Genomic DNA, 143,732 nt, shown 5'->3' with positions numbered 1-143,732 from the left:
CTGCCTTTGGGGTTGCAGATCTGTTCTCCATCCTCAGTGTGGGTCCAGCCCAGAGCCTCTCATTTTCCCACCTGGGGCCCTGTACTCTCATCTTCTTGGTGCAGGGAGTTGATTGCCCCCTAGAGGTGATTCTTTGTTATTACAGAGACATCAATCCTAGAGGTATGAATGCTTGCCAGCCTTGCTCTCCAAAGGTTCTTACATTCTCTACTTCCCAGCCCTCCCCACAGGCACACTTTGTGCTCAGGATTGAATTTCCCTCCAAAGTTTGGAGGATTACACACTGCAGATTTTTCCCCTCCCAACAGCAGCCATCAGTTCTAGCACAGGGGTGTCAGATCATCAAAACAGGAAACGTGTCATTTGCATTTTTCAATTTCCACATAGCTGCCAGTCTGACCTCTCTACCCCGCCCCATATTTTTTGCCTTTTCATGCATTTAATATTTGGCCCTGTTTTTTCCCTTTTCCAATAAGTGAAAAGAATGTAAATGTAGAAAGACATGGGCAGACGTATGCTTTTTTTCTTGCTAAGTTTTCACTCTATAATGGTGTGACAAGTGAAGAGAAACAGAGACATACACTCTGTCGGCTCTCTCCTCTCCTGCCGGTTATTTGTGATGGCTTGGCAGCCAATGGAAGTCAGTTCTTCCCCACCTTGCATCTCCTGCCTCCTGCAGAGCATAGCTTATCGGGTTCCTGGGTGTTAATAAAAATAATTATTATTACAATATATTGAGCATTTCCTCTGAGCCAGAACTTTGCTAAGTGCTTTACAGGTAGAGGGGTGAAAAGAAGGATAGCTAGGGGCTCTCTGCCCTGCCCTGCCTTCCCTACCCTGACTGGAATAAGAGGTTGGTCAGCCTAGATTCTGAAATCAGATGGAAACAAATGAGGAGGAGAAATGGGTGCCTCCAGGCCACTGATGCCAGGAGGGCATATCAGAGGGGAGAGCGCAGGGGCCTTGAGGTGACTGAGTGTGAGAAAACCTGACCTTGACTGTTTGCCTCTATTAGCGAGATTAAATTTCCACTCCTGGGGGCAATAGGTTGAGAGTTCAGTTTCTTGGAGAGAAATCGATGGCATCTAAAATGGATGCTTGCTGAACAAGAGAAAACACATCATTCTCTTTGTAAAATATTTGAATAACACAGAACGTTAATTTACGTATGATGAGCATTTGCTATGTGCCAGGCACCAATCTAACATTCTGTGTGTAGTTTAGGCCAAGGTCCTTAGTTACAGAGAACAGAATCCACACTAGCAAGTTCACACCCAAAGACATCTATTAAAGTTATTTGGCACCTTAGAGACTCTCTAACAGAACTGAAGAATCAACCTTGAATATTACTTAGACTCAGAACAGTGCTGGGCAACCCTGGGATCAACAGACCCTAAAAATGCCTCGACTCACTGTAAGCCTCTTCTAACAGGAAGCTCTTGCTGACACTTGCCAACGGCCACCAACGGTGTTTGGGACTGAATGTGCAAAGTTCCTTCCCGATTCCCCAGAGGAGCCAACACCTCTGCCTCTGTGCTTTCCAGTCTCCCAGCCAGGGGCCACCCCTTGCACTGCTCACTTCCACATCTGAGTCCCAAGTGAGGGCAATGGATTGGTGGAAACCAGGCCACATGCCTGCAACCTAGCTGCAAAGGAGTCTGAGGCGTTGGTTTTCCACCTTCAAAAGCACAGGAAGGCAGCCTGGAAGGGAACTGGTATAGGTGCCGAGTCAGCCACATGTGCAACTAAAATTTCCAGTTTTCAGATGAAGAAACGGAGGGGCTGAGGAATTGCATGTATTGATTCTCTTTGAATCTGGATGGTCAGGAACAAGCCCCACTCCTCCTGTTTGAAGGAATTTCGATTTGTTTCACTGTTTTCCCTTAGATATAAAAGCATGTTCAAAAAGGATCCTGCATCAGGTAACCCATCCCAAATCAGGTTCCAGGACATTCCTCCATCTCAGGAGCACTGTAGCCTGTCATTTCTTTTCTGCGTTTTCTCTCTAAGTCACCATCTGCTTGCTGGATCGAAGATGTATATTAGGACTTTGCTCTTCTCTTGAGACCTCTGGCCCATTTATTACTTGATGTGTGAGTTCTTTTGGCTTCCCTTCCATTTTTATGATGTTTTTCTTTGTGTCTGTCACTGCAACTCCCTATCTTTTTAACAAGGAGGCTATAACTTCAGATTGAAATCCTTATGAAATTGCTTCTTGATTCACTTACAAAATTGTTCCCATTTGATACTTGAAGTTATGCTTCCTCTTCTAACACTAGGGAGCGGTGGCTGTATTGCAGGATGTGTTTCCAGGAGAACAATTCAAGAGGTTGCCCCTTCTCTCAGAGGCCAAGCAGAGCTTCAGTCTAACCATCCTGGTGAATTCTTAACCTGTCTCGATTCAGACATGACCAGGTTTGGCTGTGTCAGCCCTGGGGAATTCTCCTGTCACCAGCCCACTCCTCATCCATCTTACACCTGGAGGCAGAGGCGGGGCCCAAAGTCAGGACTGACACTGAGACACATCACTAACAGCAATGCCTCAAATCAAGCAAAACTCAAAGAAGGGAAGATTAAAAAAAATCCTCAATGAAGGAAATCACTCACAATTACAACCTGAGTTCCAGGGAGTAGATTCAAGTCAACAAAGAACATTTCAATTTCAGTTCTAAAATGGACCAAGCAACTGGGAACTAGAGATGCAAGTTGTGTAAGGGGTCTCAGTGATCTGGGTGCACACCATACCTGTGCCTCCTTTCCCGTGCTAACAGAGCACTGGTTTCGTTTGTGTAAATGCTCCAGCTCCCTTCATCTCAGGAAAGATGGGTCCTCTAGCACCAGCCCCACTGGGGGGTTGATCCTATCGCAGTGATTGGTCCCGGGTTTGCCATGTGACCTAGCTCTGGCCAATGCCTAGGGCAGCGGTTCTCAACCTGTGGGCCGCAACCCCTTTGGCAGTCGAACGACCCTTTCACAGGGGTCGCCTAAGACCATCCTGCATATCAGATATTTACATCACGATTCATAACAGTAGCAACATTACAGTTATGAAGTAGCAATGAAAATAATTTTATGGTTGGGTCACAACATGAGGAACTGTATTTAAAGGGCCAGAAGGTTGAGAACCACTGGCCTAGGGCAGTGGTCGGCAAACTCATTAGTCAACAGAGCCAAATATCAACAGTACAACGATTCAAATTTCTGTTGAGAGCCAAATTTTTTAAACTTAAACTATATAGGTAGGTACATTCAACTTTAAATTCAACTTTAAATTCACAGTTTTCATCTTCCATTTTTCTTTGCTGCTTCTTTGTAGCCATCTCAAAGAGGGCACCTAAAAAAATGTTTCATTTTATAATAATAAAGCCACCAACACAAAAGAATTACAATTCTTAAATCGATGACAAAAATATCTGTAGGATTTGCAGCTGGTTGGAAAAATACAGGTAACTTTATGCTTCGAGTAGGTACTTTTGTCACCCGCACGCGATTTGAGGGCAGGACTAGCACTAACCACTGCACATGAGACTGCTGACTGACTGGCTCACTCAACTCGTGCGTGAATCGCGCGCCTCCCCCCGCACTGCATATCCCGTGGCCCGCCTGCACCGCGTCTCCCATCGCCCGACCGACCGACACCCCCACTTTTTCTAAGGCCACTTCTTCAAAATAGACTCGCCCAGGCCAAAAACCGACTTCTGCACATGGGCCACGAAGTTTCAATAGCACTGTACGTGTGCGCCCTCACGTGGTATTTTGTGGAAGAGCCACACTCAAGGGGCCAAAGAGCCGCATGTGGCTCGCAAGCCGCAGTTTTTGGACCACTGGCCTAGGGGAAGCCTCCTGTAGGGCCTCTGGGAAATATTTTCTACCTGGATAAAAGCACCAGGGCAGGAGAACGTCTTTGCTCCCTGCTCCTTACTTCCTGTCCTGAATGTAGGTTGTGACTCATGGAACTGTGGCTGTGCCACCTTGTGATCAGGAAGAAAGGCTAAAAAAATGGCCGGGACATAGAGCCAGAGCCTAGCAGGTGAAATAATTAAAGATCTTTATTGGGTAAGTCAGGGACCAGCCAACTTTGCCTGTAAAAGGCTAGATAGCTAATATTTTCATCTTTCCAAGCCCAACCACTGATCTCTGCCGATTGTGGCATGACAGCAGTCACGGACAGCACATGAGTGAACGATGAGAGCAGTCACGGACAGCACATGAGTGAACGATGACAGCAGTCACGGACAGCACATGAGTGAACGATGACAGCAGTCACGGACAGCACATGAGTGAACGACGAGAGCAGTCACGGACAGCACATGAGTGAACGATGAAAGCAGTCACGGACAGCACATGAGTGAACGATGAAAGCAGTCACGGACAGCACATGAGTGAACGATGAAAGCAGTCACGGACAGCACATGAGTGAACGATGAAAGCAGTCACGGACAGCACATGAGTGAACGATGAAAGCAGAAACGGACAGCACATGAGTGAACGATGACAGCAGTCATAGCACATGAGTGAACGATGAAAGCAGTCATGGACAGCACATGAGTGAACGACGAGAGCAGTCACGGACAGCACATGAGTGAACGATGAAAGCAGTCACGGACAGCACATGAGTGAACGATGACAGCAGTCACGGACAGCACATGAGTGAACGACGACAGCAGTCACGGACAGCACATGAGTGAACGACGAGAGCAGTCACGGACAGCACATGAGTGAACGATGAAAGCAGTCACGGACAGCACATGAGTGAACGACGAGAGCAGTCACGGACAGCACATGAGTGAACGATGACAGCAGTCACGGACAGCACATGAGTGAACGATGAGAGCAGTCACGGACAGCACATGAGTGAACGATGAAAGCAGTCATAGCACATGAATGAACAAGCGAGGCTGGGTTCCAGTAGAACTTTTGATGGACACTGAAATTTGAAGTTCATATAATGTCCTCATTTCAGGAAATATAAGAAAAATCTTTCCATTTTTTTTCCAGCTATTTAGTCTATATACACTATTCTTAGCCTGTGGGCAGCACAAAAATGGCTGGCAAGCCGGATTTGGTCCCTGGGTTGTCACTGCCCTTGGGTTTTCACTTACGGAAGCCGAGTGCCTTCTAGATAATTTGTTACCCAACCTTTCATTCCTCAGATGACAGAGCTGACGTCCAGAGAGGCGACACACAGCGAATGTGTGTCGGGGCTAATCAATCTAGATCCCAAAGCTCCTGACTCCAAGGCCAGGATTTTCTCCAGGATACAACGCTGCTTCCTGCTCATTCGCACACCAGGCGTGATTCTTCTAGGCTGTGGACACGTTCCTTCCTGGATGTGATTGCATTTCATTCACACAAAATATATCTGGAGCCAAGAGGGCACTAACCTTTATTGAGGGCCTGCCACATGCCAGGTACTTTACATTATTTAACCCTACAAGTGAGAGGTAGATATTAGTATGTCCATTTCACAGATGGGGAAGTGGGGGCTCTGAGAAGGCTGCACTGTGCCCGAGTTCTCTCTGGGAGTAGACGGCACCAGTCCCACCCAGCCCTTTCTGCTGCATTTCACCTCCTCCCAAGCTCCAGGACCCAGCCCTTGGTGTACCTAACGAAGGAGACATGGCCCCTTTCCTTTGGCCACTGGATACATGCAAGGAAGCCCACATGCATGGGAAGAGCCCACAAAGACATTTCTTTTTCTTTCTGAAGTTTTATTCTGCTAAAGTGAGCTGCTTTTTACCAGTTCTGGGAGGAGCTAGAAACAGACTAAGGGAAACGAGGAAGTGCCATTCACCATCTTGGCCTCTAGAGGGCAGCAAAAGGCCGTGTTTATGAAGCTGCTCATTGCCTTTTCTCCATCTTTCCATTCAATTCATTCAGGAAACTTGGGGAAGAATATGTTTCAGCCTTCAGAATCACACAAGGTTCAGGTTGCTTCCCTAGGGTCAGACATCAGGAATCAGCAAGTCAACAAATACTACCTGAACACTCATTAGGTCTCAATATTACACACTCAGTGCGTCGGTGGTGGAGGTACAGCAGTGGGCAGGGAAGGTTGTGGTCCCTGCTGGCTTGGAGCCTGCAGCCTAGTGAAGCACACAGACAACGAGAAGTAATGGAAACAACTAAATTATCAGAGATTGTGGGGAGGGAGGAGGGGGAGGAACAAGAGCTGTGCAGATGGGGCACTTACTCTTATCTAAAGGTGAAAAGCAGTCAGGCTTTCAAGGTGCTGAGGAGTGAGGATTCCAGGAATAAGGAACAGAAAGAGGAAGAGGACTTGCCTTGTGCTGGAACCTGGTAGGCCAGGAGTGAGGCTGCATTGAGCCCAGGAAGGAGAGGTGACCACTCAGTAATACGATAATGACCGTGTGCTGGACATTCACTACGTACCGAGCATGGTGTTGGGAGTGTTATCTCACTGCACGACCACAGATCTATGCCCTGCATACTATCATTATCCCCATTTTACAGCCCCAGAGGGGTTAAGCCACTTGGCCAAGGCCACGAAGGGGCCTAGCTGGGATTTGAACCAGGGTCTGTCTGACTGTAGCACCCCCACTGATCCCACTATGCCAAACAGAGGCAGAACAAAGACTAGAATTCTGAGATCCGGTCTCCTGGCCAGGATTCTCCCCACTGTCTCCTCGTCCCCTTGTCCTACAGGAAAACATTCGTCACTGTCAACCCCTGGACAGAGGGGGAGGCTGAAGGCAGAAGTTAAACAATAGGAAGGAAAAGATTTCTAGAGATTATCAAAGGCCAGGAAGCCGATTCCCCAAACTCACAGCAACAGTTGTCCCCGTTCAAAAGCAGCACTTGTGAGAATAGAGCTCTCTGACCACAGAAGCACACTCCTGAGAACCAGACGAAGAGCGCCTCCTGCTCCTGAAGGCTGCCTGGGAGCCTGCAGCAGTCAGTGGCTGGCTCTGGAAGCTGAGCTGACATTCCCGGGCCCAGGGAAATGCATGCACTTGTGGGCACTGGCATAACCCGCCCCAATAACCGATCTACCTTGTGGAGTTACCTTCTGACTTTTGATGAATGAAGAAGGCCCTGGAACTGCAGGCTCAAGCTTGTGGTGTTGTCAATTGCAGGGTGGGCTTAAGAGGAGGGAGGCTGCAGAGCAGACCTGGGTCTCCTTCCCCAGCTCAGCTCCCAGCCTCCTTCCTGCCTCCCCCCAGCCCTACTCTCCACCCCCCGGAACTCAGGAACAGCACACGGGTGCCAGCCAATTCATCTCTTCTGCCTCCTCTCCACCTGCCTACACTCTTCCAACCCTCAAGGCACAGCCCCCTCATCTCAAAGCTGCCATCAACATCTCGAGAGCTCACCGTGCCTCCCTGCCCCACACCCCACTCATTCTCTCTTATAATCTGCACAAACAGAGCTTAGCATTTGTTCAGTAAGATGGAAACAGCATTTGGAGTTAGAGAACCTAGGCCTGAGTCCCTGGTCCCTCAGTGGCAGGCTGTGTGACCTTGGGCATGCTGCCATACCTCTCTGAACTGCTCTCAGTCAGGCCCAGGCTCGGGGTAGCAGTGGTGTACAGGCCTCAGCCTCCAAGAGCCACCATTTCAATGTTTGCATCCGGAGCATGGGCATCCTAACAGCCACCTCTCCAGTGGCTGCGAGCTGTGAGCATGATGCAGAATAACACACACAGGAGATGTTTGTACATTAGAATGGGCCATACAAGGTCCCTCCCCACCCCATTCCTCTACAGTTGCCTCATTCTCCCCACCTGCAAAATGGGGATAGGAATGCCGATTTATGTCAGGGGTCCAGCAGTCTAGCAGAGCAGAGGCAGTGCAGGCTGTGGCTCGGAGCTAGGTTTCTGAGGCCATCCTGTCTAGCTTTTCATCTTGGCACTGCCTTTTCCTGCCTTGGGGATCTGGGACCAGTTATCTGAGCTCTGTGCCTCAGTTTCCTCTACCTAATGGAAGATGACAACAGTGTCCATTTCCCAGGGTTGTTGAAGGACCCATTCGTTTCTTAGGGCTGCTGTAACAGATTGCCATAAATTGGTGGCTTACAACAGAAGTTTATTCTCTCCGAGTTCTGGTGGCCAGAAGTCCAGAATGAAGGTCTCAGCAAGGCTGAGGTCCTTCCGAAAACTCTAGAAGAGAATCCTTCCTTGTTTTTCGAGCCCCTGGTGATTCCAGGTGTTCTTTGGCTTGTGGCCATATGACTCCATTCTCCTCTGTGTGCACTTTATAAGGAATCTTGGCAGTGAATGTAAGGCCCACCTGGATAATCCAGGATGCTCTTGAGATCCTTCACTTAATTACTCCCCCCCCCCCCATCCCCTTGCCAAATAGATCAGATTTGCAGTTCATCTCCAGGGATTAGGACTTGGGCTTATCTTTTGGGGCCACCATTAACCCCACTACAACCAAATAATGAATGCAGGTGACACGCTCAGGACAGAGCCGGGAACGTTGCAAGCGCCCAGTTGCTAGGAGCTGTTCCTGCTGCACATCAAGAGGCTGTGTCTGAGGTTAAATGTGGAGACTTGTTCGGCACAAGAACAGAAACCCAAGTGCAGAAAGATGGGTCACCCTCTCCCTCAGGCCTCTGGCTCGCGGCCCAACTCGACATGCAGCATTTCCCAACGTGACTGAGCTTGTTTCAGCTTCGAGATTCCCCCAGTTCTCTGTTCCAAACAGGCTTTGTGCAGAAATCACCAGTTATGGCAAGGTCTGCATTCCGCTGCACTGAAATAATGCTCAAGGTGACCACTGGCCGGAGGCTGAGCAGAGTGAGGAACAAAACAGCCCATGTGGCGCCAGGGGCAGAAACAGCGGCAAGGGCAGTCTTGATGGGTCATTATCTTGTCTGGTCTCAGGCTGAAGCCAGTTTGGCCTTCTCAGGTAATGCAAGGGCATCTGGCTTAAAGGTCAAGGTCATTTCTCACTGCAAAGAAAGGGGTCTCGTTTCACTGTGAGAGTCAGTTCTGTGGATGAACCAACCAGGTGGGGTGTGCACAGGTGCCAGGGGTGTATCTAGCTGAAGGAAGAATAGAAGAAAACAGAATGCCCTGGGCCTGAGGAGGTTGAAGAGGCCTGGAGAGGTGAGTCTGGGATCCTGACTCTACCACGGTGTGGTGGAAAGAGAAAGGACAGCCACTGGTCCCAACCTCGACAGGCATGTGACCACTCAGAGCCTCGATGTTCTCAGCTGTCAAATGGGGATCGTTGCAGAAGGTACTCCTAGGGACTTGGTGCGGTGTGGATATGCAGGTGGTGCTAAGTGGTGCCTACTGTCATCCCCACAACTACCAGAACGAAGAATAATGGGTGGTGGAAGCAATTTTGGGTGATTGGCTCCAGGACAGTAGAAGCACCTGAGCTCTGAGTCGGACCTGCCTGTGTCTGGGATGGAAACGAAGCAGAGGCAGCGCCCTCACAGGATGCAGGAAGCACAGGGGAGTCTGTGCCGGCTGAGAGCTCTCTTGTCCAAGAACCAGTTTGAGGACTGGAGGTAACATCAGAAGAGTACTATTTCATGATTGTTGTGAAACCCTATATATCCCCCCAGGACCTCCCCAAAATAACTAGTGTTTGAGGTCCTTCCTGGAAGTGACATTTGAGTACTGACATCACTACTTGATGGCTTTGACCCTGGGCTGATGGAGCTGGGTGGTCACCCTGTGATGAAGAACATTCACCCAGTATCCCCCAGGTCTGCACAAAACTGCACAACAGAGAGGAAAGCCCACACCCCGCTCCTTACTATGCCAGCTTCCAGGACCCTTAACCCCCCGAGGCCAACCTCAACAGATCTGGGCTTTAGTTTAGAGGAAGCTGTTTGCTCATCTGGCTGAAGAGAGAATCTTGAGTTAAGAAGCAAGTATTATTTTAACAACTCTCTTTTGTTCCATGGGTTCAGAGTGGCTGTGGTAGTTCACTTTCTAAGAAAACTGCGCACTTGTCCTAGTGTGATTATTTTCTTTTAAAGTTGAGAAGCACAGATCACCCTCACAGCCACCCCTTAGATCTATGGCAGTGAACCTGCAGAACACAAAACACAAATTGAACATCTAAAAGCAACCGGGAGAAAAAATCATTACACAGGAAAGGCCATTACACTGACACTTAACCTCTCTACAACCCCAATGATAGTAGAAGACAGTAGAATAGTGTATTAAAAGTGCTGAGAGAGAATAACTGTCAACCCAGAGTTCTACAACCAAAGAAATGATCATTCAAGCACAAAAGAGAAAAACAAAAGAGAACACTTGCTACGATCAGACTCCCTTCACAACCAAAAGAATAGAGATAGTCTTACTTCTTTTTTTCTCATTTGGATGCATCTTATTTCTTTTTCTTGCTCAATTGTTCTGGCTAGAATTTCCAGTACAATATTGAATAGCAGTGATAAAAGTGGGCATCCTTGTCTTGTGCCTCATCTTAAGAGCAAAGCTTTCAGTTTTTCACCATTGAGTATGATGTTAGCTTTGTGTTTCATATTATTTCATAATGTGGTATGTTACATTAATTGTCATATGTTAAACCATCCTTGAACTGCTGGAGTAAATCTCCTTTAGTTATGGTGTATAGTCCTTTTAATATACTCTTGGATTCAGTTTGCTACTATTTTGTTGAGAATTTTTTCATATATATTCATAGGGGACAATGACCTGCACTTTCTTTTCTTGCAATGTCTTTGGCTTGAAATCATAATAATGTTGGCCTCATGTAATTAAAATTAAAAAGCTTCCCTCCTCTTTTTTTAAAGATTTGTACACAGAAAATGAAAACAAATTGCTAAAAGATATTACAGAAAGAAATTTAAATAAATGGAAAGACATTAGTGTTGGGATTGGAAGACTTAATATTGTTAATATGACAGCAATCCCAAGTGACCTATAGATTCAGTGCAGTCAATCCCTAGCAAAATCCTAGGTGCTCTTTTGTTCAGAAATGGAAAAACCTACCTTAAATTTCACATGGACGTTCCAAGGCCCCAAAATAGTCAAACAATTTTGACAAGAACAAAGTTGGAGGGTTCAGACTTTCTGGTTTCAAAACTTACTACAAAGCTACAATAAAATCAGTGTGGTATTAACACAAGAACAGACATATGGATTAATGGAATTGCATTGAGTCCAAAAGTAAAGTAAAACATGTATAGTAAAGTGATTTTGCACAAGGCAGCCAAGATTATTCAATGGGAAAGTGGGGGTGGGGGGGGGTGGGGGTGGAAATAGTCTCTTCAAAAAATGGTGTTGTCACAACTGGATATCCCTATGCCAAAAAGTAAAGTCGGACTCTTTACACCATATACAAGAATGAACTCAAAATGGATCAAACCTAACTATAAGACCTAAAATTATAAAACTCTTGGAAGAAAACATAGAAGTACCTCTTCATAGCATTTGACTTTGCAATGGTTCCATAGATGTGACATCAAAAGAACAAGTAACAAAAGAAAAAAAATAGATAAATTAGACTAGAAAAATTACAAACTTTTGTGCATCAAAGGACATTATCAAGAGAGTGAAAAAGACAACCTGCAGAATTGGAAAAATATTTACAAATCATATATCTGAAAGCCTAGCATTCAAAACCTCTTAAGAACTCTTACAACTCAACAACAACAACAAAAGACAACCCAATTAAGAATTGGGCAAAGGACTTGAACAGACTTTTCTTCAAAGAAGATAAATGACAGACCAATAAGCACATGAAAAGAGGCACAATGTCATTAGTTACTCAAGAAATAAAAATTAAAAGCACAATGAGTCACCACTTCACACCTACTAGGATAGTTAAAATCAATAAAACAGAAAATAAAAAATACTGGAATGGATATGGAGAACTGGAACACGTATGCACTGCAGTTGGATTACAAAATGGTACAGCCACTGTGGAAAACAGTTTAGCAGTTTCTCAATGAGTTAAACATAGAATTACCTCATGACTCAGCAATCCCACTCCTAAGTCTATGCCCCAAAGAGCTGGTAACAGATGCTCAAACAAAATCCACACAAATTTCATAGCAGCGCTATTCACATTAAGTGGACACAACCCAAATATCCATCAATTGATGAATGGATACAATAAATGTAGGGTATCCTTGCAATGGGCCATTACTCAGCCATAAAAAGGAATGAAATACTGCCCTGTCTGTGGCTTGTTGGTTGGAGTGTCATCCCATATATGGAAAGGTTGCAGATCTGATTCCCAGTCAGGGCACATACCTAGGTTGCAGGTTTGATCCCTGGCAGTTGGGGCGGTACCGGAGGCAACCGATTGATGTTTCTCTCTCCTCTATCTTTCTCTCTATCTCTTTCTCAAATCAATAAAACCTCTGGTGAGGATTTTAAAAAAGAAAAGGAATGAAGTACTGATACATACTACAACATGGATAAACCTTAAAAGTATTACCCCAAGTGAACACATTCTGGATCTTTTATATAAATAACCAAAATAGGAAAATCCATAGAGACAGAAGGCAAATTAATGGGTCTCAGGGGCTGGGCAGAGAGGGATGGGAGGAAATGGGAGTGATTATTAATGGGTGCTTTTAGGGAAAAGATAAAGTTCTGGAATTAGGTAGTTGTGATGGCGACACAACATTGTGAATGTACTTAACGCCATTAAACTGTGCACTTTAAAATGGTTAACATGTGAATTTCATTATATTTATTTTACCATCAAAAAATGTTTCCAATAACTGAATCAAGCACTTAAAAAATACTTTCCTTTAATATATGCATTCACATTGACAAGTGGTTCATGACTTTTAGAGGAATGATTTGACTTTGAAACAAAAAGCATATTGGTTTCAAAACTATGTCCAAGTTAAATAAATTCACTAACTCTTGTGTCAACTCTGTATTATCAACATTGAATTCCAAGAAGTATTGCATACTCTAAAATTACCATTATCAACCAAGCGTTCTTCATATTTTTCTTGTGCAACCTTCCCCACCCCTACAACTGTACAAAGTTTCAGAGAGGACAGACTGGCTGAGCCAGTCTGGGGGTTGAGTCTACTCGATTTTCTCATTTTGATAAGCCCATGTGTGTTTTTATATTCATTCTTTCCTTTTGTCTGTTTTTCAATGACTGTATTATGAAAAAATAAAGAATTTTAAAAATAGGACATATGATCAGGTGCAAATGAAGGAACTCGGACAAGCTCCCTCCATGACCTCGGCCATTTTTAGAAGCTAAAGCAGGCACTCATAAGAGCTGAAGCTAGGTCCTGAATGTCTCTAAACCCAAGCTTCTGGGTGCTATAGCCTATATCCCAAATGGCAGAGGTAGAAGACCCCATTCTCCTAATGACTGTATGCAAGAATATAGATCCCTCATTCTGAGAAATAGAGACCACCCTCCTCAGAGCATGTTCTTAGCGTGACACTAATAGGTTTTCTCTAAGTGAACTGACACTCAGAAGCTTTTCCCCTGGGTGGGGGTATGAAGGAGGACAATCTGGATGAGTAGGAGAAACACCCTTTCAAAGGCAGAGGCCAGGCTGCACTGAGGAAGGTTGGAAGGTGGAGAGCTACGGGTTTGCTGAGCTCTGGTGACCACAGAGGGTGAATTCCAGGAACTATTCAGCTCCTTCCCCAGCCAGTGTCATTGCAGGTGCTGAATTTCAGTCAAGGCGAGAGACTGTCCTTTGTCCTGGGCTCTCAAGGAAGACTACCCTACTGCCCTTGATCTGGGGTGAGGGAGAGGGTCTTGGAGTTAGAGTGACAATTGAAGGTGGCCGCCACTACAGATTTTATAGCCCTTAAAAATCTAGGAAAAAGACATTATAAACAATTTCATTTGTATCTATTTAAAAATTTGGTGAAATGGACAAGTTTCTTTAAAAAAATAATAAAGTTGCCAAATGATCAAAGGAACAAATCGAAATTTTGAATTGCTCTATATCTGTTAAATGAACTGACTCTGTTAATAAAAATCTTCCTGGAAAGAAAACTGTGGACTCAAATGGCTTCATGGGATCATTCTTTCATATGCTCAAGGGAAAAATAGTAGCAATCTTACACAGATTCTTCTAGAGAACAGAAACAGAGGGACACTTCTCAGCTTCCTTATTGCACTAGCAACGTGATACAAAACCTAGAAATGATGTTACAGAAAATAAATCAAGTATAGATAATTCTCTGTAATAAACACAGACACAAAAATCTTAAAATAGCAGAAAACTATATACAGCAAACTATAAAAGGGACAACACATTATAGGCAAGAGAGGTTGATTCCAGGAATGCAAGGTTTCTCTAACATCTAAAAATTGGTCAGTATAGTTCACCACATTGATAGATGAAAGGAGAAAAAGTCATATGACCACCTTGATAGATGCATTAAAATCACTGGATTCAAAGCCAACATAAAAATTCGATTATATTCCTATGTGCCAGAAACAACACACAGAAAACAACAATTTTAAAGTGAAACCTACAGTAGCAGCATAGAACATAAAATATTTAGGAATAAATTTAATACAAGATGTGTAAGAACTAAAACCATGAAACATTATTGAAGTAAATTAAAGAGTGTGTAAATATTGCAAAGATGTTAGTTTTTCCCAACTAGAGAAGGTGTTAAACTCTATTAGGTATTAGGAAATGCAAAATAAAAGCTCAATAACTCACTTACCGGAATGACCAAGTAAAAAGACAGTATGCACTGGAGTGACCCGAACATTTATACATTGCTAGTGGGAGAGTAAATTCACTCACTGTGGAATATTACAAGGATGTAAGAATAAATGAACACTCTTGCTACATGCCCCAGCATGGATGAAGGTCACAACATGATGTTCATGGGGGGAAAAAAATCAAGAAATGAGGAAGATAGAGAAATCTGTTCTAGAGGGGAGGGGCATGGGGTAAGGGGAGGGTGACTAAGACATAATGGCCAGATGCAGTGAGTGAATTCGATTGTATTTCAGATTTTATAAAAGCTATATAGTATGTTTTGAGGATAATTGGAGAAGTTTGAGAATGGACTGTGTGTTGGATGAAGTTCTTGGATTATTATCGATGTTGTTAAGTGTGGTAAAAGTGATGAGATTTGAATAGAAAAACATCCTATTCTTGGGAGATGTGTACTGACGTGTTTAGGGGTGGATACCACGATGTTTGCAGCTTACTTTTGAACAGTTTGGTAAAGGGAAGTGAGTGAATATATGTATATGCAGAGAGGTGGAACCAGTGAGAAATGTTAACAGTGGTGAATCTAGGTAAGAAGCTACGTGGGTACTCAATGAATTATTTTTACCTTTTCTAGGAGCATATATTTTTTTTCTAAAGAAAATAAAAGAAAAAATAAATGCAATGCCTACCAATTATAGGAAGTGTGTAAAATAAAACATCAAGAAAGAAAAAAAAAAAAACACGGGGAATCCAAATAGACTTTTTTACAGTTATAACTTAAAAGTAAATTCCATCAGTAAAGCAGAGTATTTATCATTCTGTCTTTATTCAGCACTGCACTGGAGATTCTAGCCACACAGTGATAGAAGAAAAAATAAGAAAATAAAGATTTTACAGGAAGAAACAAAATTACCTACATAGAATCCCCAAGAGAATCTATGGACAAATTATTAGACCTAAGAGAGTTTGGCTGTGATTGCTACATATAAGTTCAATAAGCAAAATAAAATGCATTTCTATATCCTACCACCATAGAGCTAGAAAAGTAATTTTAAGAAGATTCATTTATAATAGCAACAAAAATAAGTGAGCAAAAAATAAATTCAGTAAAAGATTTACAAGTTGCTTTATGTAGCAGCCAGTAAGACTTTATTCAAAACCATTCAAGAAGGACCCAACAATGGAGCGATAAGCTATGTTTATTGCTGGTAAGATTTGACATCATAAATATGTCAATTTTCTCCAAATTGACTTCTAAATTCAATTCAATTTTGATCATAATCTCCAAAAGGGTTTTCATTGTATTTGAAAAATAGATACTAATAATATACATGGAAGAGCAAGAAAAAACAAGACAATTTTGAGGCAGGTGGAGTTTGTCCTGGTGGATATGAAGCCTTGATATAAAGCCAGTGTGGTTAAGATAGTGCGTGGGTGCCAGGACAGAGACATGGATCCATGGGACCTAGAAACATATATGGAGGGGTTATAGTCCCACATTCACATGGAAACTTGCCAGAAGAGGCACTGCAAGTCAATATGAAAAGGATGGGCTAGTCAATTAATTATCTTACTGGGGAAAAAGTAGATCCCCACCTCCAACCAAACACACACATTACTCCCAGGTGGATTAAGGACTTATCTGTGAAAAAAAATGTTTAGAGCTTCTAGAATAAAACATGAGAGAATATCTTTATTATCCAGAGTAGGAAATGTTTTCTTAAAACACAAAAAGTGCAAACCATGAAAGAAAAATGATGCATTTGACTATCTTAACATTTAAAATGTTTATGGAACCCTAACTGGTTTGGCTCAGTGGATAGAGTGTTGGCCTGTGGACTGAAAGGTCCCAGGTTCGATTCCGGTCAAGGGCATGTACCTTGGTTGCGGGCACATCCCCAGTGGGAGATGTGCAGGAGGCAGCTGATCGATGTTTCTCTCCCATTGATCTTTCTAACTCTCTGTCCCTCTCCCTTCCTCTCTGTAAAAAAATCCATAAAATATATTTAAAAAAATAATAAAAAATAAAATGTTTATGGAGCAAAAGCGCCATAAATAAACTTCAAAACGTGAGCAAATAAAGATAGCCTCACTGGCCACCTTTTATCCATTTTCAGAATGTTAGACAAAGACGACTCCAGAGAGAAACTCACCAACGTCCTCCTGGGTGGGCACTAGACTGAGGCCCTAAAGAAAGAGTGGCTCGACTGAGGTCACTGAAGACTCCAACTGCCCGTCCAGGGTGCCCTCCCCTGCACACCAAGCTTCCTCCTTCTTGTAGCTTCAGAGACTATATTCCAGGGAGTAAACATTAGTCAAGACATCTGTCTGTCTGAGAAACCCAGGGGGTTCTAGCTGGCTCAGGCTCTTCCTTGCTTCAATTCTTCCTTTATCTTTTTTCGGTCTGTCCATCTTTCTTCCTCAAAAGGCACCAAGCACCTGGCCCAGGTCTGGCCCTGTGGTGCCCGGAGGTGCAGGGATGAACAAGACACGCTGGATTCCCTGAAGACACACTCACCTAAGCCAGTCCTCTTGCTGGCGGTGGATGGCTAGCAGCCCACTTGGTGGGAAAGCACACAATTGGATTAAGTTCACCGGAGGCCATGGAAGCTGCAGGGTAGAGGGAAATATGTGCAGGCGGGCCTACCCTCTGAGCAAGGTCGCCACTCTGACCCCTGCTCAGTGGAAAAGCCAGGCCTGTCAAGGCCACACTGGGAAGAGTCATCGGAACCAGGCTGGGGGGGGGGGGGGGGCAGGTGGCCTTTGCTTTATGCTCATTAACCAGCCTCACAGGCACCAGGAGGGAGTGGGCCAGTGACCAAGAGGTGTGTACAGGCTGTTAGAAGGGCATTAATCTCTCCTGCTTCAAATTAAAACGTGCCGTTTAAAAACCCAAATGACTAATTTTTCCACTCTCATTTTCATCTTAAAAATTCTTTTAAATTAATCTCTTATAGCAAGAGCATTTACCTGAAGGTCAGAAATTCATTGAGCATAGCCTCAATTTCATTTTTTTCCTATTAAATCGAAGTGAAATTTAACGCTTTAACCATGATTCAAATGCATGCATATCTTGATCTCAAAGCTAACTTTTCACTTTGCAAAGCCTGGAGGTACCAGCTCGGACTTCATCCTGGAAAAACTCAAATGATGCTCTGGGCCCCACTTGGAGGTCCCTCCCCGCCCCCCCCCCCCAGCCACTGTGATGTGGGCTTGTGTGGAGGCTGATGAGAACGTGGTTTCCTAGACAGCACCCCGAGTCTCTGCCTTGCACCCACACAGTGTACTGGGTCTCACTGCTCTGCGGGAGGAGCAGGGAATTAGAAAGAGGAGATATTGGGGCTGGGAGGACCCAGGCCCTCTGCCTGCTTGGTTCCACGAAGGGGATGCTGGGCCAGGGTTAGGGGGTTGCTGGAATTCGCTGATGTGGATTCTCTTCTCAACGTTGCAGAAATGCTGGGAGGTACACTTTCTAGGGCAGAAAGTAATCACATTTTTAAAGAACCAAAGTAATTGCTGGACTCAGCAGACTCCAGAGGATTTGCCCTAAGTGCTTTGCAAAGCAACCCTAGCATCACCTCCAGCCCCTAGCAGGATGGCTCAGAATTGCTGATGACAAAACAACTGGCTGAAGTCTCCCGGGTGCCTGAGGTTAAGAGGGCTCCCGTGGACCCTGCCTCCAGGAGAGACTGAGGGGATTCTCCACCCTGGGTGGCTGCTATGAGTTTTCTGAAGGCTTCGCTGGAATGCTAAGCCTGTCGCAGATCGCATGAACCTCGATTCACGACGCCACCCACAGAGGGACCATGCCTCCGTAGCTCACCCTATCCAAGCCCTCCTACCCCACCCAGGCTGGGGAGCCTCTCTCTGGGGTTTGATGACTCCTCAGGCAGGGGAGCAGGTCTGCAGCCAAATCAAGTGTTCACCCAGCTCCACAGACATCTCTGCCCGCTGAGAACACTGCCATTCATTCATGTCAGTCATTCATTATTTATTGTGGACCAAGAACTTTGCTGTGGTCTGGGATACAGCAGTGACCAGAAGAAGCATCCCCGCCCCTATGCAGCTTATATTCTATCCAGGACAGCGGCACTATGACATCGGGGGCTGGATGATGTTTTGTTGGAGAGTGGAGGCTGTCCTGTGCGTGGAAGGATGGTTAGCAGCGTTTCCATCCTTTTCCAGTTGGATGCTAGTAGCAACTTTCCTTCTCCCAATTGTGATCCCCAAAAATGTCTACAGACATTGCCGAATCCAAATGTGCCCCGAGGACACACACACACACACACACACACACACACACACGTAAACCCCTCCCCCACCCCCACCCCCAATACATTTAACATAAGGTTCACTATAGGAAGGGTTATAGACAAGTCCTGGGTTCCAGTGTCTGCCATCTGGATCCAGCTAACCAGAGCTAACATTATTCTGTTGCCATTAACATTATTTTTTCCTTACATGACAACCTCTATATTAACCATCCTTGCCCCATATTACAGATGAAGAAACTGAGGCTTAAGAGAAGTTAAGCAACTAGCCACAGCTATTAAGCGAGTTGCTGAGATCTGAACCAGTGACCCCAGAATCAGCTTCTCTAGAGATGGGCGCAGAAATGGGCATTTTGTCATTTTTATTCATGGTGTTTTATTCATAGAATTAATTCTCCTAATCAGAATCACTTTCCAAGCCTGTTGATTACTATAATGTGTGACGATAATATCGATGACAACAAACACCTTGTCGTTTATGTAGCACCTAGAAACCTTCAAAATACTTCTGACAGATTCTTCGATTCCACTTTCTCAGTTATTCCCCACACCCCCTTCGGTGCTGCTCTGTGATTGGCCCTGGCGCTGCCTAATGAGCTCCTCAAATTCACCAGCTGATTTTGCCACTGAGACTTCTCCAATGTGCTACTGTCTCCTACAAATAATCTCCCCGTCCCCTCTGCTCCACCTGGAAGTGTACCATGATCTGAGTGAGGGGAAGGATGATCACCCCTTATGAGGACCCCAGGGCCTGCACTGACAGCCAAGAGTAACCTGCGAGAGGTCTGGGCAGTGGCAGAGAGAGGGTCTGGGAGCTTGGCCGCAGCATCGGTGGGACCTGGGCAAGGCCCTTCTCTTCTCTGGACTTGGTGTCCCCGACTATAAAATGAGGGTGTCAACCACCATCAGTGGCTTCAGAGGTGCTCGGGAGTGGCTTCGGAGCTCCTCAGAGGTGTGTGGTGTGTGCGAGGTGGGGAGAGAGGGCTTGGTGATGAGGGGACCCCAGATGATTCTTCCTCCCACGGACCCTCACACCAGAGCAGCTTGTCTTTTGTTTACAAGTCAAATTTCCACATAAGACCAGAAGGGGGAGATTTTTTAAAAAATAACAACCTCGAAAAAGGCTTCCCCTGGACCCTATGGCCTCTAGTTTTCCTTTCAGCCCTAACATTTCAAAATCATGGTCGAAATTTGCAACAATCCAGCACTTACCACCTGCCAGACATTGAACTGAGCACTTCACACTATTATATTACTTAATTCTGTCCACTGTCAAATGGCCAAACTGAGATTCTCCCAGATTAAACTCCTTTGCCACAAGCCACCTAAACAGTTCCCTGGGGAGACCCGGATACGAGCTTGGCCTGACAGCTGCACGGAGTGCTTTCTAGCTGCCTGACCACTGGCCAGGCTACGACACAAACCACGGCACAGGACTCCAGTCAGAGCTTCTCCCGCTCTCCCCACCCTGGAGCAGTTTAAACTCTGCCAGGGGTTTCATGCATCTCCCTCAGGTTGCACGAGGTACAACAGAGCCTTAGGGCTCGGGGTAAGGTCCACGAGGTAGGGTTGTGGGACAGAGTCAGGGCTCTTGTCTGTGCACTGGCCATGCTTACGGAGGTACTATTATGTGCTAGGCACTGCTCTAGGGCTGGAAACATCAGTGGATGACACAGACCCTTATTCCTGCCTCCCTAGGCCCTGTATTCTAAAAGGGAGACTCAGGCCACCAACAAGACAGACAAGATAAGGGAAATGATATGGACCATTAAGTAATGTTAAAAGTAAGGCAAGAAAGGGAGCCAGGGAGCGATGAGGTGAAGGACAGAGGGCAGAGAAGGCCTCATAAAGAAGGTGATGCCGGAATAGAGACCAGGAGGGGAGGGCCCATTTCCCCCTATATCCTCTAGGTGGCAGCATTCTCCCATTCCCATTCTCCTGGGGAGCTTGCTTAAGTCTGACGCTATGGGCACCAGGGCTACTCAGCTCATATAAAAATTCTGGTTACAATGGGGACTCTAGAAAACAATGCATGGAGAATTTCTGGGGTGTGAGTATTGTTTTGTTTCTTTATCCGGGTGCCAGCCAGACAGGTACAGTCACTATGTGAAAATCCATTAGCTCTAGTTATGATCTGTGTACTTTCAATAACAGTTTTAAGGGACACACACACCTGAAGAACGTTCCCTTAATCTCAATCAGAGTTGTCATTGTTTTCCCACCTCTTACTGATTAGAGCTCTGCTCCATCTTTCTTAAAGTCTGTTAAACACATTGGCACAGACAGAACGTCAGAGCCCTGCCTGCCACGAAGGAAGCACTTCTAAGCGCTTTTCCTCTGTGCACACCACAGTGCGTCGTTTGACATCAGTCTCGCTTTCTTTACAGCGGAGGAGACCTAGAGACACCCGCCTAGCAATCTGATGGCCGGATCCTAGAACTTCATGATTCTTCCCAACCTTTCACAGATCACTTGCTCAGGCCTATTTTAACAGAAGTTCTAACAGCAACATACATTTCGGGTCTTTCCAAAGTGCTCCCCTTAGTTTTTACAGAACTCACTCTCCTTTGTTCTTCTAGTTCATTAGTTGACATGTTAGTTAATTAAAATATATAATCAAATCATGAGATTTCCTGTATAAAAAGCCTTGGAGACCAACACAACGAGCCTCAAGTGAGCACACAACTTAACTGGAAGGGGAGAAAGGCTGAAGGCCACTCGAGAGGGGCCTGCGGGCCATGAGGCCTCATCGGCTGTGGGCACCAGGAATGGAGAGCACGGGCCAGTCTGGAAAGTTGGTTCAGAGGAGGTTGGGTCAGAGAGCTGCTACTCTATTCTTTGGTGTCGGGGTCCCCAATATTGATCTGTACACAACTATGGACGGGCTCGTGTACCCACTAGGCATTACTAGGAAATGCTTGGTGAGGCTGCCTTTGGGAACTCAGGACAATAACCAAAGCCATTCATTGTGCAACTTCTGGGTACCAGGCCCAGTGCGAGGTGCCTTACATACACTCACAGTAATCCTATGACAGCCGGACTATCACTTACTACTTAAGTCCATCTAATTCTGTGGTTGGCTCTTTGGGGGCTCGGCCGGGTGGTTCCGCTTGCAGTAGGCTCAATCATGTGTCTGTGATGCGCTGCCCGTCAGTGCAGCTCTGCTTCTGGGATGGGCAGCTGTGGGTTAGGGTTACAATGGCCTCACTCCAGAGCCTCATCTGAGCACCTTCCCTCCTGGCCCTATGGCCAGTGTCTCAGCATTCCTGGGTCTGTGTCACTCTGTGGGGACCCAGGATACCCACCCCTTTATCCGGGGCAGCTTCCTCCTTCACACCCTGCCTTTGGGAGGGCCCAGGAGTTGGGGAACCTCCAGTTAGCAGTGGTCCAGGTTGGAGAACCACAGAGTCATCAAATGAGAGAGTGACAGGACAGAGCTGAAAAGTGGAGGTCAGCAGAGAAAGACAGTGACTTGCCCACCACACCTGCCCTGTCCTCATGCCATCAACAATTTCAGCTCGTCATCTAGCTAGCTATACATGTCTTTAGGGAAGCGTGGGGTCCCTCTCCTGGATGCCTGCTCTGACCTCCTCTCTAGTCCACCAGTGTCCACTTTGTCCCTCTCCAATATGTTCTCAATATTGAAGCCAGGGGGCGTCTTTTCAAGACACAAATCTGATCATATGCAACCCGTCTAAAGACACCCAATGGTCTTCCATTATGGCCTACAGGCCTGTGGGCTGGCTCCTGTCTCTCCTTCAGGCTCATCTCACACAGAGATTCTCCCATCTGGGTGCTGGGGCTGGCTCCTACCAGCTCAGAGAGCCAATTGGTAAATATTCAGGAATTTGTTGGTAGCTGGAAATTGACGGTGCTGTTGATTTATTTACACCAGAGAAATCAACGAATGCTAAACATCAGTCCCCCATGCCTTCCCCCTGAGAGCTGGTTGACAGCACACTGCTGCCTGCGCCCACTGTGTGGTTCCACCACAGGGTCCTTGCACATACTGCATCTTGGCCTGGGATACTCTTTTTTCTTCTTTGCGGAGTTAATGTTATTTTCTTAGACCTCAGTCCAATTGCTGCCTCCTCTGGGAAGCCTTCCTTGGTATCAGAAGAAGTTAAAGCCCAGCCCTGAACCTGTCCTTCTTGGCTCGTATCACAGTTGTAGTTTCACATGTATTAATGTGATGAATGATTACTGTCCATCTTCTCCACCGGAATGTAAACTGCATGACGAGAGAGATCATGCCTGGTTTCGCTCACTACCTTTGCTTCACTCAGCACAGTGCTTCGTTCATGGGAGAAACTCAGACACCTTGCTGACTTCATGAATGAGTCAGAAACACGCACAAGGCAAGAAGTCCTGAGCGCTGGCTTCTGAGGCAGAGGCTGCTTTTGTTCATGTTTCTTTATATTGTCCAGTTTCTTTTGTTAGATTTGTTTTGTTACCAAATTCTGACCAATGCGATGGAGCGGAAACGATGAACTCTGTTTGCAGCCATGGCACAAGTGGTCCTCAATGTGCTCTCTCTTCAATTTGCATGGCAGGACGGAGATGGGACACAAGACAGCAAAAGTCCAGATTCCTGAGATGAGATGCGATGCCCACGGGAGTCACCAGACCCTCCTTAAACTGTGATAGGAATGAAATATGCTTTTTACCGAGTTAATCCCTGAGAGTTTGAGGTTGTTACTGCAGCAGAACACAACCTACCCTGACCTATAAGACATTCCCAGCTCTACCATTCACTCCTGTCCTTTGGCAAGCCACAATCTCTCTGGGCCTGTTTCCCTATTGGGAAAATGAAAGTGATCTCTGAAATCCTCCCCATGTTAAAATTCAGTTCTGCTTGTGTATTTTTTTTCCTTCCTGACTAGCATGATATGCAGGCAAATATAAATGTTTGCTGATAAGAGAACCTTGTATATTTGAAACGCTTTCCTCAGATAAAAGTATTTTAATATCTTGGAAATTCAGAGTGACTACTCAGTTTATGTAATGACCCAATGAGTAAATTATTGATCTAAATAGCAATGGTGACATTTTATCGAGAGACTGGGGAACCTTCCAGAAGGTCCCCCAATGTTTCTACTCTGTCTGCCCTTGTAGTCTGGTGGCCCCAGCATTTCCAATGATTTTCAGGCCTCCTCCTTAGACTGTCTCAACTGTTCCACTCGGCTGATTCTGTCAACCGCCTTTCTCAATAAAGATAACCTAGTTTTTCAAAGGGACCCCCTGATGCCTTTCCTTAGAGAGCTGCCATTAAAAGCTACTGCCTGAATATCAATAAACAAGAAGCAAAAAATTGCATCTTTGATGTAGCCAAGGTGACCTAGAGTCCTGATGACTTGACTGGGTTCAAATGTCCGGAGGTCTGCCCTAGCCCTGCCAGGGGTTCACTGTGTGTGAAAGAGGCAAAAGGCAAGCTGTTCTTCTTGGGCTGGGGTCCCTCTTCCTGTTAAAGATGAAGGGCACTGATAGTCACTGTCATCCTAGTAACCATAGTAACAACGGACCACATGACAGCTGTCTGATCCCTATCAGACAGTGTCTGATATTAAGTGCTCTTCATCCTTCCCCTCACCCCCACCCTGGATCCTGCTACATGGCACTGAGGTCTCCCAGAGGATCAGCTCAGAATGGGAGATCTGGACTGACAGCATTAATTAAACCTCTTATTCCCCCAGAACACTTTGCATTGCCAGGCTCAGGAGCCAAGAAGACCTCCCAGGGAAGCTCTTATGAGAGAGAATGCTAAGTCTACCACCAGGGACTGGGGTGCTTTGGCTTCACAGTTGGCAGCAAATGCAGCTCAGTAGGCAAATGTGCCTGGCATACAGCAGGCACAAAATAAATACTTGGAAGAATCAATTTAATCAAATGGAGCTATTTAGCAAATGGGACTCCTTCCAACTCACTGGGAGTCTTGCATGAGATGATCATGTGAGTCATTCATCCTTTCAGCAGTTACTGAGTGCCTGCTGTATGCACCCAGGGGTGGCTCTAAAGACACTAACTCACTGAATGAAACCCCACTCCCTGGGAGCGGCTAGGGCTCAAGGGCATGCTGGGAAATGTGCAGAGGGAAGTCAGAAGGGATTGGCAGGGACCACGCCACAAAGGGCTTTGGATCTAACTGGAGGCTCTTGAGTTTATCTCTGGAGGATCTCTGATGGCTTATATGCATGTGAGTGACAGTGTCAGCTTTGCATTTCAGAAACATCCTTTTTAGATGTTCAGTACGGAAAGGATTAGAGGGAGACTATTGCTTTGACCAAAGAAACCATGCTCTAGAACTTCTGAACACAAGCCTCGAGAGAACTGGCAGCTCCCGCTTCCACTTGGAACCTGGCTGACGCACTGTTAGAAGCTCTAGCCACGTGGGGGAGAATCAAAGTGCAACGAAGGACGGCCCACTTGTGCTCCACGGCAGTCAGCACCACTGCTCCCCATGTGGTCTGCCACATTCCAGCCCAGCGGACTGCAGTCCAAGAAGACACCATGTGCAGCAGGAAAACCGCCCAGCTGAGCCCAGTCAACCCACAAAATCATGAGAAGAAACAAAATACAGTGGCCCCTTGAACACCATGAGTTTGAACTGCTGAACTGTGTGGGTCCACAGACATGTGTATGTTTTTCAATAAATGTATTTTCTCTTCCTTATGATTTTCTTAATAACATTTTATTTTTTTCTAGCTTACTTTATTGTAAGAATGTAGTACGTAGTACATGTAACATAAAAAATACGTGTTGATTGTTTATGTGAATGGTAAGGCTTCCAGTCAATAGTAAGCTATTAGGGAGTCAAGTTTTGGGGGAGTCAAATGTTACATGAGGATTTTCAACTGTGTGTGTTGGGGGGGTCTGCACCCCTAACCCTGGCAGTGGTAGGTCCCTGGTACACAAAGAGGCACCAGGTGGTGGTCACTGCTGCCACTCAGCCGGACAGGTCTGGCTGGAGCTATCAGTTTGGGGCATCATCAACTTCGTGGGAAACTGAAAGCCCTATTTGTGGGTGGCGTTGCCCACTCACACGTGCCCAGCACCCCTACAGCACAGGTGCCCAGCACGCCCAGAGCACAGCCACTCGCTGCAAAGACTTGCAGAATCAGCCACCCCGCACAATGAAGAACACCGCCCATCACTGTCCTGGGATCTAAGACAACCCTCCTCATGCCTGGAGCTCTCCTCTCCCCGGGGAGCAGCCCTCTCTTCTCTCCCCCTCCGCTCAAGTGTGGACTCCTGGCTGCTGCACCTGATACGCCTTGTCCTTCTGAGACAAGTCCTTCCTCTAAGTGTACGGGGTGGACTTGAACCCGCAAACCCGAGTGTAGTTCGGGAGGGCAGGGTTTTTCTAGCTGCCCCACATCCCTCTGGGCCTCGGCCTCAGCCTCCTCATCAGCAAGTGGACCTGAGAAGACCTGCTGCTCACATAACAAAGGTGAATTACGGTTCGGTGCTAAAGGAGATGCAGGTGTTTATAGAATCAGCCCAACCATCTTCCCCAGCACCGATGCCCTCCACCCGGAGCTTGCCGCTCTCCCAGGTAGCAAACACCTGGCAAATTCAAGTTCCTGAGACGGGACCCTCCAGCTCGGTGTGCAGGTGCCCGAAAGGCTCCTGGAGGAACCAGGGTTCTAGCCTCCTCACCAGAGGGGTGACCAGGGGGTCAGCGGTACCTACCCAGGAGGAGCCAGGGGCACGGTTCTCCCCCGCAGCAGTGTGACTGCGCCTTCTCGGCACAATGTCTTCGCACACAAAGCGCCAGGGAAGGCCTGAGGCCATCTAGGGTTCCTGCCACTGAAGGCTCTGGCTGTGGGGGTCGGGGTCCAGTCACGTGTTGGCGGGAAGGGTGCTCGCGTCAGCGCGGTACCGAGTGCGGGCGCCGCGGCGGGCTCGGCTGGCCCCTCCTCTGACGTCCTCGCAGCCGCCCGCCCTCCCCGCCCCCCCGCCCCTCCGCCCCTCCGCCCCTCCGGTGGCGGGAGAGCTGCCGGCGCCCGAGCCCGAGCTGCCTGGCGGCGGGAGGCGGCGGGAGGCGGCGGGGCGGGCCGGCCCGGAGAGGCGCGCGGCGGCGGACTGAGCCCGCGCCCGGAGCGGGCACCATGGTGCTGTCGGTGCCCGTGATCGCGCTGGGCGCCACGCTGGGCACGGCCACCAGCATCCTCGCTCTGTGCGGGGTCACCTGCCTGTGCCGGCACATGCACCCCAAGAAGGGGCTGCTGCAGCGGGACCGCGACCCCGACCCGGAGAAGGCGAGAGCCGGCGTGCTCCAGCCCGCCCAACAGGTGAGCGGCGGCGCCTCGGCCTCCCGGGGAGAGGCGGGGTGTCCCGGTGCAGCGGTGGGACCGGGGGTGCGGGAGCCGCCGCAGAGCTGGGCAGGGAGGGGGCGGCGGACCTGGCTGAGGGACCCAAGCCGGGCGGGGGTCGGCAGGGGTGGTCATTAGGCGATGAGAGTTGGACTGGGGGACGGGAGAGGAATGGGGACAGCAAGGGCTAAGCGGGAGGGGATGGGAAGGAAAGGGGACTTGGACAGGAATTGGGGCTGGGCGTGGAATGTGGGGGACTTGGAGGGGAGCGTGGGGGCGGGAGGAGCGGGGAGAGGGAGTCTGGGGTGGGGAGTGTGTGGAGGGGGCTACGGGAGGGGCCGTGGGGAAGGTGGAGAATGAGAAGCTTGCAGAGCTGGGGAGAGGAGGAAGGGGACAGTGAGAGGGAGGGGAAGGTGGGGGAAGGAGGCATCCTGGGCTGGTGTAGGGAGAGCACTCACATAGCTGAGAAGGAAAATCACCCCAAACCAGAGGGGAGGGGCTGCCGCACAGGTGGGGGCGGGGGTAGCTGCAGAGGGGTCAGCTGGGCCAGGAGTGCCTGGGGTCTGGAAGGGCAGGGAACGTGGGGAGGACTGAGAAGTCTGGCCTCACCCAGCAGCCCTCAGCTCCAGCCCAGCCAGAGGGGCTTGCTCTGGCTCCCCCGCCCCCCTCCCCCTCCCCCAGCCCCCCTCCCCCTCCCCGCCCAGATGCATCTGAAGATGTTCCTGGAGACAGGAGGGCTTTTATCCTCTGCACTGGCTTGTCTCCAGAGGCCCTTTGGGCAGGACATAAGGGGTGTCCCTAGTGAACAGTGCAGCACAGGGGCCCTGGGAAGCGGTCTGGAAGGAGCTCCCCGCATAGGCTGTGAACCCCGGAGGCATCCCAAGGTGGGAGAGCAAAATGTCCTCTGGGGATCGGAGGAGAGGGTCTGGCTGGAGCGTTTGAGGAGCTGGCCTGGGCAGGGGCATGACTTAAGGACTCCCAAAGCCCTTGGGTTCCTTCTGGAGCTTAGAGTCCAGGAGTGGCACCACCGTGCTACAATTCCACGTTCCTCTCCATCAATTATTCAAACGCTCTGAGTCGCCGTTGCGCGGGGCCTGCGTCAGTCACTGCATAGTGGGAGTAGGAGGAAATGGCTGCTGTCCTTGAGGCGCTGACATTCCAACAAAAGTGACACTGACACTGGCAGGAACAGCAGCCAGCTGGGCAGCGGGGTGTGCGCCTGGAAATGGCAGGAGCAGGCTCCCTGCTGGGGAAGCAGGGCGGTGGTGGCTGTGCCCTTCTCCAGAAGTGGTGGACTGCTGTACCCCTCAACCTTCTCTGCAACCCAGTGCCCTAAAGGGACCACCATTCGTCGGCCTTTCCCAGGGGTGGCTCCTCAGGCACAACCCCTCCCCTTCCCAGAGAGGACCATTGGGAAGGGGTTCTAGTGAATGAGCCCTGGGCTCCCTTCCAACTCTTCCATCTTATTGATGACCCCCACAAGGGCCCATAATCTGTTAAAGACAGACAGAGCGTTCCTCTCCCAGCTGTCAATCCCCCACCACTGCTCACGGAGTGTGGAACACGTCAGAGCAGACCCTTGCAGGGCACTCCCTGTGCACTAGGCACTGTTCTGTGCGCTCTACACTTAAGGCATTTAGCAACTCCATGAAGGACATATATGTTGATCCCGGTTTAAAGATGAGGACGCTAAGGCTCAGCAAGGGTAAGTGACTTCCCCAAGGGCACTCAGCTAGAGAAGTTTTAGAGCCGGATTCTGGAGTCAACGCTGTTAGCATTCCACGCCACTCCCTGAGCTTGATCTGGCAGCTACCTCACCAGCCAAACTCATGCCAGCTCCTCCTTTCATGGGCAGTCTGGAATTGTGATCCCTCTTAAAGACACCAACCCCTCCTGTTTCCCTCTGGCTTTCCGCACCAATGGCTCCTTGTTACCCTTCAGTCTCTTTCTGTTTAAATTTTACGTTCTCAGGGAGGACTTTATCTCCTGCCCCATGTAATAAAGCACCCCTCCCCCGTTACCCTATTGCATATGTCCCGTCCACATTCTTTTATAGCACTTGTGACAATTGGATGCCATCTTTCAGATCTGCTGACTTGCATGTTTCTTTAATTGTTGACAAATAAATGCATCGCGGTGTCCAGCCCTGTGGGATAGTGTCGGAGTGGTTTCTCCACACGTGCATGCAGGCAGCAGGCCTTTGCTGCCCGGTGCTAGCTCAGCAGGGGCACATGAATCGGTGGTGGGTACGTGAGACCCGTCCATCCACATCCCCCTCACCTGGTTCCCTCCCACGTGACGAGGATCGGGGCAAGCTGGGGCTGCATCTTCGGGTGTGAATGTGGTGACGCTGAGAGTTCAGTGTTCGTTGGCCTGCCATTGTGCTCAGGCTGATGCAGCCATGACCCAGATAGCGTAAACAGACAAAGACAGCGCAGTTGACATTTCAAAGAAAATGACGGAGGTGGTGTTGGGGTGGCAGGTGACAGCAGGGAGGTGGACATGGCACATGTTGACAAGGGGGGAGGGGTGGGGAAGGCTCTCTGAAGATGTTCTTTGAAGAGAGGGCATGGGGCTGGGAAGAAGGTTCTAGATTCCCATAGTCACTGAGGACTGGGATGTGTGCAGGATACGGCGTGACTGCCATGTCTGCGTAGTCACTGGCTGTGCTGGCTGGATTTGCAGGCCATGCCTGGGAATCTGATTTCTGGCCCCGAGTGGTTGGATGACGCTGAGGTTTGTAGTGATGGTGAACAGAAATTTGAGGTTTTCCAGGAGTTCTTAACCTCAGGTCCATACACCTTCCTTCCCGCCCCCCTCCCCAGGGGTCTGCGATAGAATTTAAAGGGCTCAGGGTCTCAGAGGGGAAAACCTTACATCGTTATTTTCACTAACCTCTGACTGAAAGCTAGCATTTCCTGGAAGTGGGAATATAAACAGCATAGCACAGGAGTATTAACAGCATCAGTGACCTCGTCCCCGAGGAGACCGCAGACAGCTTCAGAGCACACTGTGGCTGTTGCCGACTTCACAATGTCGTTATGCGCATGTCTCATTCTAAATCATGGCACTTATTAAATCTCCTGCCCGCTCCTATTACTTACTGAATGTATAAGGAGGCGCACACTGAACTGTTTCACAAATGGATGTTATTAGATGTCCCTCTGTAGCCTCATGTCTCTTATATTCAGCTTTTTCAAACATTTGGAAGACGTGTTCCTAGGCTCCTCCGGACAGCTGAAGGAACCCACGGACGAAAAACGGCCCAGAATCCTGCTGAGGAGGTGGGAGACGATGGAAGCCCTCAGTCTGCATCGCCTTTCACGCCTCCAGCCAGCGTCAGTGGTTCTTTGCTTTTCTGAAATACACGTACTGGACCCTTTATTCTGCCTCCTCAGACAATTCCTCAGCCTCACCATGGCAGTCTGTTGGGAGACACAGGGATTCAGTGTCACTACGACACCCACTCAGGGTCTGGCAGGATCACCTGGGAACTCCCCCACTGTTGTCAGCCCAGCTTCCAAAGCTTGGTTATTGTGCAGTGATGTGATGGAAGCTGGGTTATTGCGCAGGGATGTGATGGAAGCTGGGTTATTGCGCAGGGATGTGATGGAAGCTGGGTTATTGTGCAGTGATGTGATGGAAGCTGGGTTATTGCGCAGGGATGTGATGGAAGCTGGGTTATTGTGCAGTGAAGTGATGGAGGCTGGGTTACTGCGCAGTGATGTGATGGAAGCTTGGTTATTGTGCAGTGAAGTGATGGAAGCTGGGTTATTGCGCAGGGATGTGATGGAAGCTGGGTTATTGCGCAGGGATGTGATGGAAGCTGGGTTATTGCACAGGGATGTGATGGAAGCTGGGTTATTGTGCAGTGAAGTGATGGAGGCTGGGTTACTGTGCAGTGATGTGATGGAAGCTTGGTTATTGTGCAGTGATGTGATGGAGGCTGGGTTACTGTGCAGTGATGTGATAGAAGCTTGGTTATTGTGCAGTGATGTGATGGAGGCTGGGTTATTGTGCAGTGATGTGATGGAGGCTGGGTTATTGTGCAGTGATGTGATGGAGGCTGGGTTATTGTGCAGTGATGTGATGGAAGCTGGGTTACTGTGCAGTGATGTGATGGAAGCTGGGTTATTGTGCAGTGATGTGATGGAGGCTGGGTTACTGTGCAGTGATGTGATAGAAGCTTGGTTATTGTGCAGTGATGTGATGGAAGCTGGGTTATTGTGCAGTGATGTGATGGGTCAGCTTGAGCAAGGAGACAGAGCAGAGAGGCAGAAAAGGGTGTGTGTGTGTGTGTGTGTGTGTGTGTGTGTGTGTGTGTGTGATCATCTTCCCTTTGCTGCTGCTTCTGAAGCTGGCAGTGAGAGGCAGCCAGACGCATTGGTTCCTTCTCCCTGAATTTCCTTTGCACCCTGTCTGGACTCACCGCATTTCTGGGTCCTTTCAGAGGAAGCCCTCTTTTTGGCTAACCTCAATCACTAAAGAGCGCGGGGAGAGCTGCCCCTTTCCCGCTGCTCACCAGCCTGGACACCCAGCGCTTAGCAGGAGTTGGGGTCCTGTTTTCAGAAAGCTTCCGTTTCCGCACCTGATGTTTCTCCCGACACAGTGCTAACCTTGTACCCTTAGTGAACCTTCTGAAATGTGTGGCAGAGGTCCCCAGGCTGACCCTGGTGCCGTCACATGGAAGCTAACATGTGGTCAGAGGTTGTATTCAGGCTGCTTGGCCCCTTAGCAGGCTCCCTGGGCCTCTTCTATCAACCTCCACCATCCCCCACTGCCACTTACTACCAACCGAAATCCTCCTCCCCTTCCTGCAGAGTATGGAAGACCGAGTGGCTTTGGATGGAATACTGTGTGAGTCCGTTTGGGCCGCTAAAACAAGACCACAGACTGGGTGGCTTATAAACAACATCAATTGATGTCTCATGGTTCTGGAGGCTGGGAGGTCCAAGAGCAAAGTTCTTGCAGATTTAGTGTTGGGTGACAGCCTGCTTCCTGGACTTCTCACTATAATCTCCTATGGCAGAAGCAGCAAGGGAGCTCTCTTGAGCTTCTTTCATGAGGGCACTAATCCCATTTCTGAGGGCTCCACCCTCATGACCTAGTTACCTCCTAAAGGCCCCACCTCTTCAGCATATGAATTTTAGGGGGACACAAGCATTCATATTATAGCAAACACTAATAGATTGCTTCCGGGTTTTTGTGAAATAATATAAATAAGTGCTGAATTTGTATTAAACAATATACTATGCATAGTGGAGTCTTTTTCTCCAAAATTGGGGAGCATATCTTTCATTTTTCTTGTATCCCTGACACTGTCTAGTGAGCTAGGCACATGATAACTCTTCAGTGTATTTGACTTAAGTCATCATCATATTGTGACACCCACCAAACAAGAGAGGGAAGACACAAGGAGTGCATATTTTTAAGTTCCCATTTCCACAAGACTTGAAATCAAGCCAATTTCTTTACGGTGCTGTTTTGGGGGCTGGTAATAGCTGGGGATGGGAGAGTGCTTCTGGGCTTTTGTTTATAAGTTCAGCCTCTTGACCTGGGAACTGGTTACGCAGGAGTGTATTCACGTCATGAAAGAACAGCTCTACGTTTATGATTGTACTTCTCTCTAGGGAATTACGCTTCAGTATAGCATTTGTTAAATTTTGTCATATTGTGACCTAATGTTTGTGAACATTAATTTAGTATCAACCAATATTTTTATTACCAGGAGGACTTTGGGGCCATAATCAGGAGACATGGCCCTCCTTTTTGTGGTTAGTTGCACACTACATCCCTGGCCCGGGCTGCTTTCTGCTGCTCCTCCTGGGGCTGGGGCCTCACGGCCATGAGTGTGGCCCTATCAACCCTCCCGCCCATTATCTGCTTCCTTAGACCATTGGAGCAACATTCGGACCACTTGTCTGAACTCCTACTCATCAGTGTGAGGATGGACCAGAGCCCAGATGCTGCATTTCATTAGCTAATAATAAGTTCATTCATTAAAAGTTGATGAGCATTAAAGGTTAATGCTAAGCACTGTGATACAGCAATGAAAAGACAGGCATATGTTCTTTCTGATAAGTGGGGAGACAGACAATGAAGCCAGCAACTGCCAGGAAGCGTGTTCCTGGGAGGTACGGGGACCATGGAAATGGGCATCCCACCTTCAGCCCAAAGCAGAACTTTCTCCGGTTCTGGTTGGCTGCCCTGCTGAGGCCTCCCCTGCCCCTCAGGTATCACAGGAGGCTCCATGAATTGCAAACCCCACTCCTGGAACTGATTTGACTCTGGGCTGCTGTGAGGTGTCACCTCCATGGAATCTTACCCTTTGAAAGGATTCATTCCTCAGCTGGTCTTCTGGCCAGTAGTCTTCTGTTCATGTAAACAAACAAACAAGAAATAGATCCCATTTCCATAGAGAAATACAAAGTAGTGATAGTATAGCTAACATTTATTGAGTTCGTTTTACGTGCCCGGCACTGTACTAAGCCCTTTGCCATATTACTTGTATCCCCATGAACTTCAGAAACCTTTCCCAGAAGCTTTGGATTGCTTTGCTGCCTCTTACGCCCACCAGGCTTCAGGCACTGGGTGCAACCCAGGGCCTTCCAGAGACATTTATATAGTAGACATGTTTGGGCTGGTTGCTTAGCAACATGGAAGACAGTATGAATTTTTCATCAAGAAATTAGCATAGATTATTTCAAGGAAATGAGCACATACCCTCTGGAAACACAAGGCTCTTGGAAACACAATAAAGCCCCTACGTCTGTGTCCATTAATCCCTTTCCAGGGGCAGGTCTCAGACCTATCACATCTTCCCTTCCGAGTTTCTCCTCTGGCACAGTGTACAGATAACTCAGGTGTGTGGCCCTCTCTTCATGGGACTGATGCTTCACTAGCACCCTTTGTTAACACCAGCAGAAAACATTGCTGCACCCTCAGAAACATTCAGATGTTCAGATACTGGTCCAGGTTACCATCAAGCACCTGTGGTGCAGGAAGGCATAGAGAGGCCATTGGACCACAATGGAAAAAACACCTGAAGAAGAAATCAGAGGGGGCTTAAGGCAACGTCAGAAGGAAAGGGAGAGGCCAGAGGGGTGAGGAAGCAGCAGACCCAGAAGGAAATAAATAAAGAGCAACTGACCATCCAGAGTCTGGGACCAGCAGGAAAAATCACAGTGAGCAGAGTTGATCCCTGTACTGTCCACGCTATTTGACTGACAGTCTCCCACTTCTACCTTACTGGTAGTGCAGCTGTGTTCACTGCCTCTGGAGCTTATTTCTTGCTAACAAACTTTGGGAAACCCTGCTTGGAGGATGGAGAAGAATAGCTTCACAGAGACAGGCTTTAAGAACTAAGGGATTCTGTATGTGTATGTCACAGTCAACATTCATATTCAGACAAAGGGCTCCCATAACCCATCCATAAGAAATAATGTTTACAGATTTCTAAAGGAAAACAGATGAAAAGGGTAGCTATATTCCTTCCTCTCCCCTCAGTTATGTTTATTGAGCATATATTATGTGTTGGAACTGTGCTTGGGGGTGTGGAACTGCCCTCTCCTCAATGACGCAGTGACCCTTTCTTAGTCCTCATAAAACTTATGGTGTAGTGGGGAAGGGGGAGGGGGCAACCAGAGTTAATAGAAGAGCAGAAAAATGGAAATGTGTGATGCTATGAGAGTGTGAGATGGAATTCCCAGTCAAGCTCAGGGAAAGGCTTCCTGGAGAGAGTGATGGCCAAGCTGAGAGCTGGAGCTGGAGGAGTTTACCAGGTCAATGGGGTGGAGTGTGAGGGACTCCAGAGAGAGGAATGAGCCTGTGCAAAGGCCCTATGGTAGGATAAAGCCTAGCACTTAAGAGGGTCTAGGGAAAGGCTAGTGCACCTTAAGAGCAGAGAGCAAGGGGGAGCTGGTGTATGATGATGCTAAATAGGTGGGCATTGTATGTAGACCATGGACAAGTTCACTCATTCATGCATCAAACATTTATTAATGCCTATGTGAGGGGTATTAATACTTCGGGCATATCATGAGAAGGCAGAATCTTAGGAAAAGACAATAATGTTGGAAAAATAGAAGGCAACAGGAAAGGAGGAAGTCCAAATAGGAGATAGATTGACTCCATAAAAGAAGCCATAGACACCAGCTGAGCAGCGCTGTGAGAACAGGACAGTCTGGCCATTTCTCATTCTTAGAGTTGCCAGGAGTCAGAACCACTCAACAGCACATAATATGCGCACCTATGAGGGCCACTGACCTAAGTTCTGATGATTAAAGTTACTGTTATTTTCAAAGCTTTTTAAAAAATTGAGCTAAATGGCGCATAAAATTAACTATTTTAAAGTATACAAATCAGTGGCATTTAGCACGTCACACTGTGTGCAGCCACCACCTCCATCTAGATCTAAGACATTGTCATCACCCTGAAGACACTTCCATTCCTCTCGCCTCCCCCAGGCCCCGGCAACCACCCGTCTGTTTTCTGTCTGTATGGATCTGCTTGTTCGGGACATTGCACATCATTGGAATTATAAAACATGTAACTCTTAGTGTCTGGCTTCTTTCCACTTAGCATAATGTTTTCAAGGTTCATCCATGCGGTAGTAGGTATTAGTATTTCCTTTTTATCACTGAATGATATCCTGTTGTATAGATAGACCTCATTTTGTTGACGGACATGGGTTGATTCTACCTTTTGGTTATTGTGGATAGTGCTGCTGTGTACGTTCCTACCCACGTATTTGTTTATCTGTTTTCAGTTCTTTCAAGTATATGCCTAAGAGTGGACTTGCTGGGGCTCTATGTTTACTGGTTTGAGAAATGGCCAGACTGCTTTCCACCGTGGCTGCACCATGTTCCATTCCCACCAGGAGTGTAGGAGGGTTCCAGTTTCTTCACATCCTTGCCAGTAGTTATTATTTTTTTTTATTATAGCCATCCTAGTGGGTGTGAAGTGGTATCTCATTGTGATATTTTCTAAGCTTTTAATTTAAAAAAATTCAAACTCTCATTTTTAAAATAATCATCGGTATGTGTCAAGTTTTAATGAACATTTGCTCTCTGTGCTGAATGCCGATAACAATGAGGCCACATGGGCACATCCATGCAAAGGACTCATTGTTCATGAGTCTCAGAGGAGGAGTGGAATGTGTGGCAGTCCTGGCTCCCTGTTCTCCTAGCAAATTCACACCTGCTGCTCCCTCCTTTAAATATGCTGCATGTTATCACTGTCACCTTCCCCCCACCCCCAAGATTTAGCCCCTCATGGGTCCCACCTGCCTCACCCAGGTACCCAGGGGCTCTACAAACCTGGGTGCAATTGAGGTGATATCGACTATTCCTTCAATATCGTTTCCCCAGGATTGACATTATCAGGCCAGGATCATCATGCTGGGAGGAGCCTGGAACCTGTGTCAGTTCTCTGCACACACACTCAGACCTTCCCACTAAAGGGCTCCCTAAGTGCTAATTAAGTGAAGGGTGTTTTAATTGATTTATATTATAAAAATTCCTGGGAGATGTTTCCATGGTATTTAAGGGTATCACAGTGGTATACAGTGATATTTTGGGAAGCTAATTGGGACTTGGGGGCGGACCGGGAAGCATTATGATTTTTCCCATTTAAAGTAATAGAATACAAGTGGCTGCTGTCTGAAATTCACTGGCCAGTATATTCCCATGAACAGATGAGAGTCAGATAATGAGGTGTAGTTGTATATATGAATATGAATAAGAAGAAGGGGAAGGGTGTCCTATGGGAATTCTGTGAAATTGAGTTTTAGTGCATCTGGCATAGTCCCTGGAATATTTTGACACAGTTCATTGACTCCCTCACTCTCCACTTATTAAGTCCAAGACATACTTTTTCTCCACAGGAAACCTGAGCTTGGCAGGTAGCAAGAAAAAGAGGTTGAATGACCGCAGGGGCCAGTGAAGGGATGGATAGATGAATGGGGAGGAGGGATACTTGGGGCTGTTGCCTCAGCTTGCGGCCAGAATAAAAATCACAAGGACAGGAAGCAGGAGAAGGCACCAAGCTGGTTCAAGAATCTCTGCGCCTGCCCACAGTGGCGCAGCAAGGAATCAAGACAAGCTCGCAGGGTGTGGCAGCCTCACTTTCTATTGGTTCCCTTCCTTTTGAATCTCCCATCGCTCGACTACCCTGTGGACAGTTTAAAACCTCTTTAGCCACAAGGCCAGTCAGATAATCCCCAACAGCCACATTTGACTTGGAAAAGCGTTATAAACCACACAGTTTGGGACTGGCTGCTACAAAGGGCATAATGAGGGAGAAGTAGGTAATTGAGGCAGGATAGTGAAGACGTGGCTTTTCAAATCGAGTGAAGAATCGTGTTGCAGACAGGATGGCATTTGAAAAGGAAAGGAAGGCTGGCAATAGCCATTTGGTCGGGGCGACTAGAAGCGTTGGTGGAAAGAGCTGCACGTATAGAAAAAGTTCAGGTAGCTCGAAGCTCAGTCTGTGTGTCAGCCCCTCCACCTTTCTCACAGTGCACCCCAAGAATCTTCTAATGCAGCCTCGTTGCCAGCAAGTCACTTCACATGGAAGAAAGGGCAAGGCTGTCAGAGAGACATACAGCAAAGGCAGTGGTGGTACATCAAGAGACGAAACTCCATAGGAAAATACCAGCAGGATCTGGAAGGCGTTTTGGCATGCTCCTTGCAATCTCGTCATCTGATGAGCCCGTCTCTTACTATGCCCCTGGAACAGATCCTTTAAATAGCAACATGACCCTCGCCCTTTGCAGGGCAGCCTCAAAACAAAGCACACAGAGACGAAGCCAAAAAGGACAGGAGTGAAGAGAAGATGAGGTAACCCATTGGTAACCACGGCATGGTAGACTTGAATTTGATTTTGGATACCTACCGGAATTAGGTATCCAATAACAATCTTGGTTTTTTGAGACCACTCAAAAGAGGAAATTACCTCTTAAAAGAAAAATGTTCATTTTATGATCAAGCTATTGAGATATAAGAGGAAGCAAGTTAGACTTAGACCCCAAACCTGAATTTGAATTTTGCCTCCACCCCTTTCCAGCTAAGTGACCTTGACCTTGCTGAGCCCGTTTCTCATCAATAAAACAGAGATGATCACAATGAGGTTCTCTAAGGTAAGGTTGACGACTACACTTTTGGAAGCACCCAGCACACTCGGCACTGGACTACTAATCAGAGTATATTTTAGGCACCTGTGAGTCATTTTCTTATTTATTCTTTGTCAAAACAATGACTCGACTGTACGTTCATTATGTAGGAAAGAGAGAGTCCATTAAGAGCATGCCAGACATGAAGAATGAAAGGTTTCTGTTAGTGTGGGAAGGGAAGCACGAACATCCCACTTCTCGAATATTCATTTATGCAAAACTTACTTCTTGATCACCTACTATGTGCACGGCACTGAGCCAGCACTGAGAACACCGCCGTGACCGGGCAGACAACATCCCTGCCCTGCTGCAGCTCATGTTCGAAGGGGAGAGATGTTCTCACACAGTTATACAAATGAATACAAATCTACAGCCCTGTTAGGTGTGTAGGGGAGATCAGTGGGCCCCCCAAGAAGGAATAACTGATTAATGCTCTGATCGTCAACATTTTTGGAGATTTCCTTAAGCCTGTCACCCCTGAAGCCCACAGGTGGCTCAGGCAGGGCACTGGCCTGAACCTGGTTGTCCCCGTGGCTCCAAGACTGGAAAGTGGGGTTGACACCCCTGGTGTGTTTTCAGCTCCCTGGGCCTCGGCCTGAAATCCAGGCAACATTCTCAGTGCACAGCCTGTCCCTAGTGGAGGCCCATCAGGGCCCTTGGCCTCCGTGGGAACAGAGAAGGGGTGACTTTGGCCGCTGCCACGGTTGGGAAGAAACCAAGTCCCCGTGACTCCCACAGGCAGCCTTGAGAGGCGGCACTAATCACAACTGTACGTGAAATGGTTATTGGATTAAGAAATGGCCGAAACCGGTTTGGCTCAGTGGATAGAGCATCGGCCTGCGGACTGAAGGGTCCCAGGTTGGATTCCGGTCAAGGGCATGTACCTGGGTTGCGGGCACATCCCCAGTGGGAGATGTGCAGGAGGCAGCTGATCGATGTTTCTCTTTCATCGATGTTTCTGGCTCTCTATCTCTCTCCCTTCCTCTCTGTAAAAAATCAATAAAATATATTAAAAAAAAAGAAGAAAGAAATGGCATTCATCATTAAGTTGCCATGAAAACAACTACTGTAAGAGGATTTGACTTATGTACTAGATGGGTACTCTTCATTCCCATCGTTTTACTGTTCCCTCTGCTTTATGAAACTTCCCTCAGTAACCTACTTCGAATGTGCCATCTGCTACTCCTAAACGCTTACTGATAGGTTACTCAAGCAATGTGAGCTATTACTATAAACCCTAATAATTAATCATATTAAAGGGAGAATGTGTACAAATTGGCAAAGGTCAGGACCAACAATGACAAAGCCCTCTGTTTGCACAAGGCCAGATGGTTTCAAAACTGCTTTTGTTTTCCCGTTGGATCCAGCCTCCAGTGTGGAGCTCTGCGCATCTTGAAGCCTTGATACGTTCGGGCCAGACAGACACACAGGCTGATAAGAAGGTGCAATTATTGTCCTCAAAAAGCTTGAAATGAGCTGAGGAAAAAATAGTTGCCATTTATAGTACCTTGGAACCAAATACTCTGATGTTACTGACCTTCAGTGACCAAATCGCATGTTTGTGACAACATTTGTAAACTGTTGGAATGTTGACTCATGTGACACAGAAGGGAGATACTGTAGGTTTGCATCTAATTTAAAAGAAGGAACAGCTCCATCTATGGCTGATACTCACCAGCTGTGAGTCAGCCCAAATGACAGCTGGGAGGAGAATGCTAGGAGCAGCCCCTTAGCGCTGTCCCTTAAAATCTCCTTGCTGACCACTCACATGGAAGTCTCATGGAAGACCCAGACTGTTACCCCGTGATGCTCGGGGATTATGCTTTTTCAGAAGAGGTGACCTGAGCAGTGATCATGGAAGTACTTTTTCTGACGCAGCTCTCTCTCCTTCCTCCCTTTCCCTACACATCGCTCCACCCCTAAGCACTGTCGAATCTTCCTTGGAGGAGTCACGGCATTGCTGCTTTCCCTTTTTTATCTTGACAGGTATTTCCTGGCCTGGTCCTTGCTCCCTCTCACCTGGATATTCCCACCAGGCCTCTGGCTGGACGTCTCACCTCCAGTTTCCCCCTGCATGCACCTGCTACTTTGATGTACTGAAAATACCGTGATGCTCATGTCATTCTCCTGTTCATGAACTGTCAGTCCCTCCACTGTTTATAAGATAGAATTCAAAATTGTTTGCTAGGCATTCAAAGCCATTCATGGTTTGGCCTCACCATTCCATTTCTCCCACACCTCCACACCTTCTCTTCGACTGGTTTGTCAGACTCACAATGCCCCAAGTGTGCTCTCTGGACCCATGCTGCTGTCACTCTCTCCATTTGAGGCACCTCTCCCTCTCCTATCCATAGTCATCTTTGAATGTTGGGCTTAACCCCCTCCTCCAGGAAACCTTCATTGATCTCATTAATGATGAGAAGCTCCTTCTTAGGCCTTCTGTAGCACACAGTCCAGACATTTGGCCTTTTAAGACTACCTTCTATATTTATTTATCCTTTTATAAGTATGCACCAGGAAGGGCATAGAGCTTTTATTTTGCTTATCAAGTCTTATTCATTGGCAGTGGCTTCCTGGAGCCCTAAGCTGGGCAGGCTGTACCTGAGCACAGCAGGAAAGGATGCGTGAATTGATTAGTCATGTCTGCCACGGGCATAGGTAGGAGAGCTATGGCATAAGCACTTCATATTTCCGGTTTATGGGATGGTATCCATCATTGGATGATAAATTTCCCAAGGGCAGGGCCTTATTTATGTATCTTCTGTGATCTGTTTGGCTAGAAATCTGAGGTTTGCTTAATTGGAGGATTTTGGCTTAAAACCAAAATATAAAATAGTAATTATCCTGTTTTTAAATCACACTTTACAACTTGGCTGTTTTTGAACCTGCCAGGTTAGAAATTGATGTGCCTTCAAGTGTCTGCACATAAGTGGGTGTATGTCTTGGGTTAGTGGTTCTCAGGACTTATTTTCCTTAATGAAGGATGAGATTCACATGCTCAAAGAGTTCTACAGAATTCACCTCCTTTCTGTCCCATTAAGGAAAGCTAATCAGAATGCAGGAAGTATTCTTATGTAAATAACCTTAAATGTGCTCTAACCAATTTTTTAAATATGTAAAAAAAAAGTATTAAATTTCAATACTTAGCTATTTGTGCCCGGCCAGCTCAGCCAAGGGTTCGGTGAGCCTGAGGGGGGCGGGGGGAAGGGTGGCGAAGACAAAGAAAATAAGCTGGGTCTAGGTGGATCTTCCTGTGCTTTACTAAGGCCACAGAGAGAGAGATCCAGACAGCAAACTGAGCCTTTATTTTATAGCCAGAGGTAAACAAGGTAGTGGTCACCATAGTTAGGATGTTCTTGTGAGTTTCACTTGTTTTGCCAGCACTTGCTACACCTCCCACAGCCCATTAGCTACCCAGATAGGATCTAGGGAGCATCATAAGGTCAAGCCTAATTATGCTAAGAGGGCTGTGCCCTCTAAGCTGGGACTTGTTTGTGGCTTTGCCAACAGGTCAGTCCTAGGCTTAACCCTATAGCCGCTCCCTACAGCTATTATTTTAAAAATATTGGCATAACGCAAAGGTTAAAAATTGTTGCCTTTGTCAATGGTTTCATCAATTAGCCGATCATCATAAAATCAAAAAATCCTATAGCTGATCTGGTAGAAGAATCTGAATTCAATGTCAAGGAAACTGGTATATAATGAGATATGTCAGCCTTTAGTACCAAAATGACTTTTCCACATTAAAAGCATAGCCCCCACAAAGGAGAAACTAAGAAAAATGCTTAAAGTATTCAAATGAACACTGTTGGTTAAGACCATAGAGATCAATATTCAACATGTATGTTCCTATCTGACAGAGCTATTGCTGATGTAGGGCTGAGATATCCCTTTGATACTTGGATTCAGTTTAACAAAGACTTTTAAGGCCCTAGTAAACCAATTCAATGGGAGCAAGGGAGCAAGTGGAAAATTTGGAAGTTAAAGTCTGCCTGGGAGGCTTTGCTCTGAGTCAAATCCATTGCCAACAGCCCTGCCAAGGTGGCTGGAGATGGGAGAATAAAGATGGATGGGGAGGTGGGGTGGAAAGGGTGTATTTGAGCCCCAGATTACTGATCGAAGGAGTTTTCTTTGACCTTTGAAAAATTCCAACTTTAAAATAGTGCTTATGGCGAGCATTGAGGTTACAACATAATGTTGACATCTTGGCTCATGTCACAAATGAAACACATTTTCTGCACAAAGAATGTCAAGCCCAGATTTAGAACTGAGCCGTAGCAAAGCTGATGCCCAAACATCTAGGCAGTTCATTAAAAAACCCAGACAACTGGATGCAGTAAGAATGGGGTCATCAAACTAATGATGTGGCACCTGTTAGCAAATAAAAAACAATGACCTGGACATTTTTATTTTTGCCTGTGTATGGTTAGCATCCAAGACATAGCCTCAGGGAATCCTGTAGTGCATGGTTAGCAATGCAGGCTTAGGGATGAACTTGGGTTCCGAGCCCAGAGCTGTCTTACAGTAACTGTAGAATCTTGGACAAGTTTCAGACTCTCTGAGCCTTAATTTCCTTCTCTGTAGAGAAAAGAATTAGGTTATTTTTATTTATGTATATTGGGGTATAGAGTGAGACAATATTAGGCACTTATTCATAGGGTTGCATGAGGATTAAGTACAATGAAGTCTGTAGCACTTCCAAGAGAATCTGGTCCATAGGAAGTGGGCAAGGGATGGTGGCCGTATTGATGGCATTGTGGTGTAACCGATGAAGTCCATGCAGGATCACCTATGAGACGTAAATCTTTAGGTGGGATCTTGCTATTTTGTGGTTTCCAGTCCCTCGGAGTTTTGTTTTAATTCTGTTTCCTCCAAAAATGTTGGGATAATGGCAACACTCATTGTCCCTCCTCTTCTCAGCGGGCTTTTAGCTTTAGTTGCACCTGCTGTTCTCTGAACACACCACAGACTTTCAAGACACTGCCTTGGCCCAGAATGCCATTCTCCCACCCCTCCATCTGTCAAACTGCTGCCCAGGCTTTGGGGGAGGACACCCTACCAAGAGTCAGAGCCTCTGAATCTTCCTTAAAGTCACCTGTCTCCAGCACACACACTGCAGCCTGCACCCTCCCCAGGCAAAGTTTAATGTGTTTCTATGGTCTCTGTCTCATATTTTGCTGGTCTCCATCATAGCAGTTATTATACTAATCCCTCCACTGCCCACTCCTCCCCACCCATATATTGTGTGAGGGCAGCGTCCGGTGTCTTTCATGGCCTCCATCACATAAAAAGGTTCTCAATGTTGAATCATAACTGACGGAATAAATGAATGGATGGCTGGGGTAGGAGGTGGGACATCTTCCTCCAACCCCAGCATGCTTTTCCTTAAATCTCCCCAAGACCTTAGAAAGGTAACAGATTATTGAATGTTTGGTTCCTTGGTCTGACACAGGCATGGAAGTACATGGACGATCTGGAAAACCTATATATGCTCCATAGTCACATGCCTGGGTCCAAATCCCAGCTCTGTGTCTAGTTAACTGTGTGACTTTAGACTTATATCCTCTGTGCCTCAGTGTGTGGTTAGCAACACTGGCTCTATCAAGTGGTATAACAGTAATCACTCCCTCATGAGGTTGTAAGGCTTAAATGGAAACCTATGGGTAAGATGATTAATTCTAGATACGATTTTCCTACAAATTTTGGGTTAAGAAGCCTTTAAATTCTTAGTAGACACAACTCTTCCTTCTACTCAGCCCATTCCCATCTGTCTCTGTCTCGATAGTACTTCTATCTAAAATTGCCTTTTTAATTAAATCTACTGGTTTCTTGTTCCCTACTCCACTGGCCATGCTCACTCCACGAGGAAAATGACTGGACAGTGTTATTTCGCAGCTGACCAGCATCTTAGAGATTTAATAAATACTGAACAAAAGATTGGATGAATGGCAACCAGCAGAGACAGGGTTTGCACTGGGCCTGGCTGTCATTCCCAGCTGTGTCTCATTCCTGCCTGGTTGGAAGAGGCACATTTACCCAACTGACAGCAGGGCTAACCCACCAACAGTAGCAGCTAGGGGTTGAGACTGTGGTTGGCCAGCCCTTTTAGATTTATAATTATCACTGAGGGGAAAGATACCAGCAGGAGGTGAGTCTCCAGGGAAGGGATTTGAGAAAGGATGGGACACAGACTTGTAATAAACAGAAGAGGAGGTGTTGGAAGGGATAACAAAAGATGATGCGGTGGCAGGGTTGCCATGGAAACACTGCTTGGCGCATGGACCTGAAGATAAGCTGCTTCAAAGTAAATTTCAACTTTGCAGCTTGAAATATGCTCTCCCCCTGGGACCTGACCCTGTGGGTTAGCAGATAAGCAGCCAAGAAGCAGATATCTGGTCCCAGCAGCTCCCTAGGCTCTGGAGATCTACCAGACAGATGTTTGTGGGGAGCCGAAAGGACTTGTTTAAGAGATGGGGAGGCTGTGCCTGTGAGCAGCTCACCATGCCAGAGGACATTTCTACATCTACCCAACCTTTCTCAAACTGGGCATTCTCATCTGAGCCTTCGGGAGCGCCCACATCATGGCCATGCTAGGAGCTTCTTAGACATGCAAATTCCTCAGGCTCCACCTAAAACCTCTGAGTCAAACCCCTTGGGGGGTTGCTCTGGGAATCTGAATTTTACATTTCCCCAGGTGAAACTTATGACACCAAGTATGGGCACCAGCGTTTACAAGCCGGTTCCTCTGAAGGTGCTGGGGGGCAGGGGCGGGGGCGGGGGGAGGCAGAATAAGAGGTGGTAGGCCAGGGTGACCCAGGCATCAGTTTAAGTGGCACAAAAGCATGGGTGAGTGGTAAAGTGTGACTAGAAATGTGAGGAGGTAGGTAAAGGGGCTGGAGGCACAGCAGAGTGGCTCAACATAGGGTTCTGGAGTGAGTCAGCCTGGGTTTGAATCAAACCTTTACTGTTCAGAAGCTGGCAATGTGTCCTCATCTGTAAAATGGGATTGGTCATGGTAGCACTTCCGGATAGGGTTCTTATGAGGACCCATTGAATTCACATCTGAACAGTGCAGAACACAGATGGACAGAAACACAAGGTAGAAGAGGTTGGCATTCTGAGTTGAAGAAAAAGCAGCAGACTCTTTTCAGACTGTGAGAAATCGGCTCTTATTTTGTTCAGGAACTGAGGTTTAGGGATTGTTTGTTACATAGCATTGGCCTTTCCTGACTGATACAAGGCTGTTAACAAGTGAGCTGCTGACTGTGAGGATTCAAGCAGTTGTGGGTGTGTGTGAGGATGCTCTAGGAAAAGGCAGAGAGAGTCAAGTCTGTATGTTAATTAAGAGCATCTATGTCTATGGCTGCCCCCCCCCCCCAATTTTCTCTAGAAGAGTTATCTATATGATTGGAAGGAAAACTTGGAGAGAGGGTTGTTCCCATGCAGACTCAGCATCTAGGAGTTGATCTTTCCATGGAGGCAAAATTACTTTTCTTCCATTCACTTCTAGCTTCACTTACCACATATTGGCCAACACAGGGAGAGAGAGTCCTGCTTGTCCATTAGGGGAGAGTGGGGGCAGGGGTGAGCAGAGGGACTGTGGTGCCAGCTAGTGTCCTGTGAATATCCTAAGTCACAAAATAAGCAGGGGAAACTTTTCATGCTAAAACAATCGTATGGAGTCAAATACAAAACGTCACATGAATTTTAAGACAGAATCAAGAAAAATTCCCCACTGCTCCTGAAGACTTCTCGTTCCCTGGAGTAAACATCCCCATTTTACAGATGAAGTAACTGGGGACACAGATTAATTAATCAGACCCAAGATTTAAGTAGCAAGTAATTGGACTCCAGCCAAGCTTGCACACTGACCACCAGGTTCTATTTCAAACTTCTGTACACATGTTAGTGTGTGTACTGACCAGTATTAGATCCCAGAGTGACGGGTGTGGCGGGTGCCTCTTCCCTGGCCCAGCTCCCCATGAGGGCTTCCCCGTGCTTAGCTGCAGACCCCAGCTGCAATGGCCCATGTTTGGCATCATTCAAACAGGCTGTGTCCATCTCTTCCTTCTCCTTTTTAAAGTTCGAGGATAAGGGGCAAAGCCATCAGTCCCCTTTTCGAGCTGAGTCTGCTTTTCCCTTCCTGGGACTTCCTGGGATGCTTTACAACGGAGCCCCGACGTGAAAACCCAAATCAGTAAACGGTCCTTAGGTGAGAAAAGTACTCATGTCACAAAAGGGGTCGCCTCACATCTCTGTGAAGTTAAATGTTTGTTTCCAGTTCACTAATTACATAATTAATTTCTCCTTTCCCAACATAAGCCTCATAGGGAAAGACAGCATCTGTCTTGTCACTTCTGTTTCCCTAACATTTAGCACAGGATCTGGCCTGTACTGGGGCTCAGTAAATATTTGTTCAGTAAATGAAGGTTTGCCCTCCCCCACCCCATGCCATTAGTCTTACTTAGCCCGGATTACAGGAAAGCTGAGCCTGCCAGAGGCCTCTATCCAGGGATGCGGGAGGGAGGGAAGAAGGGAGGGCACACACAGGGCCCAGGGCCTGACTGAGCCAGCCACCAGTTGGTGTGAAGGGCAACTGCTGGATTGGGGAGGTGTCATCTTCCAAAGGCCACTGAAGCCGCTCATGGGAGGGGTAGTGAGGAGGAAGGGAAGACAGTGCCGTGTTTGGCTTCCAGCTTGAAGTGGTCAAGTCCCCCCTGCCCTCCATGGAGTTTTAACTCTTAACACATCTGGGTGACCCTGGGGCAGACACAGCATGTCCCTGCATGCCTCACACCTCAACAGCCACTGAGAAGCCCCAGGGCAGGGGCATGGGTGTGACTGAGGCTGTGCCCTCTTGAAGCTGCTGGAGTCCATGCAGAGCTGGCTATGGTGGGGAGAAGGAGGTGGCCCAAGGCCCAGAGACATATAGACAGGGCGAATCCAAGGAGACACACTGGAGGGTCTGGCACCCCATCCAAGGGTGTTCCGCCAGCTCTGTGCCTGCAATGCCAAGCACAGCAGGACCTTCACTCATTGTTGAATGCCTGGAAACCTTCCCCGACCCATCCTGCATCTGTTCCCAGGCCATATCCCCTGGGTTCATGGGTCATTTAGAGAGAGAATCCCCACTTCCAAATCCTGCCACGGCTGGATCGCTGTGTGAGGCACACACAGGTCCTCCCATGGGGGTCTGTTCCCTTGCCCGCCTCCTTCCTCTCCATCTATAATCCTTTCCCAGGCTCCCTCTCTCAACTCCCAAACCTCTTTTCTGCTTCTTGGGCACTGAAGTTTAAGCTATTTAAGTGGAAACATAGATGCAATTGAATGAGGTGGTAGAACCAGGGTTTTGAAATGCAATACATAGAACTGTACAAGAGAACAAGATCAGTAATCAGCCGCTGCTCTCACTGCTTGAAGAGGCTCATGCGCTAGTCATCAGACTGCTCTCAGCCAGTCCAGGACTATAAATCACCCTCCGCCAAGGGCAGTCATTACCCACAGGGCCTTACCAAGGCAGGGCCAGGATAAACAGCGAATGAGGATGCCTTTGGCCGGATGCAGAGAGGTTTGGGGTTGGGAGGAGGTGGTATCTGACTCTAGGCAGAAGTTCCCTACACCAGGGTCGTGACCTCCTATGATGCTTATTAAAAATGCAGTACATCAGTTTAGGGTGCTCTTGGCTGCAAGTCACAAAAACCCCAATTCAAGCCAGCTTAAACAAAGAGAGAAAACAAAGAAGCAAGTGGCATAGAGAACAGCAGAGGAAGGACTACCTACGACAGGCCCAGCTAACACCTGGGGACTCAGCCATAGGATCGATGGAGGGGGGATGGATGAACAGGGCTGAGCCTGCCAGAGGCCTCTATCCAGGGATGTGGGAGGGAGGGAAGAAGGGAGGGCACGCACAGGGCCCAGGGCCTGACTGAGCCAGCCACCAGTTGGTGTGAAAGGCAACTACTGGATTGGGGAACATCAGTGGGTCCTGGCTTGACTGATGATGTTTTGCTTCCCAGGTCACACCCCTCAGAGCAGAAGGGAACCCCAGCCCTCCCTCTGTCTCCCATGAAAGGCCAGATCATCACTACCCCCTTCTGTGGGTGGGAATCAGGCAGGAGGTCTTCTGGAAGACTAACCAGGTGGTTTGTTTGCAGTTCAACATTAAAAAGTCCACGGAGCCCGTGCAGCCCCGAACCCTCCTCAAGTTCCCAGACATTTACGGCCCCAGGCCATCTGTGACGGCCCCGGAGGTTATCAACTATGCAGACTACACGCTGAGGACCACAGAGGAGCCTGCTGCATCCGCCAGCCCCCAGGCCCCGAATGACAGCCGCCTCAAGAGGCAGGTCACGGAGGAGCTGTTCATCCTTCCTCAGAATGGTAGGGGTCTGCTGCACTCACTGCTCCGTGAGCAACACTCACTCAGGGGGTCTGTCAGTGTCTGGGTAGATGCTAGGTGTGGCCAGCTGCAGTGTCTGTGACATTTGACCCTGGGCAAGCAGGTGGCACAGGACCTCAGGATCACAGTCCTTTATTCCTGCTGACACATTGCCACATTGCTTCTCCCCAAAGCCCCTAGCTTTGCACTGGGAAATGGAAATTGCCTTTCAAGTCATATATACAATTATTGAGAGAGGGGTTAAAGAGTCGTGGTTAAAGCCATGGGTTCAGAGTCATGGGTCAAATTCTCTGCCCTTTTATATACTCGTGTGGCTTTGGTGACATTGCTAAATTCTTTGGGCCTCAGTTTCCTCACCTCTAAAGTGGGTTCATACTGTTGCCCACTCGGTAAAGTTGTAAAGTATAAATAAAACAATGCATATAGAGTGCTTAGCTCAGGGCCTGGCACTAGGAGGTAATACAAATATGTTGTTGTTGCTATTGTTTCTATTCTACTCATCAACATCAACATGAAGAATGCAACTCCTTTCGGTGACAGTGCTGTGTTGGGTACTGGGGCAGGGATGCGAAGCAGCACGCAGATAACCCAAAGGAGCACGCAGGCCTTTAAAAGGAGGTGACAGCTACAGCTGGGAGAAGGGATTGTGTGGCTTGGGGTTTTGTTTGTGTGGTTGGAGGTGGAGACAGTAGAAGCAGAAGCAGCATAACCAGCTTTGTCATGACTCCCCCTCCTAACACGTGTCCTGGCCTGGCTCTAGCGCCCCTCCAACCTGGCTCAGAACCACAGTGACCAGCCTGGCTTTTCCTGGAGAACAAATGCTCAAAGTGCCTATGGCGTGAATGAGTCCTGGTTGGCTTTTAGCTTCCAGGTTTGCCAGCCCACATCTTAAATACACCCACAAAGACCTGAGAGCTTGCCCTACCCGGTTTGGCTCAGTGGATAGAGCGTCGGACTGCGGGTTGAAGGGTCCCAGGTTCGATTCTGGTCAAGGGCATGTACCTTGGTTGTGGGCACATCCCCAGTGGGGAGTGTGCAGGAGGCAGCTGATCGATGTTTCTCTCTCATGGATGTTTCTAACTCTTTATCCCTCTCCCTTCCTCTCTGTAAAAAATCAATAAAATATATTTAAAATAAAAGACCTGAGAGCTTAAGGTTGGGAGGAAACCATTTGCTTGAGGATCCTTGGGGTGCTAATTATAATCATAATCACGATGGGCTCCCTTTTCTTGGGAGCCCCCGATTTCTGAAAGCTCCGATAAAGCCAGGATTGGACACTCTCCACCAAGGAGAGCAGGTGAGCAAATCAGAGTCTGGAACTTTGAAGAATTCAAAACACATTAGTTTGTCTCCTCCTTTTCATGTTTCCTCATTCATTTCTGCATCCCATAAGGCAACAACCAAGTTCTGATTCCACAGAAATCAAGAGTTGCTTGGTTCAGCAAGCGTGGGCCAGAGGGGAGGCGGACGCCAGATCCCTCAGACACTGTGCCCGTGATGTGCTGGAGGTATCTACTCCCATAGGCCACAGTCCTCATCAGCTCCTTGTAGAGCTCAAAGTCCCCATTTCTTTATGAGTTTTATTTTGTATTTGTTCAGGTGTACAGCTCAAAGTCCCAATTTCTGAAGCAGAATCCACCCCATGCTTCTCCAAGTGGTGCTGGCTTTGGTTTGGTTTTTATTTTGAAGGCTGAGGTGGTCTGAGGGTTGAGAGCTCTGGGTGCCCAACAGGCCCCCTCTGACCCTGACCTTGCTGTGGTTATCCTTGCGGTGCCCTTGGAAGCCAGCGGGTCCTGTGTGCATGTGTATCTCACTTTACACATTGCTCACGTCCTAGCCAATCTGTTTCTTGTTTAGATGCACCAGGGACATTTTTCACTACTTGCAGGAACCCGATAATGAACCATTTTAGAAATTAAATACTCCTTTATGTTTATGCCCTCTAAATTAGTTCTGAAAATAATTTTAAAATTCCAGTTTGCTTAAAGTAGAGTTTGCGGCAGCTGCTAGAGCCTCTCCTTCCTGTATTGTGTTTGAATAACGAGAGTCTTCCAGATGTCTGGCTCCTATTCAAGTGAGGGGCAGAGCGAGGAGCAGTTCTGGTTTTAGGAACTTCTGAATTAAAGATAAGGTCATTCATTCATTCAGCAAGTGCTTACTGAACATGCACAAAAATCAGCTCCACTATCTCTGACCTTGCCCCAGCATCTCCTCCTGACTCGTTCTTTGATATTTATGTCCGGCCATGAATTACTGGGGAGCGGAGCCTGCACCCTGTGGGAGAGGTGGAGCCAGAGACGGGGTGGGGATGGTTCGCCTGAAACAGGGTGACCAGAACCACACAGGCTATGATAGTTTTTCTTACTGAGAGCTCACCATGGGTCAGGCCTTGGGCTAAGCACTTTCCCCACTTGATTTTATTTAATACTCACAGTAGCTCTAAGAAGAAGGAATTATTATCCTTCTCTTGGAAAGATGAGGAAACTGAGGTTCAAAGAAATCAAGCAACTTGTTCAAGGTCATATAACTATTAGCAGCTCATGTCTGACCACTGGGCTGTGACGGTCTCTTGAAAGGCAAGGCCCAGGGACACAGGTGCTGCCACCATGATTTTGCACCTGCCGGGAAGCGTCGGGTTTGGGTTGGTGGCATAGATGGCAGAGACGAGGTGTGATCGGGAAGAGAGGACCCCAGCGTGGGTGGCAGGGACGGCTTTACCTTCTTAACAGGTGTGGTGGAGGATGTCTGTGTCATGGAGACCTGGAACCCAGCGAAGGCTGCCAGCTGGAACCAAGCCCCCAAGCTTCACTACTGCCTGCAGTATGACCAACAGAAGGCGGAGCTGTTCGTGACTTGCCTGGAAGGTAAGCTCTCAGTTGACATTCAGGGTCTTCTATGGGTCTGTCTCCCTGGAGGAGCTGCACGGGGCGGGGGAGGGGGGGTGGATAGGAGCACCCACAGCTGGGGGCTGGTGCTAGATTAGCACTCTGTAGCCAGCAGACCCTGAAGCGTGTGATGCTCAGACACACAGGGGTTTTTCTGTCTCTCCAAAGTGTCAGTCCAAAGTGTCGGTGCCTAGTGGGCAGACATCTTTCCTCCAAATGGTGACTCAGGGACCAGGCTCCTTCCATCTGTGGCTTCATAATCCTCTTGGGCCTCCTTGTCATCTGTATCCAGCAGGTGGAAGGAGGGGGAGAATAGGGAGAGGGCATAACGTTTTCTTAAAAACTACCAGCATGTGGGATGCATCACTCCTGCTCACATCCCATTGGCTGGAATCAGTCACATGGCCACTGACTGCAAAGGAGGATGGGAAATGTGGTCCAACAGGTGCCCAGCAAAAAAAAGAAATGGGGTATTGATGAACAGCAAACTATCTCTGTCATGGGTGCCTTTGACATTGGATAGGGCTTTGTGCTGGACACAGAGTGGGTTCTGAATGGTCAGTATTCCTAGCATCAGGTGGTCTTTCCTAGAGGGTCAGGCTGTCTCTGGTCTCTCTACCCTGACAATTCAGGTTACTATCAGCAAACAAAGAGAAAACTTTGCGAAGGAATCGGGTAACAATGGGCTACTCCATGGCTTCTGGGAGCTGGGGCTGGATAAATTGGATTTTTGTATTTAATTTATTTTTTTGAGGGAGTATCTCTCTTTTTTTATTTTTAAAGGATTTTTACCGTTTTTATGTACTTTATTACATTTGGTCTTCACAGTGGCCCCATTTTGCACATTAGGAAACAGGTCTAGCAACATCAGGTGACTTGTCTAAGATCACTCCAACTATTGGTGCCAGAGCCAGGGCTGCACGCAATTCCCTTGAAGCTCAGTGGGGGGTTCTTTCTATCAGGACACGTGGCCCCAGTTCTTCTCTTCCTGGGGAACATCAGCTATGTGTCTCATGTTATCATTGGGAACCCGTCGTAAAAGCAACACAGGTGCACATTTCCTCATTGCAAAGCATTGAAAACACCAAGGCTCAGAATATAAAACAACGTACTCAGTGATTCACTTCACAAGTGGTTGTGTGACAAACATCCAAAGCACAAACGATCATGGTGTCAGCAGCAACACTGATAAATCATCACCTCGGGCAAATCTCAGGCTCATGGGGTGGGAAGGGCCCTGGGAAGCACTGAGTCTTGTCCCTGTTCTCCAAGGAAGACCAGCACGTGCTGACCTTGGCCCCTCAGGCGAGAGAGCTCTCTCTCAATGTCTTTCTGAAAGGTGATTCTACAAAGCCAGGGTGGTCAGCCCTGGGCTTTCTCCACACACCTGAGGTCATGGCCTTTAAGCCAGATTCTGCAGCTCCAAGCAGGGCCATGCTTCTCTCCTCCCTGGGTTCTCAAGAAGTTCCCTGTCTGTGTTGCTTTGTCCTTGGCTGCAGCCGTGACCAGTGACCACGACGGAGGCTGTGACTGCTATGTCCAAGGCAGCATAGCCAACAGGACAGGCTCTGTGGAGGCCCAGACGGCCCTGAAGAAGCGGGAGCTGCACACCACCTGGGAGGAAGGCCTGGTGCTCCCCCTGGCAGAGGAGGAGCTCCCCACAGCGACCCTGACGCTGACCCTGAGGACCTGTGACCGCTTCTCCCGCCACAGTGTGGCTGGGGAGCTGCGCCTGGGCCTGGATGGGGTGTCCGTACCTCTGGGGGCCGCCCAGTGGGGGGAGCTGAAGACTTCAATTAAGGTAGGGTTATCTCTCCCCAGGACAGATAAAACCAGTTAGTGGAGCATGGTGTGGCAGGACTGGGCCAGTGCTCATGCTCATGGTGTGTGTGTGTGTGTGTGTGTGTGTGTGTGTGTGTGTGTAAGGAAGCCTGGAGTCTTAAACAGTGAGCTGCAGCAGAACCACAGCCCAGGATTTGGGATTCCTGGTGTCTAGTTTTGCTTCTAGCCACGCAAAGACCTCCCTCCCCTGCCATCGTGTTACAAGTGTATTGGCTCTGCTGCTGGCAGTATTATCCTCATTTAAATTCATTTCTCACTCCTATGCTCCTACTATGTGCCTGGCACTGCAGGGAAGATGAGCGGCAGGTGGTGCTGTGACTCCCTGGGTCCAGACAAGGGGACTGAGGCTTGGAGCAGTTCAGTCACCCATGTGGGGTCGCCATCTGGGACATGGCGAACTCTGCTGTGAGGCCAGGTTGCTCTGGCTGTAAGTCTCATGCCGTCCCCTCGCCACACACCATGTAAGCGCCAGCAGCAGGCACCTTTCCTGGTGGACCCTGGCAGAGTGGGGAGTGCACTTTCACTCCCACCTGCTCCCATCTATCATCTCTTCCTTGCCTTATTTTTCTTTTTCTAAGGTTCAGAAAATTGATAAGCATTGACAACCATCCTCAGCTGGAACTGGGCTGCTCCAAAGCACACTGTCTAATTAGTGTGTGGTTTGGGATTTGTGAGGAGTCGGAGCTGGGGGCCCTGGGAAGAACTAACACTGGTTCATTCATCTGGTAAACCAGCTTTCTCCAGGGATGCCCCCTGCCCGCCAGAGACTTTGGTGCCAGCCCAAAAGGGCTGAGCTCCAACCTGTACAGGCAAAGTCTCAGGCACCAGAGCCTCTTCTGTCCTTCCCCCGGAAGAGTAAGCCACTCATTCATTCCACAGATACCTTGCTGGATTTCTACCATGTGCCAGGAACGTTGCCAGGAGCTGGGGACACGGCAGTAGTTAGACAAAGCCCTGCCTTTATGGCTCATTCACTCTAGTAATCACCACACACGTAGCTGTCATTGTTGCACAAATATACTCTCACGCTCATTTGGCCGGCTGGCCTGTTTCCCGCACACGGGAGCAATCTCAGAGGGCAGCCTGGAGTCAGCGGTAGGGGGTCACTCAGTGTGTGTGGCAGGAGAGAGTCCTGGTCCCAGCTGGAGGGTGCGTGTGAACAGGTGGGTGCAGCCTTCAGTCACTGCAGCCCAGAATGGGTTAACAAAGGTGCCAGCGGTGCCCCAGTTCTCACCGGAAGACACTCAGCCAGAAGTAACATATGCGTCACCAGGGATCATACAGTGACCCACTCCAAGGGCGGCGTGAATGATTCATTGAGAGCTCAAGAGAAAGATGGGCGGGGGCAGGAAAAACCAGGGAGAGGATGGAGGAAAGAAGAGGGTTACAGGCATACCCCGGCTCATTGAGCTTTGCCTTATTATACTCTGCAGATGTTGCATTTGTTACAAATTGAAGGCAAGACCCTCCACCTGCAGAAAGATCATGACTCGCTTTATTGCAATACTCACTTCACTGCGGTGGTCTGGAACCGAACCCGCGATATCTCCCGTGATGCCTGTATTTTTGTCAGCAGGCACTTAAAGCAGCAGAACCGAGGGTCGGGTGTTAAACCCTCTGGCTGCGGTGCAGCCAGCTGGGCTTGTCTGGGACTCCTGGCACCCCTGGCACCTACACAAGGTGACGAGCCCTTCGCGGGCTGACAGGTCCAGCTCCTTTCACCTGGGCTGCGGGGAGTGGAGCGCTCAGGCCTGGTCACCCTGTGGCTGCCGCCCAGGCCAACCATGGACTTCCAATAAGTGCCCTTGAATCAGCAGGCGGGTGCCCATCCAGCTCTGCTGCCATCCCCCTGGTGCCTGGACAAGGCCCTGGGCTTCAGTTTCCTCACGGTGAAATGAGAGTCTGGGGCAGACGCCAAGGAGGCTGGAGAGCAATGGGGTTAGGACTTGGGCTTTGCGGTCAGACCAGACTTCTGTTAAAGGCTCAGTTTTTTAAAAAAAATATATTTTATTGATTTTTTTACAGAGAGGAAGGGAGAGGGATAGAGAGTTAGAAACATCGATCAGCTGCCTCCTGCACACCCCCTACTGGGGATGTGCCCGCAACCAACGTACATGCCCTTGACCGGAATCGAACCTGGGACCCTTGAGTCCGCAGCCTGACGCTCTATCCACTGAGCCAAACCGGATAGGGCTAAAAGCCCAGTTTTGCTTCTTGCTGGCTACATGACCTCAAGCAGTGATGTGCTTTTTCTGAGCATCAGGATCTTATACCTAAAATGGGAACAAAATCAGTACTGCTCTTAGAGTTGTTGCCAAGATTAAATGGGATGTCTCGCCCTTCTTTCTCACAAGTATTTATTGTGTCAGCTGTGTGCTGGGTGCTGGGGATGGCTTTGTGGCGCTTACAGCCTAGTGTGATGGCTAATGTAATTACACCCGGCACAAAGTGTTTAATTAACGTTAGCTGCTAGGATTCATAACATTGCCAAGGTTCCTGGCAGCTCCCAAATCATTCCATCATATGACTAGTCACTTGTGGCAAGTTGAATGATTGGGGTCCCGTTGAAGACAGGTTTCCTGGATGAGAGGTGTGACTCAGGCCAAGGATGGCCGGCTCCTCCAACCAGCCTCACTCCCAAAGCCCAGACTGGCCCCCATCCATCCAGAAACACTGTTCCCACTTAATCTCAAGTAGTGATGGGCGTTCCTTAATAACTCAGGGTGATAAAGCAAACAGGTCCACAGTGCTGAGTGGCAGACACTGTTCTAAGCCATTAAATATGAACCCAGTTAACTTCTACAACCCCACTGGTTGCTGCTATTATTCCTGGTTTACAGATGAGGAAAGGTAGTCTTGGAAAAGTTAAGTGACTCACCCGATGTCATAGCTAGTAAATCGTCGTAGGACTGGAACTCAGACCCAGAGAGTCTGGTTCTAGAGTCTATGCAAGTGGTTCCTAATGTGGGACACACGCCCCACAGGGGGGCAGTTTGATTTTTAAGGGGGGCAATTCGAGAATGAGTGAGTCACAGTGAATTTTTTGCCTTTCTTATGGTTCTAGGGGCCTCATATATAGTATATAAACATATACTGTGACATGTTTATGCATCTCAGTTCTCTATTATATGTTTTGAAACTTTACTTGATATTTTTCATATCACTTCATATTATTATTATTATTTTAGACAATTTCTTACTCAGTACTTCAACTATCCTTTCGTTCTTTTATTTTTTCTCTTTCATGGATGCCATGTTCTTTGGAAGCTTGTTTAGACCAAGTTAATAGCCTTTAAGGCTCCCTCCACGTGAATAGGAGTTCACTTTTTTAATGATAAGAATTATATGTCACAGCGGGGGAGGGGGCATCAGGATTTTAGAGATGCTTAGGTGGGACATGGCCAAAAAAAGGTTGGGGACCACTGGTCTATGCTCTTAGCACTGCCGTTGGACTGTGACAGACACCCGCCTCCTGCGGGGGCTCTTTTGGTCATTTTTGGTCCCTCAGTGGATTTGTTAAAATTCCCGATAAATTCTTGTAGCACTTTCAGGGGAGACACTGTGAAGCTGCAGATGGGGATAGACATTTTGGATGCTTCTCCAGGCCTCCACACCCCCTGCCAAGCGCAGGGATTGCAGGTAGTCTCCGGTGCATTGCCTAACATCGTATGCCTGGCTTTTGTTGACATGGTTGGCCATTCTGTTGACTAAGCAGGGCCCTGCTCAGCATCAGTACATGACATTATTGACTCTCCCAGCTCTGTAGGGGCTGGAAGGAATTATCTTTTCAAACAGAGTAATGTATCACAACTCCCCACGGCCCCAGGCACCGGATGGGTCAATGCGGTGGTTCTCCACTATGCTCCCTAGACCCTAGCATTCTGTAAAGATGCCCTAGGAACTTGGGCAAGGGCAGGTGAAGGGTGAGAGGGAGTCCCGACCCTCTGCCCAGCCACATCCTGAGTGGCATCCTTTGATCTGTCTTGTATGTTGGGTTTGAATATAAGGTAGTTGGAAAATCACATTTTGTGGCGAACGAAACAAACTCTTATTGAAACAGATGCATATATAATCCTTCTGTGCCCCCCTCCCTTCTGCAAGGGTGGAGAAACCAGTGCTGATGGGTAAATGGTTTCTGGGATGCCTGTTGGACACAAGTAGTGGGATCCTAGCCTTACCATTCGTTGATGGGGCAGAAGCCACCCCTAACTGAAGGCATCTCTGACATTCTCTCTTGTGTTTCAGGAGCCTTCTGCAGGAGCTGGAGAGGTCCTTCTCTCCATCAGCTACCTCCCGGCGGCCAACCGCCTCCTGGTGGTGCTGATTAAAGCCAAGAACCTCCACTCCAACCAGTCCAAGGAGCTTCTGGGGAAGGGTGAGTGAGGTGTGAGAGGAGGATGTGTGCAGAGGGAGGTAACACCTGGAAGACAATGGGACAGGTGAGCAGGGAGGTGGGGCATGAGGACATTTGTGGAGTTAGCGCAGCTGTGCCCTCTACCCCAAGCTCAAATGAATTTTTAAAGGACACCCACTCACTTTTTTAAGTTCGTATCCATTTATCCCCTGGCCAGTCCCATCCATCAGACCCCAGGTATGAGCTCATACTTGCCAGGGACTCCCAACCTTGGGGATCCACTGGGAGAAGAACCAGTCTTACTCCCGGGTCACAGGAAGCCAAGGGTGGGGCTGTAGCCATGGCGTGGAGTATCTGGTTATAGAGCAAACTTGGCCTAGACTTTTTACGACCTGGCTGGGTCCACCTCACAGGCAGGTGTCAGCATCCCAGGTTCCCTTCTCCTGTCTCAACTAGCCATCCCTGTGCTCCCCACACTCACCCAGCCTCTTCGCTTTTCTCAGCCTTTGCCAACCTGGCACCCCCACACCAGCTGGGTGTGGGTGATGGCAGAAGGTGTGTGGGTGCCTGGGCAGAGGCAGCCTGAAGCTTAGGGCATCTGTGCCCCACATACCCAAATAAACATCCCTTCAACATCCCGGAAGCCTCAGTTTCCCCTTCTGGATACCTCAGCTCAGCCCCAAGTCAGGGGGCCGAACAGGTTCTCTTGTCAGCAGGAAACACTGCTGGTTACCATATGGTGCTTGGACCCAGAGCCAAGTGCTCATGGCAGCATGTAATAGATAGATATTTATGGCAGGATACAAATAAAGAATTGCCACTGCGTCCAGAATCTCTGAGCGAAAGCTTTTGGGTGAATGAAATCAGAAGAATTGGCCTTGCTGCAGATTCCTGAGCCGAAGGTCAGCTATCCGTGCCTTTTCCGCATCCCCTGCAGACACTTCTTTGCTTCCTGCACCTTTTTTTATAGCTCCTGTCAGGACAATTACAGCAAAACACTTTGTCTCTCAAATATCTGCTGAAATAACAAACTAACCACCCGGGGGTGGTAATTATAGCAATAAATGCAGAGGAGCAATTATTCTCACATTAGCGTTGGGAACCTTGACTAATGAAAACTTGATCTGGGTCCGGAGCCTTGATGTACATGAAAGCTCGTCTGGTGGCCTGTTTCCCTGGGGGTGGGTGGTGAGGCGGATTTCCTGGGGGGGGGGGGGCAGGTCTATTGGTGCAGTGCCCACGGGCCAAGGCAGCCTACCCTCACCCTCCACGTGCAGTTGGAGTCCTCAAGTAACACTTACAAAAGAACAGAGAAGAACTCATCCAACCAGCAGGCGACCCACTATCTTCATAACAGACAAACATGCTTGGCTGGAGAATCAAAGGCATGAAGACATGGGGTGGCTTTGTTTTTCTGGAGTGAATTTGAAATCAAGCTTCAGGATGTCTGAGCCATTGTCCTGGGCCTGGCTTGATGTGGGACATACAGGCACTTGGAAAGGCTCATGGCAAAGGGTGATTCCCTGGTTATCGCTAGCATGACACAATCATGGGCCACCCGATGACCAGCCTTATACATGATGCTGTTGTCTGTTTTCCATACTTGAGTATACATTCTATGAGGCAGGGACTTTTGCTGTATTCCCATGCCTAGACCAGTGTCTGCCATATGGTGAGCATTGAATAATTTTTGAATTCATACCTGACCCATGGAGGTGGGGAGGGGGTGCATAAAGAGGGAGTCTCAGTGTAGACCTTGAACCAGAGACCCTTTCTCTCCATCCCTAAGAGAGAGCATTAGCCTGGGCCTCACCACATCCCAGAAACTCACTCTTGACCCTTCTCTCTGACTCTCTTTCCCTTCTGTTCCTGCCCAGATGTCTCTGTCAAGGTGACCTTAAAGCACCAAGCTCGGAAGCTGAAAAAGAAGCAGACAAAACGAGCCAAGCACAAGATCAACCCTGTGTGGAATGAGATGATCATGTTCGAGCTGCCAGATGACCTGCTGCAGGCCTCCAGCGTGGAGCTGGAGGTGCTGGGCCAGGAAGAGGAGGGGCAGAGCTGCGTGCTGGGCCACTGCAGCCTGGGCCTGCACGCCTCCGGCTCTGAGCGCAGCCACTGGGAGGAGATGCTCAAAAACCCGCGCCGGCAGATCGCCATGTGGCACCAGCTGCACCTGTAGCAGCTTCCCAGTCCACCTCCCTTCTCGGGCACGGCCCTGCCCCTTCCGTCCCAGCTGTCCTCTGTGACCTCTTCTTTGTGCCACATCCTCGTAATGACACTCAGAAGACAGACATCTTTGCAAAGACCAGGACCCTATTCCTCTCTCATCACACCCCCGTGTCTGAACAATGAGCAGGAGAGGGCAGTGTGTGGACATTTGGGTCACCCTGGGGAGTGCATTTTGCTGATCTGTGTCACAGAAGAGACACTTAGCAAATGCAGCCAGAGTGCGGGTTTTGCGGGGTGGGCATGTTAATCCAGATGCAGAGAAAGCTGAGTTTGGGGAATAATGGATACAAAGAATGTGTTTTCTTAAAAGTGAGCATTTCAAAAATGATGAAGAAAATAAAAGTATCCTGGAACTACTCATAGAATTGGAGATTGTTAGGGTGGGTTGACATCTCGGCCAGCATGAAGTCATGCTCCCGAACCAGGCAGCAGTAGTCCAGCAGTTCTCAAACCCTCAGTGTGAAGAAATCACCAGCAGACATTCCAAACTAGTGTTCCTGGCTGGACCCCAGGAGCCTGCCTTTTAACATGCATCGGTGGTCTGGATGCAGAGGTTGGAGCACTGTGCCTGGAGGAACCCCTTCTACAACATTCCAGACAGGTTTTCACAGCCAGTTCCAGTACTGGATGTCTCAACCATCAGTGTGACATTTAGAAGCCTCTAGGTTTTTAATTTAATTATTTTAATTCTTAATATTTTTCATTTGTGCTTTTCAGATCCTGCTCTTGGACTGAATTTGTACTTTTTATTGAATAGCTTTATTGTTTTATCTCAGAATCAATTTATATTATATTTGGGGGGGGACCTTCCTTGACAGTGTGGGATCCCCCTGTTAGTTATTGGGCGCTAGTTGTCACATCCACCAGCATCACCAAAGTGACCCTCCAAGATAGTCCCATCGCTTCTAGCAGTCCAGTCACTTCAGGAAGAATTCAGTTTGGGACACATATTAGTCTATTATGCCTGGCTCCGTGGAGGTGGAGAAGGAAGATAATTAGGAAACGAAGACTTTTACAAATGTGCCTCCAATCAGTTTTCAGGGCCTGTCACTTTAAAATCAGTAAGTAACCAGCAGCTAAGTTTCAGATTCCTACCTTATTATTCCAAGTAGCTGCCCATATCATTAATTAAATGATGAGCCTTGTGGAGTGGATATACTTGCCCTCGAACCAGGACTCCTGGGTTCTGTTGTTGGCTGTCTGCTAAGCAGGACTAATGACATGGCAGCTCTGTCTGGGTAAATGCTACGATTGATAGATGAAAGCATGCTTGAAAGCTGTAGGCACTCCCTGGCTAGAAGCAAACTCTGAAACCACCAGAGGATCATCTTTAAGCTTTAAGTTGGCAGCTGACAATGCCTGGAAAGTACCAGAACCATCCCAGGCATTTTCAGAACCATGAATTCTGCATTTGGACTCCTTAATACTGACATCCAAATTCTGGGCCTTCCAGTGTCACCCTAGGGCTGATCTAAACGAGAATTTCTAGACAAGATGGGTTAGGGCTATCCTTCAACCTCAACAAGTCATTCTTAGCCTCCCCCTGAGAATCTGATAGGGATCTTATCGCCCATAGTTATCATTTTTTCCTTTCTGCACCAAAGTAGAAAATCATTAGAAACAACTTCTACCTACCCTCTGAAGAAACAGAAAAAATATCTAATCCCTCTTTAATGAGAAAACCTCTCAGATAATTAGAAATCTTGATCACTAACATTTACCACCTCCTGCCAAGTTTTTTTAGGCAAAGCATTTGTTAGTGATTTCCTACATCATGTTTTTGAGATACCCTCACCCACCTCACTCTTGTTTCCTTTTTTTTGGTTGGCATAGCTAAAAGAGAACAGAACATTCTCTATGTAAGCTGATCAGTACTTTCTTCTTGGTAACATCTGCTACTTTAATCTAAAAAAGTCTGGATTCTAGGCTTAAAATCAGGAAATACGGTTCCACTTCCTTACAAATCTATGTACCTGCCTTATAGTCACACCAAAGGATGCTTGAGATGGATTGGGTTGGGTCTCTGATTCCAGAAATATCAACTCCGCCCATGCTCTTTCCACTATGAGGCTTTCATTTCTTTGGATCTCAGAGGTTTAGTTTTCCAGAGTCTGTAAACTAAAGGTTGCTGCTAATAAGAATCAAATGCCACCACAGGACATCTTGGGTGTCAGTTATCAGCTCTCTTAACAGACATGCACAGAAATGAGAGAGATTTTACAGGGGTTTTTGTCTGGTGTGTTTTGACACCTTGAACAAAGCTGGCTCATGGGCCCTAAGTACAGTATTTGTTGAATGAATTAATGAGTAAAGGATGGATAGGGGAGTAGACAGAATAGGTCACTGCAACTGGCATAAAAATCAGAGTCCTGGCTGATTTCTCAAAGATACAGGCATCAGAAATCCCAGTTGGCCTAGAAAGTCATGACATTGAGTATGACCATTCACCTACTCACAATTTGTAACTGTGTAAATGTCACTGATGATAGAAGAGAATATAATCGCTGTGCTTTTCTACCCGAACTTCGTCCTGGTGAATTTTATATTATTCAGATACCAGACTGCCAAATCCAAAAACTTCAGCACTCTTTGCATCAGCTTACCTAGTACCAGGCACATTTACAATTTACTACCACATTAGTGTAATTGGGTCCGTGTGAGCGCATTTGATTTTTTGAAAGGAACACCTGGTCCTTTGCCAGGGCGTGTTATCTAAGAAGGTCACAAAACAGAGATAAAAATAAAGTAAGAAACCATCTCCAACTGACTGTTGCCCACACCGTGACCTGGTTCTTTCATAGATACGGCGATGGGGACAAAGAATTAATCTTGGCTCCACTTCTTACATCACATTAATATCTATTTGTTGAGTGCCTATTGGTCAAGATCTTGCACGCGCCTGTCCATTTCAATTTGGGACATGACTCTTGCTGTGGGTTGAGTGACAAATCACCCCATGTAGAGAGCAAGATGGGGCAATTCCTTTGGGATGTGAGGAGTCCTGGGGGGCAGGCAGCTATTGCCTAAGCCAAACTGAGCTGAGAACCGTGAAACGAGATCTAGCCCCTGTGATTCATTTCTGCCACCGTGTTTCCTGTTGTCAGTGCTAAGTGTGTGTTTGTTTGCAATTATGAACCGAAGCACAAAGAAGACGCATGAGACATTGTAGTCCTATGTCTGGTGTCACACTTCAGAGCAAAAACCTTTCAGTGGTAAATAAATAATTTCCAACTGGGTTACTACCTACCTGGTGTTTCCTTCTTTTCACTTAACATTTTAAACATATAAAATGCAGAAGTGATCATTTGATAAACACTCATGAACCACTGCCAGGCTTTATAAAACTTGACAGATACAGTTGAAGTTCCTTCAGCCCTTTACCGAGGAGACCACCATCCTGAATTTATGTCTCACCACAAGCATTTCTTTATCCCTTTACTGCATGCACATGTAAGCCCTGGGTGCCATAGATTATTGTTATGTGTTTTAAAATTTAATTTAAATTTCATCACACTGTTTTCACTTCACACTAAAATTTTGAGCTTTATCTATGCAGACATATGTAGGTCCAGTTCAGTTCATTTTTTGTTGCTGTATAATATTCCACTGTATGGATATACCACCATCCCAGTCTGTTTTGATATACACTTAGAGGTTTCCTTTTCTTTTTTTCCTTCCTTTCTTCCTTCCTTTCTCTCCCTACCCCCTCTTTCTCTCTCTCTCCCCTCCCCCTCTCACCTTTACTTTGCTGTTACAGAACTGTTATGGATGTGCAGTGTCACCTGAGGCTCTGAGTCAGGCTCTTCTCATTTTCTTTATTGCTTATGGAGCTCGTAGTCATTTTCCACCCAAGAGTTTCTATTTTTTGAGAACCAATCAGAAGCACCACCAACCACTGCAGGAGCTCAGATCCCTAGCATCTGTCTGTCTCCCTCCCGGGGCAGATGCCTGTGCAGGCTTCTCTCACATATCTACCTGGAGTGAGTAGAATGGCTGGATCACAGATTGCTCTGTGTGTGTGCATGCCTGCGTGCACCTTGGTGGTCTTGCTTGAGCACCCAGTCAAAGGGATTACATGCAAGTAGGGATGCAAGTGCTCTGGGGGCTCTGACTTCCTTGTTGAGAAGAAAAGTCAGTTGGAAACTAGAGACTCCTCTTTCTCTAATCTCCCAAAGCAAAAGCTCTGGAAGAGTCAGTGCAGCAACCGGTGGTACCTCTGTACTCTGGACGGTGGGCAGGGACAAGGGGACTCCTTGAGCCCCGCCCCCTAGGCCCTCCTGGTGGCTGCTGCAGCCTGGTGTACAGAGGAAGGGGCTCTGGCCTTAAGCCAGAGGCAGGGCCTGGGTTTTTAAATCAGTAGGAAATTAGCCAGGTCTCATGTAATTAAAACTAAAGGTTCTTAAAAAGGATCCGTAAAGGAAGCCGTGAGATGTTTTCGCTTACCAAGTCTGTGCATATAACTCCTTATTTTATATTACATACATATCACATTTTAATGACAACCAGGATTTTTATTTTCATAATAAAATCAGAGGAGTGGAATTTATCCTGCATAGCCAAGTATTATATAAACTATGCTTTATAGGTAACTATGCATATGGCCCATCAGAGCCCAAAACTAATATTTGAGAGTCTGGACTTACAGAAAGGAGAAATGGGAGAGGGGAGTATATTCATTAATCACTTTATACAAGGCTTTCCTCCTGAATTGCCTTAAGTACGCTCTGTTCCTGTGCATAAACCGAGTCAAGAGCAATGCATTTAGGAACTGAGCACCTGCAGCCCGGGCTGGCTTTGTCACAGGCCACCTTCATGGCCCTGGGCAAGCCACTTGCCTCTGGACGTCGCTTTCCACATCAATGCAATGAATTTGGATCAAGTGATCACTCAGGTCCCTTCTAGATTTAAGTTTTAATATTTTGTGATTCTGTAGTCTAGACTTTTCACACATATTTTGGCCTCCAATCTTGGGCATAAAACCACTTAAACCCACATACGTGTGCACCTGCCCCATGTTGGCAATCCTCCCTGGCATCTTCTGAAGTCCTTCTGGCAGCCACCCACTCCTCCACACAATATGCAATGTCACCGGGGGCTCTGAGTCAGTCTCTTCTCATTTCCTTAATTGCTAATGGAGCTGGTGGTAATTTTCCATCCAAGAGTTTCTATCTTTCTAGAGCCAATTGGAAGCACCACCACTGCAGGAGCTCAGGTCCCTAGCATCTGTCTGTCTCCCTCCCCGGGCAGATGCCAGGCAAGGAGAGAGCCACAAGATGGAGCTATGGATGGATTTAGGGGGGGATGGGCATTTTCAACTGCCCCTGCGCTCCTTGCTTCATCTCCTGCAGGTGAGCCAGCACAGGTGGTCCGTGATGGGACCATGGGCAGCTTCCCCAAGCCAGAGATGGAGGCAGGTGCCTACCTGGGAGGAGGTGGGAGAAAGCCAGTCTCGCAGGCTGGAAGCCAGACATTGCCATGGAAACAGGCCCTGTGGTGGCTGGTCCTCAGCCAGGTGTGATCTCCTGTCAGCGCAGCCCAGGCTGGAGCATGGCTTCCCTTCCCGGTGTCCCAGGGCATCCCATTGACAAGTGGGTGATGGCAGAAATCTTATTTCAGAAACCCAGGGACACCAACCAGGGACAAACAAGGAGAAACCTGCCTTCCCAGCCAAAACCAACCAACAAAACCTCTGCGCAGTCTCTTTTCCCCCCAGAGCCAGGTTAGGTGAGCTGTTAAAGCAGAAATAGGTACCTGAGGATCTCTCTCTGGGTTGAAAAGGAACAGGTGTTCTCCATTCAGTGGGGGTGTTCATGCTGGCTGCCAAAATAGGTATTAGAGCAGTGGTTCTCAACCTTCTGGCCCTTTAAATACAGTTCCTATGTTGTGACCCAACCATAAAATTATTTTTGTTTCTACTTCATAACTGTAATGTTGCTATTGTTATGAATCATAATGTAAATATCTGATATACAGGATGGTCTTAGGCGACCGACCCCTGTGAAAGGGTCGTCTGACGGCCAAAGGGGTCGCGACCCACAGGTTGAGAACCGCTGTATTAGAGGCTCTGTAATAAAAGTCATGGGCAGCCCCTCACGGAGGGTAGCAGGAATTCTATGGGAAAGAAGGAAACCCATCACTTCTTAGCACCTACTCCATCTTGATCTAAAAGGTAACAACGGTGATAATGAGAAACAGCATGCATTACCCACTGCTCTGTGCTCAGTACTAAAGACACAGACTCAGATAAGTGACTTGTCCAACATCTCACTGCCTGTAAGAGGCCCAGAGGGGGGATTTGAATCGGGCATACCTACCTCTAACCCTAAAGTCCAGGCTCTGGCATATGGCCAGTGGCCAAGTGTCTTTCTTGGGAAGGTAACAGATGCGAAGGCAGTAGCTTCAAAATGCTATCCAGAACCACTGACTCTGAGAATCACTCAGCTGGAAGGAGCTGGAAAAGTTTTCTTCCCAGGGAGAATTAGGGGGCACCTGCCTGGCTTGGGGGCGGGCATTAACCAAGGGACCAGAGCTAGGTGGAGGGGAGGAGAACTCGGCAACCTCCAGCTTTGTCTAGAGAAGGGACAGGGTCAAGGCCAGATGTAGTCAGGGATCAGGTGCAGGGTCATTCTGATCAAAGGAACAAACCGAGACAGCAACAGGTGAGGTAGAGGAATCCAGGACTTCCACTGTGACCGCACAGTGAGGGACACATGCTGGGAGGGAGATGGCAGGCTCTCAGAGGGCGAGGTTAAGGAAAGGAACAAGGGGAAGCCAGTGAAGGGATGCCAGACAGGGCGGGGTAGGGGTAGAGATTGGCATCTGGGAGGAAAAAATAAAAACACTTACCTGTATCTTCATGAAATTTATGCCCATCTTCTTTCTAAAACAATTTGGGTAAAACATCACTGGGAACTACTGGGAAAAGATCCCTCCCCAGGGGATGCATGTGGAGAATCATGGGAGGCCGTGGAGGGAGCATTAGGACAACCTTTCATCTGCGATAAATCTGTGTGTTTTCTCAAAGAGATTCTTGCAGGACAAATGCATTAGGGGTAGGTAGATTTATTCATTATTATTTTTTAAAACATGTTTTTATTGATTTTTTTGCAGAGAGGAAGGGAGAGGGATAGAGCGTCAGAAACATCGATGAGAGAGAAACATCAATCAGCTGCCTCCTGCACACTCCCTACTGGGGATGTGCCCGCAACCAAGGTACATGCCCTTGACCGGAATCGAACCTGGGATCCTTCAGTCTGCAGGCTGATGTTCTATCCACTGAGCCAAACCTGTTAGGGCTCATTATTATTTTCTAAAACATATTTTTATTGATTTTTTTTTTTTAGAGAGAGAGAGAGAGGAAGGGAAAGGGAGAGAGAGATAGAAACATCGACAAAAGAGAACATCGATTGGCTGCCTCCTTCACGCCCCTCCTGGGTGAGAGCCCAGAATCCAGGCATGTGACCTGATCGGGAATAGACCTCGAGGTGCATAGCTCGACACTCGACCATGAGCCACACCGGCTGGGCAGTAGATTTATTTCTCATGGTTTCAATTACACCTCTGTTTGGCCTGACTAGTAGATGAGGCACGTAGGGGACCCGCTGGAAGTAGACTTGAATGACAGAAAAGTGAGAGCAGCAGGAAGGGGCTCAGGGCCTCTTCTAGTTCCTTCTAAGCTGGCAGCAGGCAGGCTGCTAATCTGGCAGCGGAGGCATTGAGAGGGGACCCATTCTGAATCGGCCTGAGCACAGGCCAGGGCTAGAGGCAAGGAGGCAAGGATTCGACCTTGGTGAGTAAATTTAAATGCTTTTATTAACAATCTCCTTACATTACAAGGATAATATGACAAAAGGAAGGTTCTGCGTACATATTATGATAAACCAACATAGCTCTATTTGTATCCAGTGTTCTAGGTCCCGTCACACAGGTACTATAAAGCGTAGTCTGCAAAATAATAACATCGAGATTTTTTTCTTTTTTAAGAAAGAAAGTATTAACATATTCATATGTATGTGATAATAGACTCCCAGGCACCCCCCCTCCCCCACTACATTTTTCCTTTAGGATTGAAATGACATGGTTCAGCAGCGTGGGGGTGGAGAGAAGGAGAGAGACAGGGGCTGAAAAAGACTGAATCAGACTGCTGGCTCTTCCGGAGAGGTGAGTGAAGACGGAGGGTGCCAAGGGCAGCCTGGCCCTTGTCTTTTTGTGAGCAGTACTGTAACCGGCTGTCCCTGGACGGAGGGCCCGGTGCCTTGATGCCCCGTGGCTGCTCTCTCTCTGAGGTACAGTGCATTGTGGGATTGCTACCCGGGGTGCCCATCCCCTGGCCATGGGTCTGATCCACCGCGGTGGGAGGAAGGCTTGGACCAGGCCTGGCCGTTCTTGAGCCAGGCCCTGGAGGGTGTTCCAAGACCCGGTTGGCATCTAGCTGTGGCTCAAGGAGACCCAGGCGGACTTGGAGGGAGAGGAGGTGGGCACTGGCAGAACAGACCCGCCCCCGACTGTCGGCATAGGGGTGGGTCTGCCGGAAACTGAGGTTTGTTGGTAGGATGGTGGGGAAGAGCAAGATGGGGCTCAGGGATGGGAGAGCCAAGAGGCAGAGGCTGGTCTGGAGCACAGAGGACGCAGCTGTCTTGTGTCTCCCTTCAACTGCAACCCCATCAGCCCCTCCTCCCCGCCTTCAGGGGAAAGAAACGACCGAGAGAGAAACCTGGAAGCAAAACGGGCTTCTGATTCCAACGGGGCTGCACCAGCCCTCCCTCATGGGGCGTCCGGCTCAGCCTCTGCCTCAAGTCAGAGTCAGAACAGTGTATGTGAACTAAACCTGCCTGTTACGGTGGCGGGAAGGTGAGGGGTCGGTGGGCCTCCGTGCAGGAGAGGGAAGAGAGTTGGTTGTCCTGAGTACAGCCAGCAGCAGCAGCTGTGCAAAGTGGGCTGGGCCAAAGCCCTGCTTCGGAACTGGAATTGCTACTGAATTCATGAGTGTGCGGATATGTCTCCCCGCCCCCCCCCCCCCCCCCCGAGTTAGCTGATGACCCCTGCCCTGGCCAGGAAGCTTCTTGATGGTGAGCAGCACTGTCTGGTGATGCTCATGCTGCCCACTTCACTTCTCCAGTCCCTGGCGGACAGTGATGGAGTGGGTGAGGGAGGTACTCCAGAGGTTTGGCCTCTAGGGGGCAGTAGAAACATGGGAGGAGGGAGGGGCAGCATCTTTCTTGGACCACTCTTGGTCCAATTTGCACCTTTCCTATGGCCACCAATGCTGCTTGCTCCTGGGGGTGGGGGGGTGGGGGAAGAGGGCATTTAGGGAAAATTGTGCAGTGGTCCCTACACCATGGGTCAGTGATCATGAGCTACTGCCAGGCAGCAGCGACCACACCATAGGCTTGCGGGGGGGTGAAGGGGGCACTTCAGTTGGAGCTCAGGGAGTGAGTATCTCCTTCCAACCTCAGACCAAGCCTGCGGTAAAGGAGAGAAAGTGCACGGAGAGGGCCGGGACCCAGTTATGCTCCTCTCCACCACTGGGGGTAGGAGGCTCCATTCCTGGCAAACCCTGCCTGCTTAGCTCCCTCATCAGCCCCTGCAAAAGGCTCTGCCTCCTCCCTCTTTGCACAACACAGGCTTTCCCGTTGCTCTCCCAGCTCTCTATAGACTCTATTTTTAAATCTATTTAAAACATAAAAATGTATAAATATATAGGATATTATTTATAGATATATAGACGTGATTCAATCTCTTACTCTGTGTATACGTACTGTATATGTCCATATATACAATATATATGCTGTAGCATTTGTATTATACACTGCACATACCCCTGCTTCCATGCACTCTCCTAGGGAGACTGGATTGCATAGGTATTTCTAGGGCGATACCACTTGAAGGGGTTGGGGTGGGGGAGAGCCAGATGGAAGAGGTGGGCCGTACCATTTTCCTCCCCAAAGGGCACTTTTACTCCCTCTGGCTAACACACAAAGATCACCTCAAAGGCTCCATCACATATCACAGCTCCATCTAAAGCACCCAGAACAGAGAGCAGAGAGGGGTCCTCCTCCAGGCAGAAAAAGGGTCCTGCATGTAATCTTCCCTCAAGACCCAGACTGGAACCTCAGACCCAGCACCACCTCCAGGAGGCTGGTATCTGGAATGGAACTGCCCCAAGCTCCCCAGCCTCCGAACACGAACACGCCTTTCTTGGTGAAGCAGGCCTGGCCTCCCTGCTTGGGCTGTCCGAGGCTGGCCTGGCTGGGCCTGCCCCTAGGAGAAGGGGGGAGTGTGAGTCCCAGTGGGATTGGAGCCTTCTGCCCAAACTGGGTGATAGGACCAAGAAAAAACACGAATTCTACTTGGAAATCAATCCAGACAGTAAGCCAACACCAGCTCTAGGTACCGATTTCCTGCTCCCTGGACTAGACCCCGAGGGTGGAGGAAAAATGAAGGGGGAGGAATCTAGAAGAGAATTTCTATTTCAACCCCCCAGGCCACTTGCTGGAGCCCAGGAGGCTCCAGGGAACAGCTAAAGTGACTCTAGCCCCCCAGCCTGGGTTGGGCCCAGTTCGTATTCCACTTCCCTCTCTCCAGGATCGTTTTCAGCATTCTACTGCTTTCCCACATGGAAAACATTTCAACATTACCTTAAATAATTACAAGGTCCTTTCTCCAAATGATAGAATCAACAGAAGCAAGTCAAGGAGAAGGGCTAGGCAAGACGACTCAACATGGTAGCAAGTAGGATGGGTTGGGGCCATGACCCCCAACTGCCCTGGATTCAGGGTCCAGCACTGACCCCTGCTATCCAGGGATCTTGGAGCGGGAGCCTGTTCTCATTCCCAAGCGAGGATGAGGAAATCAGACTCCACCCAGTACTATGGGATGTGGCCAGCAGTCCAAAAAACAAAAACAAAAAAAACACAAAAAAACCCAAACAAACCAAACAAAACCCACAAAAAAACCAACTGGTGATTGAGATGCCTGAACTCATATTCAACCAGGCAGCCAGACCTGGGGGTTCTGACCCAGCAAGAGTTCCAGGCAGGCCTGGGCTGTCCTCAGTTTCCAGGATGGTAACGGTTTTCCTCCTTGAGGAGAAGCACACCGTTTTAACCACAAGGGCCTCTGGTTCCCAGGCTCGGCAATGTATGTGCTAGGCATGATTGCCCCCCCGCCCCCAAACCTGATCTCACTTCCCACCCCCTCCAAAAGCCAAAGAAAGTTCAATTAGGACAAGTCTCAAGCCCAGACACACACACACTTTATTCTAAGCCAATGGTTGTCACTTCTAAGCCAGGGGCTGAGTTAAAGGGCTCTGTCTTGTCTGAAGCCACCACAGTTGGGATGTAATGGCTGCCCAGCCAACCACTGTTTATACCCATCAAAGGAAGGTTAGGTTAGCCAAGCATGTGCCTCCCTGGACTAGACCCTGAGGGTTCCATCAGCCCAAAAGTCCTTCTCAAGAAGCAGAGAGTGGGAAATGCCTGTGATAGAAATCACCGGTAGTCACATGCCCCATGCACAGGACAGAAGCACTGAGCCTCCTGGGAGCATCCAGGCTGAGAAAAGCCCCTGTGTAAATTGCAGTGGTGTCACCCCGATTATCCCCTGTGTCCAGGCAAAGTGGCCTTCAGAGTGTCTGACACGGCCTAGCTGAATTCAGCAAAGGGCATGCGCACCCAGTGTTTGGGAGCCTTGCCAAAGTTCAAGACTCTCCAGAGAGCCCAACCTCTCTGTTTCAGACCCTGGCTGAACAGGTGGCCGCCTGTAGCCATAGCTCATGCTTCTAGCCCAGAAGCAGGTCACTGGCTCCCAGCTCTCTCAGAAGGTACAGGTTGAAAATGGCATTGGCCCAAAGGATGGTTCCCTGTGGATAAACACTGAGCTGAGTTGGACCGTGGTCTCTCGAGAGGACACATTCACAGCCCTGACTAGATGCTCAAGCAGATACTCTCTTCCTGGTTTGCAAATGAGTGGTTTAGGAGGACTATCCACAGAGGGTCCCAATGCAGTGGGTGGGGAGGAGTAGAGGTGGGGGAAGAGAAGGTGTAAGGCATCTGTTGGCTAGAAGAACGGATCCCAACCTACTGTTTCTGCCTCCACCGAGGCCCGCCCACCTTGCCATCCACCTCTGCCTTCGAGCCATCTTAGTCTGTGTGGTGGAGAGGAAGCTGGGGAGGGAAAGGTGGAACCGTGTGCTTTGCAATAGCATCCCACTTGACCACAGTTACTGACCTGATGGGAAGGGTGGAGTGGGGGGAGGAGACATCAGCTTAAAGTGGGGAAGTGGAGTGAGGCTGGGAATTTCAAAGCATCAGAAAGAGCTTTGGGTCTTTCCTTGCTAGTTTCTTCTCTCTCCTTGTTCAGAGGAGGGTGGGGAAGTATGTGGGGCTGGGGAAGGGGTGGGGGGCTGGATGCCACAGGCAGGGGTGCATTGATTTGTTGACGAAGGCAGCATACGAGGCCTGGCAGTGGGACCGTCAGAGAAAACCAGGTTTTGTTTTTTGTTTTACCATGCTACATCACTGTTGGAACAAACAAACAAAAAGTTTCAAAAATAATATATAATATATATAATATATTTATGTAATGAAAAGCTATCAACTAGCAGCAATGATTCTAAAGTTATCTTAGCACCAAGACCATGGGGGTGGGGGATGGGACCTGTGGGGGGTGAAGGGACTGGCAGGGCAGGAAGGGGGAGTGACATGTTCAGTGTTGATGACGTTTCTACTATGTTCGCTACGGTGGCATGAGGCCTCAGAGGCAAGATCAACCAGAAGGGAGGGAGCCACCACAGTTTTATAATGTCTGAGCCAAGCTGGTCGGGGACCCTGGGGCCAGAGCACATGATCCTTTGCTCACCCTCTTCCAGCTGAGAGGGGTGGCTCCCTAATGACCACAGACGGTGCGGATCTTCCTCCCTCCCCCAAATATGACCTGCACCCATGATACGGGATCTCTGCATATCAAATATGCATAAACCAAGTGTGGAAACATGAACAGAAGTTTCTTCTAACAGCTCACACACATTGAAAAAACAAAACAAAACTCCCTTGCGAGGTATACTGGTAGTTAAATGAATGAAAGAGCATTGATCTGACTCCTCTAGCTTAAACCACTACTTGCCCCAGGGAGTAGGCAAGTGGCTACTTCTAAAGCTTATATCGTGGTTGGTTGTGTGTGTGTGTGTGTGTGTGTGTGTGTGTGTGTGTGTGTAGGCTGATGCCTTTGAGAGTCCTATCTTTCCCCTTGCTTATTCCTTTCTCCTAGGACATCTCTACCCTGTTCAAAAATGGAAGTGTTCACAGGCATAGATGCATCACCCAGGTTCCCACTACCTTCCTGCCAGGGGGTAGGGCTGGTTATCAGCCTGTTGCAGAAAAAGGACTAAATCTCTAGAGACTCTCATTTGCATAATCCAGGGCCCAACTTGCATTGACATGTCCTGCCACGGAACTCTGGCAGGCATTTCTTGATTATTAAAGGAAAAAAATACCCCTCCCCCCATTATACGATTATAAAGATAGAGTATAAATAATTTATGTAAATTGAATACATATTTTTCATTTTACTTATTTTTAGCCAATAAATCGCTGCCCTTTGGGGTCTGGATTTCTCGGCTCTTCATTTCTCCAGCAGCCCTGGATCTGAATGGAATCAGATTATTTTATCCCACACTATTTAAAAACAGGAATGCAAAACGGGCATCCCCTCTTCCTTCCCCAGGATTTCAAGCTCGGTTGTCAGGCAATTTTGCCTTCAGTATTACAGGAAATAAGGATCCAGGGGGTCTGGAAGGAGGGAATGAACAACCCAGGGACGGGATTGGCGACAGAGGTGGGGAGTAGTGGGTGTCACAGTTTGACCAACGCATGTTTCTAAGACAGTGAAGAAAAGAGTAAAAATCTCTCCAGCTGAAGTCAGGTGGGAGAGAAAGTCAAAACACCTGATCCAGATACACAACCCGCCCTTATCCCAAATCAGAGATCGGACTCAGCCGGACCAGCATGTCAACACAGAGGCTGAGAAACCCCACCATAAAACCAAACAAGAAAAGGCAAGAACATAAACCCCAACCCAAGCCCCTCACCCACCCAGACAAGAACACGGACGACACGAGTTACCTAAAGGTGATGACAGAGACCCGTCATTTTAGCTTATGCTGTTGGCTGGCCGGTAGGTGGGAACACGTGTGGCCCCAGCACATGCGTCTGTGAGTGAAAATGAGTTGCCACGGATGTTGCAGCTGCCAAATGTTGTAGACAAGAGTCAGTTTCTGACATTATTCCTTTCTGAAAGTTCCCAGTAGCTTCTGGTGGATGTGTCACCTTGGTTTTTAAAAATTTTTCAGTGTGGGTTTTTAATATATATAATATAATATATATTTATATAATATATCAAAGCTTGTGAGTATAGATTAAAAAAATATTCAACAGCTTAGTGACCTCTGTGACACCGGTTCCCTAAATGTCCGGGTAAAACTCCGCTCCGTGGTCCACGGTCTGCAGCACCGGCTTCTGTTCCAGCGCAGACATCCGGCTGAGGACCTCGGCGGACAGAGAGTAGGTGTTGCCAGACTTCTCCTCAAACCAGCTGTCCAGGGCTCGCTTGGCGTCAAAGTTGGCAATGGGCGGGCCGTTGACTGCGATGGTCAACAGGTCGCTGAGCTGCTCCAGGGTCAGGCGGGAGCGGTGGTTCTTGCGAACTCGCTGCAGGGCATTTCGGCCTTTCTCGCAGCAAGCGGTGGAAGTGGGGAGGACCTTGAGGACCTGGATGATCTTGTTCAAGAGCGGAAACCTCTGTCTGTATTTGCAGATGTGGCCGATCAGGTCCTTGAAACCATTTTTGGTATAGTAATCAGCCTTGAGTTCTCGCCACTCCATCAACAGACTCCCCCGGGGGTCCAGCCCTTCCCGACAGATGTCTCGGGAAAAGGTCGGGATAGCCTCCAGGTGATCAAATATCTGAATCATATCCTCCTTGCCATAGCTCACGAGCTCCTCGCTGTTCCTGGGCCAGGCGGCGAGGTCGAACACCTGGCAGGCCTTCACAAAGATCCGGCTGCGCGAGTCGAATCTCTGAGCCAGGATCACTTGGGTCTTCTGGCAGATCTTCTCCCTGATGGACTGGAACTTGGCTTCAGCCACCCTGAGGTTCTTCATGGCGATCCCATTGAAACTCTCCCGGAAATTCTCCTCGAACTCCTGCAGGTATTCCCCGGGGCAGTCGGCCAGTCGGCTGATCTCCTGGATGGCCTCCTCGATCTTGTCATCCACCTGGGACACCAGGAGGTACTGGCCCTGAAAGACGTAGGCCAGGCGTGAGAGCACAGCGATCACGTCCAGGAGGAAGTAGATGAGCTTCATGGACTGGTAGTCCATGAGGAACTGCAGCAGGGCCAGCGCGATGGCCGAGGCGTCCGCCCGCTGGGTCTGGCTGCTGACGTCCTTGAGGTGGGCCACCACCTCCAGGTAGTCCTTGATGAGGGCGTTGAGGACATTCTGCTCGCCGATGATCCACCTCACGGCCCGGATGTCGCCCAGGAACTCCGTCTCCTCACAGAGGGTAGAGGCCGTGCACCGCAGCTCGCACATGAGTCGCGGCGAGTACCGGTAGAAACTCAGCAGCTGCTTCAGGTTGTTCTCCAGCTCCTCCAGACAGGGGAGCTCCTTCCCACTGATGGCATCCAGGATTTCTAGGTGGGGCCGGTGCACCATGAAGGGCAGGCACAGCAGCCAGGGCAGCGTCTTGCGGATCGTCATGAACATGCTGGCACGCAGGCTGGCTGTGATGTTGGCCCCGTCTATGCCCAAGCCAACGGTTGGCTTCTCATCCTGCAACCGGATACCCAAGGCAGAAAAGGCTCGATCAAGCGCCTGGAGATAGCTCTCTGTGCTGGAGAACCCCAGTTCCTGCAGGGACAGGAACTCTGTGGCCGGGGGGCCATCGCTGCTGGTGTATTGGACGTAGACAGCCACCGTGTCGGCCAGCAGGTCATCGCTCTGCCCATCCAGGATGATGCTGAGGCAAGGTGACTGGCGGATGCGCTCCACCAGGTCTTCCCGCAGTGCCCGGGCGATGTGATGGATGAGGATCTGGCAGTCTCCCTCATTCATGTACTGGTCCACCACCTTGAGCTCGCACTTCCTCAGCAGCTCAGCCAGGGGCCGGAAGTCCAGGTAGGGCCTGCCCTCGAGAGCCAGGTGGTAGGCGGTGTTGAAGAGCAGGGTCATGTTGCGGCACATCTCCTCCGTCTTCTCGGGGTGCATGCGGAGTTTGTACAGCTGCAGGCACTTCTTGTGCAGGTTGCTCTGGCTGTGCAGTTTGATGGTGTGGATCTTGAACTGCTTGGAGCCGATGATGAAGGCCGAGGTGCGGGAGGACTGCACCGTGTACTGGCGGCAGACGTGGCACCACATCTCGTTGAGGGTTGGGGAGTACCGCAGGAACCAGAACTTCTTCAGCCACTCCTGCTTAAAGCGCCGGATTCGGCGCCCGGTGGCAGACGACATCTTGGAGGGCTCATCGGCGGCAGTCATCATATCGTTGGAGACCGATTCATCTGCCGAATCGACCTCCTGGTCATCGTCCTCCATGATGGCGGGGCCGGAGACCATGCTCTCGGAGGCTGGAAGACAAATGGGAAAGAAACCTTTACACGTGTGGGGGAAAACATAGACGTTTCTAAAATGAACAGGAAGCACTGCCCAAAAGGAAGGTGCCACACCATGTGAAACATAAGCCAATTCCTACAACGGACTGAAGCCCAGCCAGAAAGTATTTAGCAGCACTCTGGCTATCCATGTGTGGCTTTCCCTCTTTGTGGATTATCCGCGGTGGTCACCACGCTCCAGGCTTCCTGCCCTCGCCCTCCACTAGTGGGCACTCAAGGAACTTCCATGTTTGGTATCAACTGACCAGCAGGACCAGAGGAAGAAGCATATCAAACACCCTTAAGTCAGAGAGCGAGGACATGGGGCTCCTTTGTCCCACCACTAAGGTGGTCAGGGGTGGCGTGCTACCCTCAAATGGGGGCAGCTTTGGCATGGCCCCCGGCTATTTCAGGACCGGAGCACAGATGCGTGCTTTGAATATCTGAAGCACCTCATTCTGAGCTAAGAGATGTGGTTCAAATAGAAAGTGCTGTGTCAATACTCTAAGCTGCAGATGTGTACTGAAAACCCTCCTTGTCAACCAGCTCCAAGACATCCAGGCAGCCACAGAGAAGGGCAGGAGCATGCAGCTGAACGCCCGGGACCCAGGTCCTTCCAAGACCCCAGGCAGGGAGATGGGACCATGTGGCAGAGCAGCAAGTCGGGAAGAGAAGAATGAGGTGAGCTCCTGGGCTGAGGTCGGGAGAGCCAGGAGCTCTCCCAGACAGGACTGGGCAGAGAGAAGGACTGGGTTTAGAAGTTGGGCTGTGGGGGTCAGACACCACCAGGACCACCAGAGAAAGGCAACGGTTCAAGAACACAGCACACACCCCTTCTGCAGCGGAATGTCCTTTATTGACGAGAATACAGGGCAAGACATGGAGCACCCACAGGAGCTGCAAAGTGACCTGTCAGTGGGGGGCACCTGAGGGCGCGGGCTGTGGCCAGAGCTCACCTCCGAGTCACACGCCTTAGGTTTCCCGGAAGGTGGCTCCCGCAGAGCACCTGCCACCCTCATACTGCCCACCGTGTGCTCTTCCCTCCGACACCATCTCACCCACACCGACTTACCTGCAGGGTCTGAGAACTCTGGGAGCTCCAGTACCTGTGCTGGCAATACGGGGGGCTCAGGAAGCTTCCCAGACTTAAGCATGTCTAGTTCTGCCTGGAGTTCCCGAACCTTCTTCTTTAGGCGAATACAATTAGGACAAAAGGAGGTGGTGGGTAGCTCATGCGGGTCGGACGCAAGGGAGGCCTCGGCAGGACTGTCGGCCTTGAATGATGAAGGCTCCTCTTCTTCATCATCCAATGGGCCTGGCTCCGTGGAAGCCCCTTGGGGGGTTTTCCAGTCCCCCTCCCCCTGGGTCCGGCTGACATTCTGCACGCCACGAGACATGGTCATTGCACACTGACTGTAGGCATCGCCCTGGTATTTGGGGACTTTCCTGATGACCAGCGAGGTGCTCAGGGCCAGCTGGCGGGCTTCCACCTTTGCAGTTTCCAGTGAGGCCTCCAACACATCCTTGAAAATGAGGTCAATTTTCTTCTTCTTGGACTGGGGGTGCACGTCCCCCTCGTCAAAACCACGCTTGTAGGAACTTTTTCCCTGTTTCAACACAGGGAGGTGAATGGGACCCCTCAGGTCCTCTAGGTCATCCAGAGCCTGCTCAGACTTCTCCCTCTGTAACCGCTTCTCTCCTAGGAAGGAAAACCAGGGTGTGAGGAAGTGGGGAAAAGCCCCAAGTGGAGAAACAGGCAGAAAACAATGCAGGCCTTCAGTTAGGAAGTCGTTTGACACATCCCTCTGGGTCTGGCCTCGTGGGGGCAGGTGTGACAAAAAGGGAGAGGCGATGGCTCAGTAGATCATGGGATCATAGGACCCAAAAAAGCAGAGAAGTCTTTAAAGAGACAGTTTCAATGGAGTCTTATGTAGAAAAATGCTATGGCGGGAGGTAGTTGGAAGGTACTTGCCTCCTGCTCGGTCAAATGAATGGGTGGTGACATTCCTGAGAGCTAAGTGAGGATGGATTCCCCACCCCTCCAGGCGTCTGGTCCAGTCCTAGCAATTAGAAGACGGCTGCTTCGACTTGGTAAAAGGTACACACGAAATACCAGAGTCCCACTCCTTCCTCCTCCCTCACACTCTGAAGTCAGCCCACTTAGGGCAAAGTCCGCCTAGAGCAACTGTCCTTTCCATTTCTCCCAGTGGTCGGCAAACTAGCAGTATGTGAGAAAGCCTGCCGGCTGAGGCAGGAAGACAATGCAAGAGGGGCCACCTTCAGTGGCTGCAGCTCCAAGCTGACAGCCTCCAGCAAGGTAAAGAACCACATGGCCACGCTGACCCAAAAGCATCCTCAAAATATAGCTGTTTCCTTCCCTGGCAATACAAACAATGCTTTCTTTTCTCTTTCTTCCTATCATGTAAATGACTTAACAAATCCTTGGTGAACTCCCCAGCAATGAATTATTTTAGCCAGATTTTCACAATGGCTGGCACAGTTCCATAAACTGCTACAGAAGTACGAACGCTGCCTGGGGGGGGACAGTGCTAAGTGGGGAGTCCTCAGAAGATCCTGACAGCAGCCTGTGGAGCTAGGAAATCCTAAAGGCTTCCTAGATCAGGGGCGGGCCCTGGGAGATGTGACTGAGCAAAGACTTAACCTGCTCATATGTTGTAATTCAGCTGCTGAGAGCTGCATTTTTGAAAGACCTCGGAGGGAAGGCCAAAGGATCTCTGTGCAAACCAGAGCCACGCTGTGACCAAGCCTCGGCTTCCCACAGCCGGCATGGGGTGCTGTGCCCAGGCCCGCGTGTGACTCCAGATTTCCTACAGGTAACAGCACAAAAGCAAGTAACCTATTCAGGAAGCTCCTTTTCTGTCCTCATGTAAATGCTTAGGGCATGATCTCACGTCCAAGGCTTCTGATTCTCAGGCGCTCCCCACAGCCTGCATTTCTATAACAGCTGGGGGACAGAAAGTGTGAAGATGAAGAGAAGTTTTTAAAAATGCAATATATTTGTGCAGATTATATGTGACGCTTGCTCATTCAGAATCTCTAAACGACAAGGCCACCCTCCCTGTTTCTCGCGGACGGATCAGGCAGCAAACAGCTGAGGACGCCTAGAGGTCAAGACTACCCATCACCAGGGATTCCTCATGCTACTCTGCTCAGAGACAAGGTCATTCAAATGTGCTAAGATGAGCAGGAGGCCTCTTTGGACTAAAGGCTTCTATGGGTCAAAAAAGACCTTTAAGCGTCATGAAATTGATTCTAACACCACCATAAAACATGGGAAAAACACCATGACTCAAATCAATGACTCAAAGTCGATCAAACAACATGAATTCTTTAAATACATACATTAGATGCTCCTATTCTTAAAAGATAACCACAAAGAAAGCATTTCTACGTGCTTCAGGAAGCAGTTCTTGGCACCAACTAATGTCCCTATTTGATAAGGACAAATAATTCATGCTCTGGCCTTTATCAGGGCTCCAGCCTCCAATTACAAAGAGGCCTCCTTCCAAGTAAGACCTTAAGGGATTGAGCATGGGGATCTCCCTTCCAGAGCAGGACTTGCATACAGATCTAAGACACCGCTACCCATTTCCAGTGTCTGCCAACACTATAGAGACACAACATCTAAAGGCCACTGAGATCCACAACTGCTCACAAGGACTTCAGGACCTACCTCCTGCCTTGGCCCTGCCCCACCGTGGCTTTCAGTTTCCTTCCTGTTTCCTACTTCTTGGCCTGGCCAGGAATAGACATTCCCTCCTCTTGTATCTTCACATGTCTAGGTGCATCTCATGTCCAGTCTGCCTGCCAGGCTCCTTGAACCACCCCTGAAAGCTCACTCCCTTCTCTGAGCACTCCCCTGGGGTCTCGGGGCTCTCTGAGGATGATGCAGCTTGAAGTGCTTTGGAGAAGACCCGGGGGGAAAGGGACATGACAAATCCAGAAGAATTCAAAAAGATTATGGCCAGAGGATGGAACCTGTGTCCTCAGACATGACTTCTCTTGATTTCCTCCTCTTTGGTGGCATGATTCTTCTGGAGACTTCTTGTTGTCTTCCTTCGTTTCTTCTTTTATCCATTCAACAAAGATTGAGCACCTACTATGCATCAGATGCTTTTACACGAGGCGCCTCCAGAGGTCAAATGGAAACCATGGCGATCTCATTGTGGAAAAATGCCTTACCAGCTGAAATCAGCATGTGCCCAACCCCTGGATCCGAAGAAGACAAGAGATGAGTATGTCTATTGGGTCTCTTCTCACTCCCATCCAATCACCAGATACCTTTTACCAAGTCAGGCAGCCGCTGGGCACTCAATGTCCACAGTCTGCTTTGCTGTGTTTTGTTTTTAAAGGTAGCTTAATTTCAGTGGGCCACTCCTACCCCCTCTCATCTTCTCTACTCATGTTCCAAATGGAGCTTTATTTCCAAAAAGTAGGTTGGTCAGGGGGGTGGGGGGTAACTAGTTTTGCCTGGCAGTTCATATAGCATCATAGGTTAGGGCTCAGAGCCTCAACTCTAACAGATAGAGTTAGAAACCCAGCTCTGCCCTTCCTAGCCATAGGACCCTGGGTGAGTCGCTATATTTATTTGATGCTCAGTTTTGCCATTTGTAAGATGGGGATACTAATCCACATGAATCATTAGTTTTAAAAGTCTCCAACTGAGGGCTTACAACGGTCAAGGTAGACATTGTTCTAAATGTGTTCTAACCAGCTAATTCTCTCAGTACAGGTTCAGGTAGGCGCTCCTGTTGTCCTGACTTCATGGGACATGATGGAACACATGCTTAGCACATATCAAGTCCTTAGTAAATTTACGTATTACTGCAGCAGTGGCAGTTTATAACATCTTTCCATCACTTTGAGGGGGAAATAGGATTGCTTTTGATTAAATGTATGTGCTTGGCTGTGGAGACTTGCCTCTCTCCATGATACTCTGAAATGTATAATAAGACATTCACATGGAATAGGGTTTCTGGGACGGTTTCTCATGGAGGATACGTGGTACCCACACCCCTGCCCAGAGCTGCTGCTCAGCCCTGGACCACCTGTTTGTCCTCTGGGTCTCCCCATTGCCGTATTTCCCATCGGTTTTCTTAGGACGCTTCTAGAGAAGCATTCCTGGCCTCCCATGGGGCCTGGTGGCATGGGCATGGCCCTCACCTAGAGGGTGGGCACTCACCTCTGGTCAGATTGCGATGGATGGTTTCCTGGGACATGCTGTGCAGGCGCTTCATATAGTCCTCACTGTACCAGACCCGCAGCCACTCCCCGGGCCGGATGTCCCGGCAGGCCCGGAAGTAGATGTGCTCGCTGTGCTGAAACGCCAGCAGGTTCTGCTCCCTCTCCTCCCTGGAGATGATCACGTACCTGGGGGTGAGGAGGACAGGTGAGAATGCATGAGCCTCTCCTTGTGAGTGCCTGCTGGTGTTGGGCAGTGACAATGGTTAAAAGTCCACCAACATCTGGACTTACGCAAAACCCTACAGGGCAGCTGCCCTCCCGAGGAAAGGCAGGCCAGCTAGAGTCCATCCCTGGTCTCGATTTCACTGTTTTATGTGACCTTGAGCAAGTCTCTGAAACTTTAAAATCTCTGTTTTCTGAGACTGGACATGACACCTATCCTGCCTTCATCCCAGGTTCTTCTAAATATAAGATCCAACACTGGGTAAAAAGGTGATTGAAAAACTGACAGATCACCTACTTTTCACTAACTTTTAACCACAGGGGTCCCCCAGAGTGGGTCCTTGGACAGTTTTCCGTATTTCACAAAATCTAGCAGAAATAACTCATGAGACAAGGGTGCCCAAGAGATCAATTAATAAATGCTAAAGATTAAAATCGTTAAAATTTGGGGGGAAGGGGGTCCAGTGGGGACAGAAGAGGAAGGTAAGGACAGGCTAGCAACCACTGGCTAACTGAAGTTATTTTAAGGTAAGGAAACTGAGGCTCAGAGAGGCTAAGTGACTTGCCTAAGGTGGAAGAGCTAATAAATGGGAGATGGAGCTGTGAGGTCTATTCCCAGGAGAACTCATCGCTCTGATGTGGGCAGGTAAATCACCCAGTCAGCAAGCCCAGGTAACCTTTAAAGCTCTGCCGAACCCTCAGAATCTATGGTCCTCACCCATCCCCCCTGAAATGACAGTCCTAACAGCCAACCTGCGACCTCACTCACCTCCAAAAGGTGAGATGACACATCTGCAGAGAGGTGGACATGTACAGACCAAAAGGGCAAGAGGAAATTATTTGGAGTTTGAGGGTTCTGGGTTACACCAGCATCTAGGAAATTTGTAGTCAAAAATAAATGCTTTTCCCTTAGGTTATGATTTGTCTCAAAAGCCAGGGAAGAAACCAAAGTCTGTCTAACTGACATGATGCAAAGAATTACATTTGGGGCAATCCAGGAAACAATAATTCACAGAAAAATCCAAATGGAAAACGAATGCATGAAAAATATTCAGCATCAGTAGTAAGAAATGCAAAGTAGCACATTGTCTCATTGGCACAGATTTTTGTTTCATTAATCGTCACCCAAGGATATTCTTCCATTTCTTTTAGAGTTGAAGGGACAGAGGAGAGGGAGAGAGAGGGAGAGGGGAAGGGAGAGGGAGAGGGACAGGGACAGGGAAATTAATGTGAGAGAGACACATGGATTGGTTGACTCCCACACGCACCCTGACTGGGGCCGGGGAATGAACCTGAAACTCAGGTACGTGCCCTTGACTGGGACCCTTTGGTGCACAGGCCAATGCTCCAACCACTAGCAACGCTGTCCACGGCAGCACACATTTTTTTTTCTTAATGATAATATCTGTATTGGTAAAGGTGGCAAGAAAAGTGTCTCTATACTGATGGTGGTGAATAAACTGGCACAACCCTTTGGGAAACAACTGACAATATGGACTCAACAAGAATTTGTACCCCCATGTTCACAGCAGCGCTATTCACAATAGTCAAAAGGTGGAAGCAGCCCAGGTGTCCATTAATGGATGAATTAGATTAAAAAGTGTGTTATATACACACATGAAATATTATTCAGCCATAAAAAGGAAGGAGATTCTGACATATGCTACATGAGTGAACCTTTAATGGCACACGCTAAGTCAGCGGTTCTCAACCTGTGGGTCGCGACCCCTTTGGAGGTCGAATGACCCTTTCACAGGGGTCGCCTAAGACCATCAGAAAACACATATATAACTACATATTGTTTTTGTGATTAATCACTATGCTTTAATTATGTTCAATTTATAACAATGAAATTGGGGGTCACCACAACATGAGGAACTGTATTAAAGGGTCGCGGCATTAGGAAGGTTGGGAACCACTGTGCTAAGTGAAATAAGCTGGTCTCAAAACAGCAAATACTGTATGATTCCGTTCATATGAATGGTCAAATTCACAGAGGCAGAAAGTAGAATGATGGTTGCTGGGAGGAAGGGAGCAGGGGCTTGGGGGGTAGGTATAGGGGCGCAGTGTTGAATGGGGATAAAGTTTCTGCCTGGGAAGATGAAAAGAGCTCTGGAGATGGATGGTGGTGATGGTTGCACAATAATGGGAATGTGCTTAATGCCAATGAACTGTATACTTATGTGTATTTCGTCAAAATTCTTGAAAAGTTAAAAAACAACAGTAACGTGCAGACCAAATATGCAAACTGCATTCCACCACGCTGTCTGTGTATTGTTTATTATAGTGCAAAAGCAAAAACATCCAAATGTCTAATACTAGAGAAATGACTTAATAAACCATGGTGTATTCATATAATGGAATGTTACTCATCTGGAGAGAAATGTTTTCGAAGGGTCTTTTATGACACGGGAAATGGTCCTCATACAACGGAGAGTGAGCAATAAGTAGGTCTGAAAGCTATTTACTCGATGGTTCCAGCATGCTTTGAAAACAAGCCCCAGTAAACCTGAAGGAAATATACCAAAGTTTTAAGGGTGATTATCCATTATAGGTGGATCTACTTCTTTGTAATTTTCTGTACTTCCTGAGTCTTCCTTAGTAAGCTATTATTACTGTTACTCCCACTCCCAACCCCTAAAAACAGAGATGATGTACAAGAATGCCGATGCCAGTGTGGGTGGCAGGGGTGGCAGTTGTGGCGCCAGCAGCATTGCGCATCTACATTCACGATGTCCGGGCATAGCACCCTTTGAGTCCATCCAGCCCCTTCCCATCTGGACAGTCCCCTGAGCAGTCTGCTCTGCTCTGCTCTGCTCAGCCCTGGAGTACGCCGTGACCTGATGAGGGGGACCACTCAGGTCCAGGAACCAACCCACTGTGGCAACAGGATGTCACACAGACCCCAGGGGGGCGGGGAAGAGGACACCAGCTTTGGCTGCCTTGCCCATTTGAGAGAAGCGAGTCAGAGCTCCACCTGGAGCGTGCAGGATTTAAGGCGCTTAGATCCCAGAACTTGCTTTTGTCTAGGATCTTAGCCTTAACGCATCTGTGTTCTCATCAACATCCATTCAGGGAGCGTGGGTCTCCCTGAACTGTGGAGACAACACCATGACCTTCGTGACACCCAGCCATGTCATTATTAACAAAGATCTCAGGGAAAAGAGAAATCTCTACAGATTCATCCTTCCCAGTCTCAACTCTCCAATTGCAGGAGTCTACTTTTCTCCATATCTGAGATGTCTTCTGAGTATGCAAAATATTTCCCAGTCCCCAACTTAACACGAGTCTTGAATTTGACATCAAAAATTAATCAGCCTTGCGGTTAGCATGGAACAGAACTGAAGTAGACTCAAATGTTCCTCCTCCCAGAAAGAGAAGGCAAACCATTCATTCACCTTTTTCCTCACAGGAATCACTTGCATCACAGAGCACAAGGAAAGAATAGTCTCTTTTTTCAGTTTCTAAATAGCCATCAAGCTCTAAAGACTGGAATTATTTTTCCCTGCACCCAACTTTAAGAGAAAAAGAGATGAAGACCACCTAAGTTTCAGGGATTTCTTCTAAAGAGCAACTTCTGAAGTCAGAACACTTAGAAAAATTCAAGTCAATTTCTCTTTCCACCTCCTGGTGTTCTCCTACCCAACAAGAAATCAATATTTAGGAAGAGAATCCCAAATCTTTGTATCCATCACAACGTGGCTTCAAAGACAGATCAGAATTTGTTCAGCATGTGGTTGCATTTGGCTGTTTTGAAACTCAGCATTTGAAATATGATATATATACTAGAGGCCCGATGCATGAAATTCGTGCAAGGGGCTTGGCCCTTGCAGCCCCTCACAGCCCCGGCTTCATCCGGAAGGTCACCCGGACGGTCGTTCTGCTGTTCAGTCTAATTAGCATATAAGCTCTTTATTATATAGGATAACAACTCTTAGTGAATCATAACAACTCATTCCCCTGAGATGTTTATGCTACGTGATTTCTGAGGTCAAGCTAAGTGGAGCCAGCTAAGTCTCAACATCAATCACTGCACCTCAATCAGGTCTCACCCTTGTATTTATTTCACAGTAACACCCGATGGCTTGATCCACTCCCAGAACCCTCCTGTCCCCACACGACAACCCCTTTATGAACAACCTTGCCCGTCCCATTCCATGGCCACAGGTGAGCGAGAGCCCTCCAGGGAGTGAAAATCTATTTGTTGAGTCCCCAGGTCACCACCTTATTGGAAAGAAGGCACAGAGTATGTCAGGAGGGGGTGGGAAATGCCTAACAGACTGCTCTGCAGATGTCAGTGCTCATTTGATAGCTTTCCAATCAAAGACAACCAATTGGGGACCTTAGAAGAAATCGAAGGGGTGGGTGGTATGCGGGGGGTGGGGGGGTCGGTGTTCTGGACTAAACCTTTCATGATGAGAATGGATTATTTGTATCCCAACCTCCTCGCTGACTTTGGGTACAGGATAGATGGGCACTAAGTCCACACTTCTCAGACCTCACTCACTGTGTTTTATCAAGGGCACTAAATTTTCTAGCTGGGTCAGGAAACTACTAGTTCTAACTCAAGAGAGAAAATAACCCACAGGACACCCACTGTGTTGGAAGGGACAGGCGAGGGCCAGGCTCAGACACTCCTGCTCAGTGGGTATGTCTCCAATGGCGAGGAAGCTGCACTGGTCACGGAGGCAGGAATGGGAAAAGAATAACCAAGGAGAGGTCGGACTATGTGTGCTCCTACATGCACTTAGGTCTCTGGGCTGGGAGGGTCTTTGGATCACACATCCACCCACCAGATGGTCACTCGGCCTCTGACAAAACACCACCCAGCCAGCCCTTGGCATGGCTGGAAGCCTTGGACTCTTAGAAGCTGAAATTGACTGCCCACTCATTTCCATTTCACTTCCCTGTTTTGACAGGCTAGTCCCATAGTCCCCTCTGAAGCCAAGAAAAAGAAACTGGAAAAGTATCCACCGAAAGTTGACCCGTCTTTTAATCTCTGTCCCCTTTGCCTCCAACTGGACCCTTTCCCTCCTCAGGTCCAGAGGGAGAGGTGCCTGTCACTGTTTAGTGCCTTGACCTTGGTGGGAAGGACCCCAGGCATCTTTCACAGCATCTTTGCATCCCCTGGAAATCAGGTTATTTGATTTCATGGCCATGCATTTTGGCCAAGAATGGCAAAGAATGGCCTAGATTCCAATGGAACCTTCCAGAAAGGGGATGCATCCTTGGTCAGGACCTGGGGATTTTCTGCTTGGGAGAGTCTCTCTGTGCCATTGGCACTAAGCCAAGGCAATACATGTCCGGAGGCCCCTGTCCTGCTGAGGAGGCCCCAAACAGGAGCCAGAGGAAGCCAAATCGCTCCTTTGAGGAGCCTCAGATCTAGGTGGGCAGAGCCTTGCCTGTGACAGACAGATCCGGGATGAACGGGGAGGTATCCAAACAGAGCTCAGCCTTAGGGGGTGCCTGGGCTCCAGGGCAAATGGACAGCCCCTGACCCTTCTGGAGTCTCTGTCTAGAAATGGTGTTTTTACAGAACCACTAACTTACTTTTGGGGAACGAATGGTAAAATTCATTTAGCAACATCTCACTTTTGATGTGCGTAGAAATTAAATGTAGCTGAACAGTTTCCTCCTTCAGCCCTTCCGTTCCTTTCCTTTCCTCCAAGGGCCTCACATGGTTGTGGATACGGGGCACCTGAGAGCAGTGGGACCTGGGAAATGCCAGGGGCACCTGAGCCTTCTCGCCAGCAGGCTTTCCCGTGGTCATCTAACCCCTGCTTTGGGGGCCTGGAGGTTTTCACAGGAAGCAAAGAAAGAGAATACACACCAAAGAAAGATCCTGGAGCCTGGGTGTGTTCCAAGTGTGAGATCAATTTCTTTTTATTGCCATCTTAACAAAAATACTCGGAAAGGCAATCTTTGATTCCAGCATCGGAGGGCAGGGCAATGCCAGGCAATAATCAAGCCACTGGGCTGTCACAGGGGAGTGTTCAGTTTGGGGAAGCAGGGACCCCAACTGAACCAGAGAACGGGGAGATGGAGCTGAGGCCACGAGGACACTGCACTTGCCCTCCATTCTCCCTACAAGGGACAAAGCGTGGCCTGGGTGTAGAAGCAGCACTCCAGGAACGGCCCGGCAGGCACTGGGCACGGCAGTCCTCCCAGCCCCACTATGGCTCTAGCGGGCAGGCATGGGAGGGTGAAGGGCTGGGGGCTGAGAGTTTCTGCCAGGGTCAGTCTTAGGCCAAGGAGCAAAGAGCCGAGTTGCACCCATGTCAGAGCTAAGCTTGCATCTGCCACCCCCCATGTCCCTTCCTAACTCTAAGACCTTGGCTCTCTCCCCAGACTCCAAAACAAAACATGAAGCTACAGATATGTGTAACTGATGCGTATGCAGCCCAAGCAAGCAGAGGCAAGGCATGCTGGCACCTGGAACAGACAGGAGCTCTTCTGAGCTTTGGGCTTTGGGTACTTTTAGAAGCCAGAGGAGGGGTTTCCTTCTGGATCCCGAGACTTGCCCCCGCTCCCCCCACCCCCCGGCCACTGGCGAGGTGAGTAAACTCACCTCCTAAATGCTGCTGCCACCCGCCTTCCACTCACACCCAGGAGAGCTGAGGCAGGGGCAGGCAAAAAGCAACACCTCTCTCATCCAGATCTGGCCCCCGACAGAGGAGCTGGGAACATCCACAGACCTGGCTTCCAGTCCTGCCCGCCACCAACTGCAGTGTCATTTGTTGTCTATGAAATGCGGATGATGATGGCAATCGTGAGGATAATAATACCCGACCGGGACCGGGCCGCCACCCGGCTGCCCTGAGAACCCAGAGAGCGCACACCTGCAGGCGCGGGAGAAGCATCCAGTGCTCTCCCTACGAACGCCAGGTCATCTTCTTCCCGACGCCACCCCCTGCTCCCCACTCCACAAACGGCAAGCACAGCAGCTGAGCACACGCACACAGGAGGGCAAGCGAAGGCCAAGGCAGGGGTGCCACCCACCAGGGTCAGAGCCCTGGGGGAGGGAGGACAGACCCCTCCTGGAAGGGCTGGGCCCCACCCGCCCATTCTCAGGCCTCGCTTCCTCTGAAAGCAGCAGAATCAGGGCCTGGGAGGCTGACACAGCCCTGAGGATGGAAAGTGGGGTTCCATTCAGATGCTCCCCACATTTGTTCCCCCTTCCCTGCCGGCCTGCTGCCATGAGGCGCAGACCAAGAGGAGGCTGCCCTCCAGGCCAAGCAAGCATCAAGCAGGGAGCTTTTCCTGCATCTTGAGCATCTGCCAGAGATGAGAGAGGAGGCTGCGTACATGCTCGGTCAGAGCATAGGGTGCCAGCCTGCCCTCGGTGAGGAGATGACATCCCCCCAAATCCTACAAGGGTCATCAGACCTGGACATAAGAGACCGGCTCCTGTCTCAAGGCCAGACACCCTTCCTCCATTTCTCTTCCTCTTAGTGCAGACTGGCCAGGTTAGAAATTGTGCTTTCTCTTCCGAGACCTGGTAGTCCGTGCAGGGGTGGGTGCTGGGGGAGCCTGTGGGGGCTCCAGCGGGGGAGCCTCGGCCTGGAGTGCAGAGCCTGTGGGCGCTGCTTCATCAGGTCCCCGCTGAGATGCCTGAACCGTATCCCGGATCTCTGTCAGCGTCTGGCACATCTGACTGACGCGACTGGTCAGCTCGGCCATGGCCTGGCTGATGACGTGCATGCTGTTGGCCATGTCCCTGTGCACGGTCACCAGGTCCTGGCAGAATTGCTGGAACATCTCAGTCTGCTGGGCGTGGGCGTGGAGGAGCTGCCAGTCAAGGCCCGTTCTGGGCGGGCTGGGGTGTGGCCGAGGGGTCCTGCAGGAGGCCTGGGCCTGGGGCGAAGGTCGGGGCAGGGTCTCTGGCTTAGGGCCCACGGTCTCAGATTGGTCTGAGGAGGAGGAGGAGCGGAGCAGGGTGGGCCTGGCCAGACGGGCCTCTTCTTCCCGTGACTGCGGCAGGGACGCCCGCATAGCCTGCCTTGAGGGCCCGGGTGTCTCCTCATCTTCATCATCTTGGGGAATAGAAACAAACAAGGGCAAACAATTACATCAGGGAGAAAGGGGGCAGCCCTGGGCTTGGACCCACCCCCCAAGTTACCTTAGCATCCCCCTCCCCTGTCACCACCCAGCCTAGCTCGGCACATGCCCACTGCCTGCCCACCCACAGAAAAACACCTGCTGCCCAAAGCCCTGAGGTAAGCGGGCAGGAACTGCCGAAGAGGAATGAGCATGAGCAGTGCCCGGTCTCTTTCTTTCACAGGAACAGCGAGTCTAGTGCGGGAGAGCCCAGGTCAGGGGACGTGGCGCGACCCCGGCGTCACTGACAGCATGTCAGCCTGATCGCCCTCTCCATCTCTCTGTGACTCAGTTTCTGCAAAGCAAAGAGAGCCACTCCTCTTGTTTATCTCCTCAACCCCTTGCCCGCCTAGCAGGGTTGTTAAGAAGACTACACAGAGAACAGACGCAAAGGTGCTTGGCAAAGATGACAGGGACACGCGCTTGCCAAAAGGTACTAGATGCCGCTCTGAGTCCCAGCCTCCATGAGGCCATTTCTGAGTTGTTTGGGGCCACCTTGTGGCCTTGCTGGAATCTGCAACTTTCAGTCACGCGGGGAGCGGGGAGGGGAATATTGACAAGCTGGAGAAGGGAGGCAAGGAATGGCGCCAGAACAGACAAGCCCAGAAAGTGCCGAGCAGGACATCTCCCTCTGCAACCAGCCCCGACGCCCCCCTGGGCCACTCCAGGCAGGCTACCCGGACAGACATACCCCTCCTGCCAGGAGTCTGATGGCACACAGGGACCGTCAGCCAGCCAGCCGGCCAGTCACAGGGAGGGGCCCAGCCCCTGCACATACAGGCCTCGGCTTTCTTGTGATCAGGTTATAAGCTGGTTCCCGTGGCAGGAATAAAAATATACAGGCTGACCCTGCTGACAGGCACACCTGTACCTGAGGGGCTGAATTCAGAACCACTCCCAGAGGAGGTGATGGGAGGACAGACAGACTCATCTTGCCCCTGGCCGGATGCCTCCCCAGGGCCCTGGGGTCTCTCTTGGGCCAGCACAGTAAGAGCAGTGCCTCCCTGCCTCTCTCGGTGGGACAGCAGCCATCCCCCTGGAATCAGGCCACCGTTCTGGGAGGCAGGGTTGGAAGGAGCAGGCAGGGCTGAGGTGGTGCTGCCCCCTCCCTTCCAGGGCCCCATTCCACCGAGCCCTGGCCAAGTGCTGTAACAGCTGGTGGACTGGTGGGGAAGGAGGGGGGGTGGGGGCTGGCCCAGCCTGCAGTGGAGGGTCCCGGGCCCCCTGCCCAGCCCAGTTCACATTTGGTAACCTCATTACCTTCCCTCTTGAGGAGACAGAGGGGTGAACAGGGCAGGATTTAGGCAACAAACTTAACGGGTGCAGGGCCCCTTCTTTTTCTCATAATTGGATGGAATTGTCCTGGAATTTAACAAAACACTGACACCCAGGGAGCTGGCAGATCCGGGCTGGAGTCCTGGTTCTGGGGACCCCCCTGAGCTCAGATGCCTCCTCATCTGGGAAACGAGGAAGTTAGACTCGGTCTCCACGTTCCTTCTCAGCCCTAAAAATCTGAGTCTGAACGGCCACCTGTCAGGAGCCCCAGCCAAACAGGAAATTAGCAGATCCCAATAGCAAGGGGCCTGGGAAGGGAAGGCCGGGTCTGTGAACCGCCCTCCGGTGGGCTGGCCGGCTTCTCCTGCCCTGCTCGTCTCTCAGAGGCCAGATGGCCTCCAGTTACGACTATAAGTTGAAGAACTGAAGGGGGTGCAGCTCCAGCACAGAAGGGCCTCGATTGCTCCCCCTTCTGGTGAGCCCCAGCTAGAAACACACAGGGCTGGGCCAGGAGACACAACACCCAGCCCCTGGAGTCAAAGTCTGTCCTGAGACACAGGAAGCAGAAGGGAGAGAGGGAAACACATGCTGAGGGGGGGAAGGGACACGAGGGTGGTGTGGACTCAGAGGGGACCCACTGAGCACAGAGGCAGGGATCCTAGGGGAGCCTCAGGGCGGGCAGCAAGAGGCAGAGTGCAGAGAGAAGTGGGAGAAGGCAGAAAATAACACAGAAATAGAGACGTTAGGAACAGACAGAGAGGGGGCTGATCTTTCCATGGCCTGGGCCCTGAAGACTTGGCTGGCTTCCTCTCACACCCCCTCCCCCTCTCCTGCTCCACTGGGCTTCCCTGGCTCTTCTCTGTTCCTGGAACGTGCCAAGCGCCTTCCTGATGCGGGGCCTTGTACATGCTGTTCTCCGCCTGTGAGGCACTCCCCTCCCCTCTGCGCCCCACGCAGTCATCGGCCTGGTTAACTCTTGCTCATCCTTTGCATCTCAGTGCGCTGTCCCTCCTGGGAGCCCTCCCCAGCCCCTGGTGGAGAGCCTGTTCCACCCCACTTACTCTCAGACAGGCTGCTACATCATTTGCAGGGCCAAGTGCAACATGAAAACGCAGGGCGCCATGTTCAAAAACTATTATGAGTTTTGGGAAGGGAACAGCAGAGCATTTAACTCAGCTCGGAGCCCCGGTTACAAGTGATGGCAAGGGTCACACACCCATGAAGTCAGCCCTCAGGACTCCTTGTACTGGTCCCTCGATCCCTTGTTACAAATTTCCTTGTGCGATTATTTACTTAAAGTTTGTCTATTCCCACGAGTCTAGGAACTCCCCGAGAGCAGGACCGGTGTAGATTTTATACACAACTCCTGGCGCAGTGTTCAGGAAATATTCTAGAATGAATGAACGGAAAGGGGTGGAGAAGACAGAGTGGGACGAGGAGGGAAGAGTGGAAAGATGGGCGAATCAGAGGGGGACAGAAGAGAGGAGTAGGCAAGTGAGTGGGAAACCGCCGAGGAGGGGCCTAGGGAGCAGGCGGGAGGAGCCTGGGGAGGGGAGACGGTGGTACTCACAGCTGGTCGACGGGCTGTCGGTGCCATCCAGTTCTGCCCTGGGGAAGCTGTGCCCGGAACGGGCCGAGAGCAGCGCTGACTCGATGGCCCGCTCGTGGGCAGTGAGCACAATGGCAGGGCCCCGGCCCCCGGCCCCGGGGCCTGACAGGGACTGCTGCATGAAGGCCAGCTTGTCCTTGGTCCTCCGTTTCATGTCATCCCATCTGTGCTTAATGTCCTTGACGGAGCGGGGAACCTGGCTCACGGAGGTGATTTTCCGAGCTATGCCTTCCCAAATCTTGTCCCTGTCGGCATGGGACAGCCGCATGGTCTCCCTCCCAAAGAGAACAGCTTCATGGTGGGTCACCTCGGTGACCAGAATGTCCAGCTCCTCCTTGGAGAACTTGGGCTTCCGCTTACGATCGGCCAGGGGTGCCACATTCCTTGGGTGCAATATCCCACAAAGCACAATTGGGTAAATGACTGTCAGCGTGGGCGGTCCTCCTCCTTCCTAATGCCGGCCCCCAGCTGGGGAGCCAGGAGGCACCTGGGCGCCCTCTCCAGCTCACCATCACTACACCCTCCTCCTACCGAGAGGTCCTCGCGCTACTCCTCGGAAGGAGGGGAGCCACACGGCGCACGCAGGTGGGAGCGCTGGGCTGAGCCCACCTCTGGTTCCGGCCTTACCTCTCAGCTGTGCCGCCAGAGCAGTCACTCAGCCCTTCCCAGCCCACTCTCCCCATCCGGAAAGGGAGTAACAACCGCACCAACCGAGGGGATTCTTCCGAGGGGGCAAAGGCACTGGGGTGTACGAGAGCTCTAAAGCCCTGAACAGGAAGAGAGGATGCCTATAGGGGTTAGGATTAGGCCACTGCTTCTATGCATGGCTGGCAGGAAGAATAATTAAACAGGGCAACTATTCACAGAGGCCTTTCATGGTCTGTGGCCTTGCTGGTGATGCTCGGAATTAGGGTACGGTCACAGAGAGCTTATTCTGTCCCATGGCTCTCTGCCCCGTCCCCTGCACCCAAGTCCCCACTAGGTCCCCACGCCCCTCCCACTGGAGCGCTGGCTGGCAGCTGCTCCTTTTGGATGTAGGCGCCTGTGGCTTTCTGGCAGCTCATGGATAGGATGTGTGGAGCCCATGAGCACCCACTGGATGGTGAGTTCCATTTCAATGGAGACCAGGAGTGACCTTGGCTTCTATCTGCATAGAGCAGCCAGGGGCCCTGGGCAAGGGGACAGCATGGCCCCTCCCCCTTCTGGCCTGGCACCTGCTCTGGCTTTGAACTCAGTCTCCACCGTGTGGTTCTGTCTGCCCTTTAACTAGTGCCAAAAGGTCCATCCCAACACAAGAACTCGGGGTACGGAGGGAGACCTGGAACCCGATTCACTTCTCCGACTGCTGCCGAAGCTTCAACGAGAGGCCAGGAGCACAAAGACCCCTGAGGCCGGGCCTTGCCCTTGGACAGACCTGGGACTAGAGGCCCAGTCTCCTCTGCAAACTGTTTCTGTAAAACAAGGGTGGTGCATCTAGTGCCACCTCCCAGGGCTGCCAGAAGGATTGCATGCAGGGAGTTTCCATCTCAACGCTGTTGGCATTTGGGGCAGAAATTTTCTTTGTTAGTGGGGGAGGGGCGCCCTGGGCGGTACAGGAGGTTAATCAGCATCTGTGGCTTCTGCCCAAGAGAACTGAGCAGCATCCACCCTAGAGTTGTGACAGCCAAACATGCCTGAAGGGACTGCCAATACCCCAGGGGCCAAATAGCCCACCGATTTCATGACTGCAGAGCGCCTAGCACAGGGCTGCCATAGAGTCAGTGCTCACCAGGCGGGTGCCCATTCTCCTCCCGGCCCACTGCGTATTTGAAGAAACTCCATTTGATCCTCAGAAGACCCGAGGCAGGGACAGTGCACCTGACGGTGTCTGCAAACGGGAAAGCTGCACAGACGGCAGCTGCACGCTAAGGGAGAAGGAAGTTCCCAGGATGAACTGGCTTCCCCCTCCAACTACCACCAGAGGGGCATCTCCCTGACAACGACCACACACCGAGCCCCACCGACTCCTGGAGCCTTCAATGCGATGAGGACCCCACAGTGGTGACTACCCTGGTGTATCTTGGATCAGAAGGAGGCCTGGAGCAGAAACAGGACAAATCCCACCCCGCACGGTAGCGGCGGCAGAAGCCGCCCACAGGGCTCAGGAAGCCATGCTGCTGTGCACAAGCAGGAAGAACACTAGCCCACAAGTCCAGGGTCAGCCACTGACCCCATGACCTTGTTCTGCCACTGACCACATGACCTTGCCTTGCTCTGGGCCTCAGTTTACCCAGGAAGCATGAAGACTGGTATAGAGCTGTGGTTCTCAACATTAGTGGCGCATCAGAATTACCACGGAGAGCTTTAAAGAACATCGGTGCCCTGGGCTCCATCCCAGCCCAAGTAAGTCAGACTCTCTGGGGGGCCAGGTGATCATTCACTTAGCTCAGATGATGAACCCTGCTTTGGAATTGTGGTAAAGCCTCATTCCCCAGCTGCAAGGCCAGAGATGGGTGGGAAAGTGGGACAGAATCAGCTCCCCCCGACAAAATGTCTGAAGTGACGGTGCAGGAAGGCTTGAACCAGACTGTGTCAGACACACTCTCCTTCGCTCGCCGGCAGCCCCTACAGCAACAGGGGCAGGAGCACAGGCCAGGGGCCCGCGCCAGACAGCCATCTGATGGCTCAGCGGGCGTGTGGTCCCACTGCTATGCCTTTGCTCACCGTGCCTTCAAACAAAAGCCCGGCCCCTTCGAAGGCTCAGTTCAAAGGCCCCTCCTCTTTCATCTGGGCCCCGCAGCATATGGTTTCAGAAAGAGCAGTTTTCATGGTGGAAGGTGTGTCCTGGGAGGGCAGGGCGCCTGGTACAGGCTCTGGCTCCCTGTAGGTGCTCAGGAATGGGCGGTAAGTTGCATGTGCAGAGCTGACTGCACCCAGTGGTCGGGGAGAGGAAGTCAGGAGGGTGGGTTGCCTTCCTGGAGCCACTTTCAGGGCATGGCTGAGGCTCAGGTGGGAGCACAGGGGCGCAGTGAAGCCACAGAGAGGGGACTGGAGACAATGTCACACCCTCCCCACCTCAAACCCATTACTCCTCATTTGCTTGGAAAGTCTCATTGTTTGAGTACAGCAAACTTCCTCTTAGGAAGTCCCTAACTGCCCTTCCTCCAAGCACACTCTCAGGCCCCAGTCTCCACAAGTTACAGAATTGCAGATGCCCAGAGGGCCCCATCCATCGTGTGGCTGTGGCCTGGGTCCAGCTATCCGAGGCCTCCCTTCCCTCCCAACCCAGATCCAAACCTCCATCACCACTCCCAAGTCCCAGAGAGAGGCCACCAAAAGGGCAACAAGGCAAGTCAGACCTTCCACACCCTCCCACAGACCCCCCGGGTGGGGCCCTGGCACACAGCACAGACCAGCAGCACAGAACCCAAAGGGGAGCCTTCAGAGTTCCAGCTCAGCTCAGCCGCCTCTGGGCGACCCTGGCCAGTCGCCTGCTCTCCTTGGCTGGCCATAAAGGATCCTTCTGGCGCAAACTTCTGTCCCAAACACCGGACCACAGTAAAACCACTCTTGGAAGTACTCATGCCTGGGATTCAAGCACGATTGAAAACTGCCGGAAGCCTCCTTCTCCATGGAGCCATTGAGACAACTGCGGTGGCTGCCCTGGGTGAGTCCTGCACCGCTCCAGCAGGATCTGCCCTCAGAGAGGCAGTGCAGCCCTGGGTGGAGGGAATGCGGCCAGGAGCCAGGGGCCTGGGTACGCCAGACCCCATCTCTAGGGGTCCCTGTATCCCACCTGTCTGGCCACAGGCCTCCTCCAGAGCCCCCTGATGGAAGACTGGGGGAACTAGAGGGTCGCCTAGAGCTAGACACATCTCAAACCCTGCAAACAGCAGTCCAGGTGCCTTTGAGGGTCCCCACCACTGGAAACCCCACAGGCCCAGCATCTCCCCCGTCTCTTTCCAGAGTCCAGGCAAGTCTCCCGGGAAGTTAGCAGAGAGCAGGACTCACCTCATCCAGTTGGCTTTAGTCTCATCTGACCCGTCTATGGACTTGTAGCGGTTGTTCTTGTCCACAATCTGGAAGACAGAGAAGGAGTCTAGAATGGGCCATTCTACAGGGGGCTCTCATATTCCTGGGCTCCTCCCAAAACCAGGGCCCAGGGCCTGGCTCCATCTGCTACCATCCAGAAACTTCCTTTTGCCCTCCCGCCACAGCGCCCCCACTGCTGCAGGGCTGAAACCCAGGCCTGAGCCAGCAGCAATACAATTCCTCTCTCTCTCTCTCTCTCTCCTCTTCTCTCTCTCTCTCTCTCTCTCTCTCCTCTTCTCTCTCTCTCTCTCTCTCTCTCTCTCTCTCTCTCTCTCTCTCTGGGAGACAGAGGCTTTCTCTGGAGGACTAGACATACGTGGTTTGAGAGGGCTCCTCCTCTCCCAAATCTCTGAATGTTCAAGAGCCTCGGGGTTTGGGCTGGGCCCCTTTACCTTCTGTAAAACTGCCATTCTTTCATCATCATTCCTGAGTTCAGCTGGGTAGGCAATTTTAAGCAGATGAAGTCTTATTCTTTTTCAGCGCTTCTGAAGACTGTCAAGAAGGCTGCCAGGCGCTCTTCAGCAGCCCACTCTTAGTCTAAGGTTCTTTTGAGGATAACCTGTCTATGGTGCATTCTGAGACTTTCTCCTTATTCTTGATTTTCTGTACTTTCACCATGTGGTCCTGAAGTGGAGATTCACTTTTATAAAATGTGTGCATTACTTGATGAGCAAGCACATTATTTGATTAGGACTGATATCTCTTTTTTTAATTCTGAAAAATTCTCAGCTGTTATGCTTTTGAGTATAGCTTCTCAATCATTTTCTCCAGTCTCCTACTGAATAATTTCTATTGAACATATTTTGGAGTAGTTCAATCTATTCCCCATGTCTTTTAACTGCCCTTTCATGTTTTTCTCTTTCTGGACAATACTTTGGGAAAATTTCTCAACCTCTCTCCCAATTCACTAATTTTCTCTTTAACTGCACCCAGTCCAGAGGTTGTCCATCTATAGAGTTTCTTCCTTTCTTTTCTTCCCTTTTCAATGAGTACTTTCAATGCAATGAATATTTTTCATTCTCAGAATTTTTAATTGTTTCTATTTCACATCCATCTTTTCTTACTCTGCCTTCTTGTTTCATGTCATGTTCCTTCTTTTTCCTATTCTAACAGCTTTATTGAAGTGTAATTGACATATAATGTACCATTTGATAAGTTCTCACAAACGTATGCATCCATTATCACAGTCAAGAAAACAAACATATCCATCACCCCCAACAGTTTCCTTATGGCCTCTGTAATCTCATATTTGTCAGTTGCATATCTGTTTTGGAGACGTGCCTGTTCAGATCTTTTTCCCATTTTTTAAATTGTGGGGGTTTTTTCTTATTGTTGAATTTTGAGAGTTTTAAAAAATATATGTTGAGTCCGAGCTGGGTAGCTCAGTTGGTTAGAGTATCATCCCGATACACCAAGGTTGTGGGTTTGATCCCAAGTCCGGGCACATAAAAGAATCAAACGATGAATATATAAACAAGTAGAACAACAAGTAGATGTATTTCTCTCTTTCTCTCTCTTCCTCTCTCTTTCTAAAATACATATTTTGGAATCAGGTCATTTATCAGATATATGATTTACAAACATTTTTATCTAGTCTGTGGCTTGTTTATTCATTTCTTACAGATGTCTTTCTAAGAGCAAAGTTTTTCAAATGAACAAACAAAAACCCACTGTCTTGATCTCTTTAATGGATGTTCTCCTTCCTTTATTTCTTTGAGGGGATCATAAGACCGTGACTGCTGATTATCCCCATTGTAACAAACCCCCAGAATTACAGCTGGGCACCTGGCTACCTGTAATAACAGAATACATTTTTTGGCTTCTTCTCTAGCTAAGATCTGGCCAATAGAATGTAAGTGAAAGTGTCATGTGTCAGCGTCCTGAAAACTTCTTCAAAAGACAACTGATACAGGCCCTTCTACCATCCTGCTGCCTAGAATGCAGATGTGATAGCTGGAGCTCTAGCTACCAACTTGAACTGTGAGGATAATCCAAGCATAGAGAGAGTGATAAGCTAGATCAAGCTTGGTTCTCTGAGGACTCAGTGGAGCAGAGCCACCTCACGAGGTCTAGAATCTATAAAAATAAAAGCCTAAGCGACCGTTCGACCAGTATCTATGACGCACACTGACCACCAGGGGCAGATGCTCAATGCACAGGCATGGAAACATGGAACAGACTGATGACAATCTCAGAGGGAAGCAGGGAGAAGAAAGGGGAAAAGAAATTAATGAAACATCTTATATGCATACTAGAGGCCTGGTGCACGGATTCATGCACCGATGGGGTCCCTTAGCCTGGCCTATGGGAATTAGGCAGGAACCAGCAGTCCGACATCCCCTGAGGGGTCCCAGATTGTGAGAGGGCACAGGCCAGGCTAAGGGACCCACTGGTGCATGAATCCATGCACCAGACCTCTAGTATCTTAATAAAATTGTGTGTGTGTTTTTTTAAAAGAAAGTTGCCCTTCATCCCTCCCTCTCAATCCTGCTCCCGCACCCCCAATATCTAATCCCTCAGCAAGTCCTTCAAATCAGGTTTCAAAAATGTTCCTCTCCACAGCTTCCTGCTTCCCCCTGGTCTAAGCCATCACCAGCTCTTATCTAGACAACTGCAAGAGATCCTAAATAACCTCCCTGATGCCATTCTTAACTCTCCACCAATTCTCCTCAAAGGAGCCAGAGGAATCATTTATCGATATAAATCAGGCATGCCTCTCTCCAGCTCAATGTGTCATCCACTGCACCTACAATAAAACTCAAACTTAGGGTCATAGCCTTCAAGACCCAGTTGACTTGGTCCCTGGCTGCCTCCTCAGCTTCTCTCGAGCCTCTTCTCCCTTCACTTTTCTGCTGCCATGATGATCTGAGAGTGAACCTTTACACTGGTTGGGTCTGCTGCCTACCACCTCTTCCCTCCATTCTTAAAACAATAATAATCACGAAATATTTCAAGCATCAGAAATTATAAAGAATAATGCAGCTGATAGCCTGGTAACCACCAGCTAGAGCCAAGGAAAATTACCACCACCCAAATTTGTCCCAGACCTCTCCCTCCTCTCGCTTTAAGAAAATACCAAGATGTGGTTGAAGACCATCACTGCCTCTAACTCATTCTCCTTCTCTCCCTCCCCTCAAGGGTAATCCCCACTCTGAACCTGGTAGGGAGCCTCCCCATTTTCACTCTACAAGGACTGTTCTAAGAGCAATAAACAGAACTGTTCTGTGTGTCTGTAAAGTTCACAAAAATGGCTCCAAGGAACATAGCCTCTGCCCCCTTTTCCCACTAAACTTTGCGTGGCTGGTCCCTTCTCATCCTTTGGGTCTCAGTTCCTGTCATCTAGACGCTCCTCCTGGCCTGAACTGAAAGGAGTTTCCACCCTGCCACACCCTGACCTCCATACACCTACGGACTCAGCGTTTTTACTATGACATCGTCCTGTTACATCTTGTTAGAGACCTACTTACAAGGTGCATTTTTTTATTGATGGTGTTTATCTACTTATCAATTTGGTAACAAACTGTCTCCCTCACTAGACCATAAGCTAATGAAGGCAAAGCAGACAGTGACTGTGTTCATGAGGGCACATGGCACCTGGTAGAATATTGGTTGAGTGAATGAATTATTGGGTAAAGAATCTTGTAAATAAAAAGCAAGTTAAAGAAAAAAATTTGAAGAATGTTACTATTTTAGTAAAAAGGAAATGAGTGTTGAGCTGGAGCTGGCTTGTACTGCCTATGAGAGACGACTGCAAAATATTCCAGAGTTTCATGAACCAGTCGTTAAACCCAGCCATTATAAAATTAAATTATCTACACTTACAATTCAGGAAGTCATATTTTTAAAAGGTAGTAAATTCTCAAAGCTTAGCACTTCCCTAATAATTTTCCTACATTTTACTATGATATATGTTCTTGAAGATATTGGCATCTACTGTACCTACACAATAGAAATACTATGTAATAGTTGCCATTGTATTTTTCTTCCCTCTACTCGTGCAGTGCCTCTATCTTGGCAGCTTGAAATCAGCCATGGTGGGAGCATTTATGTAAACCCAGGAAACTGGGACATATAACCTCGCTGGCAGGTTGTTAAGCCTTTATCAGCACCCTGTTATGCCTCTGTTGATATGTGCATTGAATGGCTGGAAGATATATTTCAAACTCTCACTCTACCTCTGGATTGAAGGAAAGAGATGAGGGCGATGAGGCTTTTGCTTTGTCTATTTATGAGACCACTAGAGGCCCGGTGCATGAATTCATGCACTGTGGGGTCCCTCAGCCTGGCCTGCGGGATCGGGCTGAAACCAGCATTCTGAAATCCCCTGAGGGGTCCCAGATTGAGAGAGGGCACGGGCCAGGCTGAGGGATCCCACCGATGCATGATTGGGGCCGGGGAGAGACGTGGGAGGTTGGCCAGCTGGGGAGGGACAGGGGGAGAGTTCCAGGGCATGTCTGGCCCATCCTGCTCAGTCCTGATCAGCCAGACCCCAGAGGCAAGCTAACCCTGGTTGGACAATCTACCCCCTGGTGGTCAGTGCACATCATAGCAAGTGGTTGAGCGGCCTTTGCATACCATTAGCATATTGCACTTTGATTGGTAGACCGGCCGATCGGCCGACAAGACACTTAGCATATTAGGCTTTTATTATATAGGACTAGAGACCCAGTGCATGAAAATTCGTGCACTTGGGGGGGGGGGTGTCCTCAGCCCTGCCTGTGCCCTCTCGCAGTCTGGAACCCCTTGGGGGATGTCCACCTGCCGGCTTAGGCCCACTCCCTGGGGGACTGGGCTTAAGCTGGCAGTTAGACATCCCTCTGGCAGCCCGGGAGCCCTCGGGGGATATCCAACTGCTGGCTTAGGCCTGCTCCCTGCCTAACCCGCAATCGGACATCCTTAGCATTCCCAGGGAGAGGCTTGTGGCTGAGCAGAGCTCCCCCTGTTGGAGCGCACTGACCACCAAGGGGCAGCTCCTGCATTGAGCGTCTGCCCCTGGTGGTCAGTGCGTGTCATAGCAACCATTCTGCTGTACGGGTCAATTTGCATATTACCCTTTTATTATATAGGATACTACCTTGTGGTTTAAAACTCTCAGACAACAAGAGAAAACATGCAGCTCAGTTCCCCTCCCCAGCAGTCTCCCCAGACAATGCCCCAGTCTTCAAGGACCCTCTCCTAGAATCTCATAGAACCCCATACTTTATCCCTATCCATCATCATTTTCTGATTACTCCTCTCTCTCCTAGGGGCAAATGCGAAGCATCTATAGACCTAGAAGCCAAATGCAGGAATACTTTGTATGGGTGATACAAGCCATAGAGCCAGAGGAACTGGCTAGAACCTCAGCCTCCCCCCCCCTCCTCCCCCGCCACTTACAGGTGAGCGGCCTTGGGCAGGTGACTTCACTGGCCATGCTTCAGTTTCATTATCTATAAAATGGACTAAAAGCCAACCTCACAGCACTGCTGTAATGACTGATGTAGAAGGCACTCAACAAATGATTACTATTAGGACTATGATCAAGATAGTGATTATTAGTGAAGGGAACAAATGTTAGTTATGATTAATTCTGAGCGATGGGATTTCTGTAGCTCAATATTGGGATGTTGTAATCAGCCTTTCTTGCAGCGTCAACAGGCAGAGAGGCCTGGGTGGGAGTTGTGTGGGACCTGGGAGCTGCCTACGACCTCTGTTGCTGGGTTCAGATCCAGAGATTAACTGAAGGATGTTTGTTGGCTTATCTTTCCCACCAAGCAGGATTTTTCTCAAATTAAGCACTCATTCATTCAATAAATATCACTGAGGAAGCAGCCACGAAGGTCTTTGCTCTCATAAAACTCACAGTCCAGGGGGATACACTGTGATATCACCTGGTCAGTACTGTGGTGAGGAATTCTGTGGAATATGGGAACTCTAAGCTGCAGCCCTGTACCTGGGAGTCAGTTGAGGACCTTCTTGGGGATGTGGAATCTAAGCTGAGGTCCTTTATTTCCCTAAAATATTCTTAAATATATTTTTATTGATTTCATAGAGGAAGGGACAGGGAGAGAGATAGAAACATCAATGATGAGAGACAATCATTGATTGGCTGTCTCCTGCACACCCCCTACTGGGGATTGAACCTGAAACCCAGGAATGTGCCCATGACTGGAATCTAACCCAGGACCCTTCAGTCCACAGGCCAACACTCTATCCACTGAGCCAAACCAGCGAGGGCTAAGCTGAGATCTTGAGGAAGAGGAGAGCCAGGGTGTTGTGGGCAAAGGGAGCAGCGACTGGCAGGGTCACACAGGGCATGCAGACCATGTCATTGGTCAGGGATGAGCCCAGGCTACCCTAAATGGAGATCAGGATATGGTCCTCCCGTCCTGGATTGAGATGATCCTGGCCACCCAGGGCCAGATGCTTGGGACCAAGCCCCCAGAAGCCTGGTTTCCCAGAGTCCTCCCTTTTATTATCCTTGGAGTTCAACTCCTTGGACCCTCTGAGCCTGGCAACTCTGAGACCAGCCCATGCTCCGAGAACTGAGATGCGAGAAGGACTTTCACAACCTGGACCTCATCAGAGAAGGATGGTCAGCATGGTAATGGGATCCCTTAGCCTAGAGAAGAAGAGGCCAGAGAAAGCAGAGCCATCATCAGTGTAGGAAGGACTGCCACACTGGGGAGGCAGGACCAGGACCAGCGTGCACTTGGAAGATGCTGGTGGTGTGAGGTGGTGAGCTCCTTGTTACCAGAGGAATTTAAGCAGTAGCTGAGTGACCCTCTGTCTGAGGCTGAAGGAAAGATTTCTCCACTGAGTGCAAATCTGTCCTAAACGACCTCTAAAAGTCATCTAACACTAAGATCCTCAGAAAATAACATGAAAGCATGAGTTTCAGCCTCCTGGGTCAAGCATGGTCCATGTGAGCCATAATGTTCATCCTGACCATGGTATTATTTAATAAAGGCATCAATACTAAAACATCAACAGCTGCCATTCATAGAGCAATTCCATGGTGCCAAGTACTCTGTCTCATAAATTCTCCCAACTCTATGAAGTAGCTACTATTATCATCCCCATTTTATAGATTAGGAAACTGAGGCTCAGGGTTGCTAGGTAACTTGCCCGAGACCACAAAGGAAATGCATGGGGAAACTGGAGTTCATACTCAGGTCTCTGCCAGGACAGCCCGTGCTCTTAAGCACTCTGCGGAGTGAGGGATGCTACCCACAAGCTCCCCCGAATGACCTTGTCAGAATCAACCAGAAAGGTCCTGGAATCCTCTGTGAACTCCCATCTTCTCCTCTGGTTTGAGCAAATTTGCTGTGTGAACATGCATTTAATAGGGAGGAATATTCTGCTTTGCCACAGAATGTCTGCCGCAATCGAGGATTCACTGTTGGCCTCTCCTAAATGATGACATAACCGAATGCTGCGGAGATTGGATTTTCAAAAACCTGATTTGCTTGCAACTTTCCAGGAATCCATCAAACCCATAAAACGTTTTGATTTTCAGCCCTACACCTCGTCTTAGAGCAGAGTGTTCACAAAAATGATTTGTGAAGCCATTCATGGTTGACAAAGTGCTTTCGTACCTCACATCTCAGATGCTCCTCCCAGAACCCCAGGAGGCAGACAGCATCACTTCTGTTCTCCAGCCACTTCCCAGTCCAGCAAACAGAGAGGCAGGGAGATAAAGAATTTGAACCTGAACTCTGGCATCTGCTACACCCAGACACAGGAACACTTAAGCTGTAGGGATGCCTCTGAGATGATTCAGATCTGGGTCCCTAACCTGCTGTCCATGGACAGGCTAGGATGGCTAGAATTAAAAAGTCAAATAACCACATATGTCAGCAAGGATGTAGAGAAATCAGAGCCCTCATATATTATTGGTAGGAATGTAAAATGGTCCAGATACTCTGGAAAACAGTGTGGCTGTTCCTCAAATGATTAAATACAGAGTTACCACGTGACCCAGCAATCCCACTCCTTGGTATGTACCCAAGAGAAATAAAAACATAAGCCCACAAAGAAACCTGTACACAAGTGTTTATAGGAGCATTACTCATTATAGCTAACAAGTGAAAGCAATCCAACTGTCCATCAACTGGTGAATGGATTAAAAAAATGTATTTCTATGAGATGGAATATTATTTGGCCAGAAAAAATGATACATGTTACAACCTTGAAAACATTAAGCTAAGTGACAGAAGCCAGTCACAAAAGACTATATACTGTATGATCTCATTCATATGAAATGCACAGCACAAAGAAATTTATACAGACAGAAAGTACATTAGTGGCTGCCTAGGGCTGGAAGGGAGTGGGGAGAAGAGATGGGGTGACAGCTAAAAGACAGCATTTCTTCTTAAGAAGATGGTTGCATATATACGAATATATTAAAGACCATTGAATTATTCACTTTAAATAGGTGAATTGTATGGTATGTGACTTATATCTCGATAAAGCTGCTAAAAAAATTAAATCTGCCACATATTCAACAGCAGCAATCAGTTAAGAAAAAAAACAACAATCTTATATCTTTGGCCTGAAAAGTATTCTCTAGAGAAACAGGAGGTTCCCACATGAGTTGGGGGACCAAGTTCATTGAGATATTCATATCTGGGGCTGGAGATTAGGAGCTTGAGCTTTGGTTTGAAGTCCTGGCCCCTTGATTAGCTGGGTAGCCCTGGACAAGTCACCTGGCTCTTTAAGCCTCAGTTTCCCAATCTGTACCAGGAACACAATAGTACCTAACTCATAGTGTGCTTGTGAGGATGTAGAGTTAAGACACACAAATCTGCCCTAGCTTGTTTGGCTCAATGGATAGAGCGTCAGCCTGTGGACTGAGGAGTCCCGGGTTCGATTCCAGCCAAGGGCACATGCCTGGGTTGCGGGCTCGATCCCCAGTCTGGTACGTGCAGGAGGCAGCCAATCAATGATTGTCTCTTATCATTGATGTTTCTCTCTCCCCACTCTCCTTTCCTCTCTAAAATCAATAAAATATATTTTTTAAAAAGACACACAAATCTCTTAATGCCCAATAAATGGCAGCTATTGTTGCTATTGTGTTATCATCATGCAACAACCCGACCTAGCACTTGTTGAGGATCAACCAAGGTTTAGGGGTTCTGAAATAGGCTCCAGGGGTGTAGATCAGACAAGACCTCTAATGGAGGAACTTTCAAACACGAGAAAACCCCAAATTCCCTATGATTAAAGCTAGGAAGTTTATTAGAAATTGTTGTTTCTCAACGTAGGGTCTTTGGATATAGTCTCAAGATCTGAAAGTTCTAAGAATTTTTCATTCAATGTTTTCATTTAAAAATATCAACATAAGGGACTAACCACGAGACTTCCATCCACACAAAAGTATGGTGCTGTGACCGAGTTGGCACTTGTGGTAGACTGAATTCTTGGCCCCAGTTCTTGCCCCTCCCTACCACCCTTGGCCGGATGGATGACTCTGCAGTAGTTTGTTCCTTGACCTTGGATTCAGCCAGATTATTTTTTTGGCCAATGGGATGTTAACACACATGATGCAAGCAAAGACTTGAAATGTGCTTGTGAGGATGGGCTTGCCCTCCAGGGCCTCTGCCTTTGCCAGAAGCGTTTTCCCAGGGAGCCAGGTGACTTGTCCAGGGCTACCCAGCTAATCATGGGGCCAGGACTTCAAAGCTCAAGCGCCTAATCTCCAGCCCGAGATATGAATACCTCAATGATATGAGTCCAGAACCAGCACACGTGGAGCACACCTGGCTCCACCAGGAGGAGCCACATTCCCTGGACTGAAGCCGGAGGCAGAGCAGCCCAGCCACGCCCAGCTAAGTCCACCGAGCAGGTCAACGGCACATACATGGGCAGGAATAATGACTGTTGTTCTACACTGGGGTCAGCGAACTATGGCCTGCAGGCTAAATCCAGCCCGCCACCTGCTTTTGTCGAGCCCACCAGCTAAGAATAGTTTGTACATTTCCAAACGGTTAAAAATAAATCAAAAGAAGACACTTTCATCGTGTGAAGATTACTGGGAACTCCAATTTCAGTACCCATCAATGAAGTTGCACTAGAACCTGCCCCACCTGTGGCTGCTCTCACACCACCATGGCAGAATTGCGTAGTTGTGACATACCCTGCATGGTCCACAAAGCCTAAAACATTGACTATCTGGCCTTTTACACAAAAAGTTGGCTGACTCCTGTTCCATGCCACTGAATTTGGAGGTGGCTTGTTACACAGTGGCAGCTGACTGTACAACACCAGTTATTACTGCTTAACATTAGCCTGTGAAGAAAGAACCGATGCGAATTTAACATGTACATGATGCATTTGGGCAAAGAAAAGACCAAGACACATCATGGCCATTGCACTAATAAACGATTTCCCAGTGTTTCAAAGAGACACAGAAAATACAGATACCCACAGGCATACCCATAGGCACGCCAAAGGCCAAACAATCTGTCTCTGTCGTCACCACCATGGCCAACCTAGTCCCAGGAGAACATCATCCAACACGGTAACTGACTCTCTTAATTTGAGTTCTGCTGGTTTGTGTAGTTCTTGTTCATTTTATGTTTGTAAATCTGCCTTGGTTTTATCGTTGTTTAAAAGCTATAAGATGCGCTGTTTCTCTCTAGCTTTAGGTGTACACCTTTTTAAGTAACATTAGAATAAAATGAATGCAATGTTGGGACCCCATGAACGTTAAAAGTCACCTGAACACAAGTGAGGGACAGCAGTGCTGCAGAGGTGCTCAGGAGACAAGGAATGAAGAAGGTCAAGCAGGAACTGGGTCAGAGGGAAACACTGGGCCGCTCAGCATAGCTTTTCATGGTCTGCTTTGGTTCCACTGGGAAGACTTTGAGAATCATAGGCTGGTTAATAGCATTTTATATTTTGGGGGGAATCTTTGGTTTTATTTATGATCCAAAAGCCAAGCTACCAGTATTTAGAAAACAGTTATACAAGCCGAGCTCATTAAATATTTCTGGTGTTAAGAGGAATCTTAGGAACCAGGTACATATTTTTACTCCTGGAAAGAACTGCTATTGAATCAAGAGTACCTTAAGGTCCATAACATCCTAGAACAGGAGGAAAGTGACTTTTTTCTGGCATCTTCTTCTACTTTTCCTTCTAAGCACACTCTACTTCTGCTATTTCCTGTTACTTCCCCAACCTCAACATTATACCTGTGCCCCTGGGCCTTTGTACATACTGTGCCCACAGCTTGCAATTTGTGTTCCCTCAGTTCCTGACTCTGTAGGCCACTCATTTCAACTCATCCCTCAAAATCCAGGTCAGGCCTAGAGGCAAGGAAACCCCAGTCACAATGTGCACACCTACCACTTGGAGATCCTGGTTTCTAAACACCATTACCCACTAAAATGAATCAGAGCTCCTAAGAGAGATGGCTGGAACACCTTTTTGTATCAGAAAGTAAGGAAGTGCTAAAACAATAAGAAGAAGCCAGTGTGAACAAGTGCACACTGGTCAGTTCTAGAGCCATTTAAACATAAAAAAAAAAAATAATGACAGTAACAGACTAGAACACATGGAAGAGAAGAAGAATTCATGAGTCCATACTGATACTAAAAAAATTGTAAATGGGGGAGGGGGTGGGGGTGAATTTGAGCACTTAAAAAAATTTTTTTTAAATCACTGATTTTTAGAGAGAGGGGAGCGAGAGAAAGAAACATCAACACAAGAGAGAAACGCCAATCGGTTGCCTCCCTCCCACACGTGGCTGAACAGTGGATCAAACCCACAACCTTGACCAGGAATCAAACGCTCAACCTTTCAGTGTACAGCATGATGCTCCAACCAACTGAGCCACCTGGCCAAACTGAGTAGTCAAGTAATAAAGGTAGGAAGACTAGTTAAAAATCATTTTAAACTATGAATAATAATTGATACAAGCAAGAATCATTAATCGTTGATAAAACCATCTGGTAAAAGACAGACAGACATCTGTGCCTTCTGCTGTCCACAATGAGAAAGACAATGTCTGAACCAAAAAACTATAACCTGAATGGATCACGAGGAAACAATCGAAATTGTGGAACATTCTGCAAACAAGTGGCCTAAACTCTTCCAAAGCGCCGATATCACAGGGTGTGTGGTATTCATTATACTATCACTCTTCTACAGGCTTGGACATTTCCAAAATAAAGAGTTCGTAGCAATTAACCCACAAGCATGAAAAGCACCTGTTCACGCTGGTGCACCCATACACGCCCCAGCTGCCTCATCTGTCCCTTCTTTTCTTCCCAGACAAGCCCATTGTTCCTCCCTTCTCCGGGCTCCCCACACTTGGTAAAAAAATGCCCCTTGGCACTGACATCTCAGGACATCATAAGTGTCTGCCTACACTTCCATCGATCCCAGTTCCTTAGAGGTTTTCAGAGGCCCTGCCGTGAACCTTTGCACATCCAATTTCACGTTTTAAAACAAATCCCCACTTTACGATAGAAGCTGGAATGGAAAACGCGGCAACACCATTTCACGTCTGCGTCCCCCAGGACAGCAGGAGTCTGGCCGGCAGAGAGGCTGACTGACTGACAGCAGGTGAGCAAACCCCACACAGTGTCCTCCTCACGAGGACCTCCGGGAAGTCTCTCGTCCGGAGTCAGTACCCAGAAGGGCTGACCTACCTGGGACTTCTCACATTATGGACAGAACACGCTGGCAGCTGCCCAGGCTGGCCCTTCCCAGGGGCTGCCAGATGTGGACCCCACGTACTAAAAGCGCATATACAGGTCATTACGGTATACATTATTAGCCTCATTCCTGGCTCCATTTAGGGCCTCCACCCTTGTTTTTCTTTCTTAATCTCTCTCCCAGTTTTAATATGCTATCATGTTATATTTTATGTATCCTGCTAGGCTGCCCTACATCCCTTCTGGAACAAGACTGGGTTCAAGTAAAAACCTGAAATAGAAACCCTGTGCTGGCCTCCTCTTTCTTCTGCCCCTTCACGGGACCACATGGCTGCATGGCCCTCCTCAAGCTCCTCGTGCCTGCGCATCGTCGGCGGCCTGCTGTGTCTGAGGGCAGCCTGCAGGCCTTGGCAATGATTGATGGAGTTTATAATTCCCACGGAGCTGAGAAAGCCAAAGGAGGGGCCTTGCTCTTATAAACTGCCTAAAGGGAGTACAAAACTCCTTCCAAGGAGGCCAGGCCATGAAGGAGAGGCGCAAAGTGGAGCTGGCCATTGGGTCCATCTAAGTCCAGGCCGTGTCTCTACACCACACTGCACGCACTGGGACCAGCGTGCCCACTGGTTGAGGGGAGACGAAAAGGGTATGGGAAAGATGAACAGGACAGTCGACCAGGCCAGGAGGTAGGAAAAGGTGAGGCGAGGAAGGGAAATGAAGAGGAACAGGAGGCGGAATGGGAGAGTGGGTTCTGGAGTCACACTCTCCCAGTTCAGCGACTCACTGGCTGGTGAGCTTTGTGAGAATGGCTCTCCCTCACTGGCCTCCATTTTCTCAACTGTATAATGGGTAGAATAATATCGACTCCACGGCGGCATCACTAGGATCGAATGGGATCTTGCTATAAGGTGCCGAGCAAACCCAGACATGGAGTAAGTGCTCAATAAACATTCATGGCTGTGCGGCCATTAATGCCACCACTTCTGCTGGAGTACAGTGCACACGCTGAGGAGTTGTGGGAGGAAATATGTGGTGTTGGATGGGGGCCAGAGTTTCTGAAGGCAGCAGAAGGTCAGGAAAGGACATCAAGTATGGCTTTGGGACAGTATTTGCAAATGAATGCAGCTTACTTAGAATGTGGGGCTTCCGGATCCTGATCCAACCCATCTGAGATACACACAAACACACAACATACACACACATACAACACACACACAACATACACACACATACAACACACACAATACACACACACACACACACACACACACACATGGGCCCTGCTCTCTTGAGCCATTTTGCATATTTGTTCTCTCTGGGCCTTTAAGGCCTCTCACTTCTCTGGATCGCGAAGGTCAAAGCCTTCACATGCGACCTCCAGCCACTCCCTCCCCTCACCCATCCACATGCTACAGCTCATAGTCCTAGGAAGGACCCTGCAGGGGTGCAGCCTTCTGGCCTCTGGCCCCACCGAGGCACCATGGGCCGCGCCCACCCCTGACCAGTGGAGCAGGTCTATGACCAGGCTGCAACCCCAGGGCTTCCTCGTCTCCCTTTCCTCCAGACCCCAGACCCACGCCAGGCTGTGTACCTAGGAAGCTGCCTGCTTTACCGACCCCAGCTTGCCTGGCTGCGCTGTCCCAGGTGCAGACTCTGACTGTGGTGAGGGAGGGGGGATCCTAGCAACACTGCCCTGGGCATGGCCCTAGATTTTCTCCCCCCCCCGAGATTTTCCTACAGGCTGAGAAGCCACAGCCTCCTCTGTTGAACTTCTACTCATCCTTCAAGACCCATCTCCAATCTGCCCTGCCAAAACCAATTCCCCCTCCCTGCCCTATAGCACTACAGTCACCAGCAACACTCTGCCTGCATATTACTTGGTTGGGAATAAGCTGCCTCCTTCCTCATCCATCTCGGCCCCTGCTCCCCGTAGCTGGACCACAGGTTCTGGAAGAACACAGAACAAACCTCATGCATTACTGTTAGCCCCAGAGCTCCCCGCTCAGGGCCCAGTGCTTGGGAGTGGCTCTGTGTCTGTGAGGTTGGACACATAACCACACTCGCAGATCCACCTCCTGCCATGTCTTCCCCATGAAGGAATTCCTTAAGGCCCCATGGCGTCATGGACAGGGGCTATCTTTGAAGGAGCCCAAGTCTACCATGTACCAGCTATGAGAGTGGGGGCCACTTAACCTCTTCAGTCCTGGGTGCCCCCATTTGAACAAGAGGACAGCAACCTCCCACTGTGAGACTGTTGTGAGGAGGAATGTAGTACACACTTGGCATTTAATCATTGCTCAGTGAGCAGCCAGACTTATAAAGTAAGCCAGCCATCCTCGCTGGGCCCCTCTCCCGCCTCCCACTCATTCACCTCTCAGTCCATAGCAATGTGGCTTTTGCTGTGAAACTGCCCCTGCCAAGGACACCGGGACCTGTGTACACCCGGAGCCACATGCGCTCTCAGTCCTCGAGCTTCTCACCCTCCACAGCACTGACCCCAGGGCCACCCTGTCCCAGGGCTCCCGTTGCATAAATGCATACATTTATTTGCTTAGTTTCCCCTAGACCAGTGATGGAGAACCTATGACACGCGTGTCAGAGGTGACACGCGAACTCATTTTTTGGGTTGATTTTTCTTTGTTAAATGGCATTTAAATATATAAAACAAATATCAAAAATATACGTCTTTGTTTTACTATGGTTGCAAATATCAAAAAATTTCTATATGTGACACGGCACCAGAGTTAAGTTAGGGTTTTTCAAAATGCTGACACGCCGAGCTCAAAAGGTTCACCATCACTGCCCTATATTCCCTGGGCTGCGGGCCCACACACACCAGTGAGCCTCTGGGCAGCTCCACCTGGGCATCTGCTGGGCACCTCCCACTGCACTCCTCCCAACCCGAGCTCGTCTTCTCCATTCTCCTCAGTGTCAGACCACCACTCTCTACCTCTCCGCACGTATCAGCAGATGGCCCCCAAACACATAAGCCCACTGGCTTAGTTTCCTATCACTGCTGTGACAACCCACTACAAACACAGTGGCTTAAAACAACACACATTCCTTAACTCACAGTTCTGGAAATCCTACGTCCTAAAATCAAGATATGAGCAGGACTGCGTGTTTTCTGGAGGCTCCAAGAAAGAATGTGTTTCCTTGAACTTCCCGGCTTTTAAAGGCTGCCTGCCGGCCTTGGCTCCTGGCTCCTTCCTGTATCTTCAAGGTCACCAGGAGAGCATCTTCTCATCTTTGGTTTCTGACCCTGACTCTCCTGCCTCCCCTTACAAATATGCATGTGATTACACTGGGCCACCAGGTAACCCGAGACAATTTCTCCACCTCAAGATCCTTAATTAAATCACATCTGAAAGTCCCTTCTGCTATGTAAGATAACAGTCACAGGTTCTGGGGATCAGGACATGGGCATCCTTGGGGGGGGGCCATTATCTGGCCAACTATCCTTACTCCCCTCCATCTGCTCCAAGCCTCTAGGACAGTGGTTCTCAACCTTCCTAATGCCGCGACCCTTTAATACAGTTCCTCATGTTGTGGTGACCCCCAACCATAAAATTATTTTCGTTGCTACTTCATAACTGTAATTTTGCTACTGTTATGAATCGTCATGTAAATATCTGATATGCAGGATGTATTTTCATGGTTACAAATTGAACATAATTAAAGCATAGTGATTAATCACAAAAACAATATGTAATTATAGATGTGTTTTCCGATGGTCTTAGGCGACCCCTGTGAAAGGGTTGTTTGACCCCTAGAGGGGTCGCGACCCACAGGTTGAGAACTGCTGTGCTAGGATATTCCTCCCATGACAGAAAAAAAAAATGCTGACCCACCTCCTTCCCATATCCAGTGTCTCCATCTGAACATTCTCAGGCAATATAAAAGCTTATCCATCATGCCTTATCTCTACTCTAAGAATCCTTCATTGGGTTCCTTAAGAATGTTCAAGTCTGTCATGAACAAATTCCTTCGACCCCATGTCTCCCTCCAGCCGTCACCCTTCCTATGCCCTGTCTCTCTCCTCGCTTCTTATCTCTAATCAGTCATCTGAGACGTGACTCTACTGCTCACCTCCATTCTAATAAGGTTTCCATCTCATCACTCTTCTGCAGGGGTTCTCCCGTGCAGTACTATTGGCATTTGAGGCCAGATCATTTTTTTGTTGCGGGAGGCGAGCCTGTGCACTATGAAACACTGAGCAGCATCCTGGCCTCTACCTTCTAGATGCCCATGGCATAGCCCCATCCTGAGTTGGGATGGCCAGAAATGTCTCCAGACATTGCCAAATGTCCCATGGGTGGGGAGAGAGGGGAGCAAATTACTCCAGATTGAGGACCATTATCTTATAGTAATAGCTCTTGCTAAAGTCACCAATGACTTCCCTGGCACTGAATCCCACGGACACTATTAAGTCCTTCGCTTGCTTGGCTTCTCAGCAGAATCTGACACTCTTAGCCATTCTGGGCTCCTACCCCGCAGGCTGCCTTTTCTCTGTCTCCTTCCAGGATTAAGCAACCCTTCTGAACCACTAACTGCCGACGTTCCTCAAAGCTAAGTCATAAGCCCTCTCTTTCTCACTCAGCCTGTTCTCCCTGGAGGTGCCCTCCACGCCCTGACCTCTCTGACCATTTCTGCACAGGTGACTTCAGAAGGGACACTTCCATACCTCCTTTCCAAGCTGTCAACCCCCATGTCAAAATGCCTACCTGACATCGTCACTAGGATATCTTCATGTCACTCCAACTCAACAAGTCCAAAACCAAGAGCCTTCCCTTATCCCAGACCCCTCTGGCAATTCCCACTCCTCAGAGAAAGGCGCCACCCCTGAGCTGGGGTGAGGACACTGCAGGGATTGTTCTGGACACTTCCCTCTCCCTTACTCAGGGCAATTAGTTTATTTCCAAGTCAAATCTCTTTCATCTTTAAAACAGTTCACAAACCACTTCACGGGTCTCCATGTCTCTGCTCCCACCCGAGCCCAAGCCTCTGATATGGTCGACTCAGAGAATCACCACAGCACTCTAAACAGGGTGTGGGCATCCATTCTTGACCAATGCCTTCACCATCCCCATCAGTTCTCCATGCTGTGGCCAAAGTCACCTTTTCAAAACGAATAAACTTTCCTGATTGTCCTCAAACTAAAGAACAAAAGTCCCAATTTGGACCACTGGGCTCTATAATGGCCAAGCCTTCATCATCTCCTCTAGGCCCCTGTGTTGGCTACACTCCAGGCACACTGGCCTTCTTCCTGTTGCTCAAAAATGCTGTGCTCTCTCTTGCCGCAGGGCTTTGCATATGCTGTTTCTGGGTGCCCCTCATCCATCTTCACCTGGTGGGTATTCTCTTCCTACCATCGCAGTCAACTATTAGGAAGCCTTCCCTGACCTCTGGCCACGTAAATTTTCGTGGTTGTTCACTTTTCTCTTAGCCACTCTCTCCATTACCTTTTAGAGTCCTAATTTTCTATTTGTTTGTTTTATTCTTTTACCCATTCCCTCTTTGCTACAGTAAACTCTATGAGGGCACGAACCAAGTCTGATCAGGCCCACCATTGTACCCCAGGGCGAGCCCATCACCGGGCACAAAGGAGATCATTCATGCATAATGAATGACCTACCTACCCCCTAGCCTGCCTTTCTCTACTGTCCCACATCCCCCATCTCTGTTCAAGCTTGACTCCTAAGAGTTGTCTCGGATAATTCTTCCTCTTTATATCTTTGAAAACCCTCCTTCCTCACCTCCACATGCCATCTACCACTAAATCTTGGAGATTCTCCCTCCTAAATCTCTCTCAAATATGCCCACTTCTAGCACCTGCATATAAACCACCATCTTTCCTTACCTGAACCCCCATCCCAGCTTCCCACTTAGAGAACCCCAATTCTTGGATTCACACCTCTGCCTGAAATGCTTCAATGGCTTCCCCTGGCCTACAGGAGGGACGATGCACCGACCCTGGCTTATGAGATGCAGCAGGATCTGGTCCCTGCCTCTCTCTCTCTCTTTCTTATATATTTTTTTAATCCTCACCCAAGGAGTAAGGATATTTTTTCCAGTAAGGATTTTTAGCGAGTGGAAGGGGAGGGAAAGAGAGAAACATCATTGCGAGGGAAACACATCAACTGATTGCCTCCCATACCACACATCCCCCACAGGCCCGGAGGCGGGGACTGAACCTGCAACCAAGGTATGTGTCCTTGACTGGGAATTGAACCTGTGATCCTGCAGTGCACAGGCCCATACTCTACACACTGAGCTACTCTGGCCCGGGCTCCCTTTCCTTGCCGCACTGCCTCCCGGGCTCATTGCTGTTGCCACACAGGACTTCACGGAATTCGTCTCTCAGCTGTTCTGTCTCCAGGGAGCATTTTTCCATCCCCTTCTATTACTGCTATCTACTCTTCCAATCTCAGGCTAAAGAAAGTCTTGCCCAAACCCCTCGTGTAGGCGCACAATAATAATAACAGCTGATGTTCTCTGAGTACTTACTAAGGGCAAAACTCTAAGAACTTTACAGTTTGACTTATTTAATCTTTACCATCAACTATGATTATCCTGTTACAGAACAGGCACAGAGAGGTTAAATGACTCGTCCACGGTCGAGTAGATAGTAAATAGCAAAGCTGGGCGACATAATGAACTTGGGCTCCAGACCCCAAATCCCCGAACACTGTGAACACTGCGCCTCCTGCTGCCCCCTTCAATAGCAATGACTGCATGTGCACGTACTTGTTCAACGCCTGCTCTCCCTACTCCCTGGAGGCAGGACCCTGCCTGTCTTATTGAAGGCTTTACCTCCAGCAACCAGCCCAGCACCTAACATGACTGCTTTTTTAGCCGAATGTCATGCTTTGCATCCCCACAGTCCCCAGCTCCAAGTCACCAGCTCCAGAGAAAGGTGTACACAAACCTTTCGTAAATGCCACTAAAGGGCCCACCAGACACCCACAAGGAGGATTCACAGGGCAATCGCTCCACCACGGATTCTGCTGACTACTGCCAGGTGAGCTCCTCAGCACGGCCCTCAGCCACCAAGGGTCGCAGCCCCTTAGCGAGCACGAGGGGACTGCAAGATTCATCACCCACCAGTCCCGGAATGGTGGCAAAAAGCTCTTGAGCCAGGCCGGGCCAGCAGATGGCTCCCCCTGCTGGTTCCCTTCCATGTTTGTTGGCACCCTCTCACATGGCACTGCCCAGGGGACACTCACCAGCCAAGAGAAGAAGCCAGCTGATTTGTCCTGGGTGGAGATCTGTCCCTCATAAGGGCCGAAGATGTGGCCTTTGGGGATAACCTCATTTATGCATCGCACGTCATTCTCCCCATTGGAGTCCTTGACCACCTCCATGCCCTGCGGGATGGTGAGGGCGGCCCGGTCTGGCAGGCCCACGGGCACCGGTGTGTCGGACACAAACACAGGGGGACCATGTTTCGGGCATTCATCCACAAAGTACTCCTGACAGGACTCGCAGACTGGAGGGAGGGAAAGAGGAGGAACTCAGTTGTTGGGAGGGGTAGGACCCCCATGGAGGAGGCTGAAGGGCTGATGGGAAGCCCACCCTGAGACCAGCAAGGGCAGTGGAAAGCTCTGCCTGGCACCCCTGAGCCCAGCCCTGGCTCCACCCCAGCCAGCTACGGGCTCCTGAGTCTTCAGTAGCAATAACCCAATATCTTCCCTGGGGGCTCAAGGACATGCCTGCCAACGAGGAAACCAGTAACTGCCTTTGTTTCAAGTTTGAAAAAGTAGAAGAAAGAGCATGCTCTGGAATCAGATAGGTCTGGGTTTGAATGCAACTGTGCATCCGTGGGCTGCGGGACCTGAGGCAGGGTTCTTAATCTTCACCAAGCCTCAGTCTCCCGACCTGGAAAATGGGACCAATGACAACCACCTCAATGGCTAACGGGGCAGATTAACTGAGGCATGAACCTGCGTCTGGTACACAATAGATGAGGGCCTATCATTAGTATTAGCCCTGCAAATTCCCTGAGCGAGATGGGGTCGGGGGTTGGGGGTGAAGGGAGGAGCAGCCCAGGAAATAGCCCCAAGCTCCACTTACACCAGAAGTCCACTTGCTGGAAACTTTTGGGCATGATGAGGTCACGCTTCCCCTTCAGTTTCTTGGGTTCCACTTCCATGGCCGAGGGGTCTGGTCTCCTAGAACTGTCCAGGACAGAGGCCATTAAAGAAAGCAAAGAAGTCATCGGAGAGGGTGACCGGCAGAGAAGCTGAGGACCTGGCCAGGAGGCCACAGGTACTACTGGGCAGGGGGAGGAGCCCCAGCCAGCCTATCAGGTCAGGAGACAGGTGGAGAGGGAGGTGTCCTGAGACCAGGCCCACTGGGCCACTGTTTGGTTTTCTCTCTGGTCCCAAGAGCTGCCCAGAGCAGCATAAGGAACGAGGGCAGGGAATGGGAACTCTCCGCCGGGTCTCCCACCAACCCGACCAACCCAGCCAAGGATTCCCCCCTTCTCCCTCTCCTGTGCCCACACAGGGGCCTCACCAGGGCTGGCCATACTCCTGGTCACGGAGAGGTGAGCAGACTTCTGTCTTCACCACGGTCACCATGTCCCCCACAGCTGCCTTGGTCTGCGCCAAACACTCCTTCATGTTCTCAGTCATTCTGTTCTGGGGATAGGAAGGCGGGACCAGCACAGGAAAAGGATCAAAGAGACAGGGGAAGAGGGGTGAGTGGTGGAGAGGGCAATCGGGGGTCCCGTGGAATCTGGTTACCCTCCCTGCCATCCCCAGAGGAAGCTCTTGAGAACACAGACAACAAAAACAGCTGTAGCCTGGCCAAGAGGAAATGCCATTTCTATCCCGGGCTGGTCCTGGGGACGACTGGAGCCACCAGCCCCATGGGGTCAGGGGCCAGGGGCAGCTCAGGCCAGGAAACAGGGCTGCACAGCACAGCCTGGACCCCAAAATCAAAGGGCAAAGGGTATGAGGAACTCGCAGGAGCCTCTGTACGAAACTCTGCAGTGGGGAGCTGAGGAGGAATCAAATCAAGCCCAGCGGGGGCCAAGGGGAGTAGGCTGACGAAATGGGCCCTCAGTGCCTCCAGACAAGCCCCTAGCCCTGGGTCTGGCAGGGAATGCAGCCAGGCCCGCTTCGCCAGCTCTGAGCAGGTACCGGTGGGGCGTGGGGGTCCCCGTGGTGTGGGCTGGCCCTGACTCCAAGCTCCACCCTGCTCTCTCTAGGGGAGTCTCCCCAGTTGCCGCTTACCGCCCTCTTCCACCACAGCGCCGGGCTTCAGCCCCTCCCTCGGCACCCCAGGGTCCTCATGCCAAGCCAGGGACACTCTTCGGGTCAGCGCAGCGCGCAGCTCGGGCAGGGACCGCGCTGGCCCCGGGACTGGGCGAGCACCGTGTGTGACTCACTACTCAGGGCCCCGCTGGCCACACCCCTGCTCCTCGGCTAATCAGCCCCCTGCTCCCCACCGGGGCCCCAAAGCCAGCGGCGGCAGAGAGGGGTGTGGGGAAACAGGACGGCCTGCCCCCTCCTCGGAGCCGGCGAGGACGGGGGGCGCGCGGAGGGGGGCGGGGGCCGCCCCAGCTGGGCCGACCTGCCCCGCTGCTGCCCCAGAGCCCGCGGGTCGTCCCGTCCGCGTGTCGGCGGGGAAAGTGTGATGGGTCGCGATCGGGCCGGACCGCGCACGGGCCGGACGCAGGGGCGGCGCGGGGGGCCGAGGAGGGCGCGGGCTGGCCCCTTCACTCTCACCAACCTTCGCGGTGGGGCGCTCCCTGCCTCCCCGGCCCGGCCCAGCCCAATGCCCGCCCCCCGCCCGCCAGGCCCGGCATTCCTTGCGGGGGCATGTGGCTTCTTGCCGGCCCCGGGGGCACGCAGTTGGCTGGCGGCCGGGAGGGGGGCGCGCGGGGAGCGGGAGGAAGCGAGCGCCCGGGAGGGGCGGGGTGGGGGGGCTGCTGGGAGGAATTCCAGCCCCTCCCGAGGGCTCGGCCCCCAAGCGGGCGGGAGGGGGCGCGGCGGGCGGGCGCCTGGGGCGGGTGATAGCGTGGGGGAGGCCGGGCCCGGTGGCCTGCGGGTGGTGGACGGGTCTGCGAAATGCGCGCGCCCTCCCGGCCCCCCGCCGCTGACCCGGACCGACTGCGGGGCGTCCTCCTGCGCCCCCGCGGCGGCCACGGCCACCCAACTCGCGGGCCGCGCCCCGCACGCACGCCCCCTTCCCCACCTGCGCGGCCCAGGGTGGGGGCCCGGCGTCTGCAAGCTCGCCTGCCTCCGGCCAGCGGCTCCGCGCTTGGCGCTGGGCCGACCTCATTGCCCATGGATGAACCCCAGCCACCCGTCTGAGGCAGGGACCTAGGGGCAGGCAGGTGTCAAGTGACTTGCCCACGGGCAAGCAGTCCACTGCTGGTGAAGTCTGGACTGGAGCCCGGGCCCCCTCGGAGTAAATTGGAAACAACCCCCAAACTCAAGCGTGACGTTTCAGGCCAGGTTTTCCTCCACGCCATACCCTCCGCGGGATGACCCGGATCACCTGGGGTGGGTTCAGGCCGCAACCCACATGTCCAGCTGCCAGGCGGGAACAAGACCCAGTGGATTTGAAAGGGGTCACTGAACACCCTGCCCAGGGGAGTATTCTCTCTCGGATGGCAACATTCACACACAAGCATCCCGAGGCGATTGGTCTGGTAGTTAGGAGCCTGTGTTCAAATCCCACTGGTTAGCTGTGTGCCCCTGGGCAGGTGTTATGGACCGGATGTCCCTCCTCCCAATTTACATGTTGATGCCCAAAGGCCCAATGTGCCTGTATTTAGAGGCAGGGTCTGCCTGGAAGGGATTCTGGTTAAATGACTTCATAAGCGTGGGGCCCTAGTCCAATAGGGCTGGTGCCCTTATAAGATGAGGAGACACCAGAGCTTGCTCTCTCCAGCAGGTGAGGACAGTGGAAAGATAACAATCGGCAAACCAGGAGAAAGAGGGTTCACCGAATTAGTCAGCACCTTTCCCTTGGACTTCCCAGCCTGCCGAACTGTGAGAACTAAATGTCATGTTTAAGCCACCCAGCCTGTGGCGTTTGTGATGGCAGCTGAGCTAAGACAGCAGGTTATCTAACCTCTGTGCTCTGATTTCTTCATCTGGAAAATGGCAAATATTAGATTCTGTCACAGACATTTCTGTATTAGACCCAGATGAGTTTTTAGGGAGCTGTGCAATTCCACTGAAGAAAGCTGATCAGGAAGGTGGGCATGAGGGACAGCATAAAGGAGGGGGTGGGTGGCCGGGAGGGGGGGCGGGGAAGGACTCTGAATTCTCTCCCCTGGATTGGATTTGCTTTTTTAAAAGCCGATCATTTGCACACTCTGGCACTATATTAGAAACAGACTGCTTGGGACCATGCTCCACCCTGCCATGGAGCCCGTGAACTTGCTGTGTCCTCCACCTGCACATGCCTAGAAACTCCTACCCCATCCTTCAGCTCTCACTCCCCCCCCCCCCCCCGCCCGGTAATACCCTCTCCAGCCCCATCTCCCTTTCCTCATGGCACATGTCACACTTCGAATGGTCTTTCATTAGCCTGATTATTTGATTAGTATCTGTTTCTCATAAGAGATTTTAAGTGCCCCAAGGGCAGGGTGCAGGCCCTCTGCCCACCACTGAAGTGCCTGGCACCAAGGAAGAACTAGCCAAAGACAAGCCAAGTGCTAGGGCATAAACTTGAAGGAAGCACCCACTCTCAAGGTCATGCTTTGAATCTTCTCTGCCAGGCCATGTGGGTGATGCTGGCATTGAGAGGCAGGGAGGTGCAGTGGAGAGTGTGATGGAATGAGACTCAGGAGGCCTGGAGCCTGATTTTGATAATAAGCTGTAAAGTATAAGCTCTGTGACCGTGGGCACATCACTTACACTCTCTAGGCCTCGGTGTCTTCCTGGTAAAATGGAAATGATCATAATTGCCAGGTTATCGCCACGGGGAATAAATGAGATAAAGGCAAGGGCAAGGCCTTGGAAAGAGCCAAGCGCTCTGGGTTTGTATGGAATATTAACATTCATCCGGCTGCCCAGAGGCAAGGGGTGAGCAGGAAGGGGAGAGAGGAGACAAGGGATGGAGGGAAGAGAGACGGTAAAGGAAAGAAGGGAAAAGACAGAAAAGTAGGTGATAGCGAGAGAATAAAAGATGGAGGGGAAGAAGGAGGAAAGAGGAAAATGCAGAGAAAAAGTAGGTAGGAAGGGAAAGAAAGACAGAGAAGAAACAAGGCTCACAGACATTTTTCTAAGTCTTGCATGGTCCCGGGAAAACCATCCCCTTCTGAGGAAAGCATTCATGTGTATCTCAAAGTAGAGAGGTCTACGGGCCACTTCCTTTCATGTCTTATTTCTCATTTACAGCCCACCTTCATCACATAAAAGAATTGGGATGATTTATAACATAAATACATACTCAACAGTTGAATAACCAGAGGCCTCCTGGAGAAGAAGTGATGCCAATTGTACCAAGAATCTGTTTTAAGATAGTGAGCGAGCTTGTCAGTCAGCTCTGAGCCTCCTAGCAGCTAAAGCAAAAAAGGGAAACGTGATGGGTTGCATAGGAATCATTTGACACCTATTGACTGACTGCCTGAACAATTACGTTCTCTCCATTCTTAGAGGAGTCCAGTTGCCTAGAGAACCAGGAGCAAGCCTCACTTGCATGACCAATGTGCATTAGAACTCCGTTCTGGGTCTGTAAGGAAGGCCATGGGGGCAGGGAGGGAGAAATGGGATGTGGGAGGATCAAATGACCTTCCACTTAGGAAGAGAGAGAATATGGACTTCTGTCCTTCATGGAGTCTATCTCAGCAGGCACTGTAAGGCCTGAGCAGGTGAAGCTCCCGAAACCATTTCTGCAGGCTGCTCTGACCCTGCCTGACCAGTGAGGGACTTGGGGGAGGGGTGGGGGGTGGGCCTCAGGGAGGACTCCAAGCTGCTGGCAGCGCTCCCCCTCAGCTGGCTCCTCTGAGTCTGGACACGCAGAGATTAGGCATGTTGCGAACCCAGCAATGAGATGCAAACCCAGAGCAGGGGGCAGAATGCGGCTCAGGAGCCTGCCGCGCTGTTTTCACCTTGGCAGCGGGCCAGCGTCCTGGAATGCCCAGCAGCCAGTGTGGCCAGAGGACTGGGAGTCTGTGCCCACTTGGTTTCCCTAGAGGCTGGCAACATGAGAATCCGGCAGGTCTGTTCTGGTACCACCACAGCATCCTCTGTTTGCGCCCTCTGATAACAAAGCAATAGATTAAGGGGCTGGCCAAGTCCCACGCTGACCTGGGCTGTGTGTCCTGAGCCCGAGGTGTCAGTGCTGGCTGTTCCATAAACTCTTGAGGTGACCCAGAGCAAGGTCTTGCCTTGCCCCGAGCCTCAGTTCCCCTTCCTGGAAGATGTAAGGTCCAACATGGTTCTTAACAGGAACTCATGGGAGTAATGGGGGAGAGCATGTGATTGTTACAAGGAGTTGTTGAGTGGAGAGAAAAAAATTATATGACTTGAATTTATATATAAGATAGATTTGCAAGTATATATAGATATTTTTGTGATGAACAAAAGATAAATTTATTTATTTATTTATTTATTTATTTTTTAAATATATTTTATTGAGTTTTTACAGAGAGGAAAGGAGAGAGATACAGAGTTAGAAACATCGATGAGAGAGAAACATCGACCAGCTGCCTCCTGCACACTCCCCACTGGGGATGTGCCCACAACCAAGGTACATGCCCTTGACCGGAATCGAATCTGGGACCTTTCAGTCCGCAGGCCGACGCTCTATCCACTGAGCCAAACCGGTTTCGGCAAAAGATAAATTTATTAAAAAGTGTTATTGAACCAGGCCGGCATGGCTCAGTGGTTGAGCATTGACCTATGAACTAGGAGGTCACAGTTTGATTCCTGATTAGGGCACATGCTTGGGTTTCGAGCTCGATCCCCAATGTGGGATGTGCAGGAGGCAGCCTATCAGTGATTCTCTCTCATCATGATGTTTCTATCTCTCCCTTTCCCTTCCTTTCTGAAATCAATAAAAATATGGTTTTTTTTAAGTGTTATGGAATTCATAGAAACTCTAGGTTACCATGTGTTTTGTTAATCAACCAACCCCAGAATGGCCACTCACACTCTATGTAACCTTGAGAAAATTAATTAAGCACTCCTGCACAGTTAATTGGTTTCCCCATCTGTCCAATGGGACTGTTATAAGAACCTATCTCATAGTGCTGTTTTATGTAGCATAATGCCTGGCATATATTAAGATAATATAGACTTATAAAAGTTCTTATTCTCATTCATTTTATTTATTACTAGAGGCCCGGTGCACGACATTTGTACACTGGGCGGGGGTGTCCTTCTGCCCAGCCTGCACCCTCTCACAGTCCAGGACCCCTCGGGGGATGTCCGCCTGCTGTAGAGGCTCCCGCCACCACCAGCGCTGAGCCCAGCTTCTGGCAGAGCGGGTCTCAGCCTGTGGGAGTGCACTGACCACCAGAGGGAAGCTCCTGCATTGAACGTCTGCCCCCTGGTGGTCAGTGTGTGTCATAGTGACCAGTTGTTCCACCATTCAGTCAATTTGCATATTAGCCTTTTATTACATAGGATTTTGAAAGTCTAACAGACATCAGGTGGCCACACTGATGAAAATTTTTGACATTAAAAGAGGGCCTTCACAGTAGTATTTAAGTATCTTTTTTAAAGATACTTATCCCAATAGAAAAAATGGAAAAGAACATGAAAAAGCAATTTGCAAAAGAAGAAAGACAAATAGCCAATATGCTTTATGGAAAATTGTAAAACTTTAATACTCAAGTAAAAATTAAAACAAATAAATATCATTTTCTCTCTATTAAGTTGGCAAAGATTAAAAATACGTATTCAGTGTTGGCAAGAGTGTGGGGGAAATACCCTAAATGCCCTACTCATTAGAATATAAATTGGTCTATCCTTTCTGGAGGGCAATTTGGCAACATATATCAAAAACCTTGAAATGAGCAAAACCTTTCAGGAGCAATCCCCAATCTAGGAATATCCTAAGGACATAACTATGTTATGTGTTAAGATTTACCCACCCGGTTGTCTTCTCCAACATTATTTTTAGTAGCAAAAAACAGAAAAAAAATGTAAACCTTGAAAATAGGAGAGAAGTTCACATATAGTATAACAATGAAATACTAGACAGCAATTCACAGTGCTTTGAAAAAATATTTATTGACATGGAAACACATGCTCAACATATCCTATCTAATAAAAGAGAAACATGGTAATTAGCGTATGACTGCTACCCTTCCCATTGGCTAATCAGGACAATATGCAAATTAACTGCCAGCCAAGATGGCAGCCGGCAGCCAGGCAGCTTGAAACTAACATGAGGCTTGCTTGCTTCAGTGATGGAGGATTCCAACATTCCCCGCCTGCCGCTGTAGGCCTCTGAGCTGCAACTCTAAACAACTATGTAACAAATATAGAAGCTAAAAAAACCCCCAGAAACCTGCTTTAGTCCGCCTGGCTTTAGCCAGCAGGATCACAACATTGTAAGCAAAGGCCAGAAACCTACTTTCAGCAGCGGAGGCCTAAGAGCTGGAGGCAAGCCTCAAAGCTAAAGCTGGTCCAGAATAAAAAAGAAAAAAAGAAAAAAAAAGGAGCAGTTGGGAGCTTCAGTCACCTCCAGCCTGAAAACAGCCCTCAGCCCCTCACCCAGACTGGCCAGGCACCCCAGTGGGGACCCCCACCCTGAAGGGTGTGTGACCAGCTGCAAACAGCCATCATCCCTCACCCAGGCTGGCCAGGCACCCCAGTGGGGTCCCCCACCCTGATCCAAGACACCCTTCAGGGCAAACCAGCCAGCACCCACCCGTGCACCAGGCCTCTACCCTATATAGTAAAAGGGTAATATGCCTCCCAGCACCGGGATCAGCGGAGCCGCGAGGCCTCCCAGCACTGGGATCAGCGTGACTGGGGGCAGCGCCCAAACCCCCTGATTGCCCTGCGGCTCTGTGTGTGACAGGGGGCGGGGCCACAACCTCCCTACCCACCCTGCTCTGTTCGTGACAGGGGAAGGCACCCCAACCCCCTGATCAGCCCTGCTCTGTGCCTGATGGGGGGAGCTCCCCAACCCCCTGATCGCCCTGCGGTTCTGTTTGTGACAGGGGAAAGCACCCCAACCCCCTGATCGGCCCTCTGTGTGACAGGGTGCGGCGCCCCAACCCACCCTCCCCCCATGGGCCCTGCTCTGTGTGTGACGGGGTAGAGCTATAACCTCCCCATTGGCCCTGCCCTGAGTGTGAGAGTGGCAGCACCCCAACCCCTTGATCGGCCCTGCTCTGTGGGTGATAGAGGGCGGTGCCCCAACCCCCTGATGGGGCCTGCTCTGTGCGTGACAGGGGGTTGCGCCCCAACCCCCTGATTGGCCCTGCTCTGTGCGTGACAGGGTACAGAGCCCCAACCCCCCTGATGGGCCCTGCTCTGTGAGTAACAGGGGGAAGTGCCCCAACCCCCTGATTGGCCCTTCTCTGTGCGTGACAGGGGGTGGCGCCGCAACCTCCCCATCAACCCTGCCTTGCGTGTGACAGGGGACAGTGCCCCAATCCCTCAATCGGCCCTACCCTGAGCGTGACTGAGGGTGGCATCACAACCTCCCAATCGCCCTGCTCTGTGCATGACAGGGGGCGGCGCCCCAACTCCCCAATCGGCCCTGCTCTGAGCCCGACCAGGAGCTGCAGGGCAGGCACCTAGGGATTGGGCCTGCCCTCTGCCACCCGGGAGCAGGCCTAAGCCAGCAGGTCGTTATCTCCCGAGGGGTCCCAGACTGCGAGAGGGCACAGGCCGGGCTGAGGGACCCCCCTCCCCCCCGAGTGCAAAATTTTTGTGCACCAGGCCTCTAGTTGTAAAATAAAAATGAAAGTTATTATTAAATGAAAGATAATTTTGAAAGGCCACATACTGTATGATTCCAACTATATGACATTCTAGAAAAGGTAAAACCATGGAGATAGTGAAAATATCAGTGGTTGCTAGGGGTTAGGGTTGGAAGGGATGAATAGGAGGAACGTAGGATTTTCAGAGCAGAGAAAATACTCTGTATGATACTATCATGGTGGAAACATATCCCAAAGCCATAGAATATACACCAAGACTGAACGTTAATGTAAACTATGAACTTGGGCCATTATGATGTGTCAATATAGGTTCATCAGTTGTACAAAACATGACACTCTGGAGTGAGATGCCCGTACCTGGGGAGCTGTGTGAGGACAGGGGGTATTTGGGAACTTACTGTACTATCTTCTTGATTTTTCTATGAACCTAAAACTGCTCTAAACAATAAAGTCTATTTTTAAAAAATGAAAACTATGAAAGGATAGATACAAAATTATATCATTTAAAATGTATGTGTATAGCTATATGGATTTGCATGCAGAGGTCTGGGAGGATGCATTCTGCGGTATCGATCACTAGTGGTTAGTTGGGGGAGAGGGATGTTAAAGAGAGAGTTCTTGGTTTTTTTGCTTATGAGAAAAAGAATGTTGCTTAAAAATTCTTTAAAGAAACTCCTTATATTTATTTAGTTTAGAAATTGCTAGAAAAGATATCTAAGGTTTTTCCATCGTTACTCACTGAGATCAAACCTATTGGTTAGGAGGAAGGAGAGATCCAGGCACATGAATGACACCAGATGCATAATTGATGAGTCAATCAATCGATTGATCAATAAGGACCCTGATATTTCCACCATGAAGCACCTCTGTTTTTTGTTTTATGATTCCCATTTTGAAAGATTTCTCTACTAAACAGATGGCATGCACTGTATAGGAATTCATTCATTTTCCTTGTTTTTCCCATACACACAGGTTATGCAATAACTAGGGTTAACACACTAGTTAGTTGTTATCATTCTAGGCAAAAGCAAAGAAATTTGGCACAAACATTTACTTGTCCTGCTGACTAATATTAATTAATAGGGAACTGTTCAATATCCATTAAGCTTCTTTATGTTTTAAAAATAGGTCAGTGGATGGCCCTGGCTGAGTAGCTCAGTTGGTTAAGAGTGATGTCCTGATGCACCAAGGTTGCAGGTTCGATCTGCGGTCAGGGCACATACAAGAACCAACCAATGAATGCATAAATAAGTGAGGCAGCAAATCAATGTTTCTCTCTTTCTCCTTTCCTTTCTCTCTCTCAAAACTCAATAGGTAAAATAAAAAATAGATTGGTGGAGATACTATGCAGAAATGAGAATGAACAAACTCCAACTATATGCTATAGTATGGATGAGTCATAATGCTGAGAAGAGAAATGAGACCCCAATGAGTACATACAGTATAATTCAATTTACGTAAAGTTAAAAACAGGCAGAGCTAGGGTGTCAGAAGTGTTCATGGTAGTCCTTGGGAATAGCTAAGAGGGACACAAAGAGGGTTCTAGGGTGCTGGTCGTGCCTTGATGCTGCCCCCTGGGTGTGTTCAGTTTGTGAAAATATATTAAGCCAAGTATATATTATGTGCATTTTTCTATATGTACTTATATGTGAATAAAAACAAAAAAATATGGGCAGGAGCCCCAAGGGCAAAGAACTCCCATGGGGGAACCTCTGGCCCTGTGCAGCCCTGATTGTGTGTGTGGAGGAATTGTGGCCGACGGGGTTTCAGGCCTTCATCTACAGAGCAGTTCCCATTGAGCATCAGCAGTGAGCTGCCCGAGGACAATAGAACATAGTCTCCCAGGGTGGTTTTGGTCCCTCCTGCAGAACCTAAAGATAAAAGGTGGACTCCAACATAGGTAAAACTTGTATTAAGAGGAGGTTGGGAGAGGCAATGTAAAGGTTTGAGAGTCAAGTCGAGGAGGTAGTTAAGGGTGGCAACTTTTTTATGCATTTGCTTCTCACAGAGGACACTGCTGGGGGCTTACCTGGCTCCCACTCACCCTTTCCTCCCCATGTAACAGAACTGGACGGTGTTCGGGTGCCACACCTCCTCCCACACTGAGATTCCGGAGAAGCTGAGCCCACTGTCAGCTCCAGGGGTGGGCTCCAATTAATGGAAGCCAATTGTTGTAATACCATCCCCCTTCCCAATCAGATCATGAAGCTGGCCTTTAACTAATCACCTTGTCATCTCCTGAGATGACACCTGACCTACTCAGGCCCATCCCAGGATGGGAAGGACTTATACTTCATGAGTCAAAGGAGAGAGCACACAACATTGCTGCGAATGGCAGCCTTGCCCTGCACAGGACCCTGGCAGGAAACACCTTGAGGACAAAGCCAGGGCATCAGAAGAGCGGGAAGGTGTGGCAGAGTTAGAAATAGGTTTGGTCTTTGTCCCCAGTTCCAGGCACAGAGCTCCTAAAAACCCTGGAATTTCCCAAGTATTACAGATGTCATTTGTTGTTAATAAAGAGCCCCTTTCCATCGCACCTGAGTTTATGCTAACGCGGTGGCTTAGGATTGGGCCCCTAGGGACCCTCAGGATGCGACTGGTCATCAGAAAGACTGAGTGATTAGAGTTAGAGCGTTCAGCCCCGCCCACTGGCCTCCTGGGAGAGGAGGGGCCTGGAGATCGAGCTCTACAAAAAAAATTTAATTGCGTTGTAATTGACATAAAAGCATATTCGTTTCAGGTGTACAACATAATGACTTGATATTTGTATATATTGTGAAATGATCACCACAAAAATCTAATTCACATCTGTCACCACACATACTTACAGGCTTTTTTTCTTGTGATGAGAACCTTTAAGATGTACTCTCTTAGCAACTTTCAAATATGCAATACAGTCATATTAACCATCGTGTCCATGTTCTCACGTTACATGCTGTACAACACTTAGTTTTACGGAAAGTTTATACCTTTTGTCTCTCCACCCACTCCTCCTACAACCAACCCCTACCCCAGCCCCAGCCTCTGGCAACCAACAATCTATAGTCTGTATTTATGAGTTTGTTTTGTTTTTCTAGATTCCATATATACGTGATATCATATGGTATTTGTCTTTGTCTGACTTATTTCACTTAGCATAATGCCCTCAAAGTCCATCTATTTTGTCCAAAATGGCAAGATTTCCTTCTTTTTTATGGTTGAATAATAATATATATATATTATTATATACATAAATATATAATAATATATATATATCCACATATTCTTTTTTTAATTATATTTTTATTGATTTCAGAGCGGAAGGGAGAGGGAGAGAAAGACAGAAATTTCAATGATGAGAGAGAATCACTGATCGGCTGCCTTCTGCACACCCACACTGAGGATTGAGTCCACAACCCGGGCATGTGTCCTGACCGGGAATCTAACCGTGACATCCTGGTTCATCATAGGTCAACACTCAACCACTGAGTCATGCCAGCTGGGCAAAACCACATTCTCTTTATCCATTCATTCATCAATGAACAGTCAGGGTGTTTCCATGTCTTGGCTATTGTAAATAATGCTGCAATGAACATAGGAGTGCATATATTTTTTCAAATTCATTTTTGTTTTCTTTGGATAAATACCCAGAAATGAAAATCCTGGATCATATTGTAGTTCTGTTTTTAATTTTTTGAGGAACCTCCACACAAAACAGTATCTTCCCCAACACGTAATGTCTTGTCTTTTTGATAATAGCCATTCTAACGGGTGTGAGGTGCTATCTCACTGTGGTTTTGATTTGCATTTCTCTGATGACTAGTGATGTTGAGCACCTTTTCATGTACCTGTTGGCCATCTGTCTCCTTTAGGAAAATGTCTATTCAAATCTTCAGCCCATTTTTAAACCAGACTGTGGTTTTTTTCTCTATTGAGTTGTATGAGTTCTGAGATAGGAAGCTGAGGATGGGTGGTGGCAGATGTGGCCCCTTTCCCAGGGGGGCCGAGGACCAGCTTCCTACCCGGGGTTGGCAGCCAACCCCCCACGCCCTTTCTGTTCCCCCAGCCGGCAGGCCCTGATTGGCCCAGACCTGATCAGCCCTGATCGCTGGCCAGGCCTAGGGACCCCACCTGTGCACGAATTCATACACCGGGCCTGTAGTATAAAATAAAAGTGCCCCGTTTTAATAAAATTAAAAGGACACCCATTTACATGTGCTCATGTATGAGCATTACAGCTGGAGGCTGTGACAGCCGCTGCTCCTGGGATTGAGGGCTAAGGGGGAGAGGGTCTTACTTCTCACTGAATTTTACACCAGGTGCATGCATTTCCTATTTTACAAAAGGATTAGTGGTGCCTCGGAGTTACTCATTATTGATGCTGGGTGATAGGTACGTAGGAGTTCGTTATACTCTTCTATCTACTTTTGCATAATCAAAAGTAAAAATATATGGATTAATATTCATAGTTTACAAATAAGTCCCAGGTTGCCTGGCCACCTCCTCCCCCCCCCCCCCCAGCAGGCCAGCGAGTAGAGCAGGAAAAGAGAAGGCATCTGCCCAAGAAAGGGGGATGGGGGGGGGGGGGCTCCTCCCAACCACCTGCCATCTCCCTGGAAGGGGACCACGAAGTCGGAAGTCGAAACAAATTCCCTGAGGCCGACTGACAGGCTCCAGGATTCCAAGCACAGCCAAATAAGGCTGGGGAGAAGGGGGCGCAGCCTGTGGAAGGCCAGGGTCAGGCTGCAAGCATTGTAGAGCCTCTGGGCCGAGGATAGCAGGGGCTCAGGGTGACAAAGTGGGAGGGTGGGAAGGTCGTAAGTGAAAGAGGCCTGGGTACGGAGATTCGCTTCAGGATAACAGAGACCACCCTGCACTGATGCCAGGAGACCGGGCACAGCCTCTGTTGCCTCAGCAACTCACCCCCAAGATGCTAATGCGGAAGGCGGAGAGTTAAAGCGATCTGTCCCCAAGTGGCGCCTATGGCCCTTGAGGGACAGGGCTGGGTACAGTGTGCTCTCACATCCTCCTGCCTCCTGCAGGCTGGAGCTGAACGGATGCTCCCAGACCTCCTGTCCCAAGCCCCTCCTTTCTAGGTGAGGAAACTGCGGCCCAGAGGGGACGTGACTTGCTAAGACCTCTCAGAGGAACGCAGTGGGAGGCAGGCACCCGCCACCATCCAGCCCGAGCTGCGCAGCGCCCCACGCAGTCTCCCACCTGCACTCCTGACCCGCGGAGCTGGAGCCTCTCCTTAGCGAGTAAGACCCAGGAGAAACACCATGTGGTGTTTTGGCGGCAAGGAAAGCGGTCCCGGGCTGCAGCCCCAGCATCAGCCTTTACTTCCCCAGTCTCCTCCATCCTGCCCCGGCCATTCTCACAGCTGTTTATTGGCTCAGCCTTGCCCAGCATCTCAGAAGCCACCTAAACGCTTGCTTCTCATGGTGTGGTCCACAGACCAGCGGTGTTGGCATCACGTGGAGCTTGTTCGAAATGCAGAGTCTGGGATTTCACCCCAGACCTCTGCAGCGGGCACCTGTCCCAGACTCTGTCCTCTGAGAACCCAGCTGCTGGTGAGATGGAGGTGCTGGGGTGGGACTTTGCTGGCCTCCCCGTCTCTGCTCACTCTGGCTGCTCCCCAGGAAAGGAGATGCCCAGGAGACTTGGGTGCACAGTAGAGTTTGAGAAGCAAGATGCTCAAACTGCAAGATGCTCAAAGCCACGGTATATATGACCACCAAGCATTCATGAGGACCCCTATCAGGCAGCCAGGCCACGCTGCATCTTTGGACAAGACGTGTGCCCGTGTGTGTGCATGTGTGTGTGATGGGTGAGGTGGTCCGCCATGGGTTCTGAGCATCCCTTCTGAGTATGTCAAATTGTAGGGTCTCACCATCCTGTGACCCAGAGCCATTTCGGTAGCTAGCTAGTCACACAGGCAATCAAGTCGGTGAAGGTGACCACAGCGTGAATACTGTGGGATGGCTCACTCCCTGGAGAAGGGGAACTGACTTGTTTACAGCTTGCTACAAAAGGTGCCGAGGCCTTCGCCCTAAGTTCCAGTGCAGTGTCACCCACTGTCTGCACAGTCACGTCTGAGTCTATCATGTCACCCATGGTGAAGTAACTGGTGCTACCAGGCCGATGACCCTGCTTTTGCTGTGCTGGGATAAACTGACTGGCTGACCCATGCAGGCATGGCCTCTTTTAGCACCTACGTCATGGGATTGGGGTTCTTTCCTGTGTGTGTGTAGGTGTGTGTCTGTGCATCTGTGCGTGTGCCATTAGGGACCATTTATTAAGAATTACCTTCCCACATACTCATGGAAAGACTCAGACTAAGACCTTGATTGAAGGGAGTCAAAGGGAACCTGGCCTTTCCTGAGCACCTAGTTTGTGCCAGGCCGTGTGCCAGGCCTTCCACTTTTTTATTATCTTACTTAATCCTCTCCACAACTGTGCAGCATGGATTATATCCTCTTTTTACATTTGATGAAATCGAAGCTCTGCCTGCAGCTGATCCCCATAAGAGTAATGAACATAAATTATCTAGACACCGGCAATAAAGAAGTAAACAAAGAGTGAGATGATTTCTGAGAATGATACCTGTGAGTGCAAGGCAGTGCGATCACTAATTCTCATAATTACTGGCAGCCAAGCTCGCCCCAACAAACAGGTGTTCTGGGGCTTCTCGGGCCAAGCTGACAGCTCAACACTGAGGAGGCGCCGTGGACGAGACGCTCCATCGGGGAGGTGAACTGGGCAAGGACAGACCTTCATCTGGGCCCTCCAGGAAGGAGGCTGATGCTGGGCTCTGCGCAGGGCGTCCCACATACACTGCAGAGGACACCCATTCATTCACTCGTGATGCATTTGCATGCTATAGAGTGCCAGGCACTGTCCTAGGTGCTAGGAACTCCGAGTGAACTAGCTGTTCCTGCAGGTATCCACTCCCCCTTCTGGCACCCACCTCCCTGGTGTCCTTCTCCAAACGCTCCCCTCCAGGATAGGAACATGACCAAGGGCCAACCGATCAGCACTCCTATCTGCAGGTCATAATGAGAGATGCAGGAAAGGGTAGAGGACCAGCCAATCGTGAGCTGCAGTTGGGGGCTGGAGGACTCCACTGAAAGAGGGGCTGATGGAAGAGGAAGGTAAGTATGCATCGGCTGGCAGCCAGTCGCTGTGCCACCGTGTCAGACAGCCTGCCCAAGAGTGGAGCCAGTACAGAAGAATGCGGATTGAGATGGTCAGACCATGTCCTGATGACGCTGTGTGAGCCCCTGGATCCAACTGTGCCTGAAGCTGTAGATGCTCCTGGACTTCTCACTTTGCTGAGCCCCTCAATTCCATTTTTGCCTAATCCTGCTTGACTTGAGTTTCTGTCTGATTGTATTTGGTTCTTTCGACAGCCTAGTGAGTACAGTTTGACTTTGTTTTTCAGATAGAAAATGGAGGCTCAGAGAGGTTAAGTGGCTTGTACAAAGCTGCACAGCAGATGTCTGTAGTCTAAGTTAAAGCCCATGCCCTTTCCACGACTTCGCAGTGGGTGGTGACAGCTCCAGCTGGGGAGTGGGGTAGGGTCTTTCCAGGCAGGGAGTGAAAAGACTTCCTGGGAGAGGTGGCCACTGAGGGATAAGAGAACAAGAACCTGCTCCAAGCAGACACAGGGCTGACGAGGCAGCAGGAGAAAGGACCCCCAGGTTCCAAACTGGCAGCTGTTTTTTCCCCAAGTTTTATTTTTGCTTCAGTTGCCAACTTTGAACAAACTGAAGATTGAGTTTAAACCCACGGAAGCTCAACTTTTCTGGAAAATCAGAAGCACTAGGAACACCAGGCAGACAGTCCAACAGTTTTCTGGAGCGGGGTGGGGTGGGTGGCCCTGCCTGGATTTAATCTCCAGATCTCCGCCGGCCTGTGTCACTCAGGTCCGATCTCTGCCTGGGCTGGGCATCTGAGTTTGCAGCCTGCGTAGCAGAGACCACAATACTGTGTGGACACTGTCCCCTCTGAGAGCCCAGCTGCTGGTGAAATGGGGGTGCTGGGTTAGGGCCTCGCTGGCCTCCCAGCCTCTGCCCACTCTGGCCTCCAGTGCCCAGACGGTCCCTGGCACCTAGCAGGGGCTTGATAAGTGCATGCAGTTGTCCCTCAGTGCCGTGGGGAATTAGTTCCAGGACCCCCAAGGGCACTAAAACCCTCAGACACTCAAGTCTCGAATACAAAATGGCATAGTATTTGCATCCCACATACGCACATCCTCCTTCTACTTTAAATCATCTCTAGAAATATGCAATACCTAATACAATGCTGATGCTATGTGAATAGTCATTAGACTGTATTGTTTAGGCCAGTGGTCGGCAAACTCATCAGTCAACAGAGCCAAATATCAACAGTACAACGACTGAAATTTCTTTTGAAAGCCAAACTTTTTAAACTTAAACTATATAGGTAGGTACACTATTATTAACTTAATTAGGGTACTCCTAAGGCTTAGGAGGAGCCACACTCAAGGGGCCAAAGAGCCGCACGTGGCTCGCGAGCCGCAGTTTGCCGACCACGGGTTTAGGACATAATGACAAGTACAAAGCCTAGACCTGCAACCCTAGGAGGCCCAGCTACATAGTACATGTCAGCAAATACAGCATCTTCTTTGAATATTTTCAATTCCCAGTGGGTTGAGTCTGCAGATGCAGAACCCGCAGAACCGGAGGGCTGACTGTACATGGCGAATGGACGAAAATGAGAGGGTGTGAGCTGGAAGCTTCCAGGACCACTTCACAGTGACCTGGAAACCCGTTCTGGGGGCATGGCAGGGCGAGGGGGCGGGGGACCAGCAGCGCTGCAGCCCACAGGCAAGAGCAGCTTCGTGCAGAAGTGGGACGTGGGCTCTGGAGCGAGAGTACTTGGGTGTGAATTGGGGCTCCACCTTCCTACTGTGTCAACTGGGGAAGCGATTTCACCTTCTGTGCCGTCAGGGACCCCTCCATAAAACAGGGGTAATAGTCTATAGGGTTGTTGTGTGCAAAGTGGTAAACAGTCAGCAAAGAAGGATCAGCGCCACCTCTTCCGCTGACTCACCAACCTTCAGTAGTTTCCTTCTCGGAGCCTCAGTTTACCCACCTGAATGATGAGGCAGTTAGCTTTGATTTTTCTGTGAGGACCTGCCTGCTCTGGTGACCATGCAAATTCAGCATTTGTGCAAACTCCTGGAGCTGCGCCACAGAGAAGCACCCCGCAGGCCACAGGGGTCCCTCTGCTAAACCATCCACGGCTCAGATCCAAACAGACCCTAACGATCATCATGAAAGTCATTTGATCCCAAATTCCTTTAGATTTCGCCAAGTTACAGCCCCTGGACCTGCTGTGGCTAATTTACCCCAAAGCCTGATAACCCAAAGGCACAGGGACCTAGCTGGAAGGAGCTGGCCCTTGGGGGCCCTTTCTGGGGCCCGGGGTGTCCTACCCTTGCTTCTCAGAGCACACAAGCAGGGCTCACCATGGGTGTTTCTCTGCGGCTGGCGCCTGGGCATCCAACTGGCAGAGCTGTTTCCATTTCTCTCACATGCCCCCAGATGGGAAATGATTCATGAAAACCAAAAAGGTAAAATTAGCCCAAAGGCTGCCGAGTAATTTATGCAGCCAACAGCCCGGGAGGGAGGGGAGGCCCGCGCTGCCAGCTCAGTGTGGCCTCCCAGCCTGGCCATCAGGAGCCTCGGTCTCTGGGGTCTTCTATTTCTGGACTCAGCCTCCAGGGCTGCTGGCAAGGCTTCCGGAGCTTTCTCTGACCCCCGCCTCCACACTCAATAGGCCCATGCACGCCACTCAGGCCCTGCTGAGTGTCAGCAGGGTGCTAGGAGAAATACAGGCATTTCATCTGCACCTCAACCTCAGGCGAAGGTTTCACCTTCCCTGTTTGACAGGTGGGAAAAGTAGGTAACCAAAGGTAAGTGGCAGAGCCTGAATTCAAACCCAGATCTCGTGAACACCGAAAGCTATGCTTCTCCCCCCACACTCTGGGTGTTGTCTGCCAAGCCTCAAGGTCTCGGGGTGGGGCGAGGGGAGTGGATGTGTGGGGGATCCTTGGCAAGCCCCACCACACCCTGACATGTGTGCTTCACAGTTTCAAGACTGTTCAATACCAGAACCTGGTCCTCAACTCCAAGCCCAGTTGTCTCAACTGGCAAGGCAGAGGATCCCCAACATCCCAGTCTCTTTAAAAGGGGGATATTAGCCCTGAGGCCCAAATCTATGTCCCTTAAAGGAGCGTTAGAAAAGCAGGTACCCGTGAGGCCCATGGTCTCATTTTACAGGGTCCAGAGAGGGCAAAGGACTTACTCAAGGACACACAGCAAGCCTGTGGTGGAGTCTAGGGAGGGAACTGCATTTCCTGAGTCCCACTGCAGAGCCTGCTGTCAGAGCTTTTACAAAAAAGAGAGCACATTTGAGTAGAGTCCCTACGCATCGGGGGCGTCACCAGAGAACTCAAAGCACCCCGCTCTGGTTCTGCCCCAGGCACCTGCTCCCACTTTTGGAACCTACAGGGGATACATAGCCACCGGAAGGGCTCCTCAGAAGGCAGTAGGTGAGGCTGACTGAAACCTGCCCCGCACCTGTGGGAACCTGGGCAAGTCAGCACACCTCCCTGAGCCCGGGAGAGGCAGGCTCAGAAGCTGACAAGAAGCTGTGTGTGCGAAGCACCCAACAGGCAGTGGGTGTTCCCCAGGAATGCAAGGGTCCCCCAAGAAGGTGGTCACGTGCTCACCCTCGGCCCCTCTGGCCCTGGGATTTGCCCAGGGGAAACCCAAGGCCAGCCACAGGTGGCATCCCACAACCAGCCATGCAGAGAGAACTTGCCTCCGTCCCCCGGGGCAGGCAGCTGAGTGCCAGTGTGACAGCTCAGAGCAGCACCACCCACTCCCAGGACACAGTTCAGAGCAGCTCAGTGACACCATCTCCCCAGAGTGACCACAGCTGCCAGGGCCAGAGCCCTGAGCTTAGCACTTTCAAACATTACTGCCCTGGACCCTTCCCATCGATGCGTGAGGTTCAGTGCTCACTGTGCAGCGAGGAAACGGACAATCAGAGAGGCTGGGTCACTTGTCCAAAGCTGCACATTCATTCATGCAGTCGTCGATGGGACAAGAGCACACTGAGCGTCTGCCATTGTCAGATACCACGCCAGGAATGAGACAGGTGTGCCGTGGCCCTTGTGGCCCTCCCAGCCATAAGAGGCGCTGTAGTGGCTCACGCACAACCCCTGGAGCCACAGGGCCAGGATTTAAATCCCAGTTTCACCCTCACATGATATGGCCTTGGGAAATCACTTTGCTTCTCTGTGCCTCACTTTCCTCAGCTGCAAATGGAAAATAATAATGGCTTCTACCCCCTAAAGTTATTCTGAGGGTTAAGTGAAATATTACAGGTCAAGTCCTGCAATAGCACCTGGCGCATAGTATGTGCTCAATAAACAGAAATGGTTATTACTGAGCCAGGACCCAACCCACATTCCCCTGATACCAACAACCATGCTCTTAACGCAACGCTGGGCAAGATCAATGTCTTGGGTGTGAGCCAGCAGCATGATTGGTGAGGATCTGTGTCTAGGACAGTGATGGCAAACCTATGACACGCGTGTCAGAGGTGACACGCGAACTCATATTTTTGGTTGATTTTTCTTTGTTAAATGGCATTTAAATATATAAAATAAATATCAAAAATGTAAGTCTTTGTTTTACTATGGTTGCAAATATCAAAAATTTCTATATGTGGCACGGCACCAGAGTTAAGTTAGGGTTTTTCAAAATGCTGGCACGTCGAGCTCAAAGGTTTTGAGTTTCCCTCTGCCGGCCCAGCCCGTGGGCCTTTCTGAGCCTTGCTTTCTCCAGTCTTAAAATGGGCGCACAGTGGCTGCTCTCCTGTTATCTCTGGGAGAAGTGCTCTGATTCCCCAGGGTTGCTGCAGGCCCTGCCCACACCACAAGACAGGCTCAGAGGGCAAGTCCTCTCCTTCTGAAGGGCAATGACCTCAGCTGAAGCAGCCACACTCTGTCTCCTGCCACCTCTGGCTGTCGAGGAGGTTTGCGGCTGATGCTGGGGAAGGGCCGGGCCCCGGGCCAGCCATGCTGCTTCTCGCCTCTCAGGGAATAATCCCAGCTCTCTGCGCTCCCTGACCACACATGCTACTGCCCAGAGGGCAAGAGGGCAAGCAGGGCTGCCCAGCTGGGCACCTTCTGCCAAGACTATCACACCGGGTGGCCTTGAGAAAAAGAGCTGAACGAGGAGCCAGATGGCCTGGGTGTGTTACTGAGTCCGTCAGTAGCTAACTATGTGGTTTGGGGAAAGTCACTTAACCTCTCTGAGCCTCAGTTTCCACATCTGTGCAATGGCCTTAGCCAGGCTGCCTGTTTCAGAGGTGGCTTTGAGAAACTGATTCAGTGGTTCTCGACCTCCCTAATGCCGCGACCCTTTAATACAGTTCCTCATGCTGTGGTGATCCCCAACCATAAAATTATTTTTGTTGCTACTTCACAACTGTAATTTTGCTACTGTTATGAATCGTAATGTAAATATCTGATATGCTATATGTGTTTTCTGATGGTCGCGACCCACAGGTTGAGAACCGCTGGATTAGATGGTGACATAAAGGTAGTTTAGAACCTGAAAAGACGGAGGGGGGCAAGGGGGGGGGAAGAGTCATGAGGAAAAAGGCAAAAAAGGCCATCCCTCCCAGCATTAAATATACAATCGCATGCAGTGATTTGTCCCAGGCAAACCCATGCGTGGGCCAGCCAGTGTGGCCCAGAGAGGCCCCAGGACTCCCAGGGGAGAGGCTGGCCCCAAGCTGCTTTCTTCTCCTGCCCACTGTGCAGGCCAAGGGAGATCAAATCCCCAGCCACAACAGGCCCCATTGAGAGCCGGTAAATCTGCCCGAGGTGTGGGGTTACGTTACCAGGCTCCTGGCCACTACCGCCAAGCAGAGGGTCAGGCTGACCTCCTTCCCTCCCCGTAGGCCCCGGTCCAGCACCTGCAGGGCCAACCTGGGCAGAAACCCGATGCCCGCTGCATTCCCAGGCAGCAGCCTCCTCTGGGAAATCAGGGGGCAGTGGGATGAAGCCGTTGGCAAAGGCTGGAGCCATCCAGGCTGCGCACCAGGAACGCAGGCCCTCTGCCCGCAGCGCGGGGTCTGGAGCTGATACAGACAGGAGAGCCAGGACAATAACAGCACTGGGATGTTACTATTTGCCTGGCACGGTGTTTGCGCCGTACACGTGTTGGCTGACTTGGTTGGTCTGCACAGCAGCTCAAGACAATAGCATTGATGACATAGATGCTATTGTCATCTCTAGTCGACAGAGGATGAAACTAGGGCACAGAGAGGCTAAGTAAGATCCCCAGAAAGACCAGGATTTGAACCAAGGAATTCCGACTCCAGAGACCACTCACCTCCACAGCCGCCCAGGAGCAGGGTTACTCAACGAGCCTTTTGAGTAAAGGCGGAAAAACCCGAGTGAGAGGGAGAACGGCTGCAGGGCCACAGCCTGTTCCCAGCTCTCTGGGGACTGGGGGGACGGGGAGCAGACGTTCTCTCTAGCTCTAAAGAAGTGAACCAGGAATAGTGGAGGACCCACAGGGAGATAACTGGTTCTATGCAAAGGCTCACTGGACAGACTTTAAATAGTGTTCAATAATTGTTTTAAAATGCAACAGGCTCCCAGAACCCAACAGTAGCTACTCCAGATACGCCCAGGAAGGCGCACAAGAATAAAATCAGATTTAATCTAAATGTCCAGCAGTAGGGCAATGGCTAAATAAGTAATGAGGATCCTATCCAAAACCACTGTGTATCAGTAAAAAGGCGAGAGAGAGAGAGAGAGAGAGAGAGAGAGAGAGAGAGAGAGAATATTATGGCAGCTCACTGTGTGAAACCGTGAATAGATTTCCTAGCTCCAAAGGTAAGCGAGTAAAGCAATTCGCAGAATGACTACATGTCACATACACACACTACAAGGGGACATATTCCTGTAGTGTGGCAATGTACAGGGAAAGATCTAGAAGAATAGACAGCACAGTCATAACTGTGACGATTAACCGTGAGGAGGAAGCTAGAATGTTGTGTTATCAGGAAGATAATGTTTAGCTTTTTAAACAATATTTGATTTTTTTAATAGTAAAAATGTACTTGTATTCCTTATATAATTAAAACCCAGTAAAACAACACAGAAAAGACACAAGGAGTTGCCTTGGGAACAGTGAGCTACTAGTCCCTGGAGGTTTGTTGGGGTTGGGGGATTAGAGAGAATTTAAATAGCTCAAGGAGAGGTGGGTTCGCTGGCCCTCAGAGCTTCATCAGGAGCAAGGCCCTCGGTCTCCCCGAATCAAGAACGGCTTTCAGGAAGCACTGAGCTCAGGCCCTGGAGAAGGGAGAGGCGGGAGCTGCGGGCCCTCACCGTGCTTCCGTCAGCGGTGCACAGCTAGCCGCTGAGAGTCGGTCTCCTGCTGCCCAGCCTCTCCCTCTCCCCTTCCCCGTGACTCCTGCCCATCCCCTGTCCCAGCAGGCCCCAGCCTTGGCCTGCATGCCCTGTGTCAGCCTGACTCCCAGAGTAGACGCCGTATCCCTGGAAGGAACTCACATTGGGGGCGAGAGTTTAGGAAGTGAGGAGGAGAACATGGATGTGAAAAGCTCACAGGACTGATCACCTCTGACTGTGACACTGAGGCCAGGCAACCACTGAGCCCTAACCCCCAAGGGGCTGAGCCAGCCCTGGACACAGCCCTGGCCCTAGTCAGGCACTGGTCCCTGATAAGACAACAAGCAAAGGTCAATGAAGTTCTTACCTTCAACACAGCTATGGGGTGGAGAGAAGGGCCAAGAGATGTGAGTCTGAGTCCCAGCTGTGCCCCTGACTTCCTATAAGACCTTGACAAAATCTGAGCCCCCTGAAGCCTCAACTCCCTCATCTGCATAATGGGCTCATAGTATCTACCTTCCAGCCTGCTGTGTAGACAAAATGAGATACATCCAGAGAGCCTCCATGAGTGCCACTCAGACTCCCACACAGTGCGACGCCCCGTCTATGCCATGGGCACTGAGCACTGAGGAGGAGGTGGCGACACGGAGCTCCAAACGCAGAGGACCTTCTGTGAGTCTGGGAGCCCCGGGCTCAGCCAGAATGGAGCCTGTCGCTGGCCCCAGGGAGGAACCGGGAAGGAAGCTGGCAGAGGGATTCTCCAGGCAGAGAGAAGGGCGCAGGAGCCAGGAGAGAGTCCGAAAGGCCAGTGGAGCCTTTCTTGGCCACTGTCCTGGGCCGAGGGCCAGGGTGCTCGAGGAGGGCAGGGAGCCACTGGCAGGTGCCAGGGAGGAGTCTGGTTTCTACCTGAAACTGGGGGATTGGGCCCCTTGGAGCCAGGCCAGTGAGTCCTCACCTCACCGGCAGCCCAGGGAACTGGGGCAGGGACAGGCGACAGACCACAAGGGGAATCACAGAGAGGAAGAGCAAAGCTCAGTCACCGAGAAGCTGCCAGGCTGCCAGGAGCAAAGGGCGTGGCCTTGGAGGGTTTGATCTGGGAGGTAAAGGAGCCTGGGCCGTGCAGAACAGGCCAGGGGGGCTTTGGGAAGAGGGATCACTGAGAAGCCAGGAGGGCTGCCCGGTACTCACAGTGGAAGCACCAGGTCTGGGACGCTGCAGCAGCAGGACAAGCCTATCCCACCTCAGGGAGACCCTGGGCCGATGGCGAAGAGTGCGTCCAGCGTGGGAGCAGCCAAGGCAGAGAGCCCGGGAGGTCCAAGCAGTCAAGCCTCCAAGAACAATCAAGGCCACTATCAGAACCGAAGCACCTCCATGACGCTTGGCCCTAAAGCCTGCCCAGCCCCATCCCACGGATCCCAGGCAGCTGGACTCCCCCCTGAAAGGCAGCCAGCCAGCCTGGCCTGCTGTGTGGGGCCCAGCTGACAGGGAGCCGCAGGGAGGGAGCGAGCGGCTGAGCCACCCTGAACAGGGGCCCCAGGAGGAGGCTGTAGGTGGGGCTGGCGGGAGAGGCGCTTCCCACCGCTCCCTCCCAGGCAGGCTGGCACTCTCCAAGGACTTGCGGCCACATGCAGGCCCGGCACAGCGTGGTCTGTTCCCAGCAGCCCCAGGACAGGGCAGGTCGGCTCCTCTCAGGACAGGCGGTTGCACCAGAGCCAAGGACCATGGCAGCAGCTCCCCAACAGTGACTGTCTGCTCCCTCGAGCTGGCCCAGGTTAGGTCGTAAGCCATCCCTCACGGCTTCTAACTAGTGTTCACTCCCCAGGCTACAAATGCAAGCCTCCGCCTTGGCCTGTCAGGGGCTTTGTACAGGAAGCAACTTTAGGCCATCGTCCACGCTCACCTCCTAAACGGACCCCACACAGTCACACACCAGGCTCCCAGTGTCTGGCCAACCCCCAACCCCAGCCTCAAACCTCAGCCCTCCCTCCTCCTGCTCATACTCCTGCGCAGACGCTGGACTCCTAGGGGGTGGCCGGCACACCCACTTTGACTGCGCACTGCACTGATTGCTTAGGGCAATGGGGACGAGAGGATTCTCCCATGGCCAGCCAACCACACCAGATGCCAACCCCACCAGATGCCAACCCCATGACCAGGACAGCCTGGGAAGGCCTGCCACTCACACCGAAATTGCCTGCCTATCCAGCCAGGACAGCCAGGCTGAACTATGGGGCTGCTGCCTCAGGAGGATGAGGAACACCTTCCTGAAGGCTGAGGACCGAAGGGAAACACCATCATGGCCCCTGCAGTCCTGTGCAGCCTCTACTTAGCTGTGATCTTAGCTCACTTCCACTGCCTCCAGGATAGTCTGGAAGTCTCAAGTCCTTAGCCTGGCATTCAAGGCCTTCCCCATCTGGCCCAAATCTGCCTCTCCAGGGAGGTCTCCCCCACTTCTTCTCCAAACACCCCAGGTCACTTGCCATTCCCTGAACCACAGGGGCCCTGCGCTGCCTGCCATTGTACATCCCGTTCCCAGTGCCGAAAATGCCCCTCCCTCTTCTTACACC

The 143,732-nt window shown here is 49.7% G+C and overlaps 2 protein-coding genes across 3 annotated transcripts; one reads left to right on the top strand and one right to left on the bottom strand.

Annotated features, from left to right (window-relative positions):
* Window positions 1-26,929: 26,929 nt before the first annotated feature.
* SYT13 (synaptotagmin 13) lies at window positions 26,930-63,326 on the top strand. The gene is made up of 6 exons (XM_081098504.1): window positions 26,930-27,184; window positions 48,530-48,755; window positions 51,504-51,638; window positions 53,159-53,460; window positions 57,747-57,876; window positions 59,733-63,326. Exons 1-6 carry the CDS (start codon window positions 27,002-27,004, stop codon window positions 60,035-60,037), a joined length of 1,281 nt encoding a protein of 426 aa, XP_080954630.1. The 5' UTR covers window positions 26,930-27,001; the 3' UTR covers window positions 60,038-63,326.
* An 11,220-nt stretch (window positions 63,327-74,546) lies between these two features.
* Window positions 74,547-118,490, bottom strand: PRDM11 (PR/SET domain 11; the record flags this gene model as incomplete). Of its 2 annotated transcripts, XM_081100364.1 has the most annotated exons (7): window positions 118,370-118,490; window positions 117,926-118,029; window positions 117,079-117,341; window positions 97,134-97,201; window positions 81,939-82,126; window positions 77,808-78,434; window positions 74,547-76,711 (listed from the first exon to the last, which is right to left on the bottom strand). In XM_081100364.1, the coding sequence occupies exons 1-7, from the start codon at window positions 118,486-118,488 to the stop codon at window positions 74,547-74,549; spliced, it is 3,534 nt and encodes a 1,177-aa protein (XP_080956490.1). In that variant the 5' UTR covers window positions 118,489-118,490. The 2 variants fall into 2 exon arrangements, with proteins under 2 accessions (XP_080956490.1, XP_080956491.1); XM_081100365.1 differs by lacking the exons at window positions 74,547-76,711; window positions 77,808-78,434; window positions 81,939-82,126 and adding exons at window positions 88,017-90,195; window positions 93,105-93,526.
* Between the last annotated feature and the right edge of the window lie 25,242 nt (window positions 118,491-143,732).

The sequence above is a fragment of the Myotis nattereri genome, assembly GCF_964212035.1.
Source record: "Myotis nattereri genome assembly, chromosome: 9".
In the NCBI taxonomy this organism is placed as follows: Eukaryota; Metazoa; Chordata; class Mammalia; order Chiroptera; family Vespertilionidae; genus Myotis; species Myotis nattereri.
Note: the sequence above shows the minus strand (reverse complement) of the source record. Positions and strands in the feature narration are given on the sequence as shown.

What these genes read in the sequence shown, in the direction of transcription:
- SYT13 (XM_081098504.1), top strand. Translation starts at nt 27,002, where the DNA reads ATGGTGCTGTCGGTGCCCGTGATCGCGCTGGGCGCCACGCTGGGCACG. An exon ending in TGCTCCAGCCCGCCCAACAG is followed by an intron (nt 27,185 to 48,529) that starts GTGAGCGGCGGC and finishes GTTTGTTTGCAG; the next exon opens with TTCAACATTAAAAAGTCCAC. An exon ending in CAAGGAGCTTCTGGGGAAGG is followed by an intron (nt 57,877 to 59,732) that starts GTGAGTGAGGTG and finishes GTTCCTGCCCAG; the next exon opens with ATGTCTCTGTCAAGGTGACC.